Source organism: Oncorhynchus gorbuscha, linkage group LG13, assembly GCF_021184085.1.
Source record: "Oncorhynchus gorbuscha isolate QuinsamMale2020 ecotype Even-year linkage group LG13, OgorEven_v1.0, whole genome shotgun sequence".
Lineage (NCBI taxonomy): Eukaryota > Metazoa > Chordata > Actinopteri > Salmoniformes > Salmonidae > Oncorhynchus > Oncorhynchus gorbuscha.
Window position 1 is genome coordinate 72,126,285 of NC_060185.1, and position 144,179 is coordinate 72,270,463.

Sequence of the window (144,179 nt, forward strand, 5' to 3'; positions counted from 1 at the left end):
TGGTTAGCCACTATTGACAATATTGGACAATAACATATTAGGATTATTTGTCTCAATTGTGTGGCCATTGCAAACTCTGCTATGACATGCTGTAGCAGCAGGCTTAACAGCAGAAACATCACCAGACAGACACGTTTCTTTCTTGCTTAATGAGTAATTAAAGGGAAATTACACTTAAATCTAAATGGGGTTTTTTCACACCTCAAATGGTCTTCTGATGTGATTTTAAGCGCTGACATGGGCTGAGAACATCCATTTTTGTTGTTTCTTAATGAATAATTGAAAATCGAGTAAAAATCTAAAACCAGGAAAAATACAAAAGGCAATTTTATGGGGCCCCATTAGAGCTGTTTATTAACCAGTATTTTGTCAGGAAATACACATCTTATACACTAAGGACCCAGGGAAGAGTTGCAGGGTAGAGGAGAAGAAAAGAACGGTCCTATTTCAAAGCTATATGAGTAGCTCGCGACATGTTTAATTGCTAGAAAAGGTTGGAGACCCATGGCTTAGGGAATATTCCTAGATTGATTCAAGGTCAAGAGAGGGCTAGGGAACCTGCGGTTCTCGGACACCTAACAAGTTCACACATCCATACACGTTCCCTTGTTGTTCATATATTTAGGTTATTCTCAAACCTCTAAAAGTCCAATTTTGATGGGGATTTTTTTTTAAATGTTCATTCGATTGACTCGTAGGTGCGTCAATAGACTCCTCTTAAGGATTGAACCCTTTTTCAATTTTTGCCTTAAATGACATATCCAAATCTAACTGCCTGTAGCTCAGGACCTGAAGCAAGGATAGGCATATTATTGATACCATTTGAAAGGAAACACTTTGAAGTTTGGGGGGTGGGTGGACACCGATCCCGTAGAGGTTAATTCACATGTGTATGATTCATCTGTGGAATTACATAAGACTGGAGGAGAGAAGAGTTAAATTATACAGAAGATGTTTCTGTGTGGATTTATCGTTTCATGATTTCACCTGAAAATCCAAGTGGGGAGTAATATGAAAGTTTGGCAGTGTCATTTTCAGGCATGTGCCAAGCCTGTTCCCTAGTTGCGTCTATAAATAATCAATGTTCTTTATTTTGTACCTCATCATTCCGTTTCATATCAGGGGAAGCATTTGGGGTTGCCATTACACTTGAGCAAACAACTCAAAAGCTACACCTCCATTATTTCTAATTATGTGCAAAACATGTTTCATCATTTAAACATCATTATTTCAGCGAGACCTATCCATGTACGTGTGTAACCCGTTTTATTTAATGAAGGTATTTATTCCTCCTAGAGTGCATACTTAATTGGAGTGCAATAAGCAACACCTGCAACTGAGGAAAAGCTATGCATTTGTGAAGCACGACTGAGTTCATGTTACCATCTCGGTCAGGGCACAGTAATCATATGCATTTATTAAATATTGCAAATATTTAACAGATTCATGAACAACACAATAACAAGGTACTGTAACTGCCAAAATAAAGGACCCCCCCCCCCCCAACATAATGCATCTTAATAGGGCGTTGGGCCAACACGAGCCAGAACCGCTTCAATACGCCTCGCCTTCTACAAGTATCTGGAACTGTATTGGAGGGATGCCACACCATTCTTCCACATGAAATTACATCATTTGGGGTTTTGTTGATATTGGTGGAAAACGCTGTCTCAGGCGTCGCACCAGAATTTTTTTCAATTGGGTTGAGCTATATAGGGCATAGCATATGGCTTACATCGTTTGATTGCGCAACAAACTATTCAGTGCCCTGTGAATGGGGGCATAGCCATGTTAGCCAAAATAATGGCCTGCCCAGCATTTCTATACATGATCCTAAGTAATGATGGGTTTTTAATTGCTTAATTAACTCAGGAACCACACCTGTGTGGAATCACCTGCTTTCATTATACTTTATCCCTCACCTGTATGTCAAATGTCATCATTGTATTGAACTTTTTTTTTTACAGGGGCAAGAGTCCTACATATAACCTTTCTCATCAGAGAAGGTTTCTCTATGGAAGTACTGGTTCTTAAAGCGTTCTCTGTTGGCTGAACAGGTTCTACCTGGAAAGGGTTCTACAGGGACAAGCCATAGAATCCTTTATGAAAGGTAGAATGTTTTTCCAAGAGTGTGGACATCACTACTGCCTTTATGACCTCCTAAAGCAAATTCTTCAGTGATCGACAGGGACAGGGATAATAAGTCTAATTACTGGTTACAAAATGACCAAACTATTCTTAATTATCTTGACAGCGAACATCTATCTAATGGCCATTTCTGAGACTGTTCTCAGACAACCCTCAGTAGAGAATGTCTTACTTGGCTGCGTTTAGACGGGCAGCCCAATTCTGACATTTTTTCCCCACTAATTGCTCTTTTGACCAATCAGATAAGCTCGGAAAAGATCTGATGTCATTGGTCAAAATACCAATTAGTGGAAGAAAGATCAGAATTGTGCTGACTGTCTAAACACAGCCCTTTTTTTCTTATCAGAGGAATCTTATGAGACATACCTTGATGACAATGAGACCCTCCAGTATCCGTAGGGGGGGGGGCATGATGAGTGGCTGGTGCAGTACAGTGGTGCTATTACACTTCTAAAGGATGGGGCAGTGGTCAATGGCAAAGACTTTATATAAGAGCTATTTCTCTTCTTTATTTGACATATTTTAAGACCAATGTAGTCGGAAAAGGAGAAAATAGATGGTGAGAAATGAATGTATTACATCAGAGATCATCCTGTAACATTGTGGTAATAATATAGCTAGCTACATAGTACATTGAATTAATAAGCCAATTTTGTAACAAATTGAGCAATTATACATAATTCATTGAACCCATTAGCCTTATAACCTCTCCATCTCTCTCATTGTTGTTCTCTCACACCCTCGCTCCCTCTCACTCATACATAAACACACACATACACACATTCTCTCACTCCCACACACACACACACAGTCCTTGCCACCTGTAAAGATGTAACACGGTTTGTCTTTTCCTCCATGGAGCAGTGTGGTCTTTATCGGTGTCACAGACCCTCGACAGCCTCTTCATCTGTATTCTGCAAGGCTCGTTGCCGAGGCAACAAGGCGTGAAACAGGTCTGGCAGTTCCAGCAACATGTGTGGGATCAGCTGACCAAAATGATGATAATGCACGGCTGATTTAAGTGTATAATTTATGTTCTCATAAATCACTGATTAATGTCAATTGCCTTTGTTATACATTTTCCTCATATTTCCAGCATGTATAGTTTAGATAAGATATTACAGTAATTGTATCATTCCATTTTATAATAACGTAAATGCATGAATGCCCAATATCATTACGTAAGGAGAATATGTTTAATTTGTCTATTTTGAATGCAACATATCTTGGATGGTAACATTGCAATCTTCCCCTCACAGATGATATACCTATATTATGAGAAACAATTTAGATAATTACTATTAAGAGTAAAGACCATTTTATATAAAAATACAAAACAAACATGGGAAGTGATCTGTTGAGTTACAGTAATGTGTCTCCAGCAGAGGACGCTGTCATCACCGTCATCATCGATAGTCCCACAGTCTTTATTAGAGAATGGCATGGCCCCCTCTAGTTACCTCGGTTACCCCATTGGATCACAGCAGAAATGTGACCTTTTTCAACTACTTTTTTTTTTAGTTGTCTGCTTGTTTTGGTTAATTACAAAACTCAATTTAAGAAAATTGCCTGCTCCTAAGTGCTCAATTTTCAACATTTCCTGCTCCCAAGTGCTCAATTTTCAACATTGCCTGGTCCCAAGTGCTCAATTTTCAACATTGCCTGCTCCCAAGTGCTCAATTTTCAACATTGCCTGCTCCCAAGTGTTCACACTACTTAGAAAAACGTAATATTGTATGACTACCCGTATGACCCTTTTCATGAAGGCGCTAGAAGCCACCTGAGAGAATGAGTGCTAGCCATTAAGCTAGGCAAGACCAACAACACAAACTATACAGCTACAAGTACTTAGTGGAGTTACAAACAGACTATACTAAGCAAATTAAATGTCCTGTGATTAAATGTTTTCCACACACACAGCTACGTGCAGCCTTCTTGACCACTGAGTCCCAACAATTCCCACTCTCCCACATCGTATAGCCAAAAGCCACAGGGCTCTTCTCGCAGGCTCTATTTCCCTACATGGGTGCATTGTGAACCTTAGGTTGGAATGTTTGACCTAGTTACATGCAGTTTGAACAATACAGCAGCTTTTTGGCATGCTTTCTTATTTCTGTGTAACTAAAAATAGATTACGAAGTTGTCTCTTTTACAATGGTGAAAGAATGTTTGTTTTCCCAAATTTGTGTGTGTGTGTGTGTGTGTGTGTGTGTGTGTGTGTGTGTGTGTGTGTGTGTGTGTGTGTGTGTGTGTGTGTGTGTGTGTGTGTGTGTGTGTGTGTGTGTGTGTGTGTGTGTGTGTGTGTGTGGTCTTCTTCTTCTATGACATAATGGTGGTCCGCAAGTAAACGTTAAAGCTGCATGCCGCCACCTATTGTGCTGGACTGTGTGGTCATTCACGGTTTACAACATTTCTAAATCCTCCTACCATACTCAGTACTTCTGAGAAAAGAAGAAAAAAGAGCTGTACTAACTTCTAATAGATCCTCCCCATCCCCCAAATCCCTTTCAAACCCCCCCCAATCTTTCCCTCCCTTTAAAATAATTGATGCTATTTTAACTCTAAAAGAGTGATTAAATAAGAAGGCCAAAACCCAGTTATATAATCTCCCACCAATACCAAGTCATTCCATCTAATTGTAGTAGTAGGCCACCTCTCCACATAGTGTCATAAGCCTTTTCAATGTCAAAAAAGACAGTAGCCATTACTTCTTTCAAGACCAGAGTTTTTTTAAACTTCATTGCTCACCTTTACCAATTCATACAAAGTATATCTACCTTTACAGAATCCACTTTGAAAATGACTCAATAAACCTATTTGTTCCAGGAAATATGACAATCATCTTTTCCATTAGTTTACACAAGTTAGAGGGCAGTGCTTTTGGTCTAAAACTATCAGCACATGAAGGCTCCTTACCAGGCTTTACAAAAGGTAATATTACTGCATGTTTCCAACCAGAAAATAGAACCCTCTCACTCCAAATCGTGTTAAATAATCCCAGGAGAACATGTATGACCTCCACAGGTAGATGCTTAACCATTACATGGCACAATCTGGGGCTGTATATCCACAGCCTATTAACACATCTCATCTATGCTAAAAACTGCATCCAAAGAAGAGTCAACTGTATTCCTTTTCTTATACATATTAAAATGATCATTTAAAATCTCACACCTGTGTTGCTTATATACTTCATCCAAAGTAACCCCACTATGTACCCTAGCAAGCGTCTTCCCCAACAAGTCAGCTTTTCCTTCATCAGTTAGACATTTTTTGACCCATAACCAAAACTGGAATTCGAGTTGACTTGCTTCTTCCAGTCATCTTTTTCAACATAGACCATACAACCCCCCAACTCAGTACCCCTGCCTATTGTAGAGCAGAACTGTCTCAATGTATTTATCTTGACAGACGTAATGACCCTACGTACTAAAGCCCTCTTCCTTTGGAAATCAAGTAGATTCTCAAGGGTCATATACCTACACAACACTCTGTAAGCCCTATTTCTTTCTCTAATAGCCACAATGATCTATTTAGTCCACCAAGGAACCACCTTCCCTTTCTCACCCACTTCACTCAATGGTACACATAAATTCGCAGCACTCAAAATCAGAGAGGTCGCAGAGACCGCACATACTTTACATCAACCGGCCTCTCTAAAGACAACTGTCCAACAGACTATAAGAAATGATCACCAAACTTTTCCAAGTCTGCTTCATGAAAGTGCCATCTTCATGAATGGTACTCTATCTGGAATAGTAGCATCACAATTCATGGTATACCAAATTGGGAAATGATCACTTCCAACAGTAGAATCATTCATTATATTCCATTCACACATACAGTTGAAGTCGGAAGTTTACATACACCTTAGCCAACTACATTTAACCTCAGTTTTTCACAATTCCTGACATTTAATCCTAGTATACATTCCCTGTTTTAGGTCAGTTAGGATCTTCAATTTATTTTAAGAATGTGAAATGTCAGAATAATAGTAGAGAGAATGATTTACGCTTTTATTTCTTTCATCACATTCCTAGTGGGTCAGAAGTTTACATACATTCAACTAGTATTTAGTAGCATTGCCTTTAAATTGTTTAACTTTGGGTCAAACGTTTCGGGTAGCCTTCCACAAGCTTCCCACAATAAGTTGGGTGAATTTTGACTCATTCCTCCTGACAGAGCTGGTGTAACTGAGTCAGATTTGTAGGCCTCCTTGCTCGCACACACTTTTTCAGTTCTGAAATACATCCACAGGTACACCTCCAATGGACTCAAATTATGTCAATTAGCCTTTCAGAAGCTTCTAAAGCCATGACATCATTTTCTGGAATTTTCCACGCTGTTCAAAGGCACAGTCAACTTAGTGTATGTAAACTTCTGACCCAATGGAATTGTTATTGTTATGAGTGATTTTATATCTTTGGGCCCCTCTAGCCTCTTTCTGCACCTGACATCCACCAAATGTTGCTGAAGTCACCTTGCAGGCACCTAGCCCGCCACATGGAGTCGCCAGAGCGTGATGGGACAAGGAAATCCCGGTGGGCCAAACCCTCCCCTAACCCGGACTACGCTGGAACAATTGTGCGTCACCTCATGGGTCTCCCAGTCACGGCCGGCTGTGACACAGCCTGGGATCGAATCTGTGTCTGTCGTGATGCCTCGAACACTGCAATGCAGTGCCTTACACTGCCGCGCCACTCAGGAGGCCCACAACAGTTAACCTTAACATTGTTCCCACATTCACCATAATCATGTTCCCCGCCACACTTGACACATATTTCCTTCCTTTGCACAGAGCCGCTACATGTCCCATTCTTTGCCCTTTAATGGAGGTGGGACAAGCCCATCTGTACTTTCTTAGGTAAAACCTTCTCAAACATTAATAGTACTGACAGGCGTTCACTTCTCTGCCAAAAGTATCTAAAATAAATTAATAAAAAATATAATATATATATTTTTTAATGCGAAATAAAACACACAAGAATGAAGCTACTGTATATACAAGGAGTGCCACTGCCGCACTGTGAACAAATCATTCAGGACAGGGAGGGCACTTTTTGGCAGGTATTCCCAAACCGTGTCAATCACACTTTCAATTCCTATCCAGATTCCTTTAACTTCATGAATCATCTTGTCGTGTCACTCAGTCATCTTTCCCAGAGATCAACCCATCAGTCCAGTGAGCTTAATGTGATGCATCACTTTTTTTCTGGCTTCATAAAGTGTTCTTTGCCAGGGGCACAGAAATTGAGATAATATATCTTTGTGCAGCAAATTCCAGTGAATTTTAAGATTAGCTTGACCTCAGACTGTATACTTTCTGTCAGACTGGTCTCCCTTTCATCAATGGAGGCCGTGTACACAGTTCATTCCAGGCTTGACTGGACGGTGAGACTGGGACCCTCAAAGGTCATGGCAATGAGACTGAAGATGCCATTGATTACCTGTCACAGACTCCCAAGTATGTCCAGTAATGGGATCAATCAAAGCAGCCTCCTGGTCTGGAATGACAACAGGGTGATGAGCTGCAGTAATGTCTCCGTGCTGGGGGGGGGGGGGTGATTTTGTGATGAAAGCGGGGTATGGATTTCTACGGTTAAAGGTTTTAATTCAGTTATTGTATTATCATAGTTTAACACAGTACTATTACTACACAAATGAACATGTGCTGTAATACAACCCAATCTTGGAACCCAGAAGCAAATCTCATGTTTGCTGGCCATTTTAACAGTCCATCAAACTATGTAGCTGTAACCAACAGGGAGAATAAGGAGAGGACAGATAGAATGGTGAAAGTAGCGGCATCAAGGAGAAAGCGCGGCAAACTATTCAGCAGATGGGAGGGAGAAAGAGGAGAAAGGGCAGAGGGTAAGGAAGGGAGAGAGTGTGTGTTGTGTGGTGCAATCTAGATAGCAGTATGGATGGACACATTTGAACATAGATGATCTCATTTGCATGTGCTTGTTGACATTAAATGTAGTGACAGGGATGTCACCATGTATTTATATGGAAGTTATTTTGCCCCCAACGCCTATGTTGAATTGTGAGATTTGGCTAAGTACAATCTTAGAAAAAAGTGTTAATATATGCCATTTAGCAGACGCTTTTATCCAAAGCGACTTACAGTCATGTGTGCATACATTCTACGTATGGGTGGTCCCGGGAATCAAACCCACTACCCTGGCGTTACAAGCGCCATGCTCTACCAACTGAGCTACAGAAGGACAGAAGGACCATGTTCCATGTTCCATGTTCCAAAAGTGTTCTGGGAGAACCTTTTTTGGTTTCAGGCAGAACCCTTTTTGGTTCAAGGTAGAACCCTCTGTGGAAAGGGTTCTCCTATGGGGACAGCCCAAGAACCCTTTTTAGTTCTAGACAGCATCTTTTTTTCTATGAGGGTATTGATTCATTGATTGAGAGGTGGTGTGTTTATTCCTTACCCTTTACAGCAACCATGTCTTTCCCTGTTGAAACAATAAGTATTTGGGGGGGGGGTCTCTCAGCTAAGGAGTTATGACTAATTGAATCTGTCTGTAAACTTGTCAAGGTAACCATGTTTACGTTGTTCATCATTCATATTCCTTCCTCGCCATTCAAATGATTTCATGCGCCCACTCTCGATATGAATGTAGTTTTAAATAAGAAACTGGAGACATAATCAATGTATCCAATAGTATTATAGATCATATAGACTGAATGAGGCATTTCAAGAAATAAATGAATAATTTACATGTGTAGTTCAGATGGAGGTGGTTCCCAAGCACATTGATTTTCCCCCTTCTTCTTCTTTGAAGTAACAACATTCCTCTTTACTCTGAAATATGGATCTGGTATGTGGAAAATTCCATTAGAATAGGATCAAAATTCCACCTCCTTGAGATTGTCATGTTTTTTTTTTTTTTTTTTTGCAGAAACAAGGTCTTTCTCCTCCTAAGCCGTTTTCTATCAGGGTCGGTTACAGCTCATCTCATAGTGTATCGTTTAGCACATTTTTTTCTTAAGAGAAATACAGATTTAATAAAATGCCACCAGTATACACAACACCCTTGTGTTATTACATATGTATTATGCTATTATTGTTGTGTAGTTACTGGGTTAAACAATAATATAACAATAACATTTATTTTAAATGCATAAGCAAATATTGGTCAACCTTAATGCGAACTAATTAAAGGTTTTGAATTAATTGGAAAATTTTTACATCTGTTTAAAACCTTAGTTAGTAATCAATCTCTAGTGCGTGTGTGTGTGTGTGTGTGTGTGTGTGTGTGTGTGTGTGTGTGTGTGTGTGTGTGTGTGTGTGTGTGTGTGTGTGTGTGTGTGTGTGTGTGTGTGTGTGTGTGTGTGTGTGTGTGTGTGTGTGTGTGTGTGTGTGTGGTGTGGCGAAAGAGGGGGGGGGGCGAGAGAGTCGCGGAGCGTGTGTGCCTTTCCCCTGTCACGAGGTAAACTAAATTGGAAGCAGAATTGGAAAATATGACATGCTGAACAAGACCCAGTGACATCAAGGACTATGCATTTATCCGCTATTAAATTATTAAGATAATGTATGATTTGCCATAACTGTGATCTATTGGTGCTTTGAATTTATAATAAGTATCACTCGTTATTTTCGCGCGGCGTGCTCATTCCATCTTGAGAGACGGCACATCGTAGTGGTTCCATTGGGTTCAACTTTAACATTTGGCTCAATTTCTGTACGAATAATTGCTTGCAATTAGGCTACGTCCTGCATTCCAGGTGAGTCTCCTCGCTGATGAAAAGTCATTTTGTGATGAGAAAGATGTGAGAGTTCCTGTCTGTGTCTCCGCTGATCTCATACATCGTAAGTAGCCTAGCCTAGATATGATGCAGAGTTTATCTCAGTGGGGATACCCCTAAAACATTTCTGCAGACGAGCACGGGATTTTTAGAAAGGTGGTTGTGAAGGAGACTCTCTGTTGAACAACGCTAAATGTTTAGTGTTAGACAGTGGAAATGATTATTCAACAGAGGCATGTTAGGCCTATGTGTCAATGAATTCTAATTGCAGTCTCCCTAGTTAACATGGTGTAAATGTTCAATGTAAAAATAAAATTCTACGCGCATTCAAATGAATTATTTCCAGTAATACATACAGTATCTATGTATTTATTCTCTGTGTTTATTGTCTGTTAATTTGAATATATTCCCGTAGAAATAGGCCTACACCTAGAACAAGATACGCAAAATCAACAGCTGATCCATTATGGCACCATTATGTATTGTCTACCCTGGTGTGTAGGTGTACATGCAGCTATGAGGAATAGAGGCTACATTTTTCAATGTCTACTCATCTGCCTCACACTGACGATCCTCTTGCAAACGAGGTAAGTCCTTGAAAAATGTTTTTTTCATCAATTATGTTTTGTCACATTACACAGGAAGACTGAAAGTATACCACTATATCTGGTTTTGGAATTGAATTCCTTTCGTTTTGTACACTACAATAACCGAATGTAGGGAAACTATGTTTTAGTAGCCTAACCTATGAATAGCCTATGTATTTAGCATGGTGAACATCAATCAGGCTTTGTCGACGTGGGGGGCTTTGAGATGAATGAAGTGGGTGGTTTTCTGATTATGTTCCTGTGGGTGGCGATAAAGTACAGTCGCTACTCTCAGTCTGAAAAAGCAGCGCTCGGTTCAGATGCCATTGAGCGTGAGTCACTAATATGTAAATAGCACTTGATTTCAATGCTCAAGGAATGACATTCCATGAGATCACACAGTTCTCTCAATTGTACCTATGTAACTACTATAGGAATGCATATGTTTGTGTTGGGACACTTTGTAAAGTGGGACCTTTGTACTGTATGGCCAACATACAGTATATGTAGTGTATAGCCTGTACTGTGTCTATAGCCTCAGTTTATAACACAGCTTATTTTAGTAAGGTAGTGTAATTCTCAAATTGACCAGGAAGTGTCATGGTTCCAGCATTTTTGGCACATTGCACTTAGGGTCACTGTATCAAGAGCCCTCATGAATATAGCTTGTAGACTGATATTAGTATACATTCAATCAAGGAACCAATCAAGGAGTGTGTTCTTTTACCTTTTGACTCGATCTCCTCTTTCATTCCCTCCGGAATAACTATGCAAAATCCTCATCAATCTGACTTGTCTGTCTCCCAGGCCAGTGATTGCTGATCCTACAACAGATGCCTTCAAGAACAATATCACTCTCTTCACACGGATCCTTGACAGACTTCTAGATGGCTATGATAATCGTCTTCGACCCGGCCTTGGGGGTAGGGAATATCTCTTGGCTTCATTAACTATGACAAAACAAGCGCAGGGCCTGTATTCATAAAGGGTCTCAGAGTAGGAGTGCTGATCTATGATAAGTTTATAATTTTAGATCATAATTCATAACATTACATGGACAGGGGAGACCTGATCCTAGATCGGCACTCCTACTCTGAAACACTATGAATACGGTTGCAGTTTGTGAACAAACATTTTAGAAAGACATGGCATACATTTTTGACTTTAACTTTCTTGGCTTCATTTGATTAATTTTCCTGACAGGTTTAGTGGCAGTATTCCTCACAGTATTTCCGTCAGCATGCAGAAGAAATAATGCCAGCGATGCGTCTACTTGTCTTGTAATGTGTGAAATAGTGTGATCATAAATCATGTAGAGTGTAGCTGTGTGCCCAGCATACATTTGTGTGGAAAAGCAAAATGTAGTTCAGACAATGTTTCCCCCATGACAACAAAGTGATTGTCATAAAAATAAGCTAATATTTTCTCATTACATTTAATGGTGCTGCGCATGAACATATTGGTCATCAGTGGGCTTGTTATCCCAAATCCTCAGTACAAATCTGTGTCCTAAATGGTGCCCTTTTCTCTACACAATGCCCTACTTTTGAACCAAGCCCTATAGGCCCTAGTCATAAGTATAGCACTATAAAGGGAAGATTACTATTTGATTACCCTCCTGCCTGTTTGCTGAAAGTAGTGTTGTCTAGGCAGCAGGAGGCGTTTCAACGTTTCCCCAGAGGAAACAGCATCGACACTCAGCTGCCCTTCACCACCATACATAGAAGAGTCTCCCCTTAACAATTTATTAGGAAACTGCCCTGTCCTGTTCCAGCTGCTTTCAATCCACACGATCAAGATGTTGTTTGGCGTCTTTTCAGATGGGCTATTTGCTGCACTAGCCCATTGGCCACCTGGGAATACCCGCTCTGTGTGGTGGCATGATGGTCTAGTTAGGGATCTACATTAGACACAAATACATGCTTTATAAAGGACAGATCAGTGCAGTCAACTCCATCAATCTGTGATTACGATTATGCCTGGAAAAGGAAGAATTGAATGGCCGTTGATTTAACAGTATATCAGCTCCATATTGTTTTGTCAGTTCTGTTCTCCTATGTGAAAGCGGGTAATCACCTGCCCATCCTTGTTGCTCTAGTAGGTCTTAACCCTTGTTGCTTTCGGTCCTCCTCCTCAGTAAACGTTGACCTGTGCACTTTGACATTGGACCCCGGCACAGCACACAGCTACTGTATCACCAATATCAGACATCATAATCAGGCTAGTGTCAACTGAGATACTAGTAGCCTGATACATGCTACTGTCAACAGAGATACAGTACTAGTAACCTGATACCATGCTAGTGTCAACAGTGAGGACTTGTAATTTCATCGTGAGACCAGCTGAGACCAGCGGAGCAAAAAACTCATAATTATCAGCTTCCATCCAGTCAGTAGGCCAAATGTATTCAGTCCTTTATTGAAAAATGTATATCTTAACAGCCTTTATATCTATTAGAGCCATGTTTGCGCTGAGGCGAACTACAGGCCTTCAGTGTGTGACGGGTTCGTGATTCTGAAAGGACAGCAACCGTAATACCAGTTTGTAGGAGGGTGCACTTTTTCTCAAACACAAAGGGCCAGTGGTGTAGTGGAGGGTAAAAGCAGGCATAAACTGTATACCCACATTTTTTTCAGTGGGCATTTTTACACTCGCTTCTTAATACCTATTGATGGGTATCAAAGTAGTGTAGTCGAGCGGTCTGTCTCCTAGAGATGAACATACTTTGGTGCGAAAAGTGCAATCAATCCCAGAACAACAGCAAAGGACCTTGTGAAGATGCTGGAGGAAACAGGTACAAAAGTATTTATATCCACAGTAAAACGAGTCCTATATCGACATAACCTGAAAAGTCGCTCAGCAAGGAAGAAGCCACTGCTCCAAAACCATCATTAAAAAAAAGCCAGGCTACAGTTTGCAACTGCAAATGGGGAAAAATATTGTACATTTTGGAGAAATGTCCTCTGGTCTGATGAAACAAAAATAGAACTGTTTGGCCATAATGACCATCGTTATGTTTGGAGGAAAAAGGGGGAGTCTTGCAAGCTGAAGAATACCATCCCAACTGTGAAGCACGGGGGTGGCAGCATCATGTTGTGGGGGTGCTTTGCTGCAGGAGGGACTGGTGCACATCACAAAATAGATGGCATCATGAGGGAGGAAAATTATGTGGATATATTGAAGCAACATCTAAAGACATCATTCAGGAAGTTAAAGCTTGGTCACAAATGGGTCTTCCAAATGGACAATGACCCCAAGCATACTTCCAAAGTTGTGGCAAAATGGCTTAAGGACAACAAAGTCAAGGTATTGGAGTGGCCATCAAAAACCCCTGACCTCAATTTGTGGGCAGAACTGAAAAAGCGTGTGCTTGAAAGGACGCCTACAAACCTGACTCAGTTACACCCTCTCTGTCAGGAGGAATGAGTCAAAATTCACCCAACCTATTGTGGGAAGCTTGTGGAAGGCTACCCTAAACTTTTGATGCAAGTTAACCAATTTAAAGGCAATCCTGCCAAATACTAATTGAGTGTATGTAAACTTCTGACCCACTGGGAATGTGATGAAATAAATCATCCTCTCTACTATTATTCTGACATTTCACATTCTTAAAATGAAGTGGTGATCCTAACTGACCTAAAACAGGGAAGTTTTACTTGGATTAAATGTCAGGAATTGTGAAAAACTGAGTTTAAATGTATTTGGCTAAAGTGTATGTAAACTTCCGACTTCAACTGTATCAATTATGTCGTGCGATAGAGAAATCATGGCCAAAGTAGCCTATACAATCGCAAAGCACGTGAAATATATTACATGCACACAGCCTAGTTTCAACGGAATATAATCTGCAGGCAGCAAGAGCGTGCAGCTCTCAAATGGTTTTGTTATGGAGCAGCTCACAGAATGACATTGGTAGCCGGTAGGGTAGGAAAGACATTTCAATTTATGAGATCTACCAGTAAATGCTAACTAAGGCAACAATGGGTATGCAAATCAGGCATTGAAAAAGTTTAGTCCGAAGTGTTGGTTAGTGGGCTATTTATGATGCGCAATTGTCATCATTTGCTTTTTACATCAGGGGCATAGACATCGATGGACCTGGGTGGACAAGAGGCCCACCCACTGGGGAGCCAGGCCCTGATAGGCACAACCAATTAGATTGACGTGGTTTAAGCATTGTTGTGGACTTAGACCATCACATTTTTGTATTTTTTTGTTGGTTTTGAGAGTGAAAATCAGACAAATCTATAGCAAAACTCATTAAAAAAACATAGGAAAATATAGGATTTTTAACACTAGGCAGTCCTTTTGGGAACTTTTGGGCAAAATTAGAGTTTAACCACTTTTCCTGGCACCACTACACCACTGTGTAGGACCAATGGAAAGACAGCAGTCACACACAGCATGATGTTAAAGATAAGCAGTCCTTAATCTTGGACATAATAAGCCAGTAGGTCCCAATCATAATAATACAAAAACACAACCATTAAGCATTTACAACTATTTCTTAATTGCAAAAAACATTTCACGTTTAGCACACAAAGTAACCGGTGACCTAGTTTAAAGTGGAACAGACAGCGTTTTAACTACTTTGCAGATATGAAACAAACAGACAATCATAATATAATTTTAAAAATATACAATTCCCAGTTTATGCTACAAAACCAAGTTTAAAAGCGGTTTTAGAAATAGGTTCTAGGTTCTCAATGATACATAACATACACTAATGCATTGTTGGCAGAATAGATGGATGCAGTTCAATGAATGATTAATATAATTCACCAATACATTTCTGGGTAGTCCAAAAAATATTGCTATCAGGTTGTAAATCACAGGTGGCCTGGTACATTGTTTGCTGCGTCCATTCAGGATGCACTTGTTCAGATTCAATGACTCAATATTTTGGGCAAAAACGGACAGATGTAACTAAGGCTGGGAATGGCAATACAATCAAACTAGCAAGGGCGATGGTCACAAGTCAGACATAACGTGGCTAATAGGTTAGAGTATCTATTTATGTAGCAAGCTAAAAACACAGAGCCTAACTTTAGCTAGCTAGCTGCTATGAGGATGTCATGCCATTGGATTAGTGGGTGAGTGACTGGCTTTTTCCCCTTGTAATATTCAATGTGTAAACATACTGAATTACAGAACTGACTGTTACAGAACCGGCTATCAAGCACACAGAAGAGTCATCTAAGCTCACAACATTCAACACACCGTTTGGACGCTACAGGTTCCGTCGCCTGCTTTTTGGGATTATCTCAGCCCAAGACGAGTTTCAGCGAAAGATCGACGAAGTGTACGAAGGCCTTAACGGAGTTGTGGCCATTGTGGATGACATCCTTGTCTATGGTCGAACCAAAGAGGAGCACGAACGAAACCTCCGCGCGATGCTGCAAAGGTCCCGCGAGAGAGGAGTCCGGCTCAACCCTGAGAAGAGCACAGTCGGCACTACAGAGGTCAGCTACTTCGGACATATTCTCACAGCGACTGGAATCAAGCCATTTCCACAGAAGATCTTAGCCATAAAAGAAATAGAGCCACCAAAGAACCGTGCAGAGCTGGAAACAGTGCTTGGCATGGTTAACTACTTAGTCAAGTTCGCACCCAGCCTCTCCAATGCTAATGCACCCCTGCGTCAACTGCTAAAGCAGTCCAGTGAGTTTCTCTGAGACAAGCAACACAACATTGCTTTCCAGAATGTGAAAGACTTTATCACGAGAGAACTAGGACCAATCCTTCCCTATTATGACCCCGACAAAGAGCTCAGACTCCAAGTGGACGTGTCGAAGTATGGACTAGGTGCAGTGCTACTGCAAGAAGGAAAGCCCATCGGCTATGCTTCCAAATCTCTCACAGACTGTGAAATAAACTACGCTCAAATCGAAAAGGAGCTCTACGCCATTCTGTTTGGATGTAAACGTTTCCATCACTACATATATGGACAACAAGTCATTGAGCCCCTTGAGTCAATTATGAGGAAACCACTAGCCGCAGCCCCGCCAAGGCTACAGAGAATGATCCTTCAACTACCAAAATACGACTTCACAATCACTCACCGTCCAGGCAAAGACATCCATGTCGCAGACACACTCTTCAGGAAGTTTCATACCTATAAGGATAGCAGCCTCAGTGAAGGCATGGACATGCAAGTGCACACTGTGTACAGCAACTTACCAGTTAGTGACACAAAACTGAAGGAGATCCAAGCAGAACCAGAAAAGGACACACAACTCACACTGCTGAGGAAAGTCATACAGGATGGATAGCCTGAGGAGAGGAGAAAATGCCCTCAGAACGTCTCAGAATTCTGCAACCATCGTGATGAACTATCACAGATCAACGGAATAATTTTCAAAGGAGAGAAAATCATTATTCCTACCAGTCTCAGAGAAGAGATTTTGTCAAAGATCCATGCTGGACACATGGGCATGTGTCCAGCCCGGAATGTGCAAACAAATAGAGTACATTGTTGGTAAATGTGCCATCTGTCTTGAACGACACCCCTCAAACACCAAAGAGACGATGTTACCTCACTGTATCCCAGACCGAACCTGGCAGGTCGTGGCATCCGATCTGTTCACCTGGAACAACGAGGACTACATCGTAACAGTGGACTACTACAGCAGATACTTTGAACTCGACAAGCTTCACAGCACCACATCTGCAGCTGTGATACACAAGCTGAAAGCAGCCTTTGCCAGGCATGGCATTGTAGAGACTTTAATATCTGATAATGGGCCCTGTTACAAATCAAATGAGTTTGAATCCTTCACAAAAGCATGGGAGTTCACACATGTCACCACAAGCCCACATTACCCTCAAAGTAATGGCCTTGCTGAACAATCTGTGCAGATTGCTAAACCACTCATGGATAAAGCAAAAGCAGACAAGAGAGACCCCTACCTCAGTCTCCTTGAATACTGAAACACTCCAGTTGACAACATCAAATCACCAGCCCAGCTGTTGATGAGCCACAGACTTCGCTCAATACTTCCCACCACCAACCAGCAGCTGCAACCTGAGGTCGTCAGCTACAAGGAAATGCATAAAAAAGGTGCACAGAGACAACAACAACAAAAGCGATACTACGACAGGTCAGCTAGACCACTGCCACCACTGATCGACAGAGAGTAAGTTAGAATCCAGGAGCATGGCCTCTGGAAGCCAACAGTCGTCATCCAGCCAGCTGACACTGATCAATGGAGAGTCAGTTAGAATCCAGGAGCATGGCCTCTGGAAGCCAGCAGTCGTCATCCAGCCAGCTGACACTGAACGTTCATATCACGTCCGCACCACAGAAGGAGCGGTGTACCTCCGCAATCGTCGTCACCTACTGAACACAAAAGAACAACACACTGAAGAGATGAACTGTTCTCCTGAAAGAGAATGTGATGGACTAAACACACACACACAGCACAACATACACCATACTTACCTGCAACACCACAAGAACTGTTGACTGACACAGAAGCATGCTCAGCATCATATTGCACAAGGTCAGGAAGAGAGGTCAAGCGGACTGTAAACTTGTTATTGAAAGTTCACTTGAAATGCTTTGGTATTGTATTTGTTTGAAATGTTAAGATGTTATTTCTACAGTGAAAGCTGAGTTGCTGAGAATCCCTTGTTTGAAAAGTAACAGTGTTATGCAGGTGAATGAGGACCCAAAAGCGACTTGGCGAAAACAGAGTCTTTAATCCAGTAAAGGAAATATGCAATACTCCTAGACAAATCGGAGCGGGAAATAAAGCATAAAAAACAATTCCACTCGTAATGACGAGAACAGACTGGAGACTCGATCATAAACTGTAGGTTGCCTCGGGAAGGCACTTGACCGTAGCAGACTCAGACACCTGCTCACCACGCAGCATCTGAGGGAAACACGACACGACAGGGCGATACAAAGACACAGCACGGTGAACAATATACAAGGATCCGACAGGACAGAAACGGAAAACAAGGGGAGAAATAGGGACTCTAATCAGGGGAAAAGATAGGGAACAGGAGTGGAAAGACTAAATGATTGATTAGGGGAATAGGAACAGCTGGGAGCAGGAACGGAACGATAGAGAGAAGAGAGAGAGGGAGGGAGAGAGAAAAAAGGGAACGAACCTAAAAAGACCAGCAGGGGGAAAACGAACAGAAGGAAAAGCAAAATGACAAGACAATATAAGACAAAACATGACAGTACCCCCCCACTCACCGAGCGCCTCCTGGCGCACTCGAGGAGGAATCCTGGCGGCAACGGAGGAAATCATCAATCAGTGAACGGTCCAGCACGTCCTGAGACGGAACCCAACTCCTCTCCTCAGGACCGTAACCCTCCCAATCCACTAAGTATTGGTGACCCCGTCCACGAGAACGCATGTCCATGATCCTACGTACCTTGTAAATAGGTGCGCTCTCGACAAGGACGGGAGGGGGGGGAGGGAAGACGAACGGGGGTGCGAAGAAAGGGCTTGACACAGTTGACATGGAAGACAGGATGGACGCGACGAAGATGTCGCGGAAGAAACAGTCGCACAGCGACAGGATTGACGACCTGGGAGACACGGAACGGACCAATGAACCGCGGAGTCAACTTACGAGAAGCTGTCGTAAGAGGAAGGTTGCGAGTGGAAAGCCACACTCTCTGGCCGCAACAATACCTTGGACTCTTAATCCTACATTTATTGGCGGCTCTCACAGTCTGTGCCCTGTAACGGCAAAGTGCAGACCTCACCCTCCTCCAGGTGCGCTCACAACGTTGGACAAACGCTTGAGCGGAGGGAACGCTGGACTCGGCAAGCTGGGATGAGAACAGAGGAGGCTGGTAACCCAGACTACTCTGAAATGGAGATAACCCGGTAGCAGACGAAGGAAGCGAGTTGTAAGCGTATTCTGCCCGGGGGAGCTGTTCTGCCCAAGACGCAGGGTTTCTGAAAGAAAGGCTGCGTAGTATGCGACCAATCGTCTGATTGGCCCTCTCTGCTTGACCGTTAGACTGGGGATGAAACCCGGAAGAGAGACTGACGGACGCACCAATCAAACGACAGAACTCCCTCCAAAACTGTGACGTGAATTGCGGGCCTCTGTCTGAAACGGCGTCTAACGGGAGGCCATGAATTCTGAACACATTCTCGATGATGATTTGTGCCGTCTCCTTAGCGGAAGGAAGTTTAGCGAGGGGAATGAAATGTGCCGCCTTAGAGAACCTATCGACAACCGTAAGAATCACAGTCTTCCCCGCAGACAAAGGCAGACCGGTAATGAAGTCTAGGGCGATGTGAGACCATGGTCGAGAAGGAATGGGAAGCGGTCTGAGACGACCGGCAGGAGGAGAGTTACCTGACTTAGTCTGCGCGCAGTCCGAACAAGCAGCCACGAAACGGCGCCTGTCACGCTCCTGAGTCGGCCACCAAAAGCGCTGGCGAATAGAAGCAAGAGTGCCTCGAACGCCGGGATGACCAGCTAACTTGGCAGAGTGAGCCCACTGAAGAACAGCCAGACGAGTAGAAACAGGAACGAAAAGAAGGTTACTAGGACAAGCGCGCGGCGACGCAGTGTGCGTGAGTGCTTGCTTAACCTGTCTTTCAATTCCCCAGACTGTCAACCCGACAACACGCCCATAAGGAAGAATCCCCTCGGGATCAGTAGAAGCCACAGAAGAACTAAAAAGACGGGATAAGGCATCAGGCTTGGTGTTCTTGCTACCCGGACGGTAAGAAATCACAAACTCGAAACGAGCGAAAAACAACGCCCAACGAGCTTGACGAGCATTAAGTCGTTTGGCAGAACGGATGTACTCAAGGTTCTTATGGTCTGTCCAAACGACAAAAGGAACGGTCGCCCCCTCCAACCACTGTCGCCATTCGCCTAGGGCTAAGCGGATGGCGAGCAGTTCGCGGTTACCCACATCATAGTTGCGTTCAGATGGCGACAGGCGATGAGAAAAATAAGCGCAAGGATGAACCTTATCGTCAGACTGGAAGCGCTGGGATAGAATGGCTCCCACGCCTACCTCTGAAGCGTCAACCTCGACAATGAATTGTCTAGTGACGTCAGGAGTAACGAGGATAGGAGTGGACGTAAAACGTTCTTTTAGAAGATCAAAAGCTCCCTGGGCGGAACCGGACCACTTAAAACACGTCTTGACAGAAGTAAGAGCTGTGAGAGGGGCAGCAACTTGACCGAAATTACGAATGAAACGCCGATAGAAATTAGCGAAACCTAGAAAGCGCTGCAACTCGACACGTGACCTTGGAACGGGCCAATCACTGACAGCTTGGACCTTAGCGGAATCCATCTGAATGCCTTCAGCGGAAATAACGGAACCGAGAAAAGTAACGGAGGAGACATGAAAAGAGCACTTCTCAGCCTTCACGTAGAGACAATTCTCTAAAAGGCGCTGGAGAACACGTCGAACGTGCTGAACATGAATCTCGAGTGACGGTGAAAAAATCAGGATATCGTCAAGGTAGACAAAAACAAAGATGTTCAGCATGTCTCTCAGAACATCATTAACTAATGCCTGAAAAACAGCTGGCGCATTGGCGAGACCAAACGGCAGAACCCGGTACTCAAAATGCCCTAACGGAGTGTTAAACGCCGTTTTCCACTCGTCCCCCTCTCTGATGCGCACGAGATGGTAAGCGTTACGAAGGTCCAACTTAGTAAAGCACCTGGCTCCCTGCAGAATCTCGAAGGCTGATGACATAAGGGGAAGCGGATAACGATTCTTAACCGTTATGTCATTCAGCCCTCGATAATCCACGCAGGGGCGCAGAGTACCGTCCTTTTTCTTAACAAAAAAAAACCCCGCCCCGGCCGGAGAGGAAGAAGGCACTATGGTACCGGTGTCAAGAGACACAGACAAATAATCCTCGAGAGCCTTACGTTCGGGAGCCGACAGAGAGTATAGTCTACCCCGAGGAGGAGTGGTCCCCGGAAGGAGATCAATACTACAATCATACGACCGGTGAGGAGGAAGGGAGTTGGCTCGGGACCGACTGAAGACCGTGCGCAGATCATGATATTCCTCCGGCACTCCTGTCAAATCGCCAGGTTCCTCCTGAGAAGTGGGGACAGAAGAAACGGGAGGGATGGCAGACATTAAACACTTCACATGACAAGAAACGTTCCAGGATAGGATAGAATTACTAGACCAATTAATAGAAGGATTATGACATACTAGCCAGGGATGACCCAAAACAACAGGTGTAAAAGGTGAACGAAAAATCAAAAAAGAAATAGTCTCACTGTGGTTACCAGATACTGTGAGGGTTAAAGGTAGTGTCTCAAATCTGATACTGGGAAGATGACTACCATCTAAGGCGAACATGGGCGTAGGCTTGTCTAACTGTCTGAAAGGAATGTCATGTTTCCGAGCCCATGCTTCGTCCATGAAACAACCCTCAGCCCCAGAGTCTATCAAGGCACTGCATGTAGCACCCGAACCGGTCCAGCGTAGATGGACTGACATAGTAGTACAGGATCTAGATGGAGAGACCTGAGTAGTAGCGCTCACCAGTAGCCCTCCGCTTACTGATGAGCTCTGGCTTTACTGGACATGAATTGACAAAATGTCCAGCAAGTCCGCAATAGAGGCACAGGCGGTTGGTGATCCTCCGTTCCCTCTCCTTAGTCGAGATGCGAATACCTCCCAGCTGCATGGGCTCAGTCTCTGAGCCAGAGGAGGGAGATGGTTGCGATGCGGAGCAGGGAAACACCGTTGACGCGAGCTCTCTTCCACGAGCTTGGTGACGAAGATCTACCCGTCGTTCTATGCGGATGGCGAGAGCAATCAAAGAGTCCACACTGGAAGGAACCTCCCGGGAGAGAATCTCATCTTTAACCACTGCGTGGAGTCCCTCCAGAAAACGAGCGAGCAGCGCCGGCTCGTTCCAGTCACTAGAGGCAGCAAGAGTGCGAAACTCTATAGAGTAATCCGTTATGGATCGATCACCTTGGCATAGGGAAGCCAGGGCCCTAGAAGCCTCCCTACCAAAAACTGAACGGTCAAAAACCCGAATCATCTCCTCTTTAAAGTTCTGGTAATTGTTAGAACAATCAGCCCTTGCCTCCCAGATAGCTGTGCCCCACTCTCGAGCCCGGCCAGTAAGGAGTGATATGACGTAAGCAACCCGAGCTCTCTCTCTAGAGTATGTGTTGGGTTGGAGAGAGAACACAATATCACACTGGGTGAGAAAGGAGCGGCACTCCGTGGGCTGCCCGGAGTAACAAGGTGGGTTATTAACCCTAGGTTCCGGAGGCTCGGCAGACCAGGAAGTAACAGGTGGCACGAGACGAAGACTCTGGAACTGTCCAGAGAGGTCGGAAACCTGAGCGGCCAGGTTCTCCACGGCATGACGAGCAGCAGACAATTCCTGCTCGTGTCTGCCGAGCATGGCTCCTTGGATCTCGACGGCAGTGTTACGAGCGTCTGAAGTCGCTGGGTCCATTCTTTGGTCGGATCCTTCTGTTATGCAGGTGAATGAGGACCCAAAAGCGACTTGGCGAAAACAGAGTCTTTAATCCAGTAAAGGAAATATGCAATACTCCTAGACAAATCGGAGCGGGAAATAAAGCATAAAAAACAATTCCACTCGTAATGACGAGAACAGACTGGAGACTCGATCATAAACTGTAGGTTGCCTCGGGAAGGCACTTGACCGTAGCAGACTCAGACACCTGCTCACCACGCAGCATCTGAGGGAAACACGACACGACAGGGCGATACAAAGACACAGCACGGTGAACAATATACAAGGATCCGACAGGACAGAAACGGAAAACAAGGGGAGAAATAGGGACTCTAATCAGGGGAAAAGATAGGGAACAGGAGTGGAAAGACTAAATGATTGATTAGGGGAATAGGAACAGCTGGGAGCAGGAACGGAACGATAGAGAGAAGAGAGAGAGGGAGGGAGAGAGAAAAAAGGGAACGAACCTAAAAAGACCAGCAGGGGGAAAACGAACAGAAGGAAAAGCAAAATGACAAGACAATATAAGACAAAACATGACAAACAGTATGTTGGATCATTGTTTCAGAGTCTATGTTGATTCAGTTGGTGTGGTATGGAATATAAATGGTTACTTACCTTGAGTTCAAACTACAGAGCATGTATTCAAAAGAAACCCTTAGAATATGTAAACATTTTTCTTTTGTTTTAAAAGAAGGGGGATGTAATATTAATACGTGTAAACTTACTGAATTGTAATTGGATGCATTTTACCGCCATATCATACTGTGCTATGATTGGTTAAGACCACCCAAATGGTTAGGTCATGGTCAGAATGATCCTGGTTGGCGATATGTGAACATGCCAGTTATAGCTAGCTAATAAAGAGCTACATTAAGAATTATCCTGTAGCACTGCATTTCATTATTTTGTACAACGTGTGCAAAACAAGACACCCCTCATATCGTTTTTTGGTGGCTATACACAGCTAGAGATGCAGGTGTCATTTGGGTAGCTAACAAACTCTTGAATGACTGTTTTCATATCATATCTCTTGTGTTTGCAAATTTACTCTGGCTATCTAACGTTACTCTGATTTCAGAGCACTCTCGTCTCAGTGTGCCAGAGCGCAGAACAACTGATGAATTTACGAACTCGCAACACCTGCAAAAAAAAGTCATAGTTAGTCAAGAACACTCTAGATGACATGTAAACAGCCTAACCAGCTCTGCTACGCCAAGTAGAATGGTCAGAGTGAGGTGTTTTCTCATTTGGGTCTGGAAGTAGCAAGCCAGCAAGCTAGTTAACTTTAGCCAGTTAGTTAGGGTGCTTGGTTTGGACCAGCATGCATTGGCAGGCAAGCTGCAGAAGGAGAAGGGGGCTACAATTCCCCATAGTCTATCAGTGCAATGTTGACGGCCAACTAGTTGAAAAAGTTTGAGGGTTTATCTAATGTTCCTTCGTTCGATTTTAGCTCATCTTGCTTTGGGTAGCATTAATGTTAGTTGTTGTTGACATACCTAACTGAGGGAGAGAGAGCCTACGTCTTCATAATTGTTTGATCAATAGAACTGTAAAGTTCCCAAATGTAAGAAGACTCCCGTGATGTTTACACATTCGCAGAAATCCATTCAGGTCTATTTTGTGGCTTTTGGTGAATGCGCTCTAATGATCTAAATTTGCGCTGTTGCGACTGCCAGTCTAGTTCAAAGTGAATGATGGCAGGCCTGTGTGGCAAATGGCTTGTTTGTATAAAGGTCTACTGTAGCTCTGATTGACTATAGTGCCCCAGTCTGGTGGACTCCTGTCTTAGACAAGACAGATGGTTTTATTCGGTTTTATTTACACCAGTGTTTATTAATTGTCCAAACGCATGCCAACTTTCCCATTCTATATTGCAATAGAATTTTTACAAATGTCTTAGTATACAGTACGCATTTCCCAAACATTCTAAGAATTTCTGAACACAACATGACCATATCTAACAGGTCGCTTGTCAGAATTTTTCTTTTTGGTTTCATATTATTCCTGGGGGTGTATAAATGTATACAGATTTTAAGATTTCATGTTGCTAAAATATTGTCAGTTCCAATTTAAATGCAGCATTGTTTCACACACAAGCTATTTTAAAAGAGATGGCTAACAATAGCAAGCGCTCTGCAAAAAAAAAAACACAGTTCCACTCACCAGATAATGATAATTTAAAAATAACTTATTTTTGAAATGTATTCTTGAAAAGTGAGAAGCTAACAAATTAGCAACAACATCCTATTTGATAACACATGCTGCAAACTAGCCAATAACAAAAGCTAGTAGCTAGACTGTGGGAAAACTACTGCTCGCTATTTACATAAGTATTCAGACCCTTTACTCAGTACTTTGTTGATGCACCTTTGGCAGTGATTACAGACTCGAATCTTCTTGGGTATGACGCTACAAGTTTGACACACCTATATTTGGGGAGCTTCTCACATTTCTCTCTGCAGGTCCTCTCAAAATCTGTCAGGTTGGATTGGAAGCGACGCTGCACAGATATTTTCAGGTCTCTCCAGAGATTTTTGGTCGGGTTCAAGTCCAGGCTCTGGCTGGACCACTCAAGGACATTGAGACTTGTCCCAAAGCTACTTGTGCATTGTCTTGGCTGTGTGCTTCCTGTTGGAAGGTGAACCTTTGCCCCAGTCTGAGGTCCTGAGTGCTTTGGAGAAGGTTTTCATCAAGGATCTCTCTGTACATTGCTCTGTACTTTACTCTCTATCAGAGTGACCATTGGGTTCTTGGTCACCTCCCTCACCAAGGCCCTTCTCCCCCGATTGCTCAGTTTGGCCAGGAGGCCAGCTCTAGTAAGAGTCTTGGTGATTCCATACTTCTTCCATTTAAGAATGATGGAGGCCACTGTGTTCTTGGGGACCTTCGATGCTGCATAAATGTTTTTGTACCCTTCTCCAGATGTGTGCCTCGACACAATCCTGTCTCGGAGCTCTACGAACAATTCCTTCGATCTTATGGCTTGGTCTTTGCTCTGATATCCACTGTCAACTGTGGGACCTTATATAGACAGGTATGTGCCTTTCCAAATCATGGCCAAATCAATTGAATTTACCATAGGTGGACTCCAATCAAGTTGTAGAAACATCTCAAGGATGATCAATGGAAAAAGGATGCACCTGATCTAAATTTCGAGTCTCATAGCAAAGGGTCTGAATACTTATCCGAATAAGGTTTTTAATACATTTGCAAAATAAAAAAATAAAAAAACTGTTTTCACTTTGTCATTATAGAGTATTGTGTTTAGATTGATGAGGGTTTTTAAAAATCAATTTTAGAATGAGGCTGTAATGTAACAAACTATGGAAGCAGGCAAGCGGTCTGAATACTTCCCGAAGGCACTGTATTATCATAATCATAATTTTATCAATCCTGAGCCCTTCTCTAGTGGCTTAGAAGGCTAATTTTTCCCCCACTGTGTTTGGGTTAGTAATCATTTGTAAAGTGTCTCTATTTTCCCTCAGTATGCATTTTTTCACTATTCTGAATGTCTAAAGAATCCATTTCTTTGGAAATATTAACACAGAAATACTGGACATTGTACTGGACAACTCTTATGGCGGTGAGTTGACAAAATTACCCTATACCATGTTAGTGTCAACAGAGATACAGTACTAGTAACCTGATACCATGCTAGTGTCAACAGAGATACAATACTAGTAACCTGATACCATGCTAGTGTCAACAGAGATACAATACTAGTAACCTGATACCATGCTAGTGTCAACAGAGATACAATACTAGTAACCTGGTACCATGCTAGTGTCAACAGAGATACAGTACTAGTAACCTGATACCTTGCTAGTGTCAACAGAGATACAGTACTAGTAACCTGATACCTTGCTAGTGTCAACAGAGATACAGTACTAGTAACCTGATACCTTGCTAGTGTCAACAGAGATACAATACTAGTAACCTGATACCTTGCTAGTGTCAACAGAGATACAGTACTAGTAACCTGATACCTTGCTAGTGTCAACAGAGATACAATACTAGTAACCTGATACCTTGCTAGTGTCAACAGAGATACAGTACTAGTAACCTGATACCTTGCTAGTGTCAACAGAGATACAATACTAGTAACCTGATACCTTGCTAGTGTCAACAGAGATACAGTACTAGTAACCTGATACCTTGCTAGTGTCAACAGAGATACAATACTAGTAACCTGATACCTTGCTAGTGTCAACAGAGATACAATACTAGTAACCTGATACCATGCTAGTGTCAACAGAGATACAATACTAGTAACCTGATACCTTGCTAGTGTCAACAGAGATACAGTACTAGTAACCTGATACCTTGCTAGTGTCAACAGAGATACAGTACTAGTAACCTGATACCATGCTAGTGTCAACAGAGATACAATACTAGTAACCTGATACCTTGCTAGTGTCAACAGAGATACAGTACTAGTAACCTGATACCTTGCTAGTGTCAACAGAGATACAGTACTAGTAACCTGATACCATGCTAGTGTCAACAGAGATACAATACTAGTAACCTGATACCTTGCTAGTGTCAACAGAGATACAGTACTAGTAACCTGATACATTGCTAGTGTCAGAGATATTAGTAACCTGATACCTTGCTACTGTCAACAGAGATACAGTACTAGTAACCTGATACTATGCTAGTGTCAACAGAGATACAGTACTAGTATCCTGATACCGTTCTAGTGTCAACAGAGATACAGCACTAGTAACCTGATACCTTGCTAGTGTCAACAGAGATACAGTACTAGTAACCTGATACCTTGCTCGTGTCAGAGATATTAGTAACCTGATACCATGCTAGTGTCAACAGAGATACAGTACTAGTAACCTGATACCATGCTAGTGTCAGAGATATTAGTAACCTGATACCATGCTAGTGTCAACAGAGATACAGTACTAGTAACCTGATACCATGCTAGTGTCAGAGATATTAGTAACCTGATACCATGCTAGTGTCAACAGAGATACAGTACTAGTAACCTGATACCTTGCTAGTGTCAGAGATATTAGTAACCTGATACCTTGCTACTGTCAACAGAGATACAGTACTAGTAACCTGATACATGCTACTGTCAACAGAGATACAAATCAAATCAAATCAAATTTATTTCATAGAGATACAGTACTATCAGCTGATATCATGCTACTGTCAACAGAATACAGTACTAAAACCTGACACCATGCTAGTGTCAACAGAGATACAGTACTAGTAAACTGATACTGCTACTGTCAACAGAGATACAGTACTAGTAACCTGACACCATGCTAGTGTCAACAGAGATACAGTACTAGTAACCTGATACATGCTACTGTCAACAGAGATACAGTACTAGTAACCTGACACCATGCTAAGATGTCAACAGAATGTACTAATAAATGATACCAGCATGTCAAAGAGATAAGTACTAGTAACCAGAACCATGAAACTAGTGTCAACAGAGATACAGTACTAGTAATGGACCTTGCTACTATCAGAGATATTAGTAACATGTCAGGCTACTGTCAACAGAGATACAGTACTAGTAACCTGGTCCTTGCTAGTGTCAACAGAGATACAGTACTAGTAACCTGATACCATGCTAGTGTCAACAGAGATACAGTACTAGTAACCTGACACCATGCTGTGTCAACAGAGATGGAGTACTAATAACCTGATACCTTGCCAGTGTTGCAACAGAGATACAGTACTAGTAACCTGATACCATGCTAGTGTCAACAGAGAACAGTACTAGTAACCTGACACCATGCTAGTGTCAACAGAGGACAGTACTAATAACCTGATCCTTGCTATGTCAGAGATACAGTACTGGGAACCTGATACCATGCTAGTGTCAACAGAGATACAGTACTGTAACCTGATACCATGCTAGTGTCAACAGAGATGGACTGGGGACAGTAACCTGACACCATGCTCAGTGTCAACAGAGGCATGGTTAACCTGATACCTTGCTAGGTCAACAGAGATACAGTACTAGTAACCTGATACCATGCTAGTGTCAACAGAGATACAGTACTAGTAACCTGATTTGCTACTATCAGAGATATTAGAACATGATACCATGCTACTGTCAACAGATAAACAAACTACCCTAGTAACCTGATACATAAACTACTGCAGCATAAATACTGGAACATGATACAGGAGTGTCAACAGAGATACAGTACAGGAGACACTGTGGCCCCATCCGAGGAGTAACCCCACCCACTTTGCCATCAGAGATACAGCCCCCATACCATGCTAGAGGGAAATCTTCAACCAGTAACTTACCATCCTGAGACAATCAGAGATATTAGCCCACAAAGATCTCCATGCTACGGTCAACAGAGATACAGTGGGGGTAACCTGACAGGCCGCTACAACAGTGAATCAACCCTGACACCAGGTACTATCCCCCCAGGGATATTAGTAACCTGAGCAAGCCAGTGACTACCCCCGTCAACAGGGTTAGAGGCAGAGAATCCCAGTGGATACCATGCTAACCGGTCAGGCAGAGATACAGCAAGTAACGGATACCATGCTACTATCAGAGATATTAGTAACCTTCCCATCCTGGTGTCAACAGACTACTAGTAACCTGATACCATGCTACTATCAGAGATATTAGTAACATGATACCATGCTAGTGTCAACAGAGATACAGTACTAGTAACCTGATACCATGCTAGTGTCAACAGAGATACAGTACTAGTAACCTGATACCTTGCTACTATCAGAGATATTAGTAACATGATACCATGCTACTGTCAACAGAACCTGATACCTTGCTACTATCAGAGATATAGTAACCTGATACCATGCTAGTGTCAACAGAGATACAGTACTAGTAACCTGATACCTTGCTACTATCAGAGATATTAGTAACCTGATACCATGCTAGTGTCAACAGAGATACAGTACTAGTAACCTGATACCTTGCTACTATCAGAGATATTAGTAACATGATACCATGCTACTGTCAACAGAGATACAGTACTAGTAACCTGATACCTTGCTACTATCAGAGATATTAGTAACCTGACACCATGCTACTATCAGAGATATTAGTAACCTGACACCATGCTACTGTCAACAGAGATACAGTACTAGTAACCTGATACCATGCTAGTGTCAACAGAGATACAGTACTAGTAACCTGATACCATGCTAGTGTCAACAGAGATACAGTACTAGTAACCTGATACCTTGCTACTATCAGAGATATTAGTAACCTGATACCTTGCTACTATCAGAGATATTAGTAACCTGATACCATGCTACTGTCAACAGAGATACAGTACTAGTAACCTGAATAGTTCTGGTAATATTGTCTTTAAAAACTCTACTGCGACATCCATGTTTTTCTTTGTGTCATTTGTTCATAAATAAAATTGACCACAAAGGGTTCATATTTTCACAGTTTAGCTCCAAAATTTCACTGTGCCAATCCAAGATCTTTAAGGGGGACACATTCTGATGGGGAAGTGTTGTGTGATGGAACACCGGCCCTCAGGCGTCATCACGGACATTGGTTGATGTATCAGACGTCTCATTGTTGACCATGTAATTAACTATGTATGGGGCTAGTGGCTAGCTACACCCAGGAGTCATCTCTCACCCCCTGGACACCTCACCGTGTGTGTGTTACGTTCCCCAGTTTCTGTGTTGTGGGTTTGTTTGTATGTATGTGTTTCAGGATAGCTTCCTGAAGCCCAAAGCAGCTGATTGGTCGACCCCATCGATAATTGGAGCTCTGACCCCGCCCCCTCATCAAAGGATACAGCTGTCTTCAATTAAAGACTCCTTCTGCATTTTTACAAGCCAGTGTTCCTTTGTTAGGAGGGGGAGCTTCTTGGTATGTCCTGTGTTGGTTGTTGCTCAAATAGAGCTCCTTTGATGTCCTGTGTTGGTTTTTGCTCAGACAGGTTTTTGTAAAGTATTTTGTAACCGGTCCTGCTGAGGTATGTTTTTGTCACAAGGACTGTGTTTTGATTATTTAAATGGATTACTTACGTTAGTAATTATTTTTTGTTCCCAGGGGGGACAGGGAAGACACCTTGGGAGTGCTTAGGCAAGAGGACTGTGGGCATGCATATACCCGTAGTATGTACTTTGTCTATGCACACTAGGTAAGACCTGGACGGATCACCCCCTGTATTTTTGTTAGCACGCCAGGTGGCGTTAAGAATAGATAAGTAGTGGGTAGGTAGGTAATGTAGTAGAGGGGCTCTTTAACTTGAACTTTCTTTGCTTTGGTTCCATCCAGACCCTTTTTTCCAAAATTACCGTGTGAAGGAATAAATTCCCTCTTAATTGTAAAATTCTCTGGCTCAGTCATCCTTACCCACACCTACAGTCACATACCTCTTTCACTCCACGGGGAGTTGAGTGTAGCATGGTGTTGCGTTCCCTCCTCCCAGAGGTGTGCGTAACTGTGTGTGTGTGTGTGTGTGTGTTCTAGCCTTTAACAAGCTAATAAAAAGCCAAACACTGTCTGCAGAAATCTTCACATAATGATCATGCTGCCTTCTAGAGGAAGGTTGAGCTGAAGGTGAATGAGTCTCTAGGTGTGATGTTAAACAACACAGAACATGAGGAATCAATGGGGTGGATTAGTGGCAGCTGACCTGGAAAAAGAAAAGAAAAACAGTTACGATCAAATGTTATATTTAGAAGCATTGAGATGTGGAATTGTAGGGCCAAATACTGTAGTTATTGCTTGAAGTGTAGTGTCTTGTGAGTTGCTACTACTACTGCTAATACTAGAGACTGGGCCTCCCACAGGATCTGGTGTCATTTTACATTTAAACAGATATTCAAGAGTCCATTAGCCCAGAACAGCATCAGCCATATGGTGATAGTCTTTGGTGTCGGGGAAAGGCCTGGATGGCAGTATGTGGTACAGTAGCACTGACATACTTTCTCTATGGGGAAAAATGTCTTCTTGCCTAGAGGTACGGAATCATCCGTAGACTCCTGTAACCCAAAATTGAGTGGCTTATGAAGAAAATATTAATTGATGCTTAAGCTGCATTTGTTTTGCCATCTGTTTGACAGACGTTGGATGCCAGAGAGTCTTTTAACTTGTATTTGAAAGAAAGAACTGAATATTTTCATGATGCAGATTAATAGTGTCTGCCTTTCTTTAGAAAGTGCATTACATTTTCCCCACAGAATTTCTCCAAGAGTTCTCTTTGCTTTGTTTCCATGTTTTCTTGAAATGTATTGTAACCACTAGCCGAAACAACGTCACTACTAATCGCTAAAACAGAAGCTGTGTGGGTGAGCTGTTTTTGAAGACTACCCAATCCAGCAGGAGAATAGCCTGCAAACCTGCCCCTTTAATTATCTGGGTTTCCAGTCTGATTATTTAACCAGGGCTAGCTGCTCACTGGTCCGTACGAGGGTCAGGAGCACACAACCCCACCCCCTCACATATGCACCTAGGGAATCGCCTGAATTCCTGACACTCCTAACTAATGATTTGTATCCTCTGTCAACACAGTATTGTGGAACGATTCATGTCATTAAGAGCAGCGATATTGGAGGATATCTAAAGTTTACCTTCCAGGCAGGTCATATACATGCTTCCTAGTTCATTTAGTTGTACTTAATATAGAGTTAAAGAAGGTTGGGTATGATTGTCAACCTTTTTCTCTTAATTCAACCCTGTTCTACATTAATTGAAAGAACAATATCTCACTTTAGATGCTATTTTTGTATTCAACTATAAATAGTGCACGCATCTTCAGTTTGGGGGTTTACTATTGTCGTTTAGTTAGACAATTGACAGCTCTAAATCACATAAATGACAAGCTATAAGTAAACATGACTAAACCACTCGCTTTGGTCCGTCTGAGCTGAAGAAGTGAACCTGCACTACATGGTACGATAAATAAAGTGGCCTCACATCTTCGGGATTCAAATGCACTCAGGATTCTTTTCTATGTAATAAACAAGTGATTTGTCCCCAAGGGACGCTCCTTTGTACTTGGGCTATGCATTATTTGCATCGTTTGTACGTAACACTGTAATTGTTTTGTTTTTTCACGATTCGGTTTAATGTTCCATCGAATATGAACATGCAGCACGTCTGCTGTTGTGTCCACTGTTATGGGTGATGGTCTGGTTCTATGGAGTTCTTGACCGTAGGTATGACCATAGAATCATAGAGCAGTATATTATAGGATCTCTATCCACAGGATAAACATGGTATCACCGCATCGTAAAGGCTTCACATTAAAACAGTGCATTAAGACGAGGTACATTGGGGTCACTGGTGTCATATTTCAGATTTCTACTCCTCCGATTGTATTTATTCATTTATTGTGTGTCTGCACGTGTCTGGTTTACACATGCAAACACCTACTTTATAATGCAATCCAGTGTATGTATTGTTACATTTATTGCACACATTTCCCACCGATCCGCCTGTTCCTCTCAATATGCACGACTTCATAAATAACTAAGCATATCCATTACATGTCTGGATGCATTTTGTCAGAAGATGCAGTGAACAGGGAGTGGTGAGCGCACTGGGCCTGTTTTGCCTCGCCTAGACACCTTGTATGAGAGCACTCACGTTATTTTTAGGCCAATGAGAAGCTCTTTAGAATACACGTGAGTTACTGTGTGTGTGTGTGTGTGTGTGTGCGTGCGTGCGTGCGTGCGTGCGTGTGTGTGTGTGTGAGTTAATGTGTGTGCAGCAGAGAGTGGATAACATAGTCGTAAAGTCTGAAAGCTTTTTAAAGAAATTACCCAAGCATGTTAGAGATTAACTTCATGAAAGAGGAACTCAGGAGAGAAAGAGAAATGTGTGTACTGTTTTCACTCGCTCTGAATAAAGGTAGGCCTGATAGGATGATGTTACAGGCAGGCCTGATAGGATGGTGTTACAGGCAGGCCTGATAGGATGGTGTTACAGGCAGGCCTGATAGGATGGTGTTACAGGTAGGCCTGATAGGATGGTGTTACAGGCAGGCCTGATAGGATGGTGTTACAGGCAGGCCTGATAGGATGGTGTTACGGGCAGGCCTGATAGGATGGTGTTACAGGCAGGCCTGATAGGATGGTGCTACAGGCAGGCCTGATTGGATGGTGTTACAGGCAGGCCTGATAGGATGGTGTTACAGGCAGGCCTGATAGGATGGTGTTACAGGCAGGCCTGATAGGATGGTGTTACAGGTAGGCCTGATAGGATGGTGTTACAGGTAGGCCTGATAGGATGGTGTTACAGGCAGGCCTGATAGGATGGTGTTGTTAGGAGTAAAAGTCTAAGTGATATTTTATTGCACGGCAGGGAAATACCACTCAAAAGATGAGCTACAGTTCTTCTTAGATCTGTAATAATAGTATTTTTTCCAGCCTTTGTTTGTTCTATATTAATTAGATTTTATGTTTTTCAGATCGTATAACAGAGGTGAATACAAATGTCTACGTCACCAGCTTTGGCCCAGTTTCAGATACAGACATGGTGAGACCACATTCTAATCTTACGAGTACCTTGTTCCCAAACTGAGCTGTGCTGGGCTGGCCTGGTTACACATTCATCATAGAAAGTAAACGTGTAATGTGTTCAAGATTTAAAAAGGCTTCTAAAGATTGTCATTTCCACTTAACAAAAATGTTCATTAATTATAATCTGGATTATTTTCCTGCTATGAGAAACTTTTACATTTAAAATAGCGTATCTGTATGTAGGGGAAATCAGTTTTATCTGAATCATTGTACCACTATTCAGAAGTCTCTGCAACTGATAACCATGAAAACTCAATTGTGATAAACAAGATAGGAGGGTAAAGGACCAAATTGTGTGATTAGTTTCTGTAGTGTTTTACAATTGAAACGGGGAGTAAATAGCCTAAACCATTCTTACAACAGGATAATATGGTACTACACAGAACTTTGGTGGAACTACGCACTTAGTTTAAATACTACACAACAACACAGAATAAACAAATCATGATTTTGTCATTCCAGGTGTTTTGTTTACCGCTTCATTGCAAAACCTTGGCACCATTTTCCTTTTTGTCACTTATTTGGACCACTTAGTCTTGGTCGTATTCATTGGGGCACACCATCTCTGGATAAGAGCGTCTGCTGAAATGACTTAAATGTAAATGTAAATGTAAATATCAAAACGTTTTGCAACTGAAAATAAAAAGGAGCGTTTCTTATTAAACATGTTCCGTTTGCCCATTCCTGTTTCGGTATGTTTTCTTCAGTTTGATGCCAAATGAATGGGACCGGTGTTTGTGTTCGTTCCAAGCAGCTTAGCTTGGCCCCAGTGAAGTGTCAAAGCCCCAGTAACCCTGACTCCTTAAGATTTGGTCTATATTCCCATTGTGTCTCTACCTTAGTTACAATGTTTTACTCTTTTTCATCCTGACTGCTATTTTACTGTCCGGCCTCCGTTTGGTACAGCAACATATATATATATATATATATATATATATATATATATATATATATATATATATATATATATATATATATATATATATATATATATATATATATATATATATGATTCTCCTATCATTCCCTTCTTTTAATGTTTTCTTCGTTTTTTTTCAAGGGCAGAAATGTCTGTAAATGTTTCTTTCCTGGAGCTCATCCCCATGCATTTTTGTCCCCTCATGACAAACACATTGACATATTTTAGGGTGAAAATACACTTTGGGGATGAAATTTCATTTCCTTATGTTAGAAAATACATTTTACCCAGACAAATATGATTATCCATGCTCTGAATCATTCAGTTGGGTCTTTCTCTAACATATCATTAACATTAAATCTAGAAAGTCTGATTTTGTAACCTAACCAGTTGGCAGGATTCCCGTAACAACATTTTGAGGATTTAATATTTTGTGGTTGTCATCTTCAAAGTTGTTTCTGCGGACTGCTTAAGGCAACATTTGCATGACACAAAATGTATTACATGTAAAAGGCTTTGAAAATAGAAAAGCTTGGTGAAGGCAGATGCTTGTTTTTGTGAGAAATCTTAGAAAAAATAACGAATTTCAAGTTCATATGAAAAGCGTATACAAAAATGTCATGTCTCAAAATCGATATACTTCTTACCTCTATATTGTTTTATGTCCTGTGGATTTAAGAGGAAAGATGACAAATTTAATGGAAAAGTGAGCCTGTCAGGTAGCCTTAATTCAGAGATGCAATTTTCCTGAATTTTTACCACTTTTTTTCTTTGGCCTCCATTGATTTAGTCACCCTAAATTGGGGCACCCTAAAGCTCCAATAACCTTTAAACATATTATGATATAGTCATGGAGTTTTGACCATTGCTTTTCTTAGAGGAGTATCTACACAAGTAACATATTTTAACCATTGGTCAAAATATGTGTTTTTGATTAGACTCTCTCTCCCTCTTCCTTCGACAGTTTTGTCTTATGAATGATTGAAGATCTACTCTTTATTCAACTCACTACTTAATTTATATCGGGCTTGTTTTTGAAATAAAGCACACACCCTTTAAAACGACAATATTCAGAGCAAGCCATTCTGTAAAGGAACATTATGGTTCCGCTGCTAATGATGAAACATTTATGATGTTTGAAATGCAATGCAGAATTCAAAAGCTCATTAATGGAATAGCAAAATATACATTACGCACAACTATTAAGTATTCACTAGGCGAGTGTCCCATATCATGGCAAGGAGCAATAATGTAAGATGTGTACAATGATCTTGATGCAGCCATGACTTAAAATCCTAGGGAGACTAACTGTATTCTTATTTATTAACATTTGTGCTTAGCATTTATACAATAAGGATTTGTACATGGTTGTTGGTAGCTGGGATATATGAACGATAACTCAACATAGTAGGGAATTCCAAAAGATTGTCCAGTGGACTACACAAGCTGCATGTAAAATATATAAAGCACATAATACATTATCTGTTGTTGCCATCAAATTGCTAGTGGTTAAAGTTAGAATGATGAATTAACCATTTGCATCGCCCATATGGTCTCATAAGATGTAATATACTGGACCTCACACCTAAGGCCTATACTGTATTTTTTTCCCAGCTCAATGATTTTGAACACACCAAAACACATACCTCTTCCAATACCGTTTGCCCTGGAGCCCTTAACAAGCCAGGTATCCTCTTGAGGGCAGGATTTGGAGACGGACAGATTAGATTCCTGGGATATGATGATCTATGACAGGATAGTGTGGCATGTAAACATCTTATCCTATTTACTGTTGCTTTTGCAGTCGGAACAGGCTGTTTGGCATTTCATGGGTGTTGTGTGATGTTTTCATTTGATTGTCAAATAAATCAGTTCAAAAAGTAGACTACCTGCGTAGTTCGATCCACCAGAATCATTTAGCCTACTATAATTTACTACTGGCAACTTTCACCCCTAATTTAGACAAGTCTCTGCTTACAATTTCTGACATTTGCTTGTCAACTATAGTTTGATTCATGCAGCTTCTCTTCTGTCATAACTTGTTGCCCCAGAAGACTAAATAATGTAGTGCTCACCAGAATAATATCTTACATCGATAGACTGAATGCATTAGTAATCTAGTTAACACTGGTGAAGTTATCTGTTTTGTTTAGGGGCCGTGGGGGAAAAACGCAACAGTGGAAAGATTGGTCCTGTGCAAAATGTCCAAAATATCATCAGTTTGACCAGTTTTAAGGAAATGAAAAGCTGAGAAAACGATAACACATTTCTTGATAAGACATCAAGTCATCTTCGTGCATATTTTATGTGGTTGAAAAACTGCCTTTTTGCATAACAGTGTCAAAGAGAACACATTACACAAACATTCACATTTTCTCAAGAGATGCTGAAAGAAAGAAATAATATGTTCCCAAGACAAAATTAACATTTGTTGTATAATTTCACTGCAAGAAATGCATAATTCTGCAGGAGTTAATATTAGATAAAGCTACATGTGAGAGATTATAGGCCTACAGCAGGTGTCCATATTTCAATTACTATTCCATTTAACCCATACACTTAAATTAGGAATATTCTGTTTATTCATGGATACAGGGACACTCATGAGTGGAATATCAAATGTGCATGTAAACCGCTTATCCCAGATAAGACCTTAAGCGGGATATGAGCTACTATCCGGAACAATGTGCACATGTAAACCTGGTCAGTGGAGTCGGAGAGGCGTACACTAAGACCAGGGACCTCACCTTGTAGAGGCTGCTCCACTCTGAAATAAATCACCAGGAGAAAAAACATCCAGTGTGGATAAATGGCAGGCCCAAGTGCATGCAGGAGGCGCAGTGAGTCAGTAATGGATGTTATATGGGATGCACAGCCTGGAGTGGAAGGGAGAGAGGATGCCATCCACCTTGGTTTACTACCACAGGATATCTTCAAAGCCTCTCGCTAGGCGCTGCTTGTGTTGTTTATCTGCTTCATATAAAAAAATATATATAGTAGGGATAGCACGGTATCGTTAGAAGTGTCACTTTATTTAAAAATGAAGGAGCAGGTATTCCATATTCACAGTGCAGAAATATTACGTTTGCTATGTTTATGCAGAGATTCATTTATGGTGGCATTGTCTGTACCTGTGATATTCATTTGTGAAATTCATCTGTGTGATTGTTGTCGATTGTAGCCACAATGTTATTTCTTCCCACAGGAATACACCATAGACGTGTTCTTCCGGCAAAGCTGGAAAGACGAGAGGTTAAAATTCGACGGGCCCATGAACATACTGCGGCTGAACAACTTGATGGCCAGTAAAATATGGACGCCAGACACGTTCTTCCACAATGGGAAGAAGTCAGTGGCTCACAACATGACCATGCCCAATAAACTACTGAGGATTCAAGACGATGGCACCCTGCTTTACACCATGAGGCAAATACACAGGGTCACTGGGTTGCCAGGGAAAATCCAGTTTAATGAAATGTTATTAACGTAGCAGGTTTAGCTTGTGTTCTTTCAAGTAAAAGCCTTGTCTTGTGGGAGTCAGAACGGCTCATAGGAGCCTATCTCCTGTTTCTGTAGCGTGAGGCAGCTTGATGTACAAGTACACCCCCTGGACAGGACGCTAGTCTGTCTCAGGGCCTTACAATTAACATGGAACAGTAAAATACAGGAGTACCAGTCTCCCCAATGTCACCTCAACCCAAACACATCTCATTACATCTCAGTTATAGATCATTTATTGTATTTTTACATTTATTTAACTAGGCAAGTCAGTTAAGAACAAATTCTTATTTCCAATGTTAACTGCCTTGTTCAGGGGCAGAATGACAGATTTTTACCTTGTCTGCTCAGTGTCGTGTCTTTGGCTATGCCGGATTAAGTGATATGACATGCTATTCTATAAAATCCTTTTTCTGTAATTAATATGACCTGATTAAGCTAATCATGTAAATGTAATTAACTAGAGAGTCGGGGCACCACGAAAGAGTGTTTATAGAGCTGTTATCTTCCGAATAAACTCTGAAAGACCTAGTAATATTTTACATCAATAGCAGTCAATATTAATCAGTCAATATATTTCAGTCTCATCTGAAAGTTGTAAATTCTTGGTTATCTGCACGAACAAGTTGAATCAGCAATACAAAAGTGGCTAACAAGTTGAATCAGCAATACAAAATTGGGTTTAATTACAGTATTTATTTACTAAATACCTAACTAATCACACAGAATTACATATACACAGAATGAATCATACTTTGATTACAAATTATGTCATAAAGGAAAACATCCTTAGTGGGCAGAACAGATTTGACAGCTGGTTACACAAATAACGGGGGTTGGGTTTGAGTGAAAGAGCGGAAAGACTTGAGGAACAAAGGGAGAAGCTATGTCTCTATCGGGCCGTAGGCAGCTACTCTATCATAAATACAGAATCTTATGCATTCTAAATTACCGCCCATTTGGAAAAGGAAAATGCAATAAATATTTACTCTGAGCTGCGCTTCAATAGGTTGGTGGTAGATGGAAGGCTGTGTTGCCCAACAGAGTCCTTTGAAGAGTGTCTCTGGTGGTGAACAGGATACTTATATAGTGGAGGGAGAGAACGGTGTGTTTCATAGTTTATAACCCATGTCTCTTCACAGGGCAGGCCACTGATTGAGCAGAGCTCTAACTTTATGAAAACCCAAATCTCTCATTTGGAAGCTAAAATTACATTGAATCTTTTCACAAATAGTGTCATATTTAAACATTTAAATTGCACAACAATTCCATGTGAATTTGATAACTTGAATGTGTAGACTTTCCCAGATACAGTTTGTCGTCCTGTCATCAGTCATAATGTCTCAGATGACAACCGAACTGACATCATATTCATTAAGTACCAACACATTTTCAACTGGTTCTATTACCAAAACATGGTTCCTTTCCCCCCACTTATTTGATGTTCCCAGACTCTCTATGTTCAACAAAGGCTATTCAAGAGTCACTCAGAGTCAGAGGGAAGGGAGAAAGGTATTTATGGGGGGGGTTATAAACCTTACCCACAGGCCAACGTCATGACATCAGGGATTTGATCTTGCAGCCTTTCAGTTACTAGTCAAACGCTCTAACTACTAGGCTACCTGCCACCCCACATTCTACACATTGTGCCATGAGGCTGAGAGAAAATGTTGCTGATTTAAAGCTAATTTCCTGAAATTCTCCACATATTGCCATGGGGCAGGGAGAAAAATGTGCAGTTTTATAGCTCATCTATAGGTACACATTTTGCGATGAGCCTGAGAGAGGGTTGAAAATGCGCTAGTGGCTTTATTGCAAGATTTTACTCACTCAGTGCCAAAATTTTAACAAGCAAGTGCTTTCAGAATACAGAAGAAAAATATTGCCCAATCAGAGGCCATTTTGAATTGAATCACTTAGGAAAAGGCATTGTCAGGTTCTTTAGGTGGTTAGAGCGTTGGACTAGTAACTGAAAGGTTGCAAGATCGAACCCCCCGAGCTGACAAGGTAAAAAAGAAAAACTGTCATTCTGCCCCTGAACAAGGCATTTAACCCACTGTTCATAGGCCATCATTGAAAATAAGAATTTGTTCTTAACTCACTTGCCTAGTTAAATAAAGTTAAACATAATAATATAATAATAATAATACATTTGGCAGGAATGGAAATAGACTCAGAGCATCTTCACTGCACAAAGTGCAATATATTTCAGAAATTGCCCACGATAATCTGGGATGCTCATTGTGCCCTATAAGCATTTGTATCCCTTTGGTTTCCATCAACTCTGGTCCTGCTTAATTATTGATTTAACCTTAGCTACATTTAGATTGAAAGAGGCACTCATGTTTTTTGGTACAAATGCATTGCTTGTTCATTCTAACACTACTAAACACACTAAACATATGCATCTGAAGTGGGAAGTTTACATACACTTTGGTTGGAGTCATTAAAACTTTACAACCACTCCACAAATTTCTTGTTAACAAACTATAGTTTTGGCAAGTCGATTAGGACATCTACTTTGTGCATGACACAAGTAATTTTTCCAACAATTGTTTACAGACAGATTATTTCACTTATAATTCACTGTATCAGTGGGTCAGAAGTTGACATACACTAAGTTAACTGTGCCTTTAAACAGCTTGGAAAATTCAAGAAATTGATGTCATGGCTTTAGCTTCTGATAGGCTAATTGACATAACTTGAGTCAATTGGAGGTGTACCTGTGGTTGTATTTCAAGGCCTATCTTCAAACTCAGTGCCTCTTTGCTTGACATCATGGGAATATCAAAAGAAATCAGCCAAGACAACAGAAAAAAAATTGAAGACCTCTACAAGTCTGATTCATCCTTGGGAGCAATTTCCAAACGCCTGAAGGTACCACGTTGAACTGTACAAACAATAGTACACAAGTATAAACACCATGGGACCACGCAGCTGTCATACAGCTCAGGATGGAGACGCTTTCTGTCTCCTAGAGATGAATGTACTTTGGTGCGAAAAGTGCAAATCAATCCCAGAACAACAGCAAAGGACCATGTGAAGATACTGGAGGAAACAGGTACACAAGTATCTATATCCACTGTAAAACGAGTCCTATGTCGACATAACCTGAAATGCCACTAAGCAAGGAAGAAGCCACTGCTCCAAAACCGCCATAAAAAAAAGCCAGACTACGGTTTGTAACTGCACATGGGGATAAAGAGTGTACTTTTTGGAGATATGTCTTCTGGTCTGATAAAACAAAAATAGAACTGTTTGGCCATAATGACCATCGTTATATTTGAAGGAAAAAGGGGGAAGCTTGCAAGCTGAAGAACACCATACCAACGGTGAAGCACGGGGGTGGCAGCATCATATTGTGGGGGTGCTTTACTGCAGGAGGGACTGGAACACTTCACAAAATAGATGGCATCATGACGGAGGAATATTATGTGGATATATTGAAGCAACATCTCAAGACATCAGTCAGGAAGTTAAAGCTTGGTCGCAAATGGGTCTTCCGAATGGACAATGACCCCAAGCATACTTCCAAAGTTGTGGCAAAATGGCTTAAGTACAACAAAGTCAAGGTATTGGAGTGGCCATCACAAAGCCCTGACCTGAATCCTATAGAAAATGTGTGGGCAGAATTGGAAAACGGTGTGCGAGCGAGGAGGCCTACAAACCTGACTCACTTACACCAGTTCTGCCAGGAGGAATGGGTCAAAATTCACCCAACTTATTGTGGGAAGCTTGTGGAAGACTACCCGAAACGCTTGACCCACGTTACACAATTTAAAGGCAATGCTACCAAATACTAATTGAGTGTGTGTAAACTTCTGACCCACTGGGAATGTGATGAAAGAAATAAAAACTGAAATAAGTCATTCTCTCTACTATTATTCTGACATTTCACATTCTTAAAATGAAGTGGCGATCCTCTGACCTAAGACAGGGAATTTTTACTTGGATTAAATGTCAGGAATGGTGAAAAACTGAGTTTAAATGTATTTGGCTAAGGTGCATGTAAACCTCCGACTTCAACTGGATCTGTGTTTTGGGACGCTACAGTGACGCATTGGGCTTTATGTGTTGTATCTAGGTTGACGGTTCACGCAGAGTGTCCGATGCATCTGGAGGACTTCCCCATGGACTTCCACTCATGTCCCCTGAAGTTTGGCAGCTGTGAGTAATGCATACCAAATACATAGACGCACGGCGTCACTGGGTTGCCAGGGCATTACTCTCATGAAATGTCGTATGTGTGTAGGTCACATTGATTTAGTTGGGGGCTCACCAGTTTTGAATGAATCACCACTGTGACCTTTGTGTTCAGTGTCGTTCAGCGCGGCTCCTCACTCTGCTCCATGTCAACAACACTGTCACATTGGCTTTTCCAAGAGGCAGAATTTGATCTTCTTGCTTCATTTGATTTGAGCCTAAACCCGCATACAGTCCCACTCTCAAGTCCCACACCATAACTAAACAAACCAAACAGGGGTTACAAGACCAAACAAGACACAGGATAAGAATAGACTCTGTTTCTGATGCTACAAACACTGAGTTTTAAATTTAAACTTTGTTACAGCAATAACCATTCCATAACCACTAAGGGTGTAGAAATACCTCCCACCGCCCACACATGTTTTCCCTTAAAACACACGCTGTCAGTAGCAGCACATATTTAGAAAGGCTTTGGTCTGAGCTTCTGGGAAAAAGATAAGAAGGTAGTGTTATTGGGTTTGGTGGCTGAGTTGAGCTCTCTGTTTTCATCCTAGTATCGATGCAGCACTCTCCTCTCCTTTGGCTGCTACTACCCTTGGATGTTAGTTAGAGTGGCACATTGTGGCACAACAAAATATTTGTATTCAATTTCTGGTGGCACTTAAATTGCTCCATACCACAAAAGCCAATTCTAAAGACTTTCTTGAAGGAGCTCTAGAAATTATGCTAATTGAAAAGTAGATTCTGAAAATATTATTGTTATACACCATGTGGATATGTTCGTTCAGTTGCATGATGCATTATTGTTCAGATGATAAACAAAACAAACTAGTGCTTCATCCACCAAAATCAAATAAAACGCTACCTGAGTCAGTATGTCATTGCATGTTGTGAAGTGCACTGCAAGCCGTCCCCTGGCTATAAAACCTTCAGCCTATTAAAAGAAACTCAACCATTGCCAATGCCAATTAATAATAAAAGCCTTACTTTAAATGTTTGGAAGAGTTAATACTGTATGTTAAGTGTTTTCATGGCACAGCAAGACAGGCAGCCGGGAGAAAATCATTCTCTAATGGCGTTGATGACTCACTGTGTCAATGTTTACTCTTTGAAATGTCTTAGCCTCTTCATATTTGTCTCTCTGCATAAAACCCCCACGGTTTGGAAGAGATCTGACTCTCTGTATAAAACACCCATGGTACGAAGATGTGATGACTTTATATACACTGCTCAACAAAATAAAATAAAGGGAACACTAAAAAATAAATAAAGGGAACACCAAAATAACACATCCTAGATCTGAATGAATGAAATATTCTTATTAAATACTTTTTTCTTTACATAGTTGAATGTGCTGACAACAAAATCACACAACAATTATCAATGGAAATAAAAATGTATCAACCCATGGAGGTCTAGATTTGAGTCACACTCAAAATTAAAGTGGAAAACCACAATACAGGCTGATCCAACTTTGATGTAATGTCCTTAAAACAAGTCCAAATGAGGCTCAGTAGTGTGTGTGGCCTCCACGTGCCTGTATGACCTCCCTACAATGCCTGGGCATGCTCCTGATGAGGTGGCGGATGGTCTCCTGAGGGATCTCCTCCCAGACTTGGAAGAAAGCATCCGTCAACTCCTGGACAGTCTGTGTTGCAACGTGGCGTTGGTGGATGGAGACATGATGTCCCAGATGTGCTCAATTGGATTCAGGTCTGGGGAATGGCCGGGCCAGTCCATAGCATCAATGCCTTCCTCTTGCAGGAACTGCTGACACACTCCAGCCACATGAGGTCTAGCATCGTCTTGCATTAGGAGGAACCCAGGGCCAACCGCACCAGCATATGGTCTCACAATGGGTCTGAGGATCTCATCTAGGTACCTAATGGCAGTCAGGCTACCTCTGGTGAGCACATGGAGGGCTGTTCAGCCCCCCAAGGAAATGCCACCCCACACCATGACTGACCCACCGCCAAACCGGTCATGCTGGAGGATGTTGCAGGCAGCAGAACGTTCTCCACATCGTCTCCAGACTCTGTCACGTCTGTCACATGTGCTCAGTGTGAACCTGCTTTCATCTGTGAAGAGCATAGGGTGCCAGTGGCGAATTTGCCCATATTGGTGTTCTCTGGCAAATGCTAAACGTCCTGCATGGTGTTGGGCTGTAAGCACAACCCCCACCAGTGGACGTCGGGCCCTCATACCACCCTCATGGAGTCTGTTTCTGACCATTTGAGCAGACACATGCACATTTGTGGCCTGCTGGAGGTCATTTTGCAGGGCTCTGGCAGTGCTCCTCCTTGTACAAATGCGGAGGTAGCGGTCCTGCTGCTGGGTTGTTGCCCTCCTACGGCCTCCTCCACATCTCCTGATGTACTGGTCTGTCTCCTGGTAGTGCCTCCATGCACTGGACACTACGCTGACAGACACAGCAAACCTTCTTGCCACAGCTCGCATTGATGTGCCATCCTGGATGAGCTGCACTACCTGAGCCACTTGTGTGGGTTGTAGACTCTGTCTCATGCTACCACTAGAGTGAAAGCACCGCCAGCATTCAAAAGTGACCAAAACATCAGCCAGGAAGCATAGGAACTGAGAAGTGGTCTGGTCACCACCTGCAGAACCACTCCTTTATTGGGGGTGTCTTGCTAAATGCCTATAATTTCCACCTGTTGTCTATTCCATTTGCACAAAAGCATGTGAAATGTATTGTCAATCAGTGTTGCTTCCTAAGTGGACAGTTTGATTTCACAGAAGTGTGATTGACTTACATTGTGTTGTTTAAGCGTTCCCTTTATTTTTTTGAGCAGTGTATATATATATGCCATTTAGCAGACGCTTTTATCCAAAGCGACTTACAGTCATGTGTGCATACATTCTATGTATGGGTGGTCCTGGGAATCGAACCCACTACCCTGGCGTTACAAGCGCCATGCTCTACCAACTGAGCTACAGAAGGACCACATACATATATATATATATATATATACTAATATGGTGTGATATGGATCTTATATCATTTACATGGTGTTGATTTCTCAAGGCAGTAGTCATTTTCTTTCATTTGCCTAACAAAGTGTAATGATCTTGCTTACAATGGGCAACAGTCATGGAGTTGATTTTTTTTTTTTGGGGGGGGGATTATACAACCCTTAATCAGTTACATGACATTAGACACTATTCTCTTGAATCATCAGAAATGAGAATGAATCACTGCCCAAGAGAGAATGAATCACTGTCCAAGAGAGAATGAATCACTGCCCTATTTTCATATGCCTATTTTTCACATACCACACTGATGGTGTTAACCTCACTCCCTTTGTGATCTTAGATGCCTATACAATGTCAGAGGTGACTTATGTCTGGACTAGTAAGGCTGCCGACTCTGTGGTGGTGGAAGGAGAGAGCTCCCGTTTGAACCAGTACGACCTGCTCGGCCAAACAGTGGGCCAAGAAACCATCAAGTCCAGCACAGGTACGCTCAGGATATTACTTCACTTGGTTATTCATCCAATTAGACAACTAGATCATGAGCACAAGCTCTCCCTGCAGGCCTGGATCCCACCGCTGCCAGCAAATGAAGAAAGTGAGAAACAAAAATACATAATTTATCCAAGATCACTTTGTAGATGGCCAAAGTTTAGTGGAGCAGATGTGGATGTTTTTACCACAGATCATTTAAGATTCCTGATGCCCACTTCAGTGAGAGGCACTGCTTGCTACTACTGACTGCATTGGTTTGTTCAGTGGTTCTCAACCCGTTTTGGCTACTGAATCCACCAATCACATTTCACTCTTATCTTCCATTCTGCTTGTGCAACCAAGGACTAAGTCTGTGTTCTTATGAAATCTTCCCAAGGTCCCACTGTGGATAGGCCAAGTCTCTTCAAGAGTACTAACAACTCAGGTTGTAATGCACTGTTAGTTGACTCAGCCAGTGGATAACAGAGGATGACAGAATGTTTATTCCATGTCTTCTCAGTGGGAGATGCTACATGTCTGAGTTTATTCATAGGAGCTGCGACTAGAATTTCTCCAAAATACATTTTAGTCTAACTGGGGAACCAACAGCACAAAACAACAACCGATGATTCTGCTTTGACTGTTGGAAAACGAGACTTTCCACTTTGGACCCATTGGACTACAAAAGCTTCGGAGACACAGGCGCGCCGCCTCCTACGGGAGTCAAGATCTCCTGCTCTCCTCAGTCGGTTGGAGAGGAGAGTGGAGGGGAGGGAGCGAGTGAGCACTTGTGCCTAATTGCAACATTAATGGGAAACAAAAGCACAGCTGTAGGAGCTGCCATTCACTCAGACACACAGGAGAGCTCCGTTCTGAAAGGAGAGCCGCCTCTTTATTCCTGAGCTGTGCTGCTGGTCTTATTTTGGAGCTGTCGTAAGACACAAACGGAGCCTTGTCTCACCAAAGTGCACCAGAGTGTTAAATTAGGATTTGTGGTGTTCTGGGCCTCGGAAATACAGGAAGGAAGAAGCCTGCGTATAGGAACAGATGGGGAAAGCATTCAACAAAGGAGATGGAGGGGAGTCATTAGCGAACAGAAAGGGAACCGACAGTGACACATACACTCTATGAAGATGACAGACAGGCTAACACATTATGACATTTTAAAATGCAATTACTCATCTAATTTAAGAGGAATTACAACATATGTATAGTACTGAGGGGAAAGCAGAAGGTTCGTGGAATTACAGTATATTCCTTTTTTTTAACTACCTTACATGATTCACAATCGGAACAAAAGCAAACTGTACTAGCTCCTGTGAAGATACAGAACAGTAGTTCATTATAGGTCAGAAAAGCCACAGCTACGTTGCATGGCATGGATCAGCCAGGTGGATCAATACGGTGGCTCATGTCTTCAATGATTAGTATCTGCCCCCTCTGCATGTCTCCACATGCGTCTTTGGGGAGCACTCTCATCAGACAAGTCACTACATGTTTGAAATGCTCTTGATCATCTCTTCTCCTCCTCCTTTCCCCACTTCTTTCCTTCCCCATCTTCTTCTCCTTCACTGAGACAAACAGACTCCCACTCTCCATTATTACCCAGAAGTCGATGTAGAGAATACTACTGTTGGCTGTTTTAACATCCAATTGCAATCCCAACTCTGTTTTCATTCAGGAAAAGCCCTCCAATCTCAACTAAATGCTCCAGTCATAATCCCAGCTAGCACATAACATTCTGAGAACCATATGTTTCTTAGAGCTTGGTGAGAGCATGTTGTCCTATGGTTATTTTGCATACAATCGTCCCACAACTTTCTGGGAATGATGCAGGATAATTGCTTTGGAACATTCTCAGCACATTTAAGAAACTTGACCAAAAAAAAGTATTTTCTTGGCATTTCATTACTTTAAAAAGATCAAGAGAGCCGCACACTCTAGGAGCTCAGATGCGGAAACATTGGTTATTAGGTTATTCAATTATTGCATCTGAGCTCCTAGAGTGTGCGGCTCTCCTTTAATTCTTCAAGTGTTCTACTCCGCTAGCCAGCACCTCACCTAATTAGGTGTTCCTTTCTTTCATCTCCAGTTTCATTACTTTAAACAGAACGTTTCCTAAAACTTCAAACATGATTAACATTTCATTTCAATTCTGGCAATGTTCTAGGAACGTTTGACATTGGGAATGTTCTCAAATTGTTCAAGAGAAAGTTAAGAAACAAAGTTCTGTGGTTATTTCAGTACATCAGTTTCTTCAGCTTCTATTTAAAGTCATGTTCTCAAATTGTTCTGTGGGAATTTCAGTACTTAAGCATAACGCTTCGTACAGGTTTCCACATGGTTCTATTTAAAGTCATGTTAACAAATTATTTAAGAACTTTAGCAACGTTTGTCTACGGGAATTTTAGTACTAAAGTATAATGTTTCCTAAAGGTTTCCTTGTGGTTCTATTTAAAATCATGTTCTCAAATTGTTCCGAGAACATTAAGAAAACTTGCCATAATGACAATAAAAGTTTAATATTCAGATAACGTTGTAAGAGTTTTTAAATACATAATTTCAGTTTTTAGAATGTCATGAAAATTTTCTATAAAAACCACAACACTAACATTCAGAGCGTTTTAAGTGGTATTTAAAAACATATACATTCCATTCTCAGCATCAACAAAACTCTATCCTCTATCTTGTTAAATGTGTTCAGGTGTGTTGGCCGTGCCCACTAATTGGCCACACCTGATCTTAATGAGTGCTTGTTTCCTTTGAAATTACTAAAATGAACAGCTTTGCTATCATCCAAAAAACATTGCATGCTAGCGCCACCTTGGTGGGGCAGTGGACTAATTCCATGGAGAGAGAACATAAGATTATTGTTTTAAATCTCGCTGATGCCGTGTCACAATAAAAAAATAATTCATGCCTATGGAAATGAATTTCCATGCGTCCTATCTGTGCTTTGAGTTTTTTTTAAGTTAACCCAAAATAAGCCACTATAGCAGTGTTATGAAGTCTTATTGAAACATTAAGTGAAAGTTCATTATGGAAGTTATTCAAAATTCTCAGAGTATTTTCAGAGTGGCAGGTAGCCTAGTGGTTAGAGCGTTGGGCCAGTAACCGAAAGGTTGCTAGATTGAATCCCCTAGCTGACAAGGTAAAAAATCGTTCTGCCCCTGAACAAGGCAGTTAACCCACTGTTCCTAGGCCGTCATTGTAAATAATAATTAGTTCTTAACTTACTTGCCTGGTTAAATAAATAAAAAAGAGTGTTAGTAAAATCTCCCAGCAAAACTTTCAAGGAACTAGAGTAAAATGTTCTCAAACTCTCTATAACCTAAAAAATAAACATTCATAGAACAGGCAAAATGTTCTCAGAACATTTAAAACAAATGTTGTTTATCTGGTCAGAGAATGTATGGCTTCATTCCCAGAACCAATGTCAAACCAAAAACGTACCTTCCGTCAACTTCCAAGGAACCAAATGTTGTAGCTGAGATGCTACTAGTCTGAAAGTGAGTAAAATATTTAATTCCTGGGCCCAAGTCCCACCCGGAACATTTCCCAAGTGAAATACGGAGGAGCCCCCTTTGCTGAAAATCCATTTGTTGTATTTTCCCGCTACAGATTTGCTGATTGTCTGACTTTAAAGCAATCGTTCATCAGCACTGTGTCAGTGTGTCATCAACCGTGGGGGTAAACTAGGTCATTTGGCATGGGTGACAATACTAGAGTGCGAGGGACATCTTGGGTGACTGAGGCTTGAGTGCGAGGGACATCTTGGGTGACTGAGGCTTGAGTGCGAGGGACATCTTGGGTGACTGTACTTGAGTGTGAGGGACATCTTGCAATAGGGCCACGAGCATAACAGCAAAATACTTCTAGCAAATCACTTCATTTTGTTATATTTTTACATTGACTCACATAGAGAGAACAGAGGGGTGTTCGCCAAAGCAAATGTGTGGACAGAAAATGACAAAATAACATTAGAAGTAAATATTTGTACATTTCCATGAATTTAGTCTGTGTTTATTATATATGAGGTCATATTATGCTATGAGGTTGGAATAATATTGTGAAAATTATGATAATGCCCCTTTAGTGTAAGAGCTGTTTGAAACCACAGTCTGAAATGTCAGCCTCTTTAGGTTAATAGACCAATAAGAGTTCCAAACCTCTCTGCCAATTACAGCAAGTTTTCAGATTTTCTCTCCCCATTCATAACACTCTCAGACGGTCCTAGCAAAATGCTTTGCTAAGAAGCTGTTTTTGTTTATTTTGGACCATATTCATTGAAATAAATCACAGTAAGGTACTTAATTGTTACCCAGAAATTATTTGATATAAAAAATCAAATTAAAAAAGGCTGCATTGGACCTTCAATTAAAATATTGTGGGTTTGTTTTCTAGCCAATCAAGTGTATTAATCTTTATCTATTTGTCTTTATCCCCCTCACCTGGGTCAATGGCAGCAGTCCTACATAGGCACTGTAGCCCATGCTTCCTTCCCTCTGTCCTTTATCAGAGGACACAGGTTGGCATTTATTGGGGTGACTCATGTACTGGAGGCAGCTTGGCATATTAGTCACTAGCTGGCACAGCCACAAAGTCATACAATTACATTTTAAACCTAACTACACTTCTAACATTAATCCTAACCAAAACTTTAAATTAAACACCAAAAAGACCATATTTTTGTTTTCATTATTTTTTAAATGATATATATATATATATATACAGCCAATTTTGACTTTGCAGATGGCCCATTTAATGGAAATCGCACAGCTCTGCCTCCAGGACCAGATTCGTCTCAATAAAGGTAAACTTGCTCAGAGGACTAATGTTAATGTGAAATCAAATGATTGGCCTAGATTAAATCAGATGCATTGGACATTAGCATCTCAAGTGAGGGTGTGCTGGTATCAGTGCCGAAAGGAGGCTGAAGCTATCTAGAACCAGGCTCTCCATCTTCATTTGCACCCACAGAGGAGTATGTCAAGCTGCCATGTCTCTTGCCTTCTTCTGGAATGAGAGTGCATTGCTCATCTGCTGGAAAGGCATCCTTCCCCTGGTCTACTCCATTCCCAATCAAATTGGCAGATTTAACAAGCTATAGGGGAGGGCACCTCCCTTCTTCCACTTTAGAACAGTGAAGAGTCCCTCACCACCAACGTGTCTATTTACAGATGGGCTGTGTACAGCTCTGACAGCTGACGCTTAAAGTTCGTGAGGGAGATATAAGTCTCCAACTTCAGTGATTTTTGCAATTCCTTCCAGTAATTGGCAGCAGAGAACTGGAAGGAAAGGCGGCCAAAGTAGCTGTTGGCTTTAGTAGTATATGGGGCTTTGGTGATGAAATGGATGGCACTGTGATAGACTGCATCCAATTTGCTGGGTAGAGTGTTGGAGGCTAATTTGTAATTGACATCGCCGAAGCCAAGGATATTTAGGATGGTCAGTTTTACGAGGGTAAGTTTGGCAGCATGAGTGGAGGAGGCTTTGTTGTGAAATAGGAAGCCGATTCTAGATGTAACTTTGGATTGGAAATGCTTAATCTGAGTCTGGAAGGAGACTTTAGAGTCTAACCAGATACCTAGGTATTTGTAGTTGTCCACATATTCTGTCCACATATCCACATAAGTCAGAACCGTCCAGAGTAGTGATGCTAGTCGGGGCAGGCGGGTGCGGGCAGCGATTGGTTGAAGAGTATGTATTTCGTTTTATTAGCATTTAAGAGCAGTTGAAGGCCTCGGAAGGAGTGTTGTATGGCGTTGAAGCTGGTTTGGAGGTTTGTTAACACAGTGTCCAAAGAAGGGCCAGATGTATACAGAATGGTGTCGTCTGTGTAGGTGATCAAAGAATCACACGCAGCAAGAGCGACATCAGTGATATATGCAGAGAAAAATGTCGGCCTGAAAATTGAATCCTGTGGCACCGCCATACAGACTTGCCAGAGGTCCAGACAACAGGCCCTCCGATTTGACACACTGAACTCTATCTGAGAAGTAGTTAGTGAACCAGGCGAGACAGTCATTAGATAAACCAAGGCTGTTGAGTCTGCCGATAAGAATACAGTGTTTGACAGAGTCGAAAGCCTTGGCCAGGTCGATGAAGACGGCTGCACAGTACTGTCTTTTATCGATGGCGCTTATGATATCGTTTAGGACGTTTAGCGTGGCTGAGGTGCACTGTTGGTTTTCTTCAGCCAGGGGTGAAGGGTAAGATCCATGTTTCTGGCCCTCCCAACCCTGGCTGAGGCAGAAGGGTTCAAATCAAATGTCACATTCGCCAAATACAATACTGTGAAAAGCCCTTAACCAACAATGCAGTTAAGAAAAATATTTGAACTAATATTTGAACTAATGTAAAAAAATAAGAGCAACAATTAACAGTAGCGAGACTATATACAGGGGGTACCGGTACCGAGTCAATGTGCGGGGGTACAGGTTAGTCGAGGTACTTTAGATAATATGTACACTACCGTTCAAAAGTTTGGGGTCACTTAGAAATGTCCTTGTTTTTGAAGAAGAAAAAAGGCCATTAAAATAACATCAAATTGATCAGAAATACAATATAGACATTGTTAATGTTGTAAATGACTATTGTAGCTGGAAATGGCAGATTTTTTATGGAATATCTGCATAACTGTACAGAGGCCCATTATCAGCAACCATCACTCCTGTATTCCAATGGCATGTTGCATTAGCCAATCCAAGTTTATCATTTTAAATCCAAGTTTATCATTAGAAAACCCTTTTGCAATTGTGTTAGCACAACTGAAAACTTTTTTCTGAATAAATAAGCAATAAACCGGGCCTTCTTTAGACTGGTTGAGTATCTGGAGCATCAGTATTTGTGGGTTTGATTACAGGCTCAAAATGGCCAGAAACAAAGCCCTTTCTTCTGAAACTCCTCAGTCTATTCTTGTTTTGAGAAATGAAGGCTATTCCATGTGAGAAATTGCCAAGAAACTGAAGATCTCGTACAGCGCTGTGTACTAACTACTCCCTTCACAGAACAGCGCAAACTGCCTCTATCCAGAATATAAAGAGGAGTGGGAGGTCCCGGTGCACAACTGAGCAAGAGGACAAGTACATTAGAGTGTCTAGTTTGAGAAACAGACGCCTCACAAGTCCTCAACTGGCATCTTCATTAAATAGTACCTGCAAAACACCAGTCTCAACGTCAACAGTGAAGAGGCAACTCCGGGATGCTGGCTTTCTCGGCAAAGTTACTAAGAAAAAGCCATATCTTTGTCCAGTGTCTGTTCTTTTGGCCATCTTAATCTTTTATTTTTATTGGCCAGTCTGAGATATGGCATTTTCTTTGCAACTCTGCCTAGAAGGCCAGCATCACTGTTGACGTTGAGACTGGTGTTTTGCAGGTACTATTTAATGAAGCTGCCAGTTGAGGACTTGTGAGGTGTCTGTTTCTCAAACTAGACACTCTAATGTCCTTGTCCTCTTGCTCAGTTGTGCACCAGGGCCTCCCACCGGGACCTCCTTCACACATCTAGATGGTCGGGTGGGGTGGGTGTGGAGCCAGACACAGCAGGGAATTCAAACTGTAGAACACTGTTCCTACATTTGAATATAAAAATTGATTTTATCAAACAAAACTATGCTACGGTTTATCTCTGGGACCCTCAGGATGACAAATCAGAGCAAGATTATTGAATGTAAGTACATTATTTACCTTCAGAGGTGAATGTATCAAACCAGTTGCCGTGATAAGTTGTTGTTGTACACTCTCCACAGACAATAGTATGGTATTGTTTCATTATAATAGCTACTGTAAATTGGACAGTGCAGTTAACAATAATTTAAGCTTTCTGCACATATACATGTCTATGTTCTAGGAATTTTTTCATATTACTTACAGTGTCATGTTAATCACATTAGTGCATGTTAGCTCAACTGTTCCAGTGGAGGGACACCAATCCTGTAGAGGTTTTTAATTTGGCATTGTTAAGCCACAGATAAAGAGCCAATAACAAGTATTTACCCCATTGCACAATTTCCACAAATTGTTGACATGGAGCCTGGATATTGAGAACCAGTTCATTGGGATTTGTTTTACCAATCTACACAAAATGCTCCATAATCTTTTGGTGTTTGAGCCACTTGATTGCAATGGCGGTAGAGGACCTTAAGTCTGTTATGTCTGTGGAGTGATTATCATCTTCATCCTGTAATTACAGTCTTCCCGCTCGCAGGGAAGCACGCATAAACTTCTCTGGAGTAAATCCCACCACGTCTCACAGATTCTCTCACCCCATCGACGACAGAGAGACATCAGGGCAGGCATGCAAATTAACCTCCCCATCTACAACAGAGAGACAATTTGTGCAGGCAAGCAAATTACCCTCCCCATCCACGACAGAGAGACATCAGGGCAGGCATGCAAATTATCCTCCCACATTTCCCAAGTCCCCATGAGGACAATGGCTATTTTAAGCTTAGGGGTTAGATTTAGGGTTAGAGTTAGGGTAAGGAGTTGGTGGTTAGGGTTACAGGATAAGTTTATGTTAAGGTTTAGGGAAAATGTGATTTTGAATGGAAATGTATTTTAGGTCCCCACAAGTATAGAAGAACATAACGTGTGTGTGAAGACAGGAGCGCGAGAGAGCATCAAGACTCCCTGTAAATGGGTTTTAAGCAGGCAATACTGCAAGTGCTCTCAAATAACAGGGAATAATACATATTTTGGGATTAGGTAGGTAAACAACTTTCTCTTCTCATCTTGGGTTCTCTTTGAGATATTCCCCCATTATAAGTCATGCATGCGGCATTGGCATAATTGAATGTCCTCGTTAGAGGTTTAGTTTTGCATTGCGGTTATACAATTACAATGTACAAAGCTTTATTCAATAGGCTTATTGTTTGAACACCGAAAAGTCCATAGTTTTTTGAACATTGCACATGTTCATATGTCCAAAGCATCCACATCCATATTATTATGAATTCGCATATGAACTGGTGAAAAACTAATAGAATCAGACGTAAATGAATAACGCTATCCTTCAAGAGTGGCACTGTAGTCGAGGCCGTATAAATGAATAAAGCACTCTCTCTCTCTACAGGCGAATACACTGTCATGACGGCACATTTCCATTTGAAGCGGAAGATTGGATACTTTGTGATCCAGACCTATCTACCATGCATTATGACCGTCATCCTCTCCCAAGTGTCCTTCTGGCTGAACAGAGAGTCCGTGCCAGCTAGGACTGTGTTTGGTGAGTATGGAACTCCTTATCCGACAGTGATGTTATCCTAGACCAGGTATTCCAAACTGGGGTACGTGCAATGCCGTCAATGGTACGGCAAATAAAAAAGTTTTGAATATTTTATTATACATACATACATACAGTGCCTTGCGAAAGTATTCGGCCCCCTTGAACTTTGCGACCTTTTGCCACATTTCAGGCTTCAAACAAAGATATAAAACTATTTTTTTTTGTGAAGAATCAACAACAAGTGGGACACAATCGTGAAGTGGAACGACATTTACTGGATATTTCAAACTTTTTTAACAAATCAAAAACTGAAAAATTGGGCGTGCAAAATTATTCAGCCCCCTTAAGTTAATACTTTGTAGCGCCACCTTTTGCTGCGATTACAGCTGTAAGTCGCTTGGGGTATGTCTCTATCAGTTTTGCACATCGAGAGACTGACATTTTTTCCCATTCCTCCTTGCAAAACAGCTCGAGCTCAGTGAGGTTGGATGGAGAGCATTTGTGAACAGCAGTTTTCAGTTCTTTCCACAGATTCTCGATTGGATTCAGGTCTGGACTTTGACTTGGCCATTCTAACACCTGGATATGTTTATTTTTGAACCATTCCATTGTAGATTTTGCTTTATGTTTTGGATCATTGTCTTGTTGGAAGACAAATCTCTGTCCCAGTCTCAGGTCTTTTGCAGACTCCATCAGGTTTTCTTCCAGAATGGTCCTGTATTTGGCTCCATCCATCTTCCCATCAATTTTAACCATCTTCCCTGTCCCTGCTGAAGGAAAGCAGGCCTAAACCATGATTCTGCCACCACCATGTTTGACAGTGGGGGTGGTGTGTTGAGGGTGATGAGCTGTGTTGCTTTTACGCCAAACATAACGTTTTGCATTGTTGCCAAAAAGTTCAATTTTGGTTTCATCTGACCAGAGCACCTTCTTCCACATGTTTGGTGTGTCTCCCAGGTGGCTTGTGGCAAACTTTAAACGACACTTTTTATGGATATCTTTAAGAAATGGCTTTCTTCTTGCCACTCTTCCATAAAGGCCAGATTTGTGCAATATACAACTGATTGTTGTCCTATGGACAGAGTCTCCCACCTCAGCTGTAGATCTCTGCAGTTCATCCAGAGTGATCATGGGCCTCTTGGCTGCATCTCTGATCAGTCTTCTCCTTGTATGAGCTGAAAGTTTAGAGGGACGGCCAGGTCTTGGTAGATTTGCAGTGGTCTGATACTCCTTCCATTTCAATATTATCGCTTGCACAGTGCTCATTAGGATGTTTAAAGCTTGGGAAATCTTTTTGTATCCAAATCCGGCTTTAAACTTCTTCACAACAGTATCTCAGACCTGCCTGGTGTGTTCCTTGTTCTTCATGATGCTCTCTGCGCTTTTAACGGACCTCTGAGACTATCACAGTGCAGGTGCATTGATACGGAGACTTGATTACACACAGGTGGATTGTATTTATCATCATTAGTCATTTAGGTCAACATTGGATCATTCAGAGATCCTCACTGAACTTCTGGAGAGAGTTTGCTGCACTGAAAGAAAGGGGGCTGAATAATTTTGCACGCCCAATTTTCAGTTTTTGATTTGTTAACAAAGTTTGAAATATCCAATAAATGTCGTTCCACTTCACGATTGTGTCCCACTTGTTGTTGATTCTTCACAAAAAAAATACAGTTTTCTATCTTTATTTTTGAAGCCTGAAATGTGGCAAAAGGTCTCAAAGTTCAAGGGGGCCGAATACTTTCGCAAGGCACTGTAAAATTGATGTCGAAAGTTTACATACACTCGGTTGGAGTCATTAAAACTAGTTTTTCAACCACTCCACAAATTTCTTGTTAACAAACTATAGTTTTGGCAAGTCAGTTAGGACATCTACTTGTGCATGACAAGTAATTTTTCCAACAATTGTTTACAGACAGATTATTTCACTTATAATTCACTGTATCACAATTCCAGTGGGTGAGAAGTTTACATACACTAAGTTGACTGTGCCTTTAAGCAGCTTGGAAAATTCACGAAAATTATGTCATGGCTTTAGAAGCTTCTGATAGGCTAATTGACATAATTTGAGTCAATTAGAGGTGTACCTGTGGATGGGTTTCAAGGCCTACCTTCAATCTCAATGCCTCTTGGCTTGACATCATGGGAAAATCGAAAGAAATCAGCCAAGACCTCAGAAAATAAATTGTAGACCTCCACAAGTCTGGTTCATCCTTGGGAGCAATTTCCAAACACGTTGATCTGTACAAACAATAGTACACAAGTATGAACTCCATGGGACCACGCAGCCGTCACACCGCTCAGGAAGGAGACAAGTTGTGTCCTAGAGATGAATGTACTTTGGTGCGAAAAGTGCAAATCAGTCATAGAACAACAGAAAAATCAAATGAAACCATCTAGTGTTCAGTGAAATAACAACACAATGTCAAATAATCGTCAAATAATTAAGATCCAATCACATTGACATAGTGGAGTGGTAACGTGCATGCAAGCAGTTGCTTCCGACACCACTTGGGTACACTGCAGCATCCACCAAGAGGCTCTTGCTGCCAAGGGAATGCCAGACAGCTTGAAAGACGTATTGGACACTACAGTAAAAATGCAAGGTCCCTGAACTCTCGTGTATTTTCTGCACTATGCAATGATAATGGCAGCGACCATGTATCACTTTTACAACATACAGAAGTGCACTGGTTATCAAGGGGCAAAGTATTTGACAAGGTTTTTTAAATTGAGAGACAAGCTTAAAGATTTCTTTACTGACCATAACTTTCACTTGTCTGACCGCTTGCATGATGATGAGTTTCTCACATGACTGGCCTATCTGGGTGATGTTTTTTCTCCCCTGAATGATCTGAATCTAGGATTACAGGCATTCTCCGCAACTATATTCAATATGCGGGACAAAATTGAAGACATGATTAAGAAGTTGGCGCTCTTCTCTGTCTGCATTTAATAAGGACAACACACAGGTCTTTCCATCATTGTATGATTTTTTTGTGTGCAAATGAACTCAAGCTTACGGACAATGTCAAATGTGATATAGCGAAGCACCTGAGTGAGTTGGGTGCGCAATTACACAGGTACTTTCCTGAAACGGGTGACACATTGGATTCCTTATCCCTTTCATGCCCTGCCTCCAGTCCACTTTCCGATATCTGAACAAGAGAGCCTCATCGAAATTGCAACAAGTGGTTCTGTGAAAATTGAATTTAATCAGAAGCCACTGCCAGATTTCTGGATTGGGCTGCACTCAGAGTATCCTGCCTTGGCAAATTGCGCTGTTAAGACACTGATGCCCTTTGCAACCACGTACCTATGTGAGAGTGGATTCTGGGCCCTCACTAGCATGAAAACTAAATACAGGCACAGACTTTGTGTGGAAAAATGATTTTAAGACTGAGACTCTCTCCAATACAACCCAACATTGCAGAGTTATGTGCATCCTTTTAAGCACACCCTTTTCATTAACCTGTGGTGAGTTATTCATAATTTGATGAACAAATAAGGTTTTATAAGTAAAATTGTTTAAAAAAAGAGCAAAATTATAGATTATTATTATTTGTCCTATAAGAGCTCTTTGTCACTTCCCACGAGCCGGGTTGTGACAACAACTCACACTCATTCTTATGTTTAATAAATGTATCATATAGTGTGTGTGTGGCAGGCTTACAATGATGGAAAACAACAACATTTGAGAGTGCGCTGACACTGGTGCTAGAGGAGGTACGCAGCTGGAGGGTGAATGTTTGAAGGGGTACGGGACTATAAAAACTTTGGGAACCACTGTCTTAGACTAACCCCTCTGCGTGTCTACTTGCGGTTCAGCGTTTCTCTGTGGTGCCAGGAGCCTTGGGGATGTGCCCTGTGTGTCCGTTAGCCTGTCTTCCAACCCACTCTGCAGCTCCAATAGCTGTTTGTATTTCTGTGCAATGAATGAGCAACACTTTAAATGTGATCCTGTGCAACATCCTGAAAAGGCAAGTGAATTTTCATTCTGCCATAGCAAGGTATTTTAATCGAGTGCTAGTGGCCAAGAGGAAGGCTAGTTTAATGGTGTGACCAGTGTCAACAGGACTTGGACTGTTTACAAAAGGCAGGGGGTTGATTGTAGTCCATGGGGGAATATAGACTCCAAAATATGCTTTATACACAAGGGGAGACATTGATAAATTGATTTTATTTGATATACTAAATAAACTAAAGTTTAAAAAATAACAATAACGAGGCTATATACAGGGAATACCGGTACTGAGTAAATGTGTGGGGTTACAGGTTAGTCTAGGTAATATGTACATGTAGTCAGGGGTAAAGTGACTATGCGGAGATGATAAACAGTAAGTAACAGCAGTGTAAAAACAAGGGGGTGGGGTGTCAATGCAAATAGTCCGGGTGGCCATTTGATTAATTGTTCAGCAGTCTTATGGATTGGGGGTAGAAGCTGTTAAGGAGCCTTATGGACCTAGACGTGGCGCTCCGTTACCGCTTACCGTGCGGTAACAGAGAGACCAGTCTACGACTTGGGTGACTGGAGTCTTTGACAATTTTTTGGGCCTTCCTCAGACACAGCCTAGTATAGAGGTCCTGGATGGCAGAAAGCTTGGCCCCAGTGATGTACTGGGCCGTACGCACTAACCTTTGTAGCGCCTTACCCTTACGGTCAGTTGCCGAGCAATTGCCATACCAGGCGACTATACAACCAGTCAAGATGCTCTCGATGGTGCAGCTGTTGAGGATCTGGGGACCCATGCCAACTCTTTTCATTCTACTGAGGGGGAATAGGCATTGTGGTGCCCTCTTCACGACTGTCTTGGTGTTTGGACCATGATAGTTTGTTGAGGATGTGGACACCGAGGGACTTTAAGCTCTCAACCCGCTCCACTAGAGCCCAGTCGATGTGAATGGAGGCGTGTTCGGTCCTCCTTTTCCTGTAATCCACGATCAGCTCCTTTGTCTTGCTCACGTTGACAGAGAGGTTGTTGTCCTGACACCAAACTGCCAGGTCTCTAACCTCCTCCCTATAGGCTGTCTTGTCGTTGTCGGTGAGCAGGCCTACCACCGTTGTGTCATCAACAAACTTAATGATGGTGTTTGAGTAGTGCTTGGCCACGCAGTCGTGGGTGAACAGGGAGTACAGGAGGGGACTAAGCATGTCACCACTGAGGGGCCAGTGTGGCAGATGTGTTGTTGCATGCCCTTACCACCTGGGGACTGCCCATCAGGACGTCCAGAATCCAGTTGCAGAGGGAGGTGTTAGTCCCGGGGTCTTTAGCTTAGTGAGGAGCTTTGTGGGCACTATCTGTTGGGGCGGTATGCAAATTGGATTGGGTCTTTGGTTCCCGGGACAATGGTGTTGATGTCATATCACTGCAGAGGTGAGTACCATTCACATGATAAATACAGTATATCACAAAAAGGAGAAGTACATCACAAAATAGTATGCACCGAAAAACAGAATACTGATGTGTTCATGGTAGAAATGGCCCATAGCTGTGTAAGCTTTAATCAGGCCATTTCTAGATATGATTGGATATGCTCTGAGAAGGAGGAGTTAGTTGGTTTATTATTCTTTGTGTCCCTTTAATTCTCCTCATTATTTCAGTGCCACAGAGAAGTGGGCAGCAAATGAACATTTAAGAAAAAACTTGGTTAAAGAAATTCAAAGAACTTATTCTGGACCTTAGTTCTAAAAATACTCTGAGTAAATACAGTCTCATCTCTTATCTGCAGATACTTTTTTCCCCCTCCCACTCATTAAAATAAAAGGAAATCTGAGCTAAGCTGAACTTCAGTGGGGACTCGCAATGTTTTCATACAGCCCTCAAATCAAAACATCAGGCACAAATGTGTCATGAGAAAATGTTAGATAAGTATGGTTATTTATTTTGATACATTTTGTGTCATCGATTAATGTAGCCTAGTGGTTAGGGTAGCCTTATGGTTAGAGCGTTGGACTAGTAACCAGAAGGTTGCAAGTTCATATCCCCAAGGTACAAATCTGTTGTTCTGCCCCTGAACAGGCAGTTAACCCACTGTTCCAAGGCCGTCATTGAAAATAAGAATTTGTTCTTAACTGACTTGCCTAGTTAAATAAAGGTACATTTAAAAGAAATGTCTCCATTGACATACAAGGTGCACTGTTTAGGTAGAAGACATCAAATCAAACTTTATTTGCCACATGCGCCAAATGCAACAAATGCTTACTTACCAGCCCTAAACCAACAGTGTAGACTTTACCGTGAAGTGCTTACTTACCTGCCCTAAACCAACAGTGTAGACTTTACAGTGAAGTGCTTACTTACCAGCCCTAAACCAACAGTGTAGACTTTACCGTGAAGTGCTTACTTACCTGCCCTAAACCAACAGTGTAGACTTTACCGTGAAGTGCTTACTTACCAGCCCTAAACCAACAGTGTAGACTTTACCGTGAAGTGCTTACTTACCAGCCCTAAACCAACAGTGCAGTTCAATAAGGAAAAAAGATTTACCAAGTAGGCTAAAATAATAAAAAGTAACACAATAAGAATAACAATAACGAGGCTATATACAGGGGGCACCGGTACCGAGTAGTTTACATGGTATTTTACTTACGCCTACAAGAAACCAAATGCACCATATGTTGCAATTAGGAGTGTTAACATTTAAATATTAAAACTTATAAACAAAATTGGGATCCTTAACGTTAAGAAAAAATCTCTAGCTGAAAAACAGAAGGAAGAGCCTTAAGAGCCTGGCCGCTCTTTGGGCTCCCGTACACACAGACAGAACCGGCATGTGACACACATCATAAAATAATGCACCGTTTACACAACCTATTGTAGCCAACACCACTATCGCCAATGATGACAACAACAGTGTCACATCAAAGGTGACAGGCTCATGGCGCTGAAAGGACAGTGACCCTAATACCTGTGCGTTCCATGGTGCTGAAAGGACAGCGACCCTAATACCTGTGCGTTCCATGGTGCTGGAAGGACAGCGACCCTAATACCTGCGCGTTCCATGGTGCTGAAAGGACAGCGACCCTAATACCTGTGCGTTCCATGGTGCTGAAAGGACAGTGACCCTAATACCTGTGCGTTCCATGGTGCTGAAAGAGAACCCCTTTTTAATGAAACGCATAGACAGCAGTCACACACAGAATCAAATCATGTTAAAGAATAAGCAGCCCATTCACTGGAGTAGGCCCCATAAAATCATAACAATACAAAAGCACAACCATTTAACTTTAACAGACTTCTCCAAGCTCTGATGCTGCTGATGGTCATCAGTAGCCTACCAAACTTGCTAACTGCCTGGTACTCAGCACTCTATTTTCCCTCTAATCACTATGACATCAGTGAAAATGTGTTTGAAAATTTAATCAAACACTTCATGAGAGCCCATGTGCTCATGTTGCGCAACATTTCTATATGCTGTGCAATTGCTCAAGAAAACAGAGTGATGGCCTCTACCAAAAAGAGGAGGATCCATCAGTTTTCAATAGGCTAGGCCTACTATATTTATTTCTGAACTTTACTAATATTAAGGTCATTGTTTATCTTTACAACAGGAGTAATAGCCTACCTGGCTGGCGTGAAAATGAACCACGGGAAAAGTGCATAGATTAGATGTATTTTTCCCTGCTGCCCCTGTTTTGCGACAGGAGCATGATAATGGTCCAATCTCAATCAAAACAAATTTTACGCATATTATTTAGTGTATGTAAAGAGGAGATTAAATCAAGAATAGTCTGATGGGTGACAATATTAGCCTATCACTTTGTGACTTTTTCTAATCATAGTCGCACACCTCATGTAGCCTAGCCCATATGCCTTTAGGTTTTGATAGGGTTTGTATCACAACTTAAGTGGCAAAATAACATCTTAAAATTAATCCCATGAATCTGATTTACAAGGGGTTTGAAGCTTAACTGACATACACTACCGGACAAAGGTTTTAGAACACCTACTCATTCAAGGGTTTTTCTTTATTTTTACTATTTTCTACATTGTAGAATAATAGTGAAGACATCAAAACTATGAACTAACACATGTGGAATCATGTACAGTAGTAACCAAAAAGTGTTAAACAAATCTAAATACATTTGAGATTCTTCAAATAGCCACCCTTTGCCTTGATGACAGCTTCGCACACACTTGGCATTCTCTCAACCAGCTTCATGAGGTAGTCACCTGGAATGCATGTCAATCTTTCCCCCTTCTGATGACCAGGTGGCGAATCGCATCTCTGCATGTCTGGCAGACATATCAGTGTGGATGACGGATCACCACCTCAAGCTGAACTTCGGCAAGACGGAGCTGCTCTTCCTCCCGGGGAAGGACTGCCCGTTCCATGATCTCGCCATCACGGTTGACAACTCCATTGTGTCCTCCTCCCAGAGCGCTAAGAACCTTGGCGTGATCCTGGACAACACCCTGTCGTTCTCAACTAACATCAAGGCGGTGGCCCGTTCCTGTAGGTTCATGCTCTACAACATCCGCAGAGTACGACCCTGCCTCACACAGGAAGCGGCGAAGGTCCTAATCCAGGCACTTGTCATCTCCCGTCTGGATTACTGCAACTCGCTGTTGGCTGGGCTCCCTGCCTGTGCCATTAAACCCCTACAACTCATCCAGAACGCCGCAGCCCGTCTAGTGTTCAACCTTCCCAAGTTCTCTCACGTCACCCCGCTCCTCCGCTCTCTCCACTGGCTTCCAGTTGAAGCTCGCATCCGCTACAAGACCATGGTGCTTGCCTACGGAGCTGTGAGGGGAACGGCACCTCAGTACCTCCAGGCTCTGATCAGGCCCTACACCCAAATAAGGGCACTGCGTTCATCCACCTCTGGCCTGCTCGCCTCCCTACCACTGAGGAAGTACAGTTCCCGCTCAGCCCAGTCAAAACTGTTCGCTGCTCTGGCTCCCCAATGGTGGAACAAACTCCCTCACGACGCCAGGACAGCGGAGTCAATCACCACCTTCCGGAGACACCTGAAACCCCACCTCTTTAAGGAATACCTAGGATAGGATAAAGTAATCCTTCTCACCCCCCCCCCCCCCTTAAAATATGTAGATGCACTATTGTAAAGTGGCTGTTCCACTGGATGTCATAAGGTGAATGCACCAATTTGTAAGTCGCTCTGGATAAGAGCGTCTGCTAAATGACTTAAATGTAAATGTAATCAACAGGTGTGCCTTCTTAAAAGTCAAGTTGTGGAATTTCTTTCCTTCTTAATGCATATGAGCTAATAAGTTGTGTCGTGACAAGGTAGGTGGGGTATACAGAAGATAGCCCTATTTGTTAAAAGACCCAAGTCCATATTATGGCAAGAACAGTTCAAATAAACAAATGACCATGCATCATTACTTTAAAACATGAAGGTCAGTCAAAACTGAAACATTTCAATAACTTTTAAAGTTTCTCCAAGTGCAGTTGCAAAAACCATCAAGCGCTATGATGAAATTGGCTCTCATGAGGACCGCCACAGGAATGGAAGACCCAGAGTTACCTCTGATGCAAAGGTTAAGTTTAGAGTTATACCATCCTCCAGAAATTGCAGCCCAAATAAATGCTTCCCAGAGTTCAAGTAACAGACATCTCAACATCAATTGTTCAGAGGAAACAGCAGAAATCAGGCCTTCATAGTCTAATTGCTGCAAAGAAACCACTACTAAAGGACACCAACAGGAAAAAGAGACTTGCTTGAGCCAAGAAACACGAGCAATAGACATTAGACCGGTGGAAATTTGTCCTTTGGTCTTGATGTCCAAATGTGCGATTTTTGGTTCCAGCCGCCATGTCGTTGTGAGACGCAATGTGGGTGAACGGATGATCTCTGCGTGTGTATTTCCCACCATAAAGCAAGGAGGAGGAGGTGTTATGGAGTGGGGGTGCTTTGCTGGTGACATTTAGAAATGAAGGCACACTTAACCAGCATGTATACCACAACATTCTGCCGCGATTGAGTTGTGCTTAGTGGGACTATCACTTGTTTTTCAACAGGACAATGGCCCAACACACCTCCATGCTGTGTAAGGGCTATTTTACCAAGAAGGAGAGTGATGGAGTGCTGCATCAGATGACCTGGCCTTCACAATCCCCCAACCTCAACCAAATTGAGATGGTTTGAGATGAGTTGGACTGCAGAATGAAGGAAAAGCAATCAAGTGCTCAGCATGTATGGGAACTCCTTCAAGACTATAGGAAAAGCATTCCATGTGAAGCTGATTGAGAGAATATCAAGGGTGTGCAAAACTGTCATCAAGGCAAAGTGTGGCTATTTGAAGAATCTCAAATATAAAATATATTTTGATTTGTTTAACACTTTTTTGGTTACTACATGATTCCACATGTGTTATTTCATAGTTTTGATGTCTTCTATTATTCTACAATGACAAAAATAGTAAATATAAAGCAAAACCCTTGAATGAGTAGGTAGTGTATGTGTGTGACCTATGAAATTTGATTTGATTTGAAATTACATGGATTTATTAGACTTTTAACGTGTGGAAGCCAGGAGATGCTAAATGTGTTCATTAACGAATGGTCAATGACGTGAGACCGCCAGTTATTTGCTTGACAATCGCCAGCTGATTAAAATTTGTGACCGCCACAGCCCTATGTATTATGTATTACAATATATAAAATTGTAATACAATGGTAAAGCTGTCCAGCTTGTAAAGGCCAAGCCAATGGCTGGCTGAGCAGGTTCAATGTTTCTATCCAGATACCACTAAAGAATATTATGATTGGATATTTTTTCTATTCAGTATTAACACAAACTGAAGAGATTCAATCAGAAAATTATTACAATATTGTAAAATGTACATTTTAATGTTTTTTTTTATGTATATTTTATTTATCTATTTCTATAAATCCTTAGGCCTTCAAGGCCCCGATGGTTCCCCACTGATCAAACCAAGATGAGCTATTTAACGTTAGCTAGGCTAACTTAGTCTACATAACTTTAACTGTCCACTTTCTCCCCTTCCAAATCCTACAGTAAATAACAACAACACCATTCAGATTATTAAATTGCAGCCTACCTGTTGGCTCTTGGTGTTGTAGCCTGTCCTTTTAATCCCATCTTCCATTGATTAGATGGGAAATAAATAAAATAAAAAATGTGCCTATATATCTCCTTATGAATTCAAGTTGTGCCCCAGTCTTTTCTTGTAACACTGGAGCATCCTAAATGTCATCTTGCTTTGATGTTACAGTAAAGCATTTGTTGGTACATGTTAAGTTATGCATTCTCCTAAATGACATAAAACAGTAACATTTCACTTCAAGTCTGCACTATACCGTGTCATTACTATACACCTAAACTACTTTGCTAACCCAAATGTAATTATTTGGCTGTACATGGTATCTGTTGATAAGGTACTTAAATAATAGAATGATAATCAAAGGGAACTGACCAAGCTGAAACTGTTTTGCTGTGCCCCTAGGTGTAACCACTGTCCTGACAATGACCACCCTGAGTATAAGTGCTCGTAACTCCCTCCCCAAGGTGGCCTACGCCACGGCCATGGACTGGTTCATCGCTGTCTGCTACGCCTTTGTCTTCTCTGCCCTCATCGAGTTTGCCACCGTCAACTACTTCACAAAGCGCAGCTGGGCCTGGGATGGGAAGAGCATTGTGAATGACAAGGTAATGGAAGCATAACCCCCCCCCCCCCTCCCCCGATGGCCTAAAAGGCAGCATTTTCAGAGATAGTAGATGGTGATCTGTTTGTTTTGAAGGTGGCCAACCCATATCCTTTGCATGTGTTGTGTTTGCATCAGCATTCAGGTAATTTCCTGTTCGACAGCCACAGGCAGTGCTGTACCTGGAAGACCATCTGCATATGTATGAATGTATACATACAGTGACTTCAGAATGTATTCACATCCCGTGACTTTTTCCAAGTCGTTGTTACACCGGCCTACACACAGTATCCCATAATGTCAAAGTGGAATTATATTTGTATAATACATTTAAAAAATAGTCAATAAGTATTCAACCCCTTTGTTATTACAAGCCTAAATAAGTTCAAGAGTGAAAGTAAAACATTTGCATAACAAGTCACATAAGTTGCATGGACTCTGTGTACAATAATAGTGTTTAACATGATTTTTGAATGGCTACCTCATCTCTGTACCCTACACCATCATCTGACCCTCAGTCAAATAGTGAACCTATTGGTGGATTGGTAAAAAGTAATAATATCCCTTTGAGCATGGTGAAGTTGTTAATTATACTTTGGGTGGTGTTTCAATAGACCCAGTCACTACAAAGATACAGGTGTCCTTCCTAACTCAGTTGCCAGAGTGGATGGAAACCTCTCAGGGATTTCACCATGAGGTCAGTGGTGACTTTAAGACAGTTACAGAGTTTAATGGCTGTGATAGGAGAAAACTGAGTATGGATCAATAACACTGTAGTTACTCTACAAAACTTAGTTAATTGACAGAGTGAAAAGGAAGCCTGTACAGAATAAAAAAATATTCCAAAACATTCATCCTGTTTTCAACAAGGCACTGAGGTATTACTGGAAAAAAGAAATTGGCATAGCAATGAACTTTTTGTCCTTAATACAAAGTGTTATATTAGGGGACAATCCAATACAACACACGACTGACTAAGTACCACTCTCCATATTTTCAAGCACAGTGGTGGCTGCATCATTAGTTATGAGTATGCTTCTAATCGTTAAGCACTGAGGAGGTTTTTAAGGATAAACAAATTAACGGAATTGAGCTAAGCACAGTCAACGTCCGAGGGGAAAACCTTGTTCAGTCTGCTTTCCACCAGACACTGGGTAATTAATTCACCTTTCTGCAGGACAATAACCTAAAACAAGGCCAAATCTACACTGGAGTTGCTTACCAAGAAGACAGTGAATGTCCCCAGTCCACCTGGCCATGCTGCTGCTCCAGTTTCAACTGGCCTGGGCCCTAGGACCATGTCCCAGGACTACCTGACATGAGGACTCCTTGCTGTCCCCAGTCCACCTGGCCATGCTCCTGCTCCAGTTTCAACTGTTCTGCCTTACTATTATTCAACCATGCTGGTCATTTATGAACATTTGAACATCTTGGCCACGTTCTGTTATAATCTCCACCCGGCACAGCCAGAAGAGGACTGGCCACCCCACATATGCTCTCTCTAATTCTCTCTTTCTTTCTCTCTCTCGGAGGACCTGAGCCCTAGGACCGTGCCCCAGGACTACCTGACATGATGGCTCCTTGCTGTCCCCAGTCCACCTGACTGTGCTGCTGCTCCAGTTTCAACTGTTCTGCCTTATTATTATTTGACCATGCTGGTCATTTATGAACATTTGAACATCTTGGTCATTTTCTGTTATAATCTCTACCCGGCACAGCCAGAAGAGGACTGGCCACCCCACATAGCCCGGTTCCTCTCTAGGTTTCTTCCTAGGTTTTGGCCTTTCTAGGGAGTTTTTCCTAGCCACCGTGCTTTTACACCTGCATTGTTTGCTGTTTGGGGTTTTAGGCTGGGTTTCTGTACAGCACTTTGAGATATCAGCTGATGTACGAAGGGCTATATAAATAAATTTGATTTGATTGATTTGGTCGAGTTACAGTTTTGACTTAAATCTAATTGAAAATCTATGGCAAAACCTGTAAATGGTTGTCTAGCGATGATCAACAACCAATTTGACAGAGCTTGAAACATTTTGAAAAGAATAATGGGCAGATGTTGCCAAATCCAGGTGTGGAGAGCCCTTACAGACTTAACCAGAAAGACTGACAGCTGTAATTGCTGCCAAAGGTTCTTCTACAAAGTATCGAATCAGTCGTGTGAATACTTGCAGTAACAGCCGTGTGAATACTTGCAGTAACAGTCGTGTGAATACTTGCAGTAACAGTCGTGTGAATACTTGCAGTAACAGTCGTGTGAATACTTGCAGTAACAGTCGTGTGAATACTTGCAGTAACAGTCAAATGTTTGGACACACCTCATTCAAGGGTTTTTCTTTATTTTTACTATTTTCTACATTGTAAAATAATAGTGAAGACATCAAAACTATGAAATAACACATATGGAATCATGTAGATACCAGAAAAGTGTTAAACAAATCTAAATATATTTTACATTTGAGATTCTTCAAAGTAGCCACCATTTGCCTTGATGACAGCTTTGCACACTCTTGGCATTCTCTCAATCAGCTTCTTGAGGTAGTCACCTGGAATGCATTTAAATTAACAGGTGTGCCTTGTTAAAAATACATTTGTGGAATTTCTTCCCTTCTTAATGCATTTGAGCCAATCAGTTGTGTTGTGACAAGGTAGGGGTGGTGTACAGAAGATATCTCTATTTGGTAAAAGACCAAGTCCATATTATGGCAAGAACAGCTCAAATAAGCAAAGAGAAATGACAGTCCATCATTAATTTAAGACATTAAGGTCAGTCAATCTGGAACATTTCAAGAACTTTGAACGTTTCTTGAAGTGCAGTCGCAAAAACCAGCAAGCGCAGTGATGAAACTGGCTCTCATGAGGACCGCCACAGGAAAGGAAGACCCAGAGTTACCTCTCCTGCAGAGGATAAGTTCATTAGAGTTACCAGGCTCAGAAACTGCAGCCCAAATAAATGCTTCACAGAGTTCAAGTAACAGACACATCTCAACATCAGCTCCTCAGAGGAGACTGTGTGAATCAGGCCTTCATGGTCGAATTGATGCAAAGAAACCACTACTTTAACTGTACATTCATGTACATACTACCTCAATTGGCCCGACCAACCAGTGCTCCCGCACATTGGCTAACCGGGCTATCTGCATTGTGTCCCACCACCCGCCAACCCCTCTTTTTACACTACTGCTACTCTCTGTTCATCATATATGCATAGTCACTTTAACCATACCTACATGTACATACTACCTCAATAAGCCTGAATAACAGGTGTCTGTATATAGCCTTGCTACTCGTATTTTCAAATGTATTTTTACTGTTGTTTTATTTCTTTACTTACCTACACACACACACTTTTTTTTCGCACTATTGGTTAGAGCCTGTAAGTAAGCATTTCACTTCGGCGCACGTGACAAATAAACTTTGATTTGATAAAGGACATCAATAAGAAGAGACTTGCTTGGGCCAAGAAACACAAGCAATGGACATTAGACTGGTGGAAATCTGTCCTTTGGATCTGATGAGTCCAAATTTGAGATGTTTTATTCCAACCTCCGTGTCTTTGTGAGACGCGGAGTAGGTGAACGGATGATCTCTGCATGTGTGGTTCCCACCATGGAGAAGGAGGTGTGATGGTGTGGGGTTGCCTTGGAGATGACACTGTCTGTGATTTATTTAGAATTCAAGGCACACTTAACCAGCATGGCTACCACAGCATTCTGCAGCGATACACCATCCTATCTGGATTGCATTTAGTGGGGCTATCATTTGTTTTTCAACAGGACAATGACCCAACACACCTCGGCTGTGTAAGGGCTATTTGACCAAGAAGGAAGGTAATGGAGTGCTGCATCAGATGACCTGGCCTCCACAATCACCCGACCTCAACCCAAACCATCTCAATTGGGTTGTGGTTGGGTGAATGTGTAGGCCAGGTCATCTGATGCAGAACTCCATCACTCTCCTTGGTTGAGTTAAGGACCGCAGAGTTAAGGTAAAGCAGCCAACAAGTGCCCAGCATGTGTGGGAACTCTTTCAAGACTGTTTGAAAAGCATTCCATCTGAAGCTGGTTGAGAGAATGCCAAGAGTGTGCAAAGTTGTCATCAAGGCAAAGGGTGGCTACTTTGAGTAATCTAAAATCTAAAATATATTTTGATTTGTTTAACACTTTTTTTGGTTACTACATGATTCCATATGTGTTATTTCATAGTTTTGATGTCTTCAATTTGATTCTACAATGTAGAAAATAATAAAAATAAAGAAAACCCTTGAATGAGTAGGTGTCCAAATGTTTGACTGGTACTGAATATATCTTTTCACATTGTGTGATACAAAAATTGTGTGATACAAAAATCAGGTGGTAACACAACAAAATGTGTAATAAGTCAAGGTCTATGAATACTTTCTGAAACCAATCAGGTGCCAGATCAGACAAATGAATTTGGCGATACAAACACAAAAGATCACAGCATATTTTACTTAAATGTTCAGAGAGGGAGAGTAAATTGGTACCCCATGAAGCATAGCCAGGATAAATGGGTAAATGTTCAGGGAGGAAGACCCCATGAATCATAGCCAGGATAAATGGGTAAATGTTCAGGGAGGAAGACCCCATGAAGCATAGCCAGGATAAATTGGTTAATGTTCAGGGAGGAAGACCCCATGAATCATAGCCAGGATAAATGGGTAAATGTTCAGGGAGGAAGACCCCATGAATCATAGCCAGGATAAATGGGTAAATGTTCAGGGAGGAAGACCCCATGAATCATAGCCAGGATAAATGGGTAAATGTTCAGGGAGGAAGACCCCATGAATCATAGCCAGGATAAATGGGTAAATGTTCAGGGAGGAAGACCCCATGAATCATAGCCAGGATAAATGGGTAAATGTTCAGGGAGGAAGACCCCATGAAGCATAGCCAGGATAAATTGGTTAATGTTCAGGGAGGGAGACCCCATGAAGCGTAGCCAGGATAAATGGGTAAATGTTCAGGGAGGAAGACCCCATGAAGCATAACCAGGAAAAATGGGTAAATGTTCAGGGAGGAAGACCCCACGAAGCATAGCCAGGATAAATGGGTAACTTTTCAGGAAGGGAGACCCCATGAAGCATAGCCAGGATAAATGGGTAAATGTTCAGGGAGGAAGACCCCACGAAGCATAGCCAGGATAAATAGGTAAATGTTCAGGGAGGAAGACCCCTCGAAGCATAGCCAGGATAAATGGGTAAAAGTTCAGGGAGGAAGACCCCACGAAGCATAGCCAGGATAAATGGGTTAATGTTCAGGGAGGGAGACCCCATGAAGCGTAGCCAGGATAAATGGGTAAATGTTCAGGGAGGAAGACCCCATGAAGCATAGCCAGGATAAATGGGTAAATGTTCAGGGAGGAAGACCCCATGAATCATAGCCAGGATAAATGGGTAAATGTTCAGGGAGGAAGACCCCATGAAGCATAGCCAGGATAAATTGGTTAATGTTCAGGGAGGGAGACCCCATGAAGCGTAGCCAGGATAAATGGGTAAATGTTCAGGGAGGAAGACCACATGAAGCATAGCCAGGATAAATGGTAAATGTTCAGGGAGGAAGACCCCATGAATCATAGCCAGGATAAATTGGTTAATGTTCAGGAAGGGAGACCCCATGAAGCATAGCCAGGATAAATGGGTAAATGTTCAGGGAGGAAGACCCCATGAAGCATAGCCAGGATAAATTGGTTAATGTTCAGGAAGAGAGACCCCATGAAGCATAGCCAGGATAAATGGGTAAATGTTCAGGGAGGAAGACCCCATGAAGCATAGCCAGGAAAAATGGGTAAATGTTCAGGGAGGAAGACCCCACGAAGCATAGCCAGGATAAATGGGTAGCTTTTCAGGAAGGGAGACCCCATGAAGCATAGCCAGGATAAATGGGTAAATGTTCAGGGAGGAAGACCCCACGAAGCATAGCCAGGATAAATGGGTAAATGTTCAGGGAGGAAGACCCCTCGAAGCATAGCCAGGATAAATGGGTAAAAGTTCAGGGAGGAAGACCCCACGAAGCATAGCCAGGATAAATGGGTAAAAGTTCAGGGAGGAAGACCCCATGAAGCATAGCCAGGATAAATGGGTAAATGTTCAGGGAGGAAGACCCCATGAATCATAGCCAGGATAAATGGGTAAATGTTCAGGGAGGAAGACCCCATGAAGCATAGCCAGGATAAATGGGTAAATGTTCAGGGAGGAAGACCCCATGAAGCATAGCCAGGATAAATGGGTAAATGTTCAGGGAGGAAGACCCCACGAAGCATAGCCAGGATAAATGGGTAAATGTTCAGGAAGGGAGACCCCATGAAGCATAGCCAGGATAAATGGGTAAATGTTCAGGGAGGAAGACCCCATGAATCATATCCAGGATAAATGGGTAAATGTTCAGGGAGGAAGACCCCACGAAGCATAGCCAGGTTAAATGGGTAAATGTTCAGGGAGGAAGACCCCACGAAGCATAGCCAGGATAAATGGGTAAAAGTTCAGGGAGGAAGACCCCACGAAGCATAGCCAGGATAAATGGGTAAAAGTTCAGGGAGGAAGACCCCATGAAGCATAGCCAGGATAAATGGGTAAATGTTCAGGGAGGAAGACCCCATGAAGCATAGCCAGGATAAATGGGTAAATGTTCAGGGAGGAAGACCCCATGAATCATAGCCAGGATAAATGGGTAAATGTTCAGGGAGGAAGACCCCATGAAGCATAGCCAGGATAAATGGGTAAATGTTCAGGGAGGAAGACCCCATGAATCATAGCCAGGATAAATGGGTAAATGTTCAGGGAGGAAGACCCCACGAAGCATAGCCAGGATAAATGGGTAAATGTTCAGGGAGGAAGACCCCACGAAGCATAGCCAGGATAAATGGGTAAATGTTCAGGGAGGAAGACCCCATGAAGCATAGCCAGGATAAATGGGTAAATGTTCAGGGAGGAAGACCCCATGAAGCATAGCCAGGATAAATGAGTTGAGATGGAAAAAATAACAAAAGGAGAGAGAAACTGTGAAAGAGCCATAGAGTGATAAGAGCTCTTTCTGTGTGGGAAGATACGTTTGAAGTGAATCAGACTTTGATGGGGAAAAGACACTTTGCACCTTGTTAATCAGTTCGTGACAACATCAACAAAAAACATAAAAGCTGATGTGGAAAGGTTGGTGCTTAGTTTCAACCCATCCTTCAGAATGTATTTGTTCATTTTCAAAAAAGCATATACAGTGGGGCAAAAGAAGTATTTAGTCAGCCACCAATTGTGCAAGTTCTCCCACTTGAAAAGATGAAAGAGGCCTGTAATTTTCATCATAGGTACACTTCAACCATGACAGACAAAATGAGAAAAAAATATCCAGAAAATCACATTGTAGGATTTTTAATGAATTTATTTGCCAATTTTGGTGGAAAATAAGTATTTGGTCAATAACAAAAGTTTATCTCAATACTTTGTTAAATACCCTTTGTTGGCAATGACAAAGGATCAAACGTTTTCTGTAAGTCTTCACAAGGTTTTCACACACTGTTGCTGGTATTTTGGCCCATTCCTTCATGATGATCTCCTCTAAAGCAGTGATGTTTTGGGGCTGTCGCTGGGCAACACGGACTTTCAACTCCCTCCAAAGATTTTCTATGGGGTTGAGATCTGGAGACTGGCTAGGCCACTCCAGGACCTTGAAATGCTTCTTACGAAGCCACTCCTTCGTTGCCAGGGCGGTGTGTTTGGGATCATTGTCATGCTGAAAGACCCAGCCACGTTTCATCTTCACTGCCCTTGCTGATGGAAGGAGGTTTTCACTCAAAATCTCACGATACATGGCTCCATTCATTCTTTCCTTTACACGGATCAGTCGTTCTGGTCCCTTTGCAGAAAAACCGCCCCAAAGCATGATGTTTCCACCCCCATGCTTCACAGTAGGTATGGTGTTCTTTGGATGCAACTCAGCATTCTTTGTCCTCCAAACACGACGAGTTGAGTTTTTACCAAAAAGTTATATTTTGGTTTCATCTGACCATATGACATTCTTCCAATCTTCTTCTGGATCATCCAAATGCACTCTAGAAAACTTCAGACGGGCCTGGACATGTACTGGCTTAAGCAGGGGGACACGTCTGGCACTGCAGGATTTGAGTCCCTGGCGGCGTAGTGTGTTACTGATGGTAGGCTTTGTTACTTTGGTCCCAACTCTCTGCAGGTCATTCACTAGGTCCCCCCATGTGGTTCTGGGTTTTTTGCTCACTGTTCTTGTGATCATTTTGACCCCACAGGGTGAGATCTTGCATGGAGCCCCAGATCGAGGGAGATTATCAGTGGTCTTGTATGTCTTCCATTTCCTAATAATTGCTCCCATGGTTGATTTCTTCAAACCAAGCTGCTTACCTATTGCAGATTCAGTCTTCCCAGCCTGGTGCAGGTCTACAATTTTGTTTCTGGTTTCCTTTGACAGCTCTTTGGTCTTGGCCATAGTGGAGTTTGTAGTGTGACTGTTTGAGGTTGTGAACAGGTGTCTTTTATACTGATAACAAGTTCGAACAGGTGCCATTTATACAGGTAATGAGTGGAGCACAGAGGAGCCTCTTACAGAAGAAGTCACAGGTCTGTGAGAGCCAGAAATCTTACTTGTTTGTAGGTGACCAAATACTTATTTTCCACCATAATTTGCAATTAATTTAAAATCCTACAATGTGATTTTCTGGATTTTTTTCTCATTTTGTCTGTCATAGTTGTCATAGTTTTTGGCTCACTGTACATGTAACTGCCAGGGATACAAACAATATTGAAAGCAGGTGCTTCCAACCAGGTGTGGTTTTTGAATTTCACTGAACAAAAATAAAAACATGCAACAATTAGTTACAAAACTGAGTTACAGTTCATATAAGGAAATCAGTCAATTGTAATAAATGTTATGTATTTCACACAACTGGGAATACAGATAGGTATATGTGACCAACAGATGCATAAAACAAAAACAAGTTAGGGGCGTGGTTCAGAAAACCAGTCAATATCTGGTGTGACCACCATTTGCCTCATGCAGCACAACACATCTCCTTCACATAGAGTTTATCAGACTGTTGATTGGTGCCTGTGGAATGTTGTCCCACTTTTCTTCAATGGCTGTGCAAAGTAGCTGGAACACGCTGTCGTGAAGTAGCTGGATATTGTTCGATACAGAGCATCCAAAACATGCTCAATGGGTGACATGTTTGGTGAGTATGCAGGCCATGGAAGACCTGGGACATTTTCAGCTTCCAGGAATTGTGTACAGATTCTTTTGCCATGGGGCCATGCATTATCATGCTGAAACATGAGGTGACGACGGCAGACGAATGGCACGACAATTGGCCTCAGGATCTCGTTACGGTATCTGTGCATTCAAATCGATAAAGTGCAATTTTTTTATTTATTTTTAAACTTTATTTAACCAGGCAAGTCAGTTAAGAGCATATTCTTATTTTCAATGACGGCCTGGGAACAGTGGGTTAACTGCCTGTTCAGGGGCAGAACGACAGATTTGTACCTTGTCAGCTCGGGGATACCTTCCGGTTACTAGTCCAACGCTCTACCCACTAGGCTACGCTGCCGCTGCCGTTTGTTGTCCATAGCTTATGCCTGCCCATACCATACCACCACTGCCACCATGGGCACTGTTCACAACGTTGAACACAACGTCGTACAGTTGAAACCGAGATTCATCCATGAAGAGCACACTTCTCCAGCGTGCCAGTGGACATCAAAGGTGAGAATTTGCCCACTGAAGTCGGTTACGATGGCAAACTGCAGTCAGGTCAAGACCCTGGTGAGGTCGACGAGCACACAGATGAGTTTCCCTGAGAAGGTTACTGACAGTTTGTGCAGAAATTCTTTGGTTGTGCAAACCCACAGTTTCATCAGCTGTCCGGGAGGCTGGTCTAAGACGTTCCCAGGGGGGAAGAAGATGGATGTGGAGGTCCCAGGCTGGCGTGGTTACATATGGTCTGCGGTTGTGAGTAGGGCACTGGCGGTCACAAAATTTAGTCTGCCTGTGTTTGACAAGCAAAGAACTGTCGGCTTCACGGTAATTGACCATTAATTAACATAAACACATTTAGCATTTCCTGGCTTCCACCTTGCCAACAAGCCACTGATGCTGACATTTGGAACATCTACATTTTAAAAAGTCTAATACATCCATGTAATATAGCCTAAGCCTTCACAATAAATCCATTATTTATTTTAGACATGTCTAAGAAGCATGGTATGAAGAAAATGCAGTCTATTTCAGAAGAACAGAATAGCATACTCTGAGTTGTCCTTATGTTAGGTCCTGATCTGGCTATGCCAAATGGCAGTGGTCTACACTAGTTCATTAAGCAGACAACATTTGCTTAGAATTCCATGGCATTATTTTATAGCATGAAGAACACAATTGAACAAAGCTGAATAAAATAGAAAGGATATTTTCTCCAAACGATTTAAGGTAGTGCGCACATATTCTGCATTGAGCGGTTAACACATAAATAGGTATTCCTATATACTTAATTTGGAGTTGTAACTTTTTGTTCCCCAAACGCTGGGCTATATGTTTAGATTTTTAATACATTGTAAGGCTGCATGACGTGACTCTAATGATGATTTGAAAAAGTTTGAAGGCATGAGCTCTGCTTCGTTTTTTTTGCGCAGGCTGTACACACTACATGAGTAACTCATTCACAATTTGACAAGCACTTGATAATACCTAGAATTTCACGGAGGCATCCCTTTTGTGTGGCCGCAATGCACCCTAAAGAAATGCATGCCTTTTGCAGCCAGTTGCTGATGTTCCCTTCTCCCTGAGTGCTGCGCGCTCCATCACGTGATAGGGTCTTTCTCACAGGCTTCAAATGAAGACGGACACATCCGGAACGCAACTACGCGTGTCCTTATCCAATTCCGACCGAGGTGCATATTGAAGATGTTGGAAGAACTCTCCAGATTTACTTTTCATCAGCCAACAAGATGAGTAAGGCCTAACAAACAGCAAAAGCACTAGCCTATGTCAATCTACTATCCCCCATAGTACAAAGGTGGACCTATTCTATTCTGCGCGAGAAATAACTATTCCAAGCATAGTCTGGGACAGCTGTGGGATGCGATAGATCCCAAATTAATTCAACCACTCCCATTAAAAAAACGTTTTTACGCAATGTGGCTGACTTAACAGATCAGAACGTTTAGCTTAAAATGTTGATAAACTATTAGGCTATTTCTTTACATTATAAGCGCATAAATGCGGAAAACACTATTATCAAAAGTGACTGTAAATGCAGTTATGCCAGTAATGATTTTATTATAAAGGTGCATTTGTATGGGGAAAATGTTCTTCCCCAAACTTGAAATTCACAGGCTGGTTGTGTCTGCAAGTTAGCCTCTACGTCCCTTGTAAAGCGGTTTAATGTGCTTAATTTTAAGTTATCTGGCCATTTTAGTTGTGATACAAACCTTATTAAAACATAAGCCTATGGGCTAGGCTACATGAAGTGTACGGCTATGATTAGAAAAAGTCGTCAAAAAATATATTTTTCCTATGCTGGGCATTATTCACAAGTGATAATATACACTGCTCAAAAAAATAAAGGGAACACTAAAATAACGCATCCTAGATCTGAATGAATGAAATATTCTTATTAAATATTTTTTTCAAAAAATAAAGGGAACACTTAAACAACACAATGTAACTCCAAGTCAATCACACTTCTGTGAAATCAAACTGTCCACTTAGGAGGCAACAGTGATTGACAATAAATTTCACATGCTGTTGTGCAAATGGAATAGGTGGAAATGATAGGCAATTAGCAAGACACCCCCAATAAAGGAGTGGTTCTGCAGGTGGTGACCACAGACCACTTCTCAGTTCCTATGCTTTCTGGCTGATGTTTTGGTCACTTTTGAATGCTGGCGGTGCTTTCACTCTAGTGGTAGCATGAGACGGAGTCTACAACCCACACAAGTGGCTCAGGTAGTGCAGCTCATCCAGGATGGCACATCAATGCAAGCTGTGGCAAGAAGGTTTGCTGTGTCTGTCAGCGTAGTGTCCAGAGCATGGAGGCGCTACCAGGAGACAGGCCAGTACATCAGGAGACGTGGAGGAGGCCGTAGAAGGGCAACAACCCAGCAGCAAGACCGCTACCTCCGCCTTGGTGCAAGGAGGAGCAGGAGGAGCACTGCCAGAGCCCTGCAAAATTACCTCCAGCAGGCCACAAATGTGCATGTGTCTGCTCAAACGGTCAGAAACAGACTCCATTAGGGTGGTATGAGGGCCCGACGTCCACAGGTGGGGGTTGTGCTTACAGGCCAACACCGTGGAGGACGTTTGGCATTTGCTAGAGAACACCAAGATTGGCAAATTCGCCACTGGCGCCCTGTGGTCTTCGCGGATGAAAGCAGGTTCACACTGAGCACATGTGACAGACATGACAGTCTGGAGACGCCGTGGAGAACGTTCTGCTGCCTGCAACATTCTCCAGCATGACCGGTTTGGCAGTGGGTCAATCATAGTGTTGGGTGGCATTTCTTTGGGGGGCCGCACAGCCCTCCATGTGCTCGCCAGAGGTAGCCTGACTGCCATTAGGTACCTAGATGAGATCCTCAGACCCATTGTGAGAACATATGCTGGTGCGGTTGTCCCTGGGTTCCTCCTAATGCAAGACAATGCTAGACCTCATGTGGCTGGAGTGTGTCAGTGTAACGGATGTGAAATGACTAGCCAGTTAGCGGTGCGCGCTAGTGGCGTTTCAATCGGTGACGTCACTTGCTCTGAGACCTTGAAGTAGTTGTTCCCCTTGCTCAGCAAGGGCCGCAGCTTTTGTGGAGCGATGGGTAACGATGCTTCGTAGGTGACTGTTGTTGATGTGTGCAGGGGGTCCCTGGTTCGCGCCCGGGTATGGGCGAGGGGACGGTCTAAAGTTATACTGTTACATCAGCAGTTCCTGCAAGAGGAAGGCATTGATGGTATGGACTGGCCCGCCCGTTCCCCAGACCCGAATCCAATTGAGCACATCTGGGACATCATGTCTCGCTCCATCCACCAACGCCACGTTGCACCACAGACTGTCCAGGAGTTGGCGGATGCTTTTGCCCAGGTCTGGGAGGAGATCCCTCAGGAGACCATCCGTCACCTCATCAGGAGCATGCCCAGGCGTTGTAGGGAGGTCATAAAGGCACGTGGCGGCCACACACACTACTGAGCCTCATTTTGACTTGTTTTAAGGACATTACATCAAAGTTGGATCAGCCTGTAGTGTGGTTTTCCACTTTAATTTTGAGTGTGACTCCAAATCCAGACCTCAAGGGGTTGATACATTTGATTTCCATTGATCATTTTTGTGTGATTTTGTTGTCAGCACATTCAACTATGTAAAGAAAAAAGTATTTAATAAGAATATTTCATTCATTCAGATCTAGGATGTTATTTTAGTGTTCCCTATATTTTTTGGAGCAGTGTATAAAATACTCATTCTGACCTCGCAAACATGTTTAACTTGTAAATAGCCAAGTGAATGAATGACATCAGAGTGAGCTGTGACAGTAATTTGTGTTGACAGCGTGGTGCCTGACAGCATATCGGAGGCCCAGCTAACCTTCATGTTACCACTTCCCTGCATTTAGATTGATGCACTATCCTTTCCCAGATCCCATTCATTATTATTAAGACACCCCCCCCCCCCCCCCTGGGTGCATTCACCATCCAGGAAGGACTGTCTGGAACACATGCTGGCCGGAAGTGACAGGTTCGTCTGACGACTGCTGGCTACTAACTTTGGCTCCTTCCACAGAAAAAAGAGAAGGCCTCCACCATGAAGAAGAACAACGCGTATGCCGTGGCGGTGGCCAACTATGCGCCCAACATCACCAAGGACTCAGGGTTGTCCACCATCGCCAAGGGTGGCGCCGTTGACCCCAACATGGCGGTTGGCAAGGTGGGTGGCAAAACGGACCCAAAGAAGACTTTCAACAGTGTGAGCAAAATCGATAGGATTTCAAGGATTATGTTCCCAGTCCTGTTTAGCAGCTTCAATTTAGTCTACTGGGCCACGTACCTAAACAGAGAACCGTATATAAAGGATATGGTGCCCTCAACCTAGAGGTCTCTCCCTCCTGCATTGTAATACATCTGAATTACGGAACTGAAATACTTACCAAATATGACCAGTATCTGCTAACTCTTGGTTTGTTGGTACAAGACAGACAAGCCCTGGATTGCTTTCTCTCCCCCTCTGTCCTGTTTTTTCTACACCACATTCTGCAGTGCTTTTGGAAACAACTGCTTTTGTAAATATAGATGTATTTATAGTCATGACTTGTGTGTTTGGTTATGTAAATCATTGAACAATACATTTATTTTATCTTATGGTTTTATTGACCAGTGATGTTTACATGTTTGAAAAATCTACGAAAGGAACCTTGAGATGTTTATTTGCAGAATCGAGAGATTTAAGTCAAAACATTTTTTTTTTAATAGTTTAAAAAATATATTTCTTATGTTAACTTTTTTTGTGGGCTAACAATTTAATGTTTCTCATTAACCAGGGATTTCTCATTTATGGTATGAAGTTCTTTTTCTATACAAGCCAATGCAAAAAAAAGAGTCATCTTTTTTTTAATGCTTTTGTTGTATTGCAATGTAACTTATTATTGTTAAACAAAATATCAACATAAGCAAAACAAACCATACTGTGTAATAATGTTTCAAGTTGATTATTATCAATTTTTGATATTTTACACATACTACATTGAAGGCAGGTGCCATCTTCCTCACACAAAACAGCACTGAACTGTGCAGAAAGACCACAGGAAATACTGCAGCATGATAATATGCTGCACGGTTTATTTGGCAACCTTTCTTCTATGATATACATGTATTGGATAAGGCGATATTATGTGCCAGAGCATGACAATGCATTACACACACACATTTACACGCTACTCAATCACTAGCAAGAGTTATCAATACTCAGAACGACAGATTTTTACCTTGTCAGCTCAGGGATTCGATCTAGCAACCTTTCGGTTACTGGCCCAATGCTCTAACTACTAGGCTACCTGCCGCCCCGTATTGAGCACCTAGAACTGAATGCTAACTTGATAAGCTTCTGTAACTTCTTTTTTTTCATGAAAAATATATAGGTGAGCTGCTTTTGAATCAGGGGTTGGAACCAAAATTAAAAACAAATTATATAAAAAGTCACCCTGCAAAGACATGCTAAACTTAATGTTTTTGTTATTTATAACAGGACTTATTATGAAAGATTGCACAAATACTGCTATGTTGAAAATAATGTACAGTAACAGTCAAAAGTTTGGACAGACCTACTCATTCCAGCGTTTTTCATTATTTGGACTATTTTCTGCATTGTAGAATAATAGTGAAGACATCAAAACTATGAAATAACATATGGAATCATATAGTAACTTTTTTTAAAGTGTTAAACAAATCAAAATATATTTTATATTCTTCAAAGTAGCCAACCTTTTCCATTGATGACAGCTTTGCACACTCTTGACATTCTCTCAACCATCTTATTGAGGTAGTCACCTGGAATGCATTTCAATTAACAGGTGTGCCTTGTTAAAAGTGAATTTGTGGAATTTCTTTCCTTCTTAATGCGTTTGAGCCAATCAGTTGTGTTATGACAAGGTAGGGTGGGTATACAGAAAATAGCCCTATTTGGTAAAAGACCAAGTCCAAATTATTATGTCAAGAAAAGCTCAAATAAGCAAAGAGAAACGACAGTCCATAATTAATATAGGACATAAAGGTCAGTTAATCCGGAACATTTCAAGAACTTTGAACGTTTCTTCAAGTGCAGTTGCAAAAACCATCAAGCGCAATGATGAAACTGGTTATCATGAGGTACACCACAGGAAAGGAAGACCCAGAGTTACTGCTGCGGCAGAGGATACATTCATTAGAGTTACCAGCCTCAGAAATTGCAGCCCAAATAAATGCTTTAACAGAGTTCAAGTAACAGACACATCTCAACATCAACTGTTCAGAGGAGACTGGGTGAATCAGGTCTTCATGGTCGATTTGCTGCAAAGAAACCATTATAAAGGACACCAATAATAAGAAGAGACTTGCTTGGGCCAAAAAACATGAGCAATGGACATTAGACCGGTGGAAATCTTTCCTTCGGTCTGATGAGTCCAAATGTGAGATTTTTGCTTCCAACCGCCGAGTCTTTGTGAAACGCAAAATATGTGAACGGAGGATCTCTGCATCTGTGCTCCCCACCGTGAAGCATGGAGGAGGAGGTGTGATGGTGTGGGGTTGCTTTGCTGGTGACACTGTCTGTGATTTATTTAGAATTCAAGGCACACTTAACGAGCATGGCTAACACAGCATTCTGTAGCAATACACAATCCCATCTGGTTTGCGCTTAGTGGGACTGACATTTGTTTATCAACAGGACAATGACCCAACACACCTCCAGGCTGTGTAAGGGCTATTTAACCAAGGAGAGTGATGGAGTGCTGCATCAGCTGACCTGGCCTCCATAATCACCCGACCTCAACACAATTAAGATTTGGGATGAGTTGGACCCCAGAGTAAAGGAAAAGCAGCCAACCAGTGCTCAGCATATGTGGAAACTCCTTCAACACTATTGGAAAAGGATCAGGTGAAGCTTGTTGAGAGAATGTCAAAACTGTGCAAAGCTGTCATCAAGGCAAAGGGTGGCTACTTCGAGGAATCTAAAGTCTAAAATATATTTGTATTTGTTTAACACTTTTTTTTGGTTACTGCATGATTCCATGTGAGTTAATTCATAGTTTTGATGTTTAAAATAAATACAACCTTGAATGAGTAGGTGTCCAAACTTTTGACTGGTACTGTATATTTAAAATAAATGCAATTTTAATAACATGTATATAAATATGTTAATGTCATTACCCAATAGTCTGTAAAAAAATACATGTGGTCTTGTGTGGGAAAATGCTTTAATACAGTGCATTTGGAAAGCATTAAGACCCCTTCACTTTTTCCACATTTTGTTATGTTACAGCCCTAATCTAAAATGGATTAAATACATTTATTCCTCTTCAATCTACACACAATACCCATAATGACAAAGTGAAAACAGGTGAATTTATTGCAAATAAAAAACAGAAACCTTATTTACATTATTATTCAGACCCTTTGCAATGAGCCTCGAAATTGAGATCAGTTGCATCCTGTTTCCTTTGATAATCCTTGAGATGTTTCTAAAACTTGATTGGTGTCCACCTGTTGTCAAATCAATTGATTTGACATAATTTGGAAAGTCACACACCTCTCTATGCAAGGTCCCACAGTTTACAGTTCATGTCAGAGCAAATGGGTCAAAGGAATTGTCTGTAGAGCTCCGAGACAGTATTGTGTTGAGGTACAGATCTGGAGAAGGGTACCAGAAATTTCTGCAGCTTTGAAGGTCCAAAAACACAGTGGCATCCATTATTCTTAAATGGAAGGAGTTTGGAACCACCAAGACTCTTCCTAAAGCTGGCCTTCCGGCCAAACTAAGCATTCGGGGGAGAAGGGCCTTGGTCAGGGAGGTGACCAAGTACATGATGGTCACTCTGACAGAGCTCCAGAGTTCCTCTGTGGAGATGGGAGAACCTTCCAGAAGGACAACTCTCTCTGCAGCACTCCACCAATCAGGACTTTATGGTAGAGTGGCCAGACGGAAGGCACTCCTCAGTAAAAGGCACATGACATCACACTTTGAGTTTGCCATAAGGCACCTAAAGACTCTTAGACCATGAGAAACAAGATTCTCTGGTCTGATGAAACCAAGATTGAACACTTTGGCCTGAATGCTAAGCATCACGTCTGGAGGAAACCTGGCACCATCCCTACGGTGAAGCATGGCTGGGAGACTAGTCAGGATTGAGGGCAAGATGAACAGAGCAAAGTACAGAGATCCTTGATGAAAACCTGCTCCAGAGCGCTCAGGACCTCAGACTGGGCCAAATATTCACCTTCCAACAGGACAACAACCCTAAGCACACAGCCAAGACAACGCAGGAGTGGCTTTGGGACAAGTCTCGGAATGACCTTGAGTGGCCCAGCCAGAGCCCGGACTTGAACCCAATCTAACATCTCTGGAGAGACCTGAAAATAGCTGTGCAGCGACGCTCCCCATCCAACCTGACAGAGCTTGAGAGCTTCTGCAAAGAATGGGAGAAACTCCCCAAATACAGGTGTGCCAAGATTGTAGCGTCATACACCAAAAGGACTTGCGGCTTTAATCGCTGCCAAAGGTGCTTCAACAAAGTACTGAGTAAAGGGTATGAATTCTTATGTAAATGTGATCAGTCTTTTATTTTTATATATTTGCAAAATAAAATCTAAACATGTTTTTGCTTTGTCATTATGGTGTATTGAGTGTAGATTGATGAGGGAAAAATGATTGAATCAATTTTAGAATAAGGCTGTAACATTACAAATTGTGGAAAAAAGTGAAGGGGTCTGAATACTTTCTGAATGCACTGTACTTAGTGCTGCTGGACCCTACCTCCAATTCCATTAACAGCAGTGCAATACACATATTGGACTGTAGAGAAAAACTTGACTACCTGTCTCAGCTAAAGGGTTAGGGTTAGGGTTAGGGTTAGGGTTAGGGTTAGGGTTAGGGTTAGGGTTAGGGTTAGGGTTAGGGAGTGGAAAATTCTCAGTAGGGTCTCTACTAAACAAATATGGTTTGTTTTGGAGGGGAACTATGTCGTACAGACTGTAGCTGGCTTTTTACTCTCCCCCTACATAGCCCCCAATACAATACATTGAATATGAAATACATATTGGACTGTAGAGAGAACTTTATTACCTGTTTCAAATAAACTGGGTGGCAAACACTCAGTAGTGTCTCTACTAGTTTTTGAGGGGGTCTGTGTCCCTCGCTGTTGCTGGCGTTTTTTGCAGCATGTTTCTGCCGTTTTTTACGGCCTGTTGCTGGCGTTTTTTACAGTCTTTTACAGTCTGTTGCTAAAGTTTTTTTGTAGGACTGTAAAAAATGCTTTGAACGTAAAATTACATTTTTTTACAGTTCCCATGCTTTTAAAGTAATGGTTATTTGAATGGTTATTTTAAATAATGGAACATTATAGATTACTATCGTTCCCGGTTCTGTTTCTTTTCCTCTAAATGTTTTGTTGTTCCCTGAACCAGTTCCAACCCCTGCTTTGTATGAAGTGGAATCAATGCAACGCATTGTTTGATGACTACAATGGTGCTGCCTTCTTCTAAATCCTCAGATCAATTTAGCCATATTTCACAGGTTGATCATGGACCAAACACCCACATGTGCTTCAAAGTAAAATTTGACCAGTATGTACACTCTATTAATACATGTGTTTACCTTTATATAAAGTTATCATGTGTCTATGTATGTTTGTGTTAAATATGTTCATTTTCTACCAATCCCGCTCATCATTAACTTAGTGTTTTAATGGTTATGTACTGTAGGGCCCTGAGCTTTTCCTGTCAGCAAATACTGAGGGTACTAACTATGAATGTGTTTATCAAATCTTTACAGATTTAAAAAATATATATATTTATGTATTTTTCCACCTCAATTGGTAGTAGTTACAGTCTTGTCTCATCGCTGCAAATCCCACACGGACTCGGCAGAGGTGAGGGTCGAGAGCCGTGCGTCCTCCGAAACACAACACAACTGCACAACACAACTGCTTCTTGACAAAATGCCCATCCAACCCGGAAGCTGGGCGCAGTGCACACTGACACAGTCGCCAGGTGTTTCCTCCGACACATTGGTGCAGCTGGCTTCCGCCAGTGCGCGATGAGACAAGGACATCCCTGCCGGCTAAATCCTCCCTAACCCGGACGATGCTGGGCCACTTGTGCGCCTCCCCATGTGCCTCCCGGTCACAGCAGAGCCTGGACTCGAACCCAGAGTCTCTAGTGGCACACTGCAATGCAGTGCCATAGACCACTGCGCCACTCTGGAGGCCCTATCTTTACTGATTATTAACATGCACCATTGTTACAGGAATTAAACTCCTACGTGTTTTAATACCCAATTAAATTAAACACTGTCCACTTCTAAGAATTTGTAAGACTCTTATTTGCATAAAATGGACAGAGACCAGTCCCAAAATCAATCAGCAGCGTTTATTCTCGAGAGTACTGAACATGATACAGTTTACCACAGGTTATAAACTGAAAATGACGTCATTAGTTTTCGAACTGTCCCGTCTCTTCTTCACCCTGATACAAAGGCAATATCACCATCCTTCCCACATTGTCCCACACCAATTTAATATAATTTATGACCGAGCCAAGGTCTTCCTGTGTAGATAAGCATTCTAGCCAGTCTGACGATAAGTTGATTCATTTCTACCAAGGAACAGACAGTCAATGTTCTAATTCTTTATTATATTTACACACATTATATTCAGTACTAGGATTAAAATAAAATTCATACATCTATACAGTAACATAATATTATTCTGATTAGTCAGTCCTGATTGAAATGTATACATAATTAGTCCTTATTGATAAAAAAATCCCTTAACAACCATCTTCATGTCATGTTTGTTATTCACTTTACTCATTCTTCAAAGGTTAGATTTTGTCTCAAGAGTTTTTAATATATTATGAACTATTGAAGTGTACATTTTCATGTGTACTGTATGACGACTTATACATTACCAAAATTGGTGACATAGAGAACCATTTCAATTGTTTTGCTATTAAGTTTGTCTAACAAATCACCATTAAATTGTGTTTATATGAGCAAAAGGCATAAACGATGTCTTCTTATAACGACGCATCCCCATATAATGGTATGGAACACAATCAGCCAGAGTGTGTTATGTAAAATGTGATATAATGTGGCTCTCCTCTCTGTCATCATCTCTCGCTAGTCTAATCCAATATCATTCTAAAAAGGTTTATATCACATCATTTGAGAACTTGGTCCGATGAGTCATATCGATTTAATTAGATGTTCTACTGTGATATCTCATGGGAATCCAAGTTTACTGTAATTCTTACTATTTGTTTTCCATGTTGTGATCTGTCAAACTGTATGTAATTCATGCAGACAGGTGAAGAGAAGACTTCAGTGGAGCCTCTGTAACGGTTGAAGTTCCTATAGAAATTAGTGTGTGGATGCGATGCTCAGTGTTTGCTACAGTTACATGACTTCAGAGCCAAAAGCAGGGATCTTGCCACGATTGCTCTGTTTATCCAAACGGTTTTACTCATCAGATTGGATATGGGGGTAGAATGACTAATGTGCTGTGCAGATTATTTTAGGTGTTTTAAAGACTCCGCATCATGGTTCATCTGGAAATGTCAACGCATTAAAGACGATGGATGAAATTCTCTCAACATTGTGTACTTATGGAACGTAATTTCTACTTTAAAATGCCAGACTTGATTTATCCTGTTTCTGCAGGATTATTTTCCTGTTCATCGAATTAAGATAGCATATACTGAACAGTATGTATTGTTTAGGGACATACAGGAGTAAATAGAAATCCACCCGACATTCCTACACAAACATCTTCTAATTTCTACAAAGCTCTAATTGTCATTTTTTCCATAGCTGCGAGCTAAAGACATAGAATATCTGAGTAAAGTTTTCAATTAATTCATTACACATTTGGTCTTTTGGTTTCACTCCACAGCTTCTCTATGAAAGGGGGGCTGAACTTCCTGATGTAGCCTCGGTTTCAATTCTCCTCATTAGGAAATGCGCCTGGGTCTTGGAGGTGTGCTTTGATCTGAATGTCTAGTGTGTGTATGAACGTGGAAAGCGTTTTTATTTTCACTCTGCCAAAACAGTACACAGTTGCAGTCATTCACCCTTCCAGATAACTTGAAACAGTCTAAGCAGGTCTTGTGTCTTGAAGTCGCCTAGGGTAGCTAGTGCTTGCCAACTTATTTTGCCAATTAGCTTCAGCCAGCTGGTGTGTGACTGTGGCAAAGTTGGTTTGACATTGGATAGCCTATCTCTGGGGCTAGTTAGGGACTGTCAATAAATGTTACAATGTAAATGGGACAATATTTTAATGTTGCAAAAATATATATATATTTTTTTTAATTGAATATCCGAAACATGCAAGTATATTGTAGTGAAGCCGAACAACAACTACACCATACCAGTCTTCCAACAGACTCCCATTCATAGCAACACACAGAAGCATCCAGGGTTAATGCTCTGCTCAAGGGCACGTTGACAGATCTCCCACCAGGCCAAAACCAAAAACCGTGAACCAGAACCCTCCAAGATCCCCCCCTGGCAGTTCCCCAATAGCTGTCCCTCAACCATCTGAGACCCCTCCCACTGTCCCCCCAGAAGAAAAAGAAAAATTAAAAATACAATAAATTCCATTCCCCACCCCCAAGAACTCCCCAATGCACCAACAACCAAGAAAGAGAATGAACTAAAGAGAAAAAAGAAAAAGACAGAAGAAAACAGCAAAAAAAGCACAACAAATATATAATAAAAACAAAGGATATCAAGGACAACTAAAATCATAACAGCAGTGCCAACTGTATATGTTTGTGTGCATGTCTGGCACTATTACATGTATGTGTGTGTTCTTGTATGCGTTTATTTGAATGAGAGTGTGTGTATATGCATGTGTACAAACACCTGCACGGCATCAGCCTCAGGCAAACCGGCATTAGCTGTAAAAATATTGCCCCTCATTGACACTCAAATGTACTTTTTATTAAGTTTTATTTTGACTTTATTTTTTACTTTAATCTTTGACCATCATTCTATCTCCCGCACAGCACAGCAACTCAACTCCCACTTGTCTCCAATTCCACATCCCAACCCTCAGCCCAACCCTCAACCCTCAGCCCACCTATCTCTGCTGGTCACCCTCAGCCCATCCCACCTATCTCTGCTGGTCACCCTCAGCCCATCCCACCTATCTCTGCTGGCCACCCTCTTCGGATTTCTACGCAACATATCTTTCAACTATGCTGTGATGTTTAATGTACAATTTCAATCTATCGAATCAAACAGAATGCACAGATTGTGAGTTGAAGATAAATACTTTTACTAAGAGTATTAGTATATCAGTAATTGACTGACCCAGTCTCTCCAAGTCTCCTAACAGTACTAATTCCAGGGTCAATTTTAGATCAAAGGCTATGCATTTTCAGCCATTCCTGAACCTGAGACCAGAAACAGGCTACCTGAGGGCAATACCAAAATAAATGGTCTATTGATTCTGTATCCTCACAACAAAATCTGCAGAGTTTCGATGATTTTATGCCCTAAATATTCAGCATTTTGTTGGTGGCAAGAATTCTATATAATTATTTTAGCTGAAAAGCACAAAGTCTTGAATCTTGCGTTGTTTTATATATCAACTCATACACCCTGTACTATGGAATCGGTACATCAACAATCTCCTCCCAACTATTTTGCAATCTGTATGGCACAGTTGTCAACATCCTGGTCCTCAAATGAAACTGGTCCTCAAATGAAACATCCCAGATAAAAGCGAGAGATTTTTTGCTCACATGATTTGAAAAAGGAATCATCAGGAGTAGACAGCGCCATACGTAAGTTAGTAAACTGAGATATGACTAAGGAGATAATCAGGGCATTTTTCCATAAATAGACAGGGATTTACCTCTCCATGGTTGCAGGATCTTGTCTATTTGTACAAGTTTTCTATTGAAATTTTTGGTGGAGAGCTTATTTATATATTTTGGAATATAAATACCAAGTATGTCTACTTCACCATCAGCCCATTTTATAGGTAAACTGCAAGGTAATGTAAAAGTTGTATTTTTTTAAACATCCAATATGTAATATTGTACATTTATCATAATTAGGTTTTAGTCCAGAGAGTACAGAAAAGTTATCTAGATCTTCAATGAGACATTGCAGGGATCTAGCTTGCGAACTTAATATAAAACTTGAGTAATCGGCATACATGGACACCTTTGTTTGAAGGCCTCTCTGAAAACTCTCTGAAAAGTAGCCGTTATTTACTATTTTACACCTGGGGTTGCTATACATTATTTTTACCCATTTTATAAGAGAATCCCCGAAAGTGAAAAAATCCAGGCATTTATAAATAAAATCCAGCTATAAATACCAGGCCTGGCTTCTTAGATGTTTCATGATGTTCTACACCGCTCAAAAAATAAAGGGAACACCAAAATAACACATCCTAGATCTGAATGAATGAAATATTCTTATTAAATACTTTTTTTCTTTACATAGTTGAATGTGCTGACAACAAAATCACGCAAAAATTATCAATGGAAATCAAATTTATCAACCCATGGAGGTCTGGATTTGGAGTCACACTCAAAATTGAAGTGGAAAACCACACTACAGGCTGATCCAACTTTGATGTAATGTCCTTAAAACAAGTCTAAATGAGGCTCAGTAGTGTGTGTGGCCTCCACGTGCCTGTATGACCTCCCTACAACGCCTGGGCATGCTCCTGATAAGGTGGCGGATGGTCTCCTGAGGGATCTCCTCCCAGACCTGGACTAAAGCATCTGCCAACTCCTGGACAGTCTGTGATGCAACGTGGCGTTGGTGGATGGAGCGAGACAAGATGTCCCAGATGTGCTCAATTGGATTCAGGTCTGGGGAACGGGCGGGCCAGTCCATAGCATCAATGCCTTCCTCTTGCAGGAACTGCTGACACACTCCAGCCACATGAGGTTTAGCATTGGATTGCATTAGGAGGAACCCAGGGATAACCGCACCAGCATATGTTCTCACAAGGGGTCTGAGGATCCCATCTCGGTACCTAATGGCAGTCAGGCTACCTCTGGCGAGGACATGGAGGGCTGTGCGGCCCCCCAAATAAATGCCACCCCACACCATGACTGACCCACCGCCAAACCGGTCATGCTGGAGGATGTTGCAGGCAGCAGAACGTTCTCCACGGCGTCTCCAGACTCTGTCACGTCTGTCATTGAAATGTGGAGCTAATGTGGAGCTATTGACCTTTGAAAATATTGTCCCATCTACATTGTGTAATTTACTGATGGTCCCTAACTAACCCCATAGGAATATCGAATGTCATACCAAATTGACCATGGGCATTACGATTAGGTCATGTGCACCGAATTTATGATTACTTGGGTGCTCCCAGCTGTGGGCAGGATTAAAATAAACCCAACCCAAGGAAGACTGTTACGGTACCATTCAAATACTTATGTCGTAAAATAAAATGCAAATGAATTACTTAAAAATCATACAATGTGATTTTCTGGATTCCGTCTCTCACAGTTGAAGTGTACCTATGATAACAATTACAGACATGCTTTGTAAGTAGGAAAACCCGCAAAACCGGCAGTGTATCAAATACTTGTTCTCCCCACTGTATATTTTTGTTCAGTATGTATGAGAAACTTCAAATGTATTGATGTACACAGAAACATATCTTTTTTTTATTTATTTCAATATATGTAATACGGGCCTTATTAAGTACGATGAAAATATATTTTTTAATTAGCTTGCTTTAAGAAAAGGCTTGTGTTTACATGGATATGATTACCGATGCACACTGTCACTCAGTGGCTGCCTCCCCATCTGGCTCTCCCCTTTGGTAAGAGAAAGTAAGTGGAAGTGGAAGTTGAGCCCTAGCATATGTGACCGTCCCCAAGCTTCATCGGGACAGGTTCTCATCGTCATTCTCCCATGCTGCCACCCTCAGTGACTCCTGATGGCTAGATGCGATTCTTTAGTAATACATGTCCCTCCCATCAAGCAAATCACCACTCTTTTCCTTGGTTGTTTGCTCATTTGATGTCCTCCATATGGGTGTAAATGGAACAAAAATATCCATGAATGATTTACCAGAGTTTGGATAATGATAAAATGGCCTAAGACAATGTAACTTTATGGGGACATTTTCACCTATTTCTTGATGTAGCAGCAAACGGAGGGGGAAGTGATATTTTTATCACGCATTACTAACTCATTCTGTAGTATCTTTGACTATGAAATCACAAAGAACATCCAGACTTTATAACAATATCCTCGAAGCCATGTAATGTCTGGTTCAGTGGCTGCCTTACTGAGGCGGAAGACTCTCCACACTCATGGTTGGCTTCACCGGCGCCGCATTTCGCAGTATGCACACATTGTCTATCCATCTATCACATTCCTGGAAGCACTGCTTTTTTCCCCCAAATGTGTGAAGCCTTATTGAGCGGTGTGATTTCATTTGTGAAGTAGAGCATTTACATGTCACACTCTGTGGTAACTGATGACACCTATAGTCTCACAGGGGAATCCCATCTCCCAGAACTATTGGAGTGAAAGAGGTTTACCATAAGTGCCTGAAATTTCACTGGACAACTGGGCTTGATGAATTAAATGAGCAGATTAAACAATTGCTTGTTTTGTTCATACATCAGTGGCCCTACAGGAATCAGCGTACACATCACGATTGAGAAGGATTCTGTTGTAGACTGAAGATGTCTTAAGTGCTGCAGGCTTTTCACCACTCTGTAAGCTTGGCCAGACTAATATTTGCTGGCTTATTTAGTTCAGCATGCTTGGGCCAGAGCAGGGGCTGAACAGATGTCATAACTGGTGATATCAAAGGTCTCTACTGAAAGAGACCTCAAAATAGCACAAATGGATTCTTATCAAAGACGATGTAAACACTTCCCCTCGGTCATGCTGTGGCATTTTCTCATTTAAATATGACCTTTTACGTTCAGGGTGACCTTCCTTGGCAGGTGTCCTTCCATAGGAATTGATGATATTTTTACTATACATATGTAACTCACGATAATATCACATAGTTACACCTACATCTTTTCATTGAAAAGCTAGCTAGAACAAAACAACTGTGTAAAAATATGTCATGTCTTGTCTTCGAAGGTAAAAATGGATAGGTATTTCCTGCTATCACAGATTTAACTGTTACAAACACGATACAAGGCATACAAAACAAAGCTCATGGCTTGTAATTAAACTGTAGGGTTGAGGGGAAATAATATCATACAACATTTCAATTTACTGTTATTATGACATAATGTCAAAAGATTAAATGGATTTGTAAGATTATGAATCCTTCACTGTGTTTTTGTTTGCTGAAGGTCAACTGCCCTCAGAATCTGTCTTTTTCTCTGTAAAGAAATGTGGGGAGAAAATAGCCTCTAAACAGTTTCCTTGACAACCACAGAGAGAAGTGATTTTCTTTTAACAGCCAAGCTTCCCTTGACAGTACATGGGCTAATAATATGACCAATGAAGAAGAGCTTGTCTGTACAAAGAGCATACCTGCCACTAAATCACCATGTCGACACCAAAAACCAAAACTCATATTCATCCACTGTCCTTGGAAAAGGTTTGACACCAATCAGCAGTGGTGTAAAGTACTTAAGTACAAATACATTATAGTACTACTTAAGTCGTTTCTGTACTTTACTTTTTATATTTTTGCCAACTTTTTCTTTTACTTCACTACATTCAGGAGAAAATAATGTACTTTTTACTCCATACATTTTCCCTGACACCCAAAAGTACTCGTTACATTTTGACAGGAAATTGTGCAATTCACACAGTTATCAAGAGAACATCCCTGGTCATATCTACTGCCTCTGATCTGGCGGAATCACTAAACACAAATGCTTCGTTTGTAAATTATGTCTGAGTGTTGGAGTGTGCCCCTGGCTATCCGTCAACCCCAAAAAAAACATGTGCCGTCTGGTTTGCTTAATATAAGGAATTTGAAATGGTTTATACTTTTGATACTTAAACCAAATACTTTGACTTTTACTCAAGTAATATTTTACTGGGTGACTTTCACTTTTACTTGAGTCATTTTCTATTACTCAAGTATGACAAATTAGTACTTTTTCCACCACTGCCAATCAGGCACACGAGGACTTGCCCATTCCTGTCCTGAATCATACTTGGATGTTACACTGCGGATGCTAGATGATGCAGAATTACAAAACAAAGCGTGTCAAGTGTAGTTCTGTGTCACTGACCAGTGACTGAGGTGTGCTACACCAAAGCAGTTGGTTGTCATCATGTCATAACAAATCCTAAAAGATAGATATAGTTGTCACTGTAAAGGTTAATACATTTCCTGAGCTCTGTATGGAATGCTGTATAGTCTATACGCCCCTCCATGTCTGAAATAGTTGTAAGACAAGACTTAAATGGGACAGTCACATTTCATGTGTAAAATGGTGTAATTATAATTCACATTTAGTCACTTATTGTTAAAAGTTAGATGTATTTCTGTTTTTTGATAACTGTGGTAAACATTTTATTTTAAACAACACAATAATGCAGTTTTACAGGGCTGAGCGACTGCTAATGGATGATGACGATGGACCATTTTAAATTGAACTTTCCCTTTAAAAATGGAGGAGTAAATATGGCCCGATCTTCATCAGATTTGAAAGACCAAGGTCATAAGAGCCTATGATCGCTGACATGCCTTTGGACTTGGCATCTTGCATGGATGGCATTATCTGTTCAGATGGGCCTATCTCTGGAGCCTAGACAGTCCAGATGGCCCATGCTCAGCTGTCTGAGAAGAGCCAAACAGGATCTTAGCAGTGTGGCCATTTCCCTGACAATGCTAGGCATCCATAATGCACCATATAAAATGAATATTCTAGTGAGTATGATCCTCTGGATTTATCTCAAGTTCTTTGATCTAAACCATAATCAGTAGGCCTACATAGATAGATGCATATGTATTTGTTGATTGTTCATTGATTCATTGAAGTTCCTCTATCAAAATACCACTTATATCCAAAGATATCCTTTTCTTTTGGGGTTTTAATAATCCTTATAACGGGAAACCAAAGCTCATGTAAATTCTAGTCATGTCACTGACAATCCTGGCAGTTGCCATGCCAACAGTACAGTATGCAACTTCAAGTTGGAAGAGCTCCAGTCACTCAGAGGAACCTACAGTCACTCTCTGGAAGGAAGGAATTAAGGAGGCTGAGGTCAAACCCACCAATCAGAGCTACATGGTCACCAATCATACACTGTTATAAAACAAAGGTGCCGTCTAGAACAAAAAGGGTACTTCGGCTGTTTCCATAGGAGAACCCTTTGAAGAACCCATTTTGGTTCCAGGTAGAACTTTTGGGGTTCCATGTAGAGGCCTTTCCACAGGGGGTTCTGCATGGAATACTACAGAGTTCTACCTGGAACCAAAAAAAGTTCCCCTATGGAGACAGCTAGAGAACCCGTTAGGAACCCTTTTTTTCTAAGAGTGTAGCTTCAGGGTCAACAATCAGTGATACATGGTCACCATTCATATTGCCAGTGGATGATAAGTGAGAACGTGTAGGCGTAGATATAGAATATCTCTTGAATTGAGATTAGAATTACAATTAACCGTCCATTATTAAGAGCTGAAATTCCCTATGGGTCAGTCTTGTGTAAAACAACAAGAGCAATTTACAAAAGCCTCTTCAATGCATTTTTCAATGGTACAATGGCAGCAGATGTTTAGAACCATGGGTGTCATGTTTTGTCATTGGTTATCATGTCTTGTCTCTGTGCTTCCCTTCTATTCGTTTCCCTCTGCTGGTCTTATTAGGTTCTTTCCCTCTTTCTCTCCCTCTCTCGCTCTCTCTCTCTATCGTTCCGTTCCTGCTCCCAGCTGTTCCTCATTCTCCTAACTACCTCATTTACTCTTTTCACACCTGTCCCCTATTTTGCCCTCTGATTAGAGCCCCTATTTCTCCCTCTGTTTTCCGCTTCTGTCCTTGTCGGATCCTTGTATGATGTTCGCTGTTCTGTGTCCTTGTCTCGCCCTGTCGTGTTTTACCTTCTTCAGATGCTGCGTGTGAGCAGGTGTCTAGGTCTGTTACGGCCGGTGCCTTCCCGAAGCAACCTGCAGTCTGTGGTCGAGTCTCCAGTCAGTCCTCTCTACTGACGAGTGGATTTCAGTTTTCCAGTTTTGTTTTCACCTTGATAATTTACAGGATTATCACTTTTGTCTAGAACTGGAATAAAGACTCTGTTTTCGTTAAGTCGCTTTTGGGTCCTCATTCATCAGCATAACAATGGGTCATGAGGCACCGGGTAAACTATCCTCAACTTGTCAGTTACATCACAGTCTGTGGCTCCTCTTATTGAGAGACAAACAGCAGACAATGTGAACACTCAGAGCCAGACCCAATCCACAGCTGTGTTGACGTCTGTGAGAAGAATCTGTAAGCATTATTATTCTTTCAATGAATGTGACTATGCAGAGACATCTTGTATTAACACAGTGTACAGATCACAGAGAGTTGGTCATGAGGGTCATGGATACCACTGTACTTTTTTTATGGTTGGGGAGCAGCAAGCTAGAGAAGTAGAGAAGGACAAGACACATTTTTCTAACCAGCGCACGGTCGAGATTGGTGCTTTCCTTATTTCACCTTGCTGTCAAAACATTCCAGAAATTGGAGGAGAGAGATTACTTCATGGTCTGCTTGGCAGAAGTCAAATAGAAACTGGGTGTGAGGCACTTTCAGTAAGCTGAAGAGGAAATTAACATCTAGATGTCCTTCTTCTAGCCTGAGTTTGAAGTTTCTACCAACCACAGGCTAAATCCCATGTGTGAACAGAATACCACAGTCGACCCGTAGATGAAACACACTTCCATCTGATGAAATACATCGCATTCCAGTTGTCTTCTACACTCTTAAAAAAAAAGAATAATAAAGAGTTCCAAAAGGGTTCTGCAGCTGTCCCCATCGAAGAACCCTGGAACCAAAAGGGTTCTACGTGAAACCAAAAAGGGTTCCTCAAAAGGGTCAGCCGAAGAACCCTTTTATTTTAAGAGAGTATCATTCTTCTACTCTCCCCCCTTCTATCACATTCTTTCTTCTGCAGTTTCTCTACAGTTTATAAAACAGCTTCTGGATTGGACATGGCTGATAGATAGCTCAAAATTAGAACAGAAGGGGGTGCTGTAATCTTGACAAAGATCTGTCTCTGGATAGTAGTATCCGTTATCCACTGTCAGACCTGACCATCAGTATTCATTGCAGATTTAATTCAAATGTAATTACAGAGCACTGTCACAGCTCCCAACAGGCATGCCAATGGATAATTACTGTATAATTACTGTGGACAGCTTTCCATTTGCCTCCACACTACACATACATCAAATTATGTTAGATGTAAAATAAAAAAAGCTGCAATTTTGGAGCAAGCAAACTATGACATAATTGTGTACCATTTCAGGCCCTTTCATTGCTTTCCCATCTTTTTAACAAGCCAATCAATTCGGCACAAATTAAACATAACGCCTCGGTTCTCCCATTCAAAGGCAAAGACTTTATATCCAAGAAAATGTCATGTTTTCTATCCAAGATCATTATGGCTTTGATTATCCTTCCAAATGGGGCAACTATTTTGTGTACTAAAAATAGAATCATCATTGTGAAACTAAAGTATGCATCATAAATTCTTCATGCAATGCTGAAGATGCAGTGAAAATTAGAATATTATCTCCCTCCTTTCTTGCTCTATTCTTACTGGCTATAATTAGAAAAACCTACAACTGAATATCAACATCTGCTTGTGGTACAACTGATATGATATGAGATGATGACTGAATCAGCACTTGGTGTGAAACTTGGTGCTACAGTGGGATCTAATGCTTAGGCTCCATAAAAAAAAACTTCTAATCAAATTTTATTGGTCACATACACATGGTTAGCAGATGTTAACGTGAGTGTAGCAAAATGCTTGTGCTTCTAGTTCCGACTATGCAGTAAAATCTAACAAGTAATAACAACAAATACCTTATACACACAAATACAGATACATGTAAAGGGATGAATAAGAATATGTACATATAAATATATGGATGGTGTAGAATACAGTATATACACATGAGGTGAGTAATGTAGGACATTTAAACATTATTAAAGTGCCGTTATTTAAAGTGACTAGTGATACCTTTATTAAGTCTGTTTATTTAAGTGGCCAGAGATTTGAGTCTGTATGTTGGCAGCAGCCTCTCTGTTAGTGATGGCTGTTTAACTGTCTGGTCTTGAGATAGAAGCTGATTTTCAGTCTCTCGGTCCCAGCTCTGATGCACCTCTACTGACCTTGCCTTCTGGATGATAGCAGGGTGAACAGGCAGTGGCTCGGGTGGTTGTTGTCCTTGATGATCTTTTTGGCCTTCCTGTGACATTGGGTTCTGTATGTGTCCTGATGGGCAGGTAGTTTTCCCACGGTGATGCGCTGAGCAGTTAATAGACCAATAATAGAGTTCCAAACCTCTCTACCAATAACAGCTCATTTTCAGTTTCCCCTCCTTACTCCCAGACTGTCCTAGCTAAATTCTTGCTTGAGGAATTGCTATTTGCTAAGAAACTATTTGTTTATTTTTACCATTTTAATTGAAAACAATCACAGTGAGGTACTCAATTGTTATCCAGAAATAATTTGATATCGAGATAAAAAACTTCTGCGTTGGACCTTTAACTAAATCACTCAATATATCAATTGTAGCTGTAAAAAAGCATGAGAATAGATTTAGAAATGTACAGTCATAGAATACTGTGGTACATCAAGAATGAGTTGAGACTGTCTACAATGAGGACTCAAGAGTGAAAGTATATAGCTTTAAACTGTTATAAATTATTTAAATTAAATAAATCAGCCCACATTTTCTCCCAGTCCTATTTGGTCAGTGGTGCTGCATTAAAGATCCTCAGAACCTGTTTGAATCCCAAATTTATGAAATCAGATAAAGTGCCTGAGTGTCTTGCCTGAGTCATTGGGTAGTTGGTCAACAAATTAAAATGAGTAACCTCATAGCATAGGGAATCAATAAATGTGGATTAATTCATGTGACACGTAGTCTGAATCCTCGTTTTATCTGCTTGCCGAATTAATCAGAATCTTAATGAGTGTGCTGGCACTGAAAAACCTGAATCCATCAGCAACCTATTGAACTAATTGATTATTACAATTAACGAGTTGGAAACAAACTGATTATGAAAAAGCTTAGCGTTTTCATATTAGTAGAATACCTAGAAAAACAGTACAATTGCCCTTGAGGTATCACACTTGGCAAGGAAGGAGAATTGTAATAGCGACGTCAACGTGCGAAAGAGGCACACACACACACACACACACACACACACACACACACACACACACACACACACACACACACACACACACACACACACACACACACACACACACACACACACACACACACACACACACACACACACACACACACACACACACACACACAAAAGTCAGAGATGAAAAGTGGTGGCAAGATATTTCATTTGGTTTCTTATCTGAACATCATTCTGGGGACCTACTCAGTATGAGCGGGCTGCTGTCTTATGTTGCCATGGCAATGATTTTTCCACCCTCTACCCCTATTCTTGTCATCTGTGCATGTGGAAAATAATGGAATAGCCTAGAAACAGCACCATTCATAGTATAGGCTGCTACACAATATATTACGTTATTGGAACATCTGTCATCACCCTGCAACTCAATAATAAATGTTTCCTCTCAAGGTTCACTGTAATGGTTTTACCATAAGAAACAACAACAAATACCCCAAAACACATTTTCAGCCTCCTCACTTTTTCTGGGTTGCATTTTGATTACTAATGTTCTTCTAAGGCTCTGATTAGGTGTCAAACTCATCCCAAAGGAGAATTGGACCTGTCAGATGTGTGGGCCCTACACAAGAAAGGTACACTGTCAGTATTCACAAGATGTGTCAGTCGCCTATCTGGCTTTATGACCATGCTTGAAATATTCCTGCTGCAATTTAGTCAGAGAACTTTATCCAGGTCAGTGGAGACAACGAGGTTGGGAACTGCTACAAGGTATTCTTCCTCTTCAGCCAGGATGAAGCTATCTTCCTGGAATGGTGGCACCTCTTATTCTGGTTCTAGCCCAGTTGGTTAATGAGTGGAACAGTATTTGTAGTTCATTTTTAGATGACTCATCTGTTATAGTCAACGGATTTAAATTGTTCCTAAATTATTAGTTTGTATGATATTCCTGTAATATCACACTCTACTCACTCAATCTGAATCCATTCTTTGTAATTTCCCCATAATAAAAGACAAAATCGGGTTTTTGCTATTTAAACATGTGGAACCAACAGAGGTTGCTTTTTAGAGCACAAGGGGCCAAACTACATTTCCCAGTATGCATTGTTAGTAACCTTACAACCCAACATGGCTGCGCCCTACCAAGCATGTTTTTTATTTGATTAACTTTAGTTCTCCTTTAGACACAGTTATATTTATCTGATTTGGATTTTTCATCACACCTCTGAGAATTCATACATTGCGATTGAAATGTAAAGAAATGTAGCGTATGTTGACACGATTTAACAGGGTCTGCGGCGTTAAATTGGCTAGCTGTCAGGGCTAATGTCAATGCCCTGTACATAAGCTTTAGCTAGCTAACGAATTGATTACCTAACGAACATTAACATGCAGCTGTCTTTAATAAAACATCAAGGGTGTGCAACACCTTTTTTAAGGCATCTTTTGGACTTCAGGGTTTATCAAACAAGACAAAGGAGCCAGTGCTGTAAAATAGCTTGCACGGTCATTAGACACCGATGGATGAAGAGGGCACCTGTTTTCTGCACACACAACACCACCAACAAGAGGATCAGTACACAGGCTGACAAAGTAATGAACTTTACATTGCAGACAGCGTGCCGTGCAGTATGGTCATGGCCCTTATTGTAGCTAACTGCACTAACTTTGTTGCATAGTCACTTTACCTCTAACGTTACCTACATGTACAAATTACCTCGACTAATCTTTACCCCCTGTATATAGCCTCGTTATTTTATTGTGTGACTTACATTTGACTAGTTTATTTAGTAAATATTTTCTTGAAACTGTATGGTTGGGTAAGGGCTTGTAAGTAAGCATTTCACGGTAAGGTCTACACGTTGTATTCAGTTGTATTCGGCGCATGTGACACAATTTAATTTGGTTATTTCTTGAAGGAGAACATAGATATGTCAAAGTTCCCAGTGGAGAGGATCAGAAACTTCAGCATCATTGCTCACATTGACCATGGGAAAAGCACCTTGGCTGACAGGCTTCTGGAACTAACAGGTAGCTATCACCTAAATGGCCATATTCTTCTTCATTGGTATCATGGTGTTTAACTTTTTGTGCAAGCTGGTGCCAACTGCAGGAGTGTGTGAAGGATCACATTATATTTTGTGATATAAAAGGGAAGGGAAGAAATGGCACCACCAACTAACACTTCACCTACAATTGAAGTCATTAACTTGTTTTCAACCACTTCACAAATATCATGATAACAAACTATAGTTTTGGCATGTCGGTTAGGACATCTACTTTGTGCATGACACAATTAATTTTTCTCAGCAATTGTTTACAGACAGATTATTTCACTTAATTTACTGTATCACAATTCCAGTGGGTCAGAAGTTTACATACACTCAGTTGACTGTGCTTTTAAACAGCTTGGAATTGACACAATTTGAGTCAATTGGAGGTGTACCTGTGGATGTATTTCAAGGCCTACCTTTCCAAATGCCGAAGGTACCACGTTCATCTGTACAAACAATAGTACGCAAGTATAAACACTGTGGGACGACACAGCCATCATACCACTCAGGAAGGAGACACGTTCTCCTAGAGGTGAACGTACTTTGGTGCGAAAAGTGCAAATCAATCTCAGAACAACAGCAAAGGACCTTGTAAAGATGCTGGAGGAAACAGGTACAAAAGTATCTATATCCACAGTAAAATTAGTCCTATGTCGACATAACCTGAAAGTCCACTCAGCAAGGAAGAAGCCACTGCTCCAAAACCGCCAATAAAAAGCCAGACTATGGTTTGCAACTGCACATGGGGACAAAGAGTGTACTTTTTGGAGATATGTCTCTGGTCTGATGAAACAAAAATAGAACTGGCCATAATGACCATCGTTATGTTTGGAGGAAAAGGGGAGGCTTGCAAGCCGAAGAACACCATCCCAACCGTGAAGCACGGGGGTGGCAGCATCATGTTGTGGGGGTGCTTTGCTACCGGAGGGACTGGTGCACTTCACAAAATAGATGGCATTATGAGGAAGTAAAATTATGTGGATATATTGAAGCAACATCTCAAGACATCAGTCAGGAAGTTAAAGCTTGTTTGCAAATGGGTCTTCCAAATGGACAATGACTTTCAAAGTTGTGGCAAAATGGCTTAAGGATGACAAAGTCAAGGTATTGGAGTAGACAAAGCCCTGACCTCAATCCTATAGAACATTTTTGGGCAGAGCTGAAAAGTGTGTGCAAGCAAGGAGGCCTACAAACCTGACTCAGTTACACCAGCTCTGTCAGGAGGAATGGGCCAAAATTCACCCAACTTATTGTGGGAAACTTGATGAAGGCTACCCAAAATGTTTGACCCAAGTTAAACAATTTAAAGGCAATGCTGCCAAATACTAATTGAGTGTATGTAAACTTCTGACCCATTCTGAATGAGATGTAAGAAATAAAAGCTGAAATAAATCATTCTCTCTACTATTATTCTGACATTTCACATTCTTAAAATAAAGTGGTGATCCTAACTGGCCTAAGACTGGGAATTTGTACTAGGATTAAATGTCAGGAATTGTGAAAAACTGAGTTGAAATGTATTTGGCGTATGTATGTAAACTTCCGACTTCAACTGTACATACCACTATTTTATAAAAATAAAAGGTCAAGTGTTTTTATTTTATTTTTAATTCCACTACTTTGACCCTAACTGATCCTACACCAGGCCAACAGCCCAGAAGACAGGACTCTTTCATTCAACACATCTTCTAGATATTCTGCAGTAAAACCTTGTACTTCCCTGCAGTTTCCACAACAGCATCCATTTTCAGTGATTTAATATCCACTTTTGTGGTACAGTTGATAACCATTGCAATGAATTCTAAGGAGCCAACCTTACTAAAGCAACAAATTTGTATTTGTTACCCATGACCCATCGTCCTATACTCCCCTTAAGCTCTGGACCTCGAAGCCAGTTCCACTACTTGTTTTCATTGTTCCCCTCTAATCAGGGCTGATTTAGTCCTGGCACACCAGGTGGGTGCAATTATCAGGTAGAACAGAAAACCAGCATGCTTCGGATCTCGTAGGTTAAGAGTTGAATACCCCTGTTCTGCTCTCTTCACTGCCTCAGCATATGACATCTTATTTTCTACTCTGACCCTGGCAACCTCAACCTGTCTCTCTCGCACCGGACACTTCTGATTCCCAACAACATAGACACCCCCACAATTGACACAGTTCTTTCCAGCGATACTATGCATTACTTTGTCCCATGCCCTCCTGCACACTTATCACATCTCAGAATCTCCCTCCTACACACTGCTGCAACATGTCCATAAACTTGGCATCTAAAACACCTTAGTGGGTTTGGCACAAAAGCTCTCACAGGATAATTGACATATCCTAACATGACTTTGTCAAGTAAAGACCCTTCAAAACTCCTAAGGACAGACTGTGTCTTCTCAGTTTCACCATGCTCGCCACCGCATCGCGCCAAACGGCAGACATCACAGAAAAGAGTAACGGTCCACTTTGAAATCCATTTAACAGTACCCAAATTATTATCTACCTAGCCTGAGACTACATATGTTTCAGCCAAAAGGCAGGGATCCACTTTCTCCAAAAAATGTAACTCCCGCTGGGCCAGAATTATCCTGTTCATGACCAAATGGGCGAGGCTCGGACTCAATTCTTCACCACACCTGCCACCGCAGGTAATTCATCCTCACTCTCGCCAGGTTCAATTTCCGAGCCATCAGAGACAGCAGACTACGGTTTGTATTTGGCGCCATTCCTCAACACACATCTTCCCTCTGCACATGGCTCTTCTTCCTGTCTGTCCATAATCATGTCTATCCATCCACCACACTCAGGCCGCACCTTCATCTGCCATATTGTTTGCAGAACACTCACTAATGGCCTTTCTCCAATACCCAACTTCGGTTCCATTGCCCAATTTACTATTCCGGCCATCTCGGGCCTCTCCATTCTCGCAAAATGTGGGCTACTCTGCATCTTTGTCTCGGGTTCCATGCTGGTCCATTACCATGTTCATACACATGGATCACACAAATACTCATGCATTTCGTTTCTTGTATGATATGGCTCAGCTCATTGCTTGGTTTTTACAGGTGCCATAGCCACGACAGATAAGAACAAACAGGTGTTGGACAAGCTGCAGGTGGAGCGAGAGCGGGGGATAACTGTGAAGGCCCAGACAGCCTCCTTGTTCTACAAGTACCAGGGACAGACTTACCTGCTCAACCTCATTGATACACCAGTAAGTACATTGAACCATTTTTTTAAACATTGCAACAATTTCTAAGATTTTACTGCGTTACAGTTCAAATAAGGAAATCAATCCATTGAAATAAATGCTGTAGGCCCTATTCTATGGATTTCACATGACTGGTAATACAGATATGCATCCGTTGGTCACAGATACATTTAAAAAAGAATAGGGGCGTGGATCAGAAAACCAGTCAGTATCTGGTATGACCACCATTTGCCTCATGCAGCGCAACAAATCTCCTTCGCATAGAGTTGATCAGGCTGTTGATTGTGGCCTGTACAATGTTGTCCCACTCCTCTTCAATGGCTGTGAGAAGTTGCTGGATATTGGCGGGAACTGGAATTCGCTGTCATACACGTAGATCCACAGCATCCCATACGTGTTCTATGGGTGACATGTCTAGTGAGTATTAAGGCCATGGAAGAACTTGGACATTTTCAGCTTCCAGCAATTGTGTACAGAACCTTGTGACATGGGGCCGTGCATTGTCATGCTGAAACATGAGGTGATGGCGGCGGATGAATGGCACGACAATGTCCTCAGGATCTCATTTCGGTATCTCTGTGCATTCAAATTTACATTGATGAAATGTAATTGTGTTCGTTGTCCGTAGTTTATTCCTGCACATACCATAACCCCACCGCCACCATGGGGAATTCTGTTCACAACATTGACATCAGCAAAACGCTCGCCCACCCAACGCCATACACACTGTCTGCAATCTGCCCGATACAGTTGAAACTGGGATTCATCCTTGCAGAGAACACTTCTCCAGCATGCCAGTGGCCATCAAAGGTGAGAATTTGCCCACAAGTCTTTTACGATGCTGAACTGCAGTCAGGTCAAGAACCTGGTGAAGATGATGAGCTTTCCTGAGAATGTTTCTGTTTGTGCAGAGATTCTTCAGTTGTGCAAACCCACAGTCTCATCAGCTGTCCGGCTGGCTGGTCTGACGATCCCACGGGTGAAGAAGCTAGATGTGGAGGTCCTGGGATGACGTGGTTACACGTGGTCTGTGGTTGTGAGGCCAGTTTGACACACTGCCAAATTCTCTAACATGGCTTTGGAAGCGGCTTATAGTAGAGTGATTAACATTACATTCTCTGGCAACAGCTCTGGCGGACATTCCTGTGGTCAGCATGTCAATTGCACACTCCTTCAAAACTTGTGGCGTTGTGTGACACAACTGCCCATTTTAGAGTAGCCTTTTATAGTCCCCAGCACAAGGTGCACCTGTGTAATGATCGTGTTGTTTAGTCTGATTTTTGATATGCCACACCTGTCAGATGGATGGACTATCTTGGCAAAGGAGAAATGCTCACTAACAGGGATGTAAACAAATTTGTGCAAACAATTCGAGCTAAATAAGCTTTCTGTGCGAATTGAAACATTTCTGGAATCTTTTATTTCAGCTCATGAAACATGGGACCAACACTTTACATGTTACGTTTTATATTTTTTGTTCAGTGTAGATGGGACTAAATACCATCAGTGACACAATGGGTTTGTTTGTATTCGTCTTAATTACAGCACTCCTGGTCTTCTCTGTTTTCAGGGCCATGTTGACTTCAGTTATGAAGTGTCTAGATCCATCTCAGCGTGTCAAGGTGTACTGTTGATTGTTGATGCCAATCAGGTAGGTTTTTCCGGCAAGGTAAAACTTTATTTTTGGCATAATGTGCATTTCACACAGACACTTTACCTGGGAAATGTATCCAAGGTAGAGTGTCATTGATGTGTTCTTGTGTGGATCAGGGGATTCAAGCACAGACTGTGGCTAACTTCTACTTGGCATTCGAAGCTCAGCTGACCATCATTCCTGTCATCAACAAGGTACATTTCCCAATTAATCTATGTTAGATAAGTGATTGACAAATATGATCATGTTCTGTTTCTTTTTCAGATTGATTTGAAAAATGCTGATCCAGAGAGGGTAGAAAAACAGATTGAGAAGGTGTTTGATATTCCAACTGAAGAATGTATTAGGGTGAGTTTATTGACTGAGATGTTGATAATTGCCAATATCTTAGTTTGGACAACTGTCTAAATATGATGATTCCTCCTCTCTTTAGATTTCTGCCAAACTGGGAACCAATGTAGAACAAGTCCTCCAAGAGGTGGTGAAACGGTTACCACCGTAAGTTTTATTTGACTCGTTACTTCCTGTTGGAAAAACAAAAAATGTCTTCCAATGTAATGCACTTACTCTTTGAATCCATGCCTGCCTCCCAAATGGCACCCTATTCCCTGTAGTGCTCTACTTTTGACCAGGGCCTGTAGAGATCTGGTCAAATGTAGGGAATAGAGTGCCGTTTCGGAAAAACAAAAAATGCACTGAACATAGTCATTTTTTGTTCTCAGACCAACCTTTAAAAAAGAGGACCCATTCAAAGCCCTGGTGTTTGACTCCAACTTCGATCACTACAGAGGGGTGGTGGCGAACATCGCTCTGTTCGGAGGCTATTTGTCTAAAGGAGACAGGATCATATCTGCGTACCTGGGGAAAAGCTACGAGGTCAACGAGCTAGGCCTCCTCAGGCCAGATGAGCACCCCACAGACAGATTGTGAGTGTCTTATCCTGCATAATATTAATCTTGTCTGATTCCATATCATTGGTGGTGACTGTTGTATTAAATGCACACTCTGTCAGTTCTCCCTTCCTCGTGGTAGTAAGATACAAGATGCTAATAATTGTATCGGTTCTTCTTGTTTGGTACATTGCTATATAGGCATATCATATTGGTCACATGGCTGTAAATGAACAATGACTCTTATTTTCATTCCTGACACTGTGGGTGTGTTGTGCAGGTACGCAGGCCAGGTGGGCTATGTGATAGCAGGTATGAAGGAAGTGAAGGAGGCCCAGATCGGTGACACCCTCTACCATCAGAAACATCTGGTAGAAGCTTTGCCGGGGTTCAAGCCAGCCAAAGCCATGGTGTTTGCCGGTAAGCTGACAGACATAGGAAAACAATGCAACTGGTCCCATAATGTTGCATTTACAAAGTGTCAATAGGCAGTAGTTTATAAGCAAACATTAGTGGTAGCAGGTGTCACTGATTTCTATCCTGAGTGTGCTTGTTGGCATCCCTCTCCAGGGATGTACCCTATGGACCAGTCAGACTACAGCGCCCTCCGCAGTGCTGTGGAGAAACTGACGCTCAACGACTCCAGTGTGACGGTCCAGAGAGACAGCAGTTTGGCACTGGGAGCAGGCTGGAGGTCAGATCATAACATGACCAACTAAACTACAATCATCTACTACTTAAAGCTGTACAAATGGTGACTGGGAGGACCTTGACAGGAGACATAGCTTTGGGTCAATGCATCATAACCACCCTGGTCTGTGACTGCACTGCTATGCTTTATATTCTTCATTTGCTTTGAAGGATACCGTTTTCAGCTGTGATCAAGACCCCTGTGTGACCCTGACTCCTAAATTGTTCGCTCTCTCACACTGACACTCACACTGTTATTGTTTTCCTTTGTTTTGTAGACTAGGCTTCCTGGGCCTGCTCCACATGGAGGTGTTTAACCAGCGCCTGGAACAGGAGTACAATGCCTCTGTCATAGTGACAGCCCCCACTGTGCCCTACAAGGCAATCCTGTCCTCCGCCAAGCTCATTAAGGTAATAGACAGCATCACCTCTAGGGGCTTCAACTCACATGTACAGTTGAAGTCGGAGGTTTACATACACTTAGGTTGGGGTCATTAAAACTCGTTTTTCAACCACTCCACAAATTTCTTGTTCACAAACTAGAGTTTTGGCAAGTCGGTTAGGACATCTACTTTGTGCATGACACAAGTAATTTTTCCAACAATAGGTTACAGACAGATTATTTCACTTATCACAATTCCAGTGTGTCAGAAGTTTACATACACTAAGTTGACCATGCCTTTGAACAGCTTGGAAATTCCAGAAAATGATGTCATGGCTTTAAATACTTCTGATAGGCTAATTAACATAATTTGAGTCAATTGGAGGTGTACCTGTGGATGTATTTCAAGGCCTACCTTCAAACTCAGTGCCTCTTTGCTTGACAAAGAGAAAATCCAAATAAATCAGCCAAGACCTCCACAAGATTGTAGACCTCCACAAGTCTGGTTCATCCTTGGGAGAAATGTCCAAACACCTGAAGGTACCATGTTCATCTGCACAAACAATAGTACACAAGTATAAACACCATGGGACCATGCAGCAATCATACAGCTCAGGAAGAAGATGCATTCTGTCTCCTAGAGATGAAAGTACTTTGGTGCGAAAAGTGCAAATCAATCACAGAACAACAGCAAAGGACCTTGTGAAGATGCTGGAGGAAACAGGTACAAAAGTATCTATATCCACAATAAAACGAGTCCTATATCGACATAACCTGAAAGGCCGCTCAGCAAGGAAGAAGCCACTGCTCCAAAACCGCCAATAAAAAGCCAGACTATGGTTTGCAACTGCACATGGCGACAAAGATCGTACTTTTTGGAGAAATGTCCTCTGGTCTGATGAAACAAAAATAGAACTGTTTGGCCATAATAGTCATTATGTTTGGAGGAAAAAGGTGAAGGCTTACAAGCCGAAGAACACCATCCCAACCGTGACGCACGGTGGTGGCAGCATCATGTTGTGGGGGTGCTCTGCTGCTGTAGGGACTGGTGCACTTCACAAACTAGATGGCATCATGAGAAAGGAAAATTATTTGGATATATTGAAGCAACATCTCAAGACATCAGTCAGGAAGTTAAAGCTTGCTCATGAATGGGTCTTCCAAATGGACAATGACCCCAAGTATACTTCCAAAGTTGTGGCAAAATGGCTTAAGGATGACAAAGTCAAGGTATTGGAGTGGACAAAGCCCTGACCTCAATCCTATAGAACATTTTTGGGCAGAACTGAAAAGCATGTGCAAGCAAGGAGGCCTACAAACCTGACTCGGTTACATCAGCTCTGTCAGGAGGAATGGGCCAAAATTCACCCAACTTATTGTGGGAAACTTGTTGAAGGCTACCTGAAATGTTTGACCCAAGTTAAACAATTTAAAGGCAATGCTGCCAAATACTAATTGAGTGTATGTATATAAATAAAAGCTGAAATAAATCATTCTCTCTACAATTATTCTGACATTTCACAAACTTAAAATATAGTGGTGATCCTAACTTTACTAGGATTAAATGTCAGGAATTGTGAAAAACTGAGTTTAAATGTATTTTGCTAAGGTGTATGTAAACTTCAGACTTCAACTGTACATATATTGCATTGGAAAGTTGACATGATATCACAGCAAAATAAATGCACACGAGTACATATATTTGCAAATGTACAGTACCAGTGAAAAGTGTGGATACACCTACTCATTCCAGTTTATTTTATTTTCTACATAGTAGCATAATAGTAAATACAACACAATCAAAAAAGTGTTAAACAAACTAAAATATATTTTAGATTCTTCAAAGTAGCCACCCTTTGCCATGATGACAGCTTTAAACTCTTGTCATTTTCTCAACCATCTTCACCTGGAATGTTTTTCCAATAGTCTTGAAGCAGTTCCCACATATGCTGAGTGCTTGTTGGCTGCTTTTCCTTCCCTCTGCGGTCCAACTCATCCCAAACCAACTCAATTGGGTTGAGTTTTTTTTTATAACCCAACCCTGATCTGTACTTCTCCATAAATTTGTCCTTGACCTGTTTGGAGAGCTCCTTGGTTTTCATGGTGCCCCTTGCTTGGTGGTGTTGCAGACTCTGGGGCCTTTCAGTACGTGTGTTATACTGAGATTATGTGACAGATCATTTGACACTTAGATTGAACACAGGTGGACTTTAGTTAACTTATTATGTGACTTCTGAAGGTAATTGGTTGCACCAGATCTTATTTAGGAGCTTCATAGCAAAGGGGGTGAAATCAAATGCACGCACCACTTTTCCGTATTTTTTTCACTTCACCAATTTGAACTATTTTGTGTATGTCCGTTACATGAAATACAATAAAAATCCATTTAAATTACAGGTTGTAATGCAACAAAATAGGAAAAATGCAAAGGGGGGTGAATACTTTTGCGAGTCTCTGTACTCTTCTGTAAACTGGTCATCTCTGTATACACGTTGCAAGACCCACTGGTTGATGCTTATTCATAAAACCCTCTTAGGCCTCACTCCCCCACTATCAGAGATATCTAACTGCAGCTCTCATCCTCCACATACAACTCCCGTTCTGCCAGTCACATTCTGTTAAAGGTCCCCAAAGCGCACACATTCCTGGGTCGCTCGTATTTTCAGTTTGCTGCAGCTAGCTAGCGACTGGAACGAGCTGCAACAAACACTCAACCTGGACAGTTTTATCTCAATCATGGACACTTCCACTAACAGTTGTTGCTGCTTTGCGTAAGAGAGTTTTCTCTACTTTCTTGCCCTTTGTGATGTTTGTACCCTGTTTTGTGTTGCTACCATGCTGTGTTGTCATGTGCTGCTACCATGCTGTGTTGTCATGTGCTGCTACCATGCTGTGTTGTCATGTGCTGCTACCATGCTGTGTTGTCATGTGCTGCTACCATGCTGTGTTGTCATGTGCTGCTACCATGCTGTGTTGTGTCTTGTCGTGATGTGTTTTGTTTTGTTCTATATTTTTAATCCCAGCCCCCGTCCCCGTAGGAGTTCTTTTTAGTAGGCCGTCATTGTAAATAAGAATTTGTTATTAACTGACTTGCCTAGTTATATAAAGGTTAAATAAATAAAAACAGTTGATGTTGAGATGTCTGTTACTTGAACTCTGCGTTTGGTTTTTGCGACTGCACATAAAAGAAACTTTCAAAGTTCTTCAAATGTTCCGGATTGACTGACCTTTTCTCTTTGCTAATTTGAGCTGTTCTTGCCATAATATGGATTTGGTCTTTCACCAAATAGTTATCTTCTGTATACCACCCCTACCTTGTCACAACACAACTGATTGGCTCAAACGCTTTCAGAAGGAATGAACTTTTAACCAGGCACACCTGTTAATTGAAATGCATTCCAGGTGACTACCTGATGAAGCTGGTTGAGAGTGCCAAGTGTGCAAAGCTGTCAAGGCAAAGGGTGGCTACTTTGAAGAATCTCAAATATAAAATGTAGAATTATTTAACTTTTTTTTTGGTTACTACATGATTCCATATGTTATTTCATAGTTTTGATGTCATCACTATTATTCTACAATGTAGAAAATAGTAAGAATAAAGAAAAATCCTTGAATGAGTAGGCGTGTCAACTTTTGATTGTTACTGTACGTCAACTATTATTTTCAAACAGTGAAAAAATAGTTTATAAACTGTTTCATACACTGTCGTGTGAAAAAAAATATATGCATGTACATTGTAACCGTTGTTTGGTAAAGGTTCTAACTGTTGTGTTGTAGGAGCATGGGAAGGAGGAGATCACCATAGTGAACCCAGCCCAGTTCCCAGACAGGTCCGTAGTGAAAGAGTACCTGGAGCCCATGGTGATGGGGACCATCATCACCCCTGATGACTACATTGGGAAAATCATGAGTATCTGCTTGGTAAGCCAGCCTGGCTTTCAGGTGTTGCTAATTATTTGTTTTTAGGATCACTGTGTAATAGAGACATTTAAGACAATGTGTTCTGATTACTTTCACTTTGCAAAACAAAAATATATATATTTTTTCTTCCCTAATTGGTCCATTCATGTAGAATCGCCGAGCCGTCCAGAAGAACATGGTGTACATTGACGACCACCGAGTGATGATGAAATATCTCTTCCCTCTGAATGAAATAGTCGTGGACTTCTATGACCTCCTCAAATCCATGTCTTCAGGATATGCCAGGTAATTCTATGTTGCATAGGGAACCTTCTCAGTTTGGCCGGGACGATATCAGTATCGCAAAAGTATTTTTCATGGCAAAAAAAGAAAACACAAAGCAGACCAAACTCTTTGTTCCTTGAAAAACCTGCTGGATGTAAAATATTGTGTGCTGTAGATCTTGGAAAATAAATTAATGTGACTCTGGATGACAACATATTTTATGTTTGTTTCCAACATTATCCCTGTTTTCCTAAAGAAATGAAATCCGCTTCGTGTTTTGTTTCCTTGCCAGGATACGAACGAGTATCGGGATACTGGTATTGCTCCGGCCCAACTTTTCATATTGATTTGGTAACCTGAATGATTAGAAGAGCATGAGACATTGTATGTTGTAATATTGTTCATCAGCTTTGACTATGAGGATGCAGGGTACCAGGCTGCCCATGTGATCAAGATGGATATTCTGCTGAACGGGAAACCTGTGGAGGAACTCACCACTATTGTTCACAAGTAAAAGTCTTTGATACTTAGTGCTTCGACCTGTATCAGCTAATCTTTGGGCTCAGACCCCTACGGTTGAAAAACAAGTGTTGACTGAATCCTAACTCAAACTTTTGTGAATCTCTCCCGTTGACATTACTGTGATTCAACTCTTGAGTAAAACAAAACGATCTACTATACAAATTATTATTTGGATCAATGTATCAATCTTTCAAGGGCTACTAATACTATGATATATTTGAGTACTGTAATGATGTGCCCCTTGGGTGTCTTCTGTTCTGTTCTCCTATGTACAGAGACCGGGCATACAGTGCAGGCAAAGCCATGTGCGAGCGCCTGCAAGACGCCATACCCAGGCAGATGTTTGAAATCGCAGTACAAGCAGCCATCGGCAGCAAAGTCATCGCCAGGGAGACGTAAGTGTCGTGGCCAAACATGGAAGAATACACACAAGACCAAGTCATTTGGAAAGTTGTTAGCGTTTCAGATTGCACGACAACCGCTCTCTCTCTCTTGCAGAATAAAGGCTTACAAGAAAAATGTGCTCGCAAAATGTGTAAGTAAACTTAGTCTTTTAATTCAAATGTTGGTTTGTACCAATGATTTAGATATACCCTAGGTGACTGATAGGGGGCGCTGTGTTGAAGCCATGGTGCCTCAATCTTGGCACTCCCCCACCATTGTAAAAGATAGAAATGCATTTATTAATGTTTACATTCGTTTTTTGCCACATGTATTATATTACAGACACCTTAATGCATACTTTTCAATTTTATAATGTGAGCTAGACATCAAATAAAAAATTAAAAAATATATTTTAAAAAACATTTGCCTTCAAAGTATAATTTAAGATGAATAATATTACTGTGCCCACTACAACAACAAAAATACTTAAATGCATGTAATTTTGTCCTTGAAAGATTTAATTTAAATAATGTAGAATTCCTATGAAGGACTGCTCCCACTGGGGAGTGCCAATATGGCCAACCTGTGTCTTCAAGGCCTCTCAATGGACAATACATACCATCAACAATTCAGGGTCAGGGTTTATATACAGTACCAGTCAAATGTTTGGACACACCTGCTCATTCCAGGATATTTCTTTATTTGTACTATTTTCTACATTATATAATAATAGTGAAGACATAAACTATGAAGTAACACATATTGAATCATGTGGTAACCAAGAAAGTGTTAAACAAATCAAAATATATTTTATGTTTGAGATTCTTCAAAGTAGCCACCCTTTGCATTGATGACAGCTTTGCAAACTCTTGGCATTCTCTCAACCAGGTTCATGAGGTAGTCACCTGGAATGCATTACAATTAACAGGTGTGCCTGTTAATCATTTGTGACTTTTCTTTCCTTCTTAATGTGTTTGAGTCAATCAATTGTGTTGTGACACAGTAAGGGTGATATACAGACGATAGCCCTATTTGGAAAAAGACCAAGTCCATATTATGGCAAGAACAGGTCAAATAAGCAGAGATAAATGACAGTCCATCATTACTTTAAGACATGAAGGTCAGTCAATATGGAACATTTCAAGAACTTTAAAAGTTTCTTCAATTGCTGTTGCAAAAACCCATCAAGCTCTAATGAAACTGGATCTCACGAGGACCTTCACAGGAATGGAAGACCCAGAGTTACCTCTGCTGCAGAGGATAAGTTCATTATACCAGCCTCAGAAATCTGCAATTAACTACACGTTAGTTTGCACCTCACAGAGTTCAAGTAACAGACACATCTTAACATCAGCTGTTCAGAGGAGACTGCGTGAATCAGGCCTTCATGGTCAAACACCACTACTAAAGGACACCAATAATAAGAAGAGACTTGCTTGGGCCAAGAAACACAAGCAATGGACATTAGACTGGTGGAAATCTGTCCTTTTGGTCTAATGAGTCCAAATTTGCGATTTTTGGTTCCAGCCGCTGAGACGCAGAGTAGTTGGACGGATAATCTCTGCATGTGTGTTTCCCAACGTGAAGCGAGGAGATGGTGTGATGGTGTGCTTTGCTGGTGACACTGTTAGTGATTTATTTCGAATTCAAGGCACACTTAACCATTGTAGTGTTTTAGAATGTTAGCTGATCCTTGAGTCTCTATAGACCCATTTTGTAACTGGTGCTAACATAGGTCCTTAGTCATTATTTTGTTTACATTCTGATTGTGTTCATATTTACAGATGTCTACACATGGTAATAAAATATGTCTGTTTTCCGTCCACTGTGTTTGCATTGTGACCAGATTTCCTGCTCCCTCCCTTTATGCAAATTATTTGACAGACAATTTTTCAAAATACTATTTATTTATTACAAGACATATATTTATGCCATAAGTCAATGGCGATCACCTGTCAATGATTTTAGAAGGCTGATAATAGTATGTTAAGTGGTTTCACTGTCCAGATCCGGCTACACTTCTAAGATATCCAGACACAATGTGTGTCTGACTACCCCTGGAGGTGGGCAGGAAGACCTGATCATAATGTGTCTTTTGATGATCTATACCTTTCTGGAAATGTGTGCACAATCTGAATGTGGACAGGATCAGGACAAAGAATGCATGTTACAACCAGGTATAAACAGGGCTTTTCTCTCTTTCAGTACGGAGGTGATATAACAAGAAAGATGAAGCTCCTGAAGAAACAAGCGGAGGGTAAAAAGAAGATGCGGTATATTGGAACCGTGCAAGTCCCCAAGGATGCCTTCATCAATGTTCTGAAGAGGAAAGACAAGTAGAATATCAGTATCCTTAGTTATTGAGGGTATTTTTTTGTTCAACAAATTAACAAACAATATTGTTAACAAAACTTCAATGTTCCATACATAGACGTCAAATTTTAACATTATAAGAATAAAAAATGTAGATCCCGTTGCCTATGAAAACATGTAACGATTACTCAGTGAAATACTGTAAGTGCAAGGTGCAAATACATCAATGATGTAAATAATAAAACAAGATCAAATGTTGTCATTTCTCTTTTCTTTCCCTTTGCCATGGATCCAGTGTGCTGGGGTTGTAACATTTTGGCTTAATCTTAATTGTACTTGTATTTCCTTGATTCCTCTACTTGCCTCCTAAAAAAAAACACATTGAGGAAGAAGATGGGGGGGGGTCTAATTAGTTATACTGTTAAGTTGCAAAAGAAAGACTGGTTGGATTCGAACCAGGGATGTCATTGGTCACAGCCCTCCCTGATGGTGTTTGTTTTACTCTCACCTGTCACTGCAATCTCTTCCCATTTAGCTTTCAATGAACCATTCACATTTTGTCCCACCCTCAAAACACGGCTGGGTCCTGTTTGACTGATTAGACCATTTGGGCAGAGCTTTCAAAGGCTGCCCAATTATATTATTTTTGCAATTAATTGGTCTTTTGACCAATCACATCAGCTATTTTTCAGAGCCAATCTGATTGGTCAAATCCCAGATTATTAATGACTGGACAGAGAGAAGCATCTGGTACTGGCACACTTGCGTTCACCTGTCCAGTCATGTCTAGTCTGAGGGCTCTATTCAATCCGTATTGTGCAAATGTAAAGAGTTCATCACGAGTCAATATACAAAAATGACATGGAAAAAGCACCAGAGGTCGTTGTCTTACAAAGGTTTTTCCGAGAGATGTTCTTTTGCAGTGAGTCTCCATGTTCTCACCCAAAGAAAATCTAATTTCCCAACATTCAAAACAAAAGTCAAAATCCTCAACATTGTGGAATTTGTAGGATGAAATGAGCATGATGCTGTTCTCAAATAATTTTATTTAAATGTTTTAGAAAATATGATGTACAAAGTGCTGCTGGTTTGATTTATGGCCAAAAAAATGCCATATTCTCCCAAGCAAAGTTACAAATTACACCTTTTGTCAAAAAAGTTCATTTATAACACTTTTACAGCCATTCAAATATCTAAAACCAAATCATGTTTATGTTTTCTTACACAGACCTCAATAAACAGCATATTTACCTCTGTAAATATGACATTTTTCAGTAGCTAAGGAATTTACTTGAGTAAATACACATTGTAATCAACAATGGAGACATTTCTCAAAATGGAGGTGAAGGAAATGGCGGCAGACATCCTCAGGAACAGGACTTAGTTTCGCTAGTGTTTTCTCTTAAGAAAAGACAAAGAGCCATTTCCTTCTTGGACTCTTTGCTTGGTTTGCCAAACTCAGCCATTCATACCATGGACAACGCTAACAAAGAATAGCACCGTGTTGTTGCTCCCACTGATAAACACTTCTGACCAGAGAGAGAGAGTTAATCAGAATGATACAGGGGAGAATGTGCCACATGTGGGAAACAGTTTACTTGTGTAACATTTATCTCAAGCTAAATGTACACTCTGTGCTATGTAGGGAGTACTGTATAGTGCATTGACCGTGTTCCAGCACTGAACAAAGACCTTAGGTTAACTCCTCCCCCTTTTCTGGCCTTGGCTTGTTCCAGACAGGGAAGCAGTCTGTCTGGGGCTAATAGTGTAATTGACGTCTCCTAATGGGGATATGTTAGGAGAAGAGGTTGCTGTTGTAAGCTTGAGCAGTTCAGTCATTTTTGCAACCACAGCAAAAAGGAAAACACAGTCATTGGTTTGGGGGGATTGTAAGAACATACTGGACATTCTAAATAGCCCAAACACACAGGAACCAATCAAATGAAGTTGATGCAACTGTTTTCAAACCAGGTGTTGGGTCTAAGATAGCCTCTACGAATCCAAGAGTGGACGACTCTCGTCTCTAACATGTAGGCTCCCTTTTTATGAACAGTCACATCACAAGTCAGACTGTTGAATAAACTTCATTTGAATGTAATTGACCTGTTGTCTGCTGATTTTGTCCTGATGTAGGAGGTCATCTGAGACAAAATATCCACAGAGTAGTGTTATTAACCCAACTTTCAGTACGTTGGTCTGTATGTTGGTTTGTATTTTCAATGCTGACAAAATCCGCAAGCGACATGCACAATATGTCAAAAATGTCACAGACCAAACGTTGTCCCACGTAATCAGCTGGCAAATTTCACAAGCACTTCAAGCTGCTTTTGAGGTAATGCACTTTGGTCAACAACATTCAGTTACATTCGGCTAATGTTGACATATTGTGCATCAGGAGATGGAAAATACAAGTGACAGAAACTACCGGCATGGCAAAAAGCTGTGTAAACAACACTTTCCTGTGGATACCCTATCTACACTTCCTACCGCCAAAAGGACCAACAGCACAGACAACCGGCAACGTACGTTTCAACGTATTCAACATTCTGGCTTGTAGAGGCTGTCTTTTTTACAGCAACTTCTTTTAGACTGAATTCCATGACGTAACCATGTTAAGACAAGGCCTAAGGGAATTGGGCCGAGCAATGAGCCAGAGGGGACGTCTTTTCGGGGTTCCCAGAGTTCCGTGGCGCATTGGCAGCTCCGTCCAGCCCCAGCGAGCGCCGGTAGGCGGCAGACAATCTGTAGAGAACATCTGGCGAGGGGCGTGACTGTGAGTCGCCCTTCTGGGTCAGGAGCATGTTAAACAAGGTGTTGACCTCGGAGAGCAAGGCCCCGCCCAGCGGGCCATCCTTCTCCGGCGTCTTGCCGAAGGTGGAGAAAGAGGAGTCGTCAAGGGTGTCTGGGGAGCAATGGGTGTCTGAGGACGGTGGCCCGTTGGGGACAAAAATGTTCTTGTGGTAGTCTGCAGTGAGGGGGAGGGAGAGGCGGGCCATCCATGCAGGGTCCTCTATGTCAGCAAAGACGTCATCTGATAAGAGACAAGGAAATAGATGAGAACATGTGGATAAAGTACAAAACTGGCAAAACAGTTTAACAACATGTATATAAGACAAAGCAACAGCTCTACAGAAATACACCGCTGGATGTGACACAAAGCACCACATGGGTGTCCTTTGTTATAGTATTTGTTGTTGTTGGCCAGTATTGTTGTTTGCGCCTGAGAAAATGCCTTTCCTCCTGTGAAAACAACATTAAATAAAATCTGAAGATGGGAGAATGAGTATCTGGTATGTTAAAGACAACAAAGAGAAAAATAAGTTAATAAAAAATAAGCTTATGGAGGTAAAAGTCCAATCTTGCTCAAAAACAATTTCCTTTGGAGGGGGGGGGGGTGGAGGAAATCACAGGAGGAGTATATTTATCTGGCATTTCCTGTCATCTCCTGGCTATATCCTGAGTTATACTCAAGTAAAGTGGCCAAGTGGTTTTACACATAATGAGCATGAACAGACTCAGAATGGGTGAAAATCCACTTAAAGCTAAGCCAATCTCTAGAGTTAAGCATTCCAGGCATTATGGGGATGTCCATGCCTGATAATCTTGACCAACTTATCTATTTTCTAATTATTTTTTATTATTTTTTTGTGGGGGGGGGTGTTAGTTGTAGTATAACTGATAATTTACATTTAAATGGTATGTTTAAAAAAAACACATTTCAACAAAATGAATAGAGACTACCGAGAGACATTTTTAAATGACAAAACACAAGCAACATGCTACAGGTTACAACCCCAGGAATAAAAAAGATTTAAAAAACACCAGAATGACTCCTCTTGTTTTGGCCTCCCCAACTCTTTAACCTGATTCTCCTCACTTCAATCTGATTAGGCTCGTGGCCTAGAAAAAGCGCCTGCTGTGGATCACTCACCCTGTGGTCCTCATTAAATCACAACCAGACCTGGTGCCCACACACTCAGCAACACACACACACTTGCAGAGAAGTTCCTGAACGACCCCAGCAGCGAGCATCTCTCCCCACACACATACATACAGTACACACACCCTAATTCCCTCTCTCAAACACACACACAGACACTCATACACTCTCCCCCCACTGTGACACTGACAGACCTTGACTTAAATCTCAATCCATAAACTAAACAAATCCTTATCCCGCTGTGTTTACCCTACACATCAGTGAAGAGCAACCTACACAAATCCTTATCCCGCTGTGTTTACCCTACACATCAGTGAAGAGCAACCTACACAAATCCTTATCCCGCTGTGTTTACCCTACACATCAGTGAAGAGCAACCTACACAAATCCTTATCCCGCTGTGTTTACCCTACACATCAGTGAAGAGCAACCTACACAAATCCTTATCCCGCTGTGTTTGCCCTACACATCAGTGAAGAGCAACCTACTCAAATCCTTATCCCGCTGTGTTTGCCCTACACAAATCCTTATCCCGCTGTGTTTGCCCTACACATCAGTGAAGAGCAACCTACACAAATCCTTATCCCGCTGTGTTTACCCTACACGTCAGTGAAGAGCAACCTACACAAATCCTTATCCCGCTGTGTTTACCCTACACATCAGTGAAGAGCAACCTACACAAATCCCACATGACGTTCAGACGCATCATGTTTTGCCCCAAATCCCTGTAAGATAGTTATCCTCTGCAGTATTTGTTTGGAATGTTCAAAGGCTGAGCTCCATGTATGTGGGGGTTTTTGAATGAAAGAGAGGAAGCTCTATATTTGTGGAGGGGGGAGGGTTTAACTCTTGAGCTGTTGAACCACACACACAGGTAATCAAACGAAGTGGCCCTGAACAACTCAACCGCCATTACTTCTAAGGCCATCTTTCATGTCTGTCGTCTCCCGGAGACCTTAGACGAGAGCGTTGCTAACATTGATAGCATGCATATAAACTGCCATTAACTCAGCAGGCTGGCCCTTGTACATGGTCTGTTGCGACTGCTTGACTTTGACACGGAGGCTGGGGAGGCAGTGTTAGCCCCACAGCAGACCACATCAGAGAGAGAGAGATTAACCCACAAGCTAACTGCCTGGGTTCAATAAAATGCTGCTTCCTTGTCTGGCTGCTTTCTCTGCAAACACCTCTGTCATCCCCCCCCCCTCCATCCCCTCTCTCTCTGTTTCTCTGTCCCTCTTACTGTCTAATTCAGGGGTGGGGTACTAGGCCCGCGGATCAATTTCCCAAAAAACAAATGGAACTCATTTGGGTTAGAATAGTAGAATACACAGGGTGCAATTTTGAAATGTGGTTGTACATCAGCAGTTTTTCTCGTCAGTCACTGATGTAACAGTATAACTTTAGACCGTCCCCTCGCCCATACCCGGGCGTGAACCAGGGACCCTCTGCACACATCAACAACAGTCACCCACGAAGCATCGTTACCCATCGCTCCACAAAAGCTGAGGCCCTTGCAAAGCAAGGGGAACTACTACTTCAAGGTCTCAAAGCAAGTGACATCACCGATTGAAACGCTATTTAGCGCACACCACCGCTAACTAAGCTAGCCGTTTCACATCCGTTACACTGACAATCACTCAATTAGCCCATATCAGCTATCTAAAGTTGTAGTAGTCATGGTTGAATTACTGACGTGGGACCCCGATTGATTTTGTTAGTCACTCTCACTCAAATATCATATTAAAAACTACAAACATTTCTCTCCACCCTATGACAAAATGTGTATAATTGCAGCAAACTTGCTTTAAAACTGTAACATTTTCTCTACGCCCCATGGCAAAATGTGTAAAAAGCAATAAAATGTATTCAGAAAATGTCAATTCTGCAATTATACACATTTTGCCATGGGGCGTAGAGAAAATGTTGCAGCTTTAAAGCAAGTTTGCTGTAATTATACACATTTTTCCATGGGAAGGAGAGAAGATTTAGCAAAAATGTTTCTTTGGTCCCCAAAAGGCTAATGCCTACTCTGACTGCTTGTGTGGGTATGAATGTTGGTACGCAGACCCGCGAGCCACTAAGGCCCCTTGTGATTTTTTGTGGCCCCCATCAAAGTTGACCATCCCTGGTCTAACCCCTTTTGTTTTTATGTCTGCAAACTCTTCTCCCTCTCCTTATCTCACTCTCCCCCTCTCTCTACACCCCCCTCTCTCTATATCCTCTCTCTCTACACCCCCACTCTCTCTATATCCTCTCTCTCTACACCCCCACTCTCTCTATATCCCCTCTCTCTACACCCCCCACTCTCTCTCTTCCCCTCTCTCTACACCCCCACTCTCTCTATATCCTCTCTCTCTACACCCCCACTCTCTCTATATCCTCTCTCTCTACACCCCCCACTCTCTCTATATCCTCTCTCTCTACACCCCCACTCTCTCTATATCCCCTCTCTCTACACCCCCACTCTCTCTATATCCCCTCTCTCTACACCCCCCACTCTATAGCTCATCCCCCTATATCTACACCCTCCACTCTGTACCTCATCCCTCTCTCTCTACACCCCCCACTCTACATCTCATTTCCCTCTCCCACTCCCTTCTTCTCTCTATCTTCCGTGATCCATGGCTCGCCCCCTTGCAAACTTAATTAGACTGGACCCACCAGCAGGGAACCCCTAAATCCTCAGAAAACAATTACCCTCTTATTGGAACCAGAGGAACCCCCACACACCACATCACACAAACAGGTTTGATGTGGAGAACATCCCTTCTGTGGTAGATCGACTACAACCACAACCAAACACCCCCAAATATGGAAGCAGTTTAAATCATACCGCCAAGCGTTAGATCTACAAATCTATTTCAAGTCAGAGCTCAGCTTTAATAACGATCATAATCATCGGTTTAGTAAATCTGACAACTAAATTGGTGATATGTGATTCATCTTCTATCTTCTCTAAGACTATAGTTTCAATTTAGATTTTCAAGTGAACTATCCCTTTAATGGGTGATATGGCTACCAAACAAAATAATGCAGATTTGAAAGAAAATAGCAGAGCTCAAGGACAGATAGAGATTGTGAGGCCACATTCTGAACAAGGGGTGCTGAAAACACACTGATCTACACACTAGTGGTGCATGGTTCAGTTGTTTGTTCACCCGCACACAATATGCTAATAACCATCCACAACCGGTCATAACCTATCCACAACCGGTCATAACCCATCCACAAACGGTCATAACCCATCCACAAAGGTCATAACCCATCCACAACTGGTCATAACCCATCCACAAACGGTCATAACCCATCCACAAAGGTCATAACCCATCCACAACTGGTCATAACCCATCCACAACCGGTCATAACCCATCCACAACTGGTCATAACCCATCCACAAACGGTCATAACCCATCCACAAATGGTCATAAACCATCCACAACTGGTCATAACCCATCCACAAACGGTCATAACCCATCCACAACTGGTCATAACCCATCCACAACTGGTCATAACCCATCCACAAACGGTCATAACCCATCCACAAATGGTCATAACCCATCCACAACTGGTCATAACCCATCCACAAACGGTCATAACCCATCCACAACTGGTCATAACCCATCCACAAATGGTCATAACCCATCCACAAACGGTCATAACCCATCCACAAATGGTCATAACCCATCCACAACTGGTCATAACCCATCCACAACTGGTCATAACCCATCCACAACTGGTCATAACCCATCCACAAATGGTCATAACCCATCCACAAATGGTCATAACCCATCCACAAACGGTCATAACCCATCCACAACTGGTCATAACCCATCCACAACTGGTCATAACCCATCCACAAACGGTCATAACCCATCCACAAATGGTCATAAACCATCCACAACCGGTCATAACCCATCCACAAACGGTCATAACCCATCCACAACTGGTCATAACCCATCCACAACCGGTCATAACCCATCCACAACTGGTCATAACCCATCCACAACCGGTCATAAACCATCCACAACCGGTCATAACCCATCCACAACCGGTCATAACCCATCCACAACCGGTCATAAACCATCCACAACCGGTCATAACCCATCCACAAACGGTCATAACCCATCCACAACCGGTCATAAACCATCCACAACCGGTCATAACCCATCCACAACCGGTCATAACCCATCCACAACCGGTCATAACCCATCCACAACCGGTCATAACCCATCCACAACCGGTCATAACCCATCCACAACCGGTCATAACCCATCCACAAATGGTCATAACCCATCCACAACCGGTCATAAACCATCCACAACTGGTCATAACCCATCCACAACTGGTCATAACCCATCCACAACCGGTCATAACCCATCCACAACTGGTCATAACCCATCCACAAATGGTCATAACCCATCCACAAACGGTCATAACCCATCCACAAATGGTCATAACCCATCCACAACTGGTCATAACCCATCCACAACTGGTCATAACCCATCCACAACTGGTCATAACCCATCCACAAATGGTCATAACCCATCCACAAATGGTCATAACCCATCCACAAACGGTCATAACCCATCCACAACTGGTCATAACCCATCCACAACTGGTCATAACCCATCCACAAACGGTCATAACCCATCCACAAATGGTCATAAACCATCCACAACCGGTCATAACCCATCCACAAACGGTCATAACCCATCCACAACTGGTCATAACCCATCCACAACCGGTCATAACCCATCCACAACTGGTCATAACCCATCCACAACCGGTCATAAACCATCCACAACCGGTCATAACCCATCCACAACCGGTCATAACCCATCCACAACCGGTCATAAACCATCCACAACCGGTCATAACCCATCCACAAACGGTCATAACCCATCCACAACCGGTCATAAACCATCCACAACCGGTCATAACCCATCCACAACCGGTCATAACCCATCCACAACCGGTCATAACCCATCCACAACCGGTCATAACCCATCCACAACCGGTCATAACCCATCCACAACCGGTCATAACCCATCCACAACCGGTCATAACCCATCCACAAATGGTCATAACCCATCCACAACCGGTCATAAACCATCCACAACTGGTCATAACCCATCCACAACTGGTCATAACCCATCCACAACCGGTCATAACCCATCCACAACCGGTCATAACCCATCCACAACCGGTCATAACCCATCCACAACCGGTCATAACCCATCCACAACCGGTCATAAACCATCCACAACCTGTCATATCCCATCTACAACCGGTCTTTGATATTAATTACTAGTCTGCAGCTAGGAATTCGGTATCATTGAACGCGAAGAACGACAACCGCTGAAACATCTATCCATAACGACATGAATTAATGTCACTCTGAACTATCCATTCTAACCACGACAGAGGGCGGAGAAACTCTCCAACAGAAACAAACTTTTCAACAGAGACCCCGACGACACACTGAGCGTAAATATATATACTGATTGCAATTGTTCCCGAATGAGTGAGCGTTCATGTGCAAAGGATTAGCATTTCAATTGTTATAATTATCAACTCTGTGATGACTTCTCAGCTGACCCCCACTCCCCTTTTGTCTAACAAGCCGCCATGCCGGTTTGCCCACGAGGGCACATTCCCCTATCATTTCTTGTTACCATATTTACTTTGTTTGTTTGTGTGTGCACTTCTGTGATTGTTTAGTTAGTTAATAAATACATGATTTAAGACAATTGATGTATGGATGACTCATAGTGAAGACTGGGTTCGTGCAGATAACCAACAATTTACGACGTTTGGAATGAGACTAACGTGAGGTAAAGAAGAATTCATTAATCAGAAGACTATTGATCAGATATGAAAATATCTGAAATGTTATATTAGGAAAATTATAACTTTGTAATCTGAATATTTTCCTTGGTGCCCCGACTTCCTAGTTAATTACAGTTACATGATGAATCAGTTTAATCGCGTAATAATACTTACAGAGAATCTTTGATAAAAACTAAAAGTCTTCATTTAATGATAGCAAAGACACGACATAGCTTATCCACAACTGGTCATAACCCATCCACAACCGGTCATAATCCATCCACGACCGGTCATAACCCATCCACAACCAGTCATAACCCATCCACAACCGGTCATAACCCATCCACAACCGGTCATAATCCATCCACGACCGGTCATAACCCATCCACAACCAGTCATAACCCATCCACAACCGGTCATAATCCATCCACGACCGGTCATAACCCATCCACAACCAGTCATAACCCATCCACAACCGGTCATAACCCATCCACAACCGGTCATAACCCATCCACAACCGGTCATAACCCATCCACAACCAGTCATAACCCATCCACAACCGGTCATAACCCATCCACAACCGGTCATAACCCATCCACAACCGGTCATAACCCTTCCACAACCGGTCATAACCCATCCACAACCGGTCATAACCCATCCATAACCGGTCATAACCCATCCACAACCGGTCATAACCCATCCACAACCGGTCATAACCCATCCACAACCGGTCATAACCCATCCACAACCGGTCATAACCCATCCACAACCGGTCATAACCCATCCACAACCGGTCATAAACCATCCACAAGCGGTCATAACCCATCCACAACCGGTCATAACCCTTCCACAAAAGCCTGACTCGACTATATGTGATAAAGGATAAAGTGAAAATCTGAGGCCTGCACCCAACCCTAACCCCCTAATTTAGAAAATGCAGTCAGAAACTGTGGAAGGTTTTTTAGTTGTTGCCTTATTCAGATAGGTTTCTGCTTATAATTTCCGACGTTTTGGTAGGCTAATTGTTAGTCCAGGGTTTGATGATGAGTTGTTTATTTGAATCAGCTGTGTAGTGCTAGGGCAAAAACCAAAACATGCACCCAAGGGGGGACCCAGGACCGAGTTTGGGAAACCCTGTGTTAGTCAACTTGTCTATAGTTAGAAACATGCAGCTTCTCTTTTGTCATTATATGTTGCCCTAGAAGACTAAATAAACCCTTGCTCACCAGCATAATGTCATGTAGCTGAAATACGATCAGCTTTTATGATGCTGATAAAGACAGCAACTCTACAGATGGTATCTAACTGCGCATTCACATTCAAGATGCTGAAAGAAAGAAATTATATTTCTCCACTCCTGTTCCTGAGTCGAAATGTTGCCTACATTTGGTGACTCATTTTACTGCAAGAAATGCTTAGTTCTGTAGGAGTTAATGTTAAATGTCAAATTTGATGGAGGGCCTAGCATCTGTGGGTTTTCCCTTTCAATTAAGACCTAGATAACCAGGTGAGGGAAGTGCTTTACTAATTAGTGACCTTAATTCATCAGTTAAGAACAAGGGTGGAGCTAAAACCAGCAGACACTCTGCCTTCCGTGGAATGAGTTCGACACGTGTGTTACGGATACAGTTATCCTGTGTGTGTGTATCCTGTGTGTGTGTTTCTTTTCTCTCCTTCTCCCCTCACAGGTGGAAATCATCACTCCCCAATCAGTCAACAATCAATCATCAATCAGAAGACACACCTCCTCCTATTTCCTGACCTATCACAGTTCCTTCCCCATGGTTTAAAAACCCCATCGTTTGTTTGTTCTAAAGCTCTGCTCAGCTCAATCTCTAGCTCAGCTCAGCTAAATCTCTCTGTAAATGCCATGTCTGTAGGTCTCTGTGTTTCACTCTCGCTTTATGTCTTAACCTCTCTTTTGTTTAAGCACCTCATAGTACTTTGTCATCACCTGTGAGTATTGTTTTTGTTTATGGTGTTTGTTTGATTGCTGGTGGGAAAAGGGGGAAACCAAGACAAGTCGCCCATGGGCATACACTACCCGTAGGTGAACTTTGTTAAATACACTAGTTAGAACTGGGCGGACCACCCACTGTATTTTTGGTTAGTTAGTTAGTTGTTGTTAAAGTAGGCTAGTCTAGCTTAGGGGTGTGTTTTTGTATATTTATTGTTTCTTTCCTTGGGTCCAGCTCAGCCCCTTTTCCTGCTCCCCCCCCCCATTACCGTGTATTTATAAATAAACCTAGAGTTTGATGGTAGATTTCTGTTGTCGTGGTTATTTCGTGCACACTTTTACTTTGTCACAATAATAATTTGCATGAGTTATGTTACGGGTCTCATTACCATCCCCCCTAGACTGTCGGGCCAAAAGGGATTCGTAACAACGTGTTACAGACCTACAGTCAGTCTCCAGATTTCAGTTTCCATTTAACCCAGGGGTTTAAAACTCATTCCATAGACAGCCAGGCGAGGGGAATTCCTTACTAATTAATGACCATATTTCGTCCATTAAGTACATGTGAGGAGAGAACCCGCAGACACTCGGTCTTCCGTGGAATGTGTTGGACACGTGAGTTAACCTATCTGAACAGTACGCTACAGCAGTGGTTCCCAAATGGTGGGGTGCGTGAGGGGTCGGCAGGGGTGGGTGGTGGGGGGGTCGGACTGAGTTTTTAAGGAACTCAGTCTGGCTTTAAATGTACTCTTGAAAGTTGTAATAGTAGAATGCACTAGGTGCAATTTGGAAAATTGGGTCGTGCATCATCAGTTTTCCTCTTGTCATGTCAGTCATTGCATACATTAGAGAGCTATTTATAACTTGTCAGAAATGTCCAGATTGAGTAGCCCATGTCAGCTAACATTTTTTTATTTTGTTTTTTAGCCCATAGATATAGTTGTAATTTTTTTGTCACTCAAATATCACATGAATACACATTAGACATAGCAAAATGTATAGAATTGCAAGAAAATATGCTTTAAAACTGCTAAATGTTCTTTGCGCCCCATGACAATGTGTAGAATTGCAGGAAATAAGCTTTTACAAAGAATGCTAAATTATCTCCACCAACAAGAGGGGTGTGAACAGATTGTGACATGAACAGTGCTTGTGCCCATAGAAATCTTCTAAGAAGAATGGCGCCGGAGGAGAAGGCTGCCGTTTTACAGACTCCTAACCAATTGTGCTATTGTGTGTTTTTTCACCTTATTTGTAAACTTCTTTTGTACATAATGTTTCTCCTACCGTCTCTTATGATCAAACAGAGCTTTTGGATATCAGGACAGCGACTACTCACCTCGTACTGGACACAGATTTGTTCTTTAACGAGTCAGACGCGAAGGATTTACTTCAGACACCCGACAAGGCCCAAATCTTGTCATTCGCATGAAGAAGAGACAGAGATATTGGGGACGTTCTTCGGGGTGCCTTGTAAGGATCCGACGGCAGGTGGGCAATCTGCCTTTACCATCAGTCCTATTAGCCAACGTACAATCATTGGATAACAAAATAGACTAGCTACGATCACAAATATCCTACCAACAGTACATTGAAAATCGGAATATCTTATGTTTCACTGAGTCGTGGCTGAACAACGACACGGATAACATACAAAAATAAAATTAAACCATATTGTGTTCAGTGAAATAACAACACAATGTCAAATACAGGAAGCCTAGTCGAATAATTAACATTCAATCACATTAACCGTTATTCTCTAGCAGGAATTTCATTAATCGTCCGTATGTAGCCAAACATAGCTGCTGCTCATTCCGGTTTGCTCTAAAATGGCTAAATGGTCAAAAAGAAAGTAAGGCCCGCGTCCATAGAGACACACACCAGCTCAACTGGTAGTACTGTTACTACCAGCAGTACTACACCTGCACCTGTTGATGACACAAGTTGTTCTGCTTCCATGAGCACATCCAACGCTAGCATCAGTAATTATACATTTATTGTTAGCCCAGCTAGCATGGACACTGACAGTTGTGAATCTGATGAGAACTAGATTGATTTGGGGTTCACTTATATTGGGAGTAGTGCCTTTCCTCAGCCACAGTGTGTTATACGTGCAAAAGTATTATCTCACAACTCGATTAAACTTTCACTCTTGCGCAGACATTTAAAAACAAAACAAGCCTATTTGAACATGCCTATTATTATTTTGCGAGAATTAAGACAACTTTCAAGTAGTAAGATGTATAAAAGAAACAGATACCATTAATAAGAAGAGGCTAGTAGCGTCTTATATGGTGAGCTACCGAGTGGCTAGGACAGGCAAGCCTCATACTATTGTGGAGGACTTCATTCTTCCTGCTGCCGCGGATATGGCTGGGACAATGCTGGGGGGAAAAGCCCCAAAAAATGATACAGACGGTGCCTTCATCAAACAACACTGTTTCATGACGCATCAGTGACATGGCAGGAGATTTTGAAACAATTACTGCTTCTCATACAAGCCAGTGAATTCTATGCGTTACAGCTGGATGAGTCAACAGACGTGGCGGGCCTGGCACAGCTCCTGGTATATGTCCATTATGTTTATGGGAGGTCAATTAAGGAAGACATTCTCTTCTGCAAACCACTGGAAAACCAGGACAACAGGAGAGGACATTTTTAAAGTATGGAACAGCTTTGTGACATCAAATGGACTTTGGTGGTCAAGATGTGTTAGTATCTTTAGTGATGGTGCAAAAGCCATGACATGCAAGCAGTTGCTCCTGACGCCACTTGGATACACTGCAGCCTCCACTGAGAGACTCTTTCTGCCAAGGGAATGCCTGACAGCTTGAAAGACATTTTGGGCACTACAGCGAACATGGTTAACTTTGTTAAAGCAAGGCCCCTGAACTCTCATGTATTTTCTGCACTACGCAATGATAAAGGCAGCGACCATGTAACACTTTAACAACAGACAGAAGTGTGCTGGTTATCAAGGGGCAAAGTATTGAATTGAGAGACGAGCTTAAAGTTTTCTTTACTGACCATGATTTTCACTTGTCTTGCATGATGATGAGTTTCTCACAGGACTGGCCTATCTGGGTGATGTTTTTTTCTCACCTGAATGACCTGAATCTAGGATTACAGGGACTCTCCGCAACTATATTCAATATGCGGGACAAAATTGAGGCTATGATTAAGAAGTTGGAGATGCTGGCACTAAGACCGCACTCAATGAGCTTTAAATGCTCATCCAGAGGAGGTGCTCCCCTAGTGGCCGGTGAATTTAATGCAGGGAAACTGAAATCAGTCTTACCTCATTTCTATCAGAATGTCATCTATACAACTAGAGGTGAAAAAAAACTCTAGATCACCTTTATTCCACTCACACAGATGCATACAAAGCTCTCACTCGCCCTCCATTTGGCAAATCTGTACTTCTGTACTCCCTGTTCCTCCCACGACTGCATGGATGCACACGACTCCAACACCATTTTAAAGTTTTCTGAAGACACAACAGTGCTAGGCCTGATCACCAACAACAATGAAATAGCCTACAGGGAGGAGGTCAGAGACCTGGCATTGTGGTGCCAGGAAAACAACCTCTCCCTCAATGTCTGCAAGACAAAGGAACTGATCGAAAAAAACAAGTGTTGACTACAGGAAACGGAGGGCCGAGCACGCCTCCATTCACATTGACGTGGCTGTAGTGGAGCGGGCCGAAAGCTTCAAGTTCCTCTGTGTCGACATCACTAAGGATCTATCATGGTCCAAACTCACCAACATAGTTGTGGAGAAGCACGACAATGACTATTCTCCCTCAGGAGGCTGAAAATATTTGGCATAGGCCCTCAGATTCTCAGAAGGTTCTACAGCTGCACCATTGAGAGCATCTTGACTAGCTGCATCACTGCTTGGTATGGAAACTGCTTGGCAGCCGACCGCAAGGTGCTAGAGAAGGTAATTCGGAGAGCTCAGTACATCACTAGGGGCGAGCTCCCTGCCATCCAGTACCTCTATACCAGGTGGTGTCAGAGGAAGACCATAAAAATTGCCAAAGACTTCAGCCATACAATTCACGGACTGTTCTCTCTGTTACCACACGGCAAGCGGTACCGATGAACCAAGTTTGGAACTAACAGGACCCTGAACAGCTTCTACCCGCAAGCCATAAGACTGCTAAATAGTTAGTTAAATATTTAACCAAACAGCTACCCGGACTCTCTGTATAGACCACTTTTGCACTACATTTTTTTTGACTTATCACATACTCTTCTGCTACTGTTTACTATCTGTCACTCTATCCAATTTTATTTGTCACACAGACCGAAAACAACAGGTGTAGACCTGAATGTGAGATGCTTATTTACAAGTCATTAACCAGCAATGCAGTTCAAGAAATAGAGTTAAGAAAATATTGACTAAATAAACGAAAGTTTAAAAAAATCTAATCAATAAAATCTAAAAGTAACACAAGAAAATGACATAACAATAACGAGGCTTTATACAGGGGGTACCAGTACCGAGTCAATGTGCTGGGGTACAGGTTAGTCAAGGTAATTTGTACATGTAGGTAGCAGTTGACCTAAATTCCCTCGTACCCCTGCACATCGGCTCGGTACTGGTAACCCGTGTATACAGCCAAGTTATCCTTACTTATTGTGTATCTATTTTTACTTATATTATTATGTGTTTTACTTTTCTTCGTTTCTCAATTTTCTTTCTCTCTGCATCGTTGGGAAGGGCCCCGTAAGTAAGCATTTCACTACACCTTGTTGTTTACGAATGATGTGGCAAACAAATTGGATTTGAAACATGATGTCAGAGGTGAGACTATCTGTTCACTGCCTCAGGGAAGAGTGGGTGGTGGTGACGGGGTGTGTCTGTCTGGTTGCTCTATACAGCTTAGAAAACGGGACTACCATAGCAAAATACAAGAAAGAACGACTCTCCAGGTGAGAAGACAAAACATCTGAGAAACAGGCGGCTTAAACGTAGTCAGGAATCCTCAAAGAGCCTGAGCTTCTCACCATTCGCGTGTCTCACAAATATAGTGTGACTTACAACGCTAATGGAGGACCCCTTTGCCTTTGGGTACGGGTGACTCAAGGATTACACACAGACACACACGCAGGTCTTTGTAACACCCCTGTGTGAGATTACTGTACCAGCATAGACTTTATATTGCTCTCACTGAAGATCAACCGAAAGATAGAAATCCCTGTATTTGCCCGGAGGTCTTAAGTGAGAAAAACTAAGGGGTGTGTCTTTGATTTGAAAAGAACAAAGACGGGGCCCCTAGTCAGAACGAGACAATGACCTGAACAATACCTGGAAGGAACTCCACACATATATTTACTGTGTATGTTGGACTATAGAATGTGAACATATTAGTCTGTTCGACCATACAGAGTGCTGCCCTCACTACTGTTTCACATACAGTATATCCCAATGTCAATCTTTACGGCTGAGTGAAAACACCCATTATTAGTCATTTAAGTCAGCTATGAATTGTCAGAACAGAATGAAGCCCCACAGAGAGCTAGGAATGCCACTAAAAGTATTTTCTCTTTGTTAGTTTTGACCATTATTTGTTTTAAGTTTTCTTCCATGTTATTGTTGTTTGTTGACTATAAAATAGTATAAGTTCTCTTTAGTGGTGAAAGGGTATTCTGATGTCTATGGGACAAGCTAGTAAAATAAAGGTTTCGTTGAAAAATAAAAACGGTTCTTACCAGGGTTGTTGAGCAGGGTGTTAAGGTCCTCCTCCAGTAGCAGGTTGACAGGGGAGTCTCGGCCCGTGTCCCAGTCCATGTCTCCGGCTTCACTCTCGCCATGGCCACTGTCCTTGGTGCTCTGGCAATCAGTGTCCTGAATGCCGGTCCTTCAGGGAAGCAGACAGGGGAGTGTCAGGGACAGTGAGGGAGGACATTTTAGAACCAACGTCAGCCATCTTGTGGAACCATCATTATGACTGTCCTGTTCAATTTTCCCAAATTTGAATGAGAGAAAGTTGATTCCATTCTGGAAATATGCTGATTTGAGCTCAATATAATAGTTTAAAGGACCAGTGCAGTCAAAACCTTCATTTTCCTGTGTTTTATATATATTGCCACATCAAGAGGTTGGAACAATACTCTGAAAATTATGATAATGCCCTTTTAGTGTAAGAGCTGTTAATAAAGACTGCCCACATTTTCTGCCTGTTTTGGTGGGATGGAGTTTGGGCCTGTCTTGTGACATCACCAGGGGATAAATTAGTTGTCTATTATCTTTAATAGACCAATAAGAAAGGTAGTTCCAAACCTCTCTCCTCCCAGACAGTCCTAGCAAAAATATTGCTTGAGAAATTGCACTTTGCTAAGAAGCTTTTTTATTTTAGTTTTTACAATTTAATAAGGTTGCAGCACTCCACCAATCAGGTGGCCAGATTGAAGCCACTCCTAAGTAAAAGGCACATGACATCCGAGTGGAGTTTTCCAAAAGGCTCCTAAAGACTCTCAGACTATGAGAAACAAGATTCTCTGGTCTATTGAAAGCAAGATTGAACTCTGGCTTGAATGCCAAGTGTCACATCTAGAGGAAACCTGGAAACATCCCTATGGTGAAGCATCGTGATGGCAGCATCATGCTGTGGGGATGTTTTTCAGCGGCAAGGACTGGGAGACTAGTCAGGATCGAGGGAATGATGAACGAAGCATAGGACAGACAGATCCTTAATGAAAACCTGCTCCAGAGTGCTCAGGACCTCAGACTGGGGCGACTCTAAGCACACAGCCAAGACAATGCAAGAGTGGCCTTGGGACAAGTCTCTGATTGTCCTTGAGTGGCCCAGCCAGAGCCCGGACTTGAACCCGATCAAACATCTCTGGAGAGACCTGAAAATATCTCTGCAATGACGCTCCCCATCCAACCTGACAGAGATTGAGAGGATCTGCAGAGAAGAATAGAAGAAACTACCCAAATACAGGTGTTCCAAGCTTGTAGCGTCATATCCAAAAATACTTAAGGCTGTAATCACTGCCAATGGTGCTTCAACAAAGTATTGAGTAAAGGGTCTGAATACTTTTGTAAATGTGATATTTACGTTTTTTTTATCTTTAACAAATTTGCGGACATTTCAAAAAAACTGTTTTTGGTTTGTCATTATGGGGTATCGTGTGTAGATTGATGAGGGCAAAAAAACAATTTTAGAATAAGGCTGTAATGTAACAAAATGTGGAAAAAGTCAAGCGGTCTGAATACCCTCCAAAATGCACTGTACTTCTAGGTGTTTTAGTGTTTAATGATAAAATACCAGAGATTTGAGGTATAGACTGATAACAGGACATGCTCCCTGTCAGAGACGTTATCTGAGCCAGTCAGAGCCAGACAGACCTGGACCCAAGGGAGATAGCTAGGCCAATCAGGCCAGAGACAGGAAGTCTCACCCAATCAGGTAGACTAATGTCACCTCTCAGTGGGGGTCAACATGTTTTTATGTGTCATGATGACACATAAAAACAGATACCCGAGTAGGGGAGAAAAGTCTGCATTGTGCCTGTGTCTTGTTTTAAGATGATCTCAATGAAAGAAAACACTATGACAGACTCCTCATTCCTCGTGTTAGCTAAGAAGCCGAACCAGATATAAACCTCTCACTATAGATGATAATAACATTGTGGTCATTGGATGTGCTGGTTCCTGCCCTAGAGGCATGAGTCAGGGCAGTGAGTCATGCTCTAACATGCCCCCTGACACATTGGCTGACTGGCAGATCACCTAGGTTATGAGACACTCTTCCTGTTACTGGCAGATCACCTAGGTTATGAGACACTCTTCCTGTTACTGGCAGATCACCTAGGTTATGAGACACTCTTCCTGTTACTGGCAGATCACCTAGGTTATGAGACACTCTTCCTGTTACTGGCAGATCACCTAGGTTATGAGACACTCTTCCTGTTACTGGCAGATCACCTAGGTTATGAGACACTCTTCCTGTTACTGGCAGACTGAGGGCAGAGGTGGTCTTCCAGTTTATCAGACACAAACCTGAGCTCTATTGCCTAGTTATACGCATAGGAGCATTTGAAATGATAATTATTTATAAGGTGCCTTCGAGCAGAGAAAAACATCTTAATGGGATGCCTTGTACATATAAAGGAGACATATAAATAAAAAACATGACGTTGTAAATATATACGCTTTTGAGATAAGTCGACATTGTGTGAAAAAATACATCATGAAAATCTCACATAAACGATGCATGTAGCGGTAGTAGTGATCAACAGCCAAATGGCTCTGAAACAAAGGAGGGATAATTAAAAGAAAAAGGGAAGAAAAGAAAAAAAGAAAGAGGAAATGTACTCACCTGCCAGCGCGATGGGAGTACTTGTTGCCTCGGAAGTTGGGTCTCGGCTGCAGCTGGCCCTGGTGGAGCAGGGAGAGGAGCTGGGAGATCTGCTGTAAATTGGCAGGAGGAGAGAGGGGTTTAGGAGACAGTAACCTTGTTTTAAATTTGCAGGAGGAGAGAGGAGTTAGGAGACAGTAACCATGTTTCCAGCCAACCTTTTTAAGTTAAGTCATGCCTTATAAAAAATAAATAACACGACAGGTGTGATGGAAAGACTAAGTGTCGGTACAATTTCATAAATGTCGATAGACATTTTGTTCGTTGGACATGGTGCGATACTTTTGTGTCTGTAAAACGAAATATGTAACAATTACAATGGAAAAGCTTTGGAATCGGTGCTTGGCTGCTAATTTAGTAATAAAAATGATCTCGCTCTTATCCATAATCGCATCATGTACCGTCTGCACTGTAGCCTATCTGCAAGCTGTTGGTGCCAAGACCAGAGTGGGCACATTTGCTCTTTATCAAATACTTTTTGTGCCAAAATCATCGACAAAGATAACAATTGATTGGAAACACATATAACTTTTTATTCGGTACATGGAAACTTAAGCCCAAAAGTGTTTTTTATGTGCCCTTCATCATCACGCACAGCATTTTATTCGCAAAAAGTCAGTTTGATGGAAGCGCACCTCTAGTGAGGAAATTCTCAGATTTGAGAATATCCCCATGAAAATATGTCACAATGGATGGAAACCAGCTACTGATATTATAACACAGAAGTCAGAATAGCAAACTAGTGCTTGGGGAATGTAGTGTATTGAGGCTGTTTGGACAGTTTTATACCAACTGTATGGGATATTGTTTAACTCCCTGACAAAGGCAATGCCGACAAACGTCAAAGTTTTTAATCTACTAAATTGAACAGCATGTAAATACCATGAAGTACTGTGGTTCTCATTGTTTATCGATGTTCATGGTATATGTTGGTTTAACTGTTGCAACATGTGAAAGAAAGGTGACTTTCTGTGGGAGAGGGAATGGGTGTCATTCAATTAGACAATTGGAGCGGTTTGTGCTGGCATCTTTTTTTATAGGACCGGATGTGCTGCTAACTGTGGCCCCAAGCTCAGAGAGGAAACAGGCTTTGTGATGTGAAGAGAGGGAAGTGTGTGTGTGTGTGTGTGTGTGTGTGTGTGTGTGTGTGTGTGTGTGTGTGTGTGTGTGTGTGTGTGTGTGTGTGTGTGTGTGTGTGTGTGTGTGTGTGTGTGTGTGTGTGTGTGTGTGTGTGTGTGTGTGTGTGTGTGTGTTGCACAAAGAGGGTCGAGGGTGGACAGGAAAGTGCTTTTACATAAAGGACTATTCTTCTCTGACCCGTTTCCTTCCAGGATGAACCTCCGAAATATGAACGTGTGGAGGTGGAGGACGGGGGGACTCTAAAGCAAAAGTGCCAAGTGGGGCGGGCGAGCGGACGGGGGTACAGGAAAGGTGGGTCAAGAATCAGGCCTCTTCCTGCTGTTAAAATGGAATTCACATGAGGCCTTCAGACCTTGCCAGACTCTATGTTCTAAGCCCATTGGGTGTTTGGCATTGTCGACTGCATGAATTCTCCCTCAATGAGGATGCATCGTTTGACGAGCACAGCACTTCTGGAGTAGTTGGAAACCAGACCTGTACAGTTGCTGTTTTTCTTTGCTTAAAGTGAGCTCAGAAACAGCCATTTGGGCCATTTGTAACTGACGACTCGAGGTCCTTACATGTCAAGGCAGTATTACCTTACACTACAGACATATCAGAGCTTACTTTGGCTGGGCTTCCCCCTTAGAGAATAAGAGTGGTCCACTGATTCTTCCTGGCATTTTTCCTCCCCTGTATGAATCTGTTATGTGATACTGAGTAAAAGGAGAGATTCCTCGGGGGCACAGAAGTAGACAGGATTACAGTGGCTGACACATGAGCACCTGAATAAACTCAATGCTTTGGCTCCAGCATCATCTGTCAGCTGTCCCCTTAGGCTTCCTATATGTAAGCTAAACACCAGGCCAAAATAGCAGAGAGGAACAGAGGGAGAAAAATATTTGCTCTCAGGACATTACATTCATATTCCTGTAGGTTACACTTAATTACTTACAGTAATTCTTTAAGTGAAAAAAAAGAAGGCCTATTTACAAAACAAAAGTCTGTTATTAGTTAGATGTATATACGCTATCATCTAACATGAGAATGATGGAAATCAAGGTAATGCATTGCATGATATATACCAAATGTGCATTCATGTTTGTAGTATTTATAACTGAAATGTTTATTACCTGTACTTCTGGAGAGGCAGCAGACAGCTCGATGGAGTTGTCTCCGAAGGCAGCCATGGAGAGACGGACTAAGTTCCTCAGCATCCGTCTGTGGTCTTCAGCATCATGTCCACCTCTGGTGTCTGTGTTCTTGGACCTTCTAAGTGTTGCTACCTGGGACACTGGGGAGGATGGTTCTGGCTCTTCAACGTCAGGCCTATCCTGGATCTCAGAGTTCCCATGTCGCTTCAGGGTGCTGGTCTGAGAGAGTGAAGAGGACAACGAAGGGTTTCTTGCCTTGCGCAGGGTTCGGTAAGGAGTGGTGGGGGTTCGAGGTAGAGTGCCGTCCAGCTCGATGCTCCCAGGTTTCCTGAGTGTTCTGGTATGGGAGACTGGCAGCGTTGCGCCCCCATCAGGGTAGGCCTGGGAGTGGACTGTTGGGTGCATGGAGGTGGCTATGCTGTATTGCCTTTCAGTGTGCTGCTCTTCAACCACCAGGGGCATAGGGGTGAGGGGCTGGGCTTCATCCTCATCTTCCGGAGGGTCCTCCCTTCGTCCCCTCAGGACTGGAACCAGCTGGATGTCCGTCTTCCTGATGTTCTTCTGTGGACGGCGAGGGTGACGCGTGTAGGTGGACTCAGCCATCCTGCAGTTGTAGGCATGGTTGTCTCGTTTCGTGGGTCGACAGAAGGTGGTCACCAGGGCAACAGCCAGGAGAAGCAGGAGGCAGCTGGCCCCAAGGCATATGGCCATCATCATGGTGAAACTCAGATGGCCACGGTTACCAGGGGCTGAGTTCTTCAGATGGTCCCGCAAGTTGACGAAAGTCACCTCCAAGGTGACCATTGTCACTAGCCTTGGAGAGCCCTTGTCCGATACAGCGATATCTACTTTGAAAGTCTTCCCAATGAGCTCTGTCGCATTGGTCGTGTTAACATACAGTTGTCCGGTAGTGTCGTCGAGTCTGAACAGTCCTGTGGGGTTTCCATCTGTGATCATGTAGCTGAGTCTTCCATTGAGGCCAGAGTCTAGATCGTTGGCCTTGATGGTAGTGGCCAGGAATCCTGAAAGTCCATTTTGTGCAGAGCGATCGATCGGAGGATAGGTGGAGCCTTCTTCAGCACCATCCCCTAGCTCTGTCACCATCTCCCCCTTCTCTGCATTGACAGGGACGCTCACAAAGGCTATGCCTTTCTTTGGCATTGGCTCCTTGATGACGGGGTAGTTGTCATTGACATCCTGGATCTCGATGAGTACCGTGGCAGTGCTGGTGAGGGGTGGATGCCCATGGTCTATGGCCTCCACGATGAAGGAGTAGGTGGGAGACTCCTCATAGTCCAATGACTGCTGGGCGCTGACTACTCCACTGATGGGGTGGATGGCAAAAGACGCTGTGGGAGTTCCCAGTTCATTGGACTCTCGAATGGAGTAGGACACCCTGCCGCTGAGCTCAATGTCCACATCATTAGCTTCAACCTTGAGGACCTGTAGGCCTATGGCATTGTTCTCCTTGAAGGAAGCCCTGTAGTGGGACTTGGAGAACACAGGGGCATTGTCATTCTCATCCAACACATGGACAACTAGGTATCTAACACATGACAGTGGAGGGTCACCGTAATCCTGGGCAAATAACGTGAGGTTATACTCCATGACCTTTTCGCGATCCAGGGTGCCATTGGTTACAATCATGTAGTTGTCGCCATGGATTTTCTTGAGGCGGAAGTGGCCTGATCCGTGCCATATGTGGGCATGCACATTCCCATTGTCCCCGGAATCTGCATCAGAGACCATCACCAGTGCGAGGAATGTGTCCTCCGGTGCACCCTCTAAAACAGTTGCCACTGGGGAATCAGGAGGTGTCCAAGTCACGTGGATCCTTGGTGCATTATCATTGATGTCCCTCAGCTTGACGTGTAGTTTACAGTGAGAGGGGATGGCGTTGGGCCCAAGATCGCGAGCCTGGATGTCCACCTCATAAGAGTGTTTGTCCTCATAGTCCAGTTCGCCTTTTAAGGTCACTGCCCCACTCTGGGGGTGGACACTGAAAAGCTTCTGCACCTCAGGTGGAGCATGTTTGCTTAGAGAGTACTCAACCTCCCCATTGGCCCCTTGATCAGGGTCCGTGGCCTTGAGATTGATGACGATAGTCCCACGGGCTGTGTCCTCAGTTAGTTCCACGGTGGGGGTGCCATCCTCAAACATGGGACTGTTATCGTTAGAGTCCAAGACTTTGACTCTGACCAGAGTACTGCCCGACCTGGGAGGGTTCCCCTTGTCCCAGGCCACCAGAGTCAGCTCGAAGGAGGACTGCACCTCCCTGTCCAGCTCCTTTATCACCACCAGCTCTGCTTGCTTTGGCCCATCCGCAGTGCTCCTTACATCCAGGGCAAAGTGCTGGTTAATGGACAGTGAGTAGGTCTGCAGTCCATTGGGGCCGGCATCCGGGTCCACGGCTCGGTCCAGGGGAATCCGCATCCTCAACGTGGCCGTCTCAGAGATCTCCAATTCCTGCTTGCCACTGGGGAAGGTGGGGCTGTGGTCATTCAGGTCCATCACCTCCACCCGCACCCTCAGAAAGTGGATAGCACCACCTTTCCTGTAGAGGACACTGAAGGCCAACTCACACAGGTCCGAGCCTCGACACAGCTCCTCCCGGTCCAGCTGTCCCAGAGTGGAGAGAGTACCGTCGCTCGCTCCGATGGAGAAAGGCAGGGCTTGACCATGCTCCACGACCTGGAAATCCTCCAATGCCTCTGTCTCCCCTCTCTGACGCAGGTCATCGACCAGATGGCCGACCCTGGTGCCCACAGGCTGCTCCTCCCAGACTCTGTACATAACAGTTAATGGGGCCGGGTCTGAACACTGGGCCCCAGAAGCAAGACACAGAACCAGCAGTAGAGCCAGCAGCATGACTGTGTGAGATATTACTGTCCTGTCCAGCATTTAAAAGGGCATGTCTAACACCCACTATAAACTACTGAGATAAGGTTGTGTAATTCTTTTCCCCTACTCTAAAATTATCTTCTTCAATTTAAATACTGATGACTGATAAAAAAAGAGTTAAACCTTTAGATAGAAAATATCTCCTTTGAAAATAGCCTGCTACAGTAAAATGTTGATAGTTCAATATCTGAGTTATAAATCAACAAAACATAGAATTATGTTTTTATCAGTAAAAACCATGAATCAAACTGCTCATCCACCCATATTCTTACATTTTTACAGAGCTCTGAATATCAGCACAAAATATACCAACAATTACAGCTAAATCTATCAATGAAACAATCTAATGTATTTCCTAACAAAACAGAATTAAAACGAAATTAAAGATAACCCTACATCCTTTTTATACCAACAACCTTACAACCCTTAAGTTGAGTCAGAGAACCAAATTACAAACCCTATAACTATAACTCTTGCCTCCCTCTCTTACACATACATACACTCATAGCTTACTGCATTACTCACTCACACAGCTGCTGGCTCCCAGCCTCTCGGTTCATCAGCTTGTAGCTACAAAGTAAAGTTAGGAGAACACTGAGGAAGTTTGGATCTGTGATGATACAAGCAGGGGAGGACCCAGCCAATCAGAACAGGAGGCATGGAGCATATGCAAATCTGGACTCCACAACCTAAAACAGAAAGAAAAAAAATGGGCCCTCAGGAAATTAAGCAGGAGTTGAAACAACATTTGAGTGCTTTTAAAGAAATGTGATCCTCCCTCTCTGCCCCCAGACCACATTTTGCCTTGTTAATTTTTTCCTGCAATATTCAAAAAACCATCAGAGCCTTGCATTGTGGATCTTTAACTCAGTAGTGGGCTTGAAGCTTTGCCCCTATGGGACTTTTAGCTGTAACCAGGCCTGCTCTCCACTCAGAGCTGCATGATCTACGGTCTGGGCTCGCGACAGAAATCCTAAACACTAGATAGCACTTGCTGATAAATGTGTGGGCAACTTCAAACTTGTTCAGTAGAAAACGTCTTTTAGATTGTCAAATGCCCATTTTTGGATTACGTTAATGTCTTCTTTCATGTTTTGTTGTAATATGATGTGGTTTTTGTTGGGTTTCACAGCAGTAAGCTGCAATTGTTGAGCAGTTTAAAAACATTTTTTTATCACACATAGCTCAGTCAAGAACATAACAGTTTTGCCGTTGTAAAAAGTAGAAGCTATCCATACTGAAGGTCTAGCAACAATGTAGTGTATAATGCAAAACTGCAATATAGATGCTAACAAACAGGGCAAGCAATCCTGATAAATAACAGACATCTTGCCAATTATATGGATCTCCACAATAGGAAAATGATAAAGGAGTGTGAAATGGCCTAATCTTAGCTCTGCGTGTATATATAAAAGTTGAATGTGCGACAGGAAATTATCTAATAGCCTACATAGACAAAATTTGTTATACTCTTTACGGTTAACACAACATGTAAAGTCTGACCAATCAACCTGATCAATCAATGTTTACTTTAATATAAATATCATGTTTATATTATCACAATGCACTTCAATTATTTGATGAGCTGGACCAAAGGAACTGTAGGCCTATAACCTATACCAGAAACAATAGCATGGGAAGTTTCCCTTTCAGCTTGGACATCAACAAACCTATCACTGTGCGGGCCAATAAAAGCTTTTCACAGAGTGATAACACCGGGCAGGGTGATAACTCTGGGAAAGATGATGCTGAAGATACCAGTCCCTTTCCACTGTATGTTTTCAGAGAAATAGTTAAGGGTCCCCAGACCTCGTAAAAAGCCAAAGGGGGGGGCTGACTCCCCTCAGAGCGACCGTCTCTGTGCGGCCAAAGAGGGCAGAGGTCGGCCAATGCGATTAGGTTCTATCTCCTAAACAAACAGGGGATCCGTTTCACACATAAAGCTGTTCTCCTCCTATCCCCATTTGGAGTGCTGGTGGGAGTCCTTAACAGTTCTGTCTCTCTATCAAAGTATAAACACACATGCACGTTCACACACACGGGCAAACATACCACTACCCCCTCTCCTAATTAACATAGCGTGTATGAAGGTGTGTTGTAACTTTCAGCATTCTCAACCTCCACATCTGTGGGAGGGCATGTGGTTAGTATGTGGTAATGATTAGC

At 42.0% G+C, this 144,179-nt stretch overlaps 3 protein-coding genes across 7 annotated transcripts; 2 read left to right on the forward strand and 1 right to left on the reverse strand.

Moving 5' to 3' along the window:
- The first annotated feature begins 9,578 nt into the window (after nucleotides 1–9,578).
- On the forward strand, nucleotides 9,579–82,273 carry LOC123994107 (gamma-aminobutyric acid receptor subunit alpha-2-like). The gene is made up of 10 exons (XM_046296615.1): nucleotides 9,579–9,888; nucleotides 10,412–10,496; nucleotides 11,304–11,419; nucleotides 34,366–34,433; nucleotides 38,602–38,822; nucleotides 42,979–43,061; nucleotides 46,432–46,575; nucleotides 55,639–55,791; nucleotides 67,227–67,429; nucleotides 81,220–82,273. The coding sequence occupies exons 2-10, from the start codon at nucleotides 10,426–10,428 to the stop codon at nucleotides 81,526–81,528; spliced, it is 1,368 nt and encodes a 455-aa protein (XP_046152571.1). The 5' UTR covers nucleotides 9,579–9,888; nucleotides 10,412–10,425; the 3' UTR covers nucleotides 81,529–82,273.
- A 19,313-nt stretch (nucleotides 82,274–101,586) lies between these two features.
- On the forward strand, nucleotides 101,587–116,997 carry guf1 (GTP binding elongation factor GUF1). 5 transcript variants are annotated; one of them, XM_046295668.1, is made up of 17 exons: nucleotides 101,587–102,059; nucleotides 102,386–102,497; nucleotides 105,574–105,722; nucleotides 107,290–107,370; nucleotides 107,490–107,567; nucleotides 107,638–107,721; nucleotides 107,807–107,871; nucleotides 108,096–108,299; nucleotides 108,544–108,683; nucleotides 108,834–108,957; nucleotides 109,232–109,364; nucleotides 113,113–113,256; nucleotides 113,408–113,541; nucleotides 113,929–114,030; nucleotides 114,318–114,437; nucleotides 114,541–114,577; nucleotides 116,632–116,997. In XM_046295668.1, exons 1-17 carry the CDS (start codon nucleotides 101,856–101,858, stop codon nucleotides 116,764–116,766), a joined length of 2,046 nt encoding a protein of 681 aa, XP_046151624.1. In that variant the 5' UTR covers nucleotides 101,587–101,855; the 3' UTR covers nucleotides 116,767–116,997. The 5 variants fall into 5 exon arrangements, with proteins under 5 accessions (XP_046151624.1, XP_046151625.1, XP_046151626.1 ...); XM_046295669.1 differs by having other exon boundaries at nucleotides 102,389–102,497; XM_046295670.1 differs by lacking the exon at nucleotides 107,490–107,567.
- Nucleotides 116,998–117,768: 771 nt separating this feature from the next.
- LOC123993482 (protocadherin-12-like) lies at nucleotides 117,769–142,584 on the reverse strand. Its single transcript, XM_046295667.1, has 4 exons — nucleotides 139,092–142,584; nucleotides 136,801–136,892; nucleotides 134,186–134,334; nucleotides 117,769–119,770 (listed from the first exon to the last, which is right to left on the reverse strand). The coding sequence occupies exons 1-4, from the start codon at nucleotides 142,011–142,013 to the stop codon at nucleotides 119,364–119,366; spliced, it is 3,570 nt and encodes a 1,189-aa protein (XP_046151623.1). The 5' UTR covers nucleotides 142,014–142,584; the 3' UTR covers nucleotides 117,769–119,363.
- Nucleotides 142,585–144,179: the final 1,595 nt, after the last annotated feature.

Bases quoted from the DNA above. Each gene is read 5' to 3' on its own strand.
- LOC123994107 (XM_046296615.1), top strand. From the start codon at position 10,426: ATGAGGAATAGAGGCTACATTTTTCAATGTCTACTCATCTGCCTCACA. The intron at 10,497-11,303 runs GTAAGTCCTTGA...TCTGTCTCCCAG, and splicing joins ACGATCCTCTTGCAAACGAG to GCCAGTGATTGCTGATCCTA. The intron at 46,576-55,638 runs GTACGCTCAGGA...CTCTCTCTACAG, and splicing joins AACCATCAAGTCCAGCACAG to GCGAATACACTGTCATGACG.
- guf1 (XM_046295668.1), top strand. From the start codon at position 101,856: ATGCAGCTGTCTTTAATAAAACATCAAGGGTGTGCAACACCTTTTTTA. The intron at 102,498-105,573 runs GTAGCTATCACC...TGGTTTTTACAG, and splicing joins CAGGCTTCTGGAACTAACAG to GTGCCATAGCCACGACAGAT. The intron at 108,958-109,231 runs GTCAGATCATAA...TTTGTTTTGTAG, and splicing joins GCACTGGGAGCAGGCTGGAG to ACTAGGCTTCCTGGGCCTGC.
- LOC123993482 (XM_046295667.1), bottom strand. From the start codon at position 142,013: ATGCTGGACAGGACAGTAATATCTCACACAGTCATGCTGCTGGCTCTA. The intron at 134,335-136,800 runs GTGAGTACATTT...GCTTCCCTGAAG, and splicing joins TACTCCCATCGCGCTGGCAG to GACCGGCATTCAGGACACTG. The intron at 119,771-134,185 runs GTAAGAACCGTT...GTCTCTTATCAG, and splicing joins CACCCTGCTCAACAACCCTG to ATGACGTCTTTGCTGACATA.